The sequence below is a fragment of the Danio aesculapii genome, chromosome 21, assembly GCF_903798145.1.
Source record: "Danio aesculapii chromosome 21, fDanAes4.1, whole genome shotgun sequence".
Lineage (NCBI taxonomy): Eukaryota > Metazoa > Chordata > Actinopteri > Cypriniformes > Danionidae > Danio > Danio aesculapii.
Genome location: NC_079455.1, coordinates 38,603,321 through 38,747,499, shown reverse-complemented (window position 1 = coordinate 38,747,499; position 144,179 = coordinate 38,603,321). Strand labels below are relative to the sequence as shown.

The following is a 144,179-nucleotide window of genomic DNA, read 5'->3' as shown; positions in this document are numbered from 1 at the left end:
CTTCCCATCCAACCTGATGAGAGGTACTGCAAAGAGGAATGGGCAAAAATTCCCAAAGACAGGTGTGCCAAGCTTGTGGCATCATATTCAAAAAGACTTGAGGCTGTAATTGCTGCCAAACGTGCATCAACAAAGTATTGAGCAAAGGCTGTGAATACTTCTGTACATGTGACTTTTCAGCTTTTTTATTTTTAATAAATTTGCAACAATTTCAAAAACTCTTTTTTCACATTGTGATTATGGGGTATTGTGTGTAGAATCTTGAGAAAATAAATGAATTGAATCCATTTGGAATAAAGCTGTAACATAAACAAATGTGGAAAAAGTGAAGCGCTATCAATACTTTGCGGATGCACTGTATATGAATGTTTGCATCTATCTGTCTTACCATCTGTATGCCTGTGTGTCTGTATATATATGTATGTGTGTATATGTGAATGTCTATGTGAGTGTGTACAGTATGTGTGAGTCTATGTGTATGTGTGTGTTTATATGTGTTAGGGTCTGTATAAATCTGGTGTGTGTATGACTGTTTGCATCTATCTGTCTGTGCATCTGTCTGCATGTGTGTGTGTCTGTGGTGTGTGTGTCCGTGTTTGTGTGTGAATGGGTATGCAAGTTAGTATGTGTATGTGGCTCTATCTCTGTGTGGATACATATATGTATCCGTGGAGTGTGTGTGTGTGTATGTGAAATCTGTCTTACCATCTGTATGTCTGCATGTGTTTGTGAATGTATATGTGAGTGTGTGTACATGTGTGTATGTGTGTGTGTGTTTGGGTCTGTATATGTCTGGTGTATGTTTGCATGTGTGTGTCTGTGGTCTGTGTGTCTCTGTGTGTGTGAATGTGCATCTGAGTGTGTATGTGTGTGTGTATGAATGTTTGTATGTATCTGACTGAACACCTCTGTCTGCATGTGTGTGTGTGTATATGTGTGTGTGTATGTGAATGTTTGCATATATCAGTCTGTGCATCTGTATGTCGACTATGTGTGTGTGTGTGTGTGTGTGAGAGAGAGAGAGAGTATACTGTATGTATGTGTGTGTGTGTGAGAGAGTGTATACTGTATGTGTACTGTATGCATGTGTGTGTGTGTGTGTGTGTGTGTGTGTATGGCTTTATAAATGTCTGAATTGTGTGTGCGTGTACGCAAATGTTTGTGTGTCTATCTGTGTGTGTGCACGTGTCTGTATGTCTGCATGTGAGTGCCTGAGATCTGTGTGAGAATGTGTGTGTGCCTGTGTGAGTGTGCATTTGTGTGTGTGTGTCGGGGTCGAGTGTGAACCCTCGTGTTTTCCTCACACTTGTCTGATGTGTGTTGCCCATGGCAACAGCTGAAGAAATCGTAGTAAGCGAGAGCCTGCGGACAGGAACACAACGACACACACACACACACACACACACATATACACACACACAAACCACGAACAAAACATTTGCTCATTTTGTTCAGCATCAATTATTGAACGCACACTCAGCACGTCTACAAGACAGAACTAGAACACACACTTTGTTCATCAACAACGACGTTCTGCGCTGCAAACGAAGGAGACGCTTGTTTCACTCCTCAACCTAAAATCAAGATAATAAGAGACTTGATGAATTATACAGAGGAATATTATATGAATAAATTTATATTGGTCATAATAAAAAGGCAGCACAGTGGCCCAGTGGGTAGCGATGTCACCTCACAGCAAGAAGGTCACTGGTTTGAGCCTCGGCTGGATCAGTTGGCTTTTCTGTGTGGAGTTTGCATGTTCTCCCCGTGTTGGTGTAGGTTTCCTCCGGGTGCACCAGTTTCCCCCACAGTCCAAACACAAGCGCAAGGGAATTTAATAAACTAAATTGTACATAGTGTATGAGTGTGAATGAGAGTGTATGGGTGTTTACCAGTGACGGGTCGCAGCTGGAAGGGCATCCACTGCGCAAAACAAATGCTGGATAAGTTGGCGATTCATTCCGCTGTGGCGTCCCCGATTAATAAAGGGAATAAGCCGAAAAGAAAATGAATGAATGAATGTTTAAAATATAATATAAGGGCGACACGGTGGCTCAGTGGTTAGCACTGTCAGCAAGATTGTTGCTGGTTCGAGCCCTGGCTGGTTAAGTTGGCATTTCTGTGTGGAGTTTGCATGTTTTCCCCGGATTGGTGTGGGTTTCCTTCGGGTGCTCCAGTTTCCCCCATCCGCTGCGTAAAACACATGCTGGATAAGTTGGCGGTTCATTCCGCTGTGGCTAACCCTGATAAATTAAGGGACTAAGCCAAACAAAAATGAATGAATGAATAATATAATATAATATAATATAATATAATATAATATAATATAATATAATATAAAATAATATAATATAATATAATATAATATAATATAATATAATATAATATAATATAATATAATATAAAATAATATAATATAATATAATATAATATAATATAATATATATAATTAATATAATATAATATAATAGTACTTTAAAATGTGTGTATTTAATACATTATTTTGTATTTAAATCAAATTAAAAAATATATTATAAAATCTATAGAAGAAAAACTACACGATATATACTAGTACTCATACTGTACGAATATTGTATCAATTGTACTTATAAATTCATATTGTACCAATGAAAATCTTATATACAGTGCCCAACATAATTGAGTTCACTCCAATTTTGAAAAATATTTTTATATCCATTTCTGTCAATATGGGTCATATATTTCGGTGGATTTGAACAGAACAGATTTATTAAATGGACATATTTGTTAAAATAATATTTTAGTCACCAAAAATCATCAGAATAAAAAGATAACGCATTTAAATTCAAGCGAAATATTTGCAAAAAAAATTACAAACTACAAAATTTTATTCATTCATTCATTTTCCTTCAGCTTAGTCCGTTTATTTAACAGGGGTCGCTACAGAGGAATGAATCGCCAACTATTCCAGCATATGTTTTACGCTGCGAATGCCCTTCCAGCTGCAACCCAGTACTGGGAAACACCCATACACTCTCAGACACACTCATACCCTACGACCAATTAAGTTATTCAATTCAACTATAGTGCGTGTCTCTCGACTGGTTCCCGGAACACCCGCAGGAAACCCACACCAACACTTGGAGAACAAGCAAACTCCACACAGAAATGCCAGCTGACCCAGCCGGGACTCGAACCAGCAACCTTGTTGCCGTGAGGTGACAGTGCTAACCACAGAGCCACCTTATCACCTTACAAAATTTCAACAAAATATTATACTTTTTCTGTTTCTCCTGAATTTTTCTCTTTTTAATTTGTTACATATAACATATGTAATCCCGAACATATACATAATTTTGTTCGATTAGCTCCAGATTGACTAATCTAATGTATATGCACAAACATAATATTGTAAAGCTTCCTATAGATGTTTTTTCTAAGAACGCAAAATTATTATTATGCTTTGCGTGTATGCGCAAGGAGAATGCTAAGAACTTCCGGTCGGCAGCTGATGCGTGTAAACAGTCACGTTTGGACAGCTTTAAAACGATTTTAATCTATTTTACCTGCTATTAACGCCTTTGAACTAATACTGCTGTTGATCAGCGCCACCTCCTGGACTGATCATTTAAACAAATGTGATCTAATAAGATGGAAAACACCGGCATTTTCTCCTCGTTGTCAGACGGCATCTTGTGCCGTTTAAATGAAGCCTCGTCATCGCTAGTCAACATTTTCTCTTTTTTCAAACACATAACAAGCCCAAACAATTGTAATTCACCAAAGTGTTTGACACACACACACACACATAGCCTGTACTGTCTCACTAACACACTGATTTAATAAGTGTCACAAAGTTCAATTCAATTCAATTCAATTCAATTCACCTTTATTTGTATAGCGCTTATACAATGTAGATTGTGTCAAAGCAGCTTCACATAAAAGGTCACAGTAAATAGGAACAGTGTAGTTCAGTTTGTAGTGTTTAAGTTCACAAAGTGAAAATAAGGTGGTGTTTTGAAAAACACATACCGTGGTAAATACCACACAATACACACTAAATAAAACATAATGGCTCCCGATTAGAATCAACATGCAAATCAGCCAGCAGAGTATCAGTAACGGACTTTTATTGGTCATTTTTAAAAATTGCATGACTTGCATACCTGTTAAGTTTCATTCCAGTAGTCTGGTTTGCTCTAACGTTATAATGCAGTGAAGTATTGCGTGTGTGTGTGCATTGAAGAGCCGCTGAGCTAACAGCTGACAGGTCAGGAACACACACACACACACACACACGCACGCACGCACGCACGCACGCACGCACACACACACACACACACACACACACCAGCCTGATCTCACGAAAAACGTAAGTATTTTACGTTTTGTCAGTTTAGTGGCTAATTTGTACGAATTCAGTCGTACAAAATTGTACGATTTTAAAAAGGAGGCGTGGCACCTAACCCCACCCCTAACCCCAACCGTCACTGGGGGATAAGCAAATCGTACTAAATTGTATGAATTAGATCGTGCGAATTCGTATAAATTAGCCACTAAATCAAAAAGTTACGAATTGCTGTGAGATTGTGTCGCACACACACACACTGTATTTCTGACGGAAGACACGTGAACTAGGAGAGCGTTTTTCTCTCGCGATTGAACCCCATTTGACAGATTATAACGCCTTTAACACACACCTTTCAAAGTTGTGTGTCACAAAAAATACTCCGTAACCCACTCAAAATGCTATTGAAACCCATTTTCGGAGCACAAATTACCTATTGTAAACGCTATAAATAGAAGTTCTAAACATTCTACCGGAAGACGCTGGTCGCTATGGCGCACTCCATGGAGCAGCCAAGAAAAAGGTCTATAGAAAATATGAATTTCAATGGGAGATGTGTGAGGGGTGTTCTTAAATATGCTGAGCACTGTGTGTTCCATGGTATAAGAAAGAAAGCCAAGCAGGTTTGGAACTAAATTATGGAGAATAAACGATGACAGCATTTTTAGATTTTCATCAACACATTACTTAATATGATCATAAAGCTGTTTTTCTCATGGGGGCTTTGGCTGCTTTCCACAAGGTGGGTTATTTCAGGCTTCAACATTTTTTTGGGAACATTCTGTGACACACACATAGACATACACATAGCGCAGTAGTGTCTACTGTTCATATCACTTGGCTCTCTGTACCTGAGAATCCCAGCAGACAGGCCTTGACATCTCAACATGGCAACTCATTCACACACAGCCTCTGAGGCTATTGCACTTTCTACTCCAAACAATCTGGCAACCCATCAGTGAGGCTCTGTGAGGCTGTAATTAAGAGACGAGTGAAGACGGATCCCAATCCTCCTGAGCACAGACAGCATCCTTACTCTCTCTCTCTCTCTACACACACACACACACACACACACACACACACACACACACACACAAACCAGTGTAATGCTAAGGGTGTTTACAGTCTGTCCTTTTCACATTCTTAAAGGAACATTCATTCATTCAATTTCTTTTCAGCTTAGTCCCTTTATTAATCTGGGGTCGCCACAGCAGAATGAACCGCCAACTTATCCAGCATATGTTTTACGCATATGCCCTTCCAGCTGCAACCCATCACTGAGAAACATCCACACACACTCATTCACACACATGCACTATAGACAATTTAGCTTACCCAATTCACCTATAGCGCATGTGTTTGGACTGTGGGGGAAACCAGAGCACCTGGAGGAAACCCACGACAACACGGAGAGAACATCCAAACTCTACAGAGAAATGACCCAGCCAAGGCTCGAACAAGCGACCTTTTTGCTGTGAGGCATTCAGAATGAGTTAGTAAATGATTAATAAACTATTTAAATTAATGTTAATAATTCTTATTATTCAGGCATATACTGATAGTTAATTTGTGCGTTAATAAATGCTTTATTATCTCACCTTCATCCAATTTTATGACGTAATCTAAAGTGAGGACTATTTATGCTTTATAAATCCCTTATAAATGACAATACTGAAAAAATTTGAAGAAAAGGAAAAGTTAAAGTCACATATGAATGAAAAAAAAAAAAAACATGAAGGAGTGTAAAATGATGCCATACTTTTCATCTTAGGCTGAAATATTCCTTTAAGGTTTCCTCATCTTTTACACTCTAGTGTTTTATTTCTTCCCCATTTCATTCTCTCTCCATCACTGGGAACCATCAGTGACCTACATACACCCCAGGCATCAATACTGCATGTAGAGGAGTCTCTCTCTCTCTCTCTCTCTCTCACACACACACACACACACACACACACACAAACACACAGTAATATGGCTTTATGGTCCAGCCCAGATTCATTGCTTTTTCAGCTCATGAGACTTAATTAAGTTTGTTTAAGCATCAGCTTTGACTCTTAAATTCCTACAGGAGGAAAAAAGGCCACAAATGAGTCAATAGCTGTCATAAAGTAAAAATAAAGAATGCAGGCAGCTAGCTAGTCAGCAACTCTGCACACGGTCAGTAGTCACGGTCATGGGTAAGTTAGGTTGCTGCCAGAAGTGGTGTTAGTGAGACCAGCAGGGGGCACTCAACCTGTGGTCTGTGTGAGTCCTAATGCCCCAGTATATTGTTGGGGACTCTATACTGCTCAGTGAGCACCGTATTTCGGAGGAGATGTTAAACTGAGGTCCCGACTGTCTGTGGTCATTAAAAATCTCAGGATGTACTTTGAAAAAGAGTAGGGGTTTACCCTGGCATCCGGGCCAAATTTGCCCACTGGCCTAACCATCCCCACATCATAATTGGCATTATCACTCTGTCTCCTCTCCACCAATGTGCTGGTGTGTGGTGTGCGGTCTGGTGCAATATGGCTGCCATCACGTCATCCAGGTGGATGAGGAGATTCCCCCCAATCTGTAAAAGTGCGTTGGGTGTCCAGAAAAGCGCTATATAAATGTAAGGAATTAAATGAATTAAAGAGCTATATAGTGATTACTCCTGGAGAATTTCACTAAACAAACATACATCTCTAATATGCACTTACATAAGGACATGTTTGCCTTCGTCAGTGTGAGTCATTATTAAGACATAAAGATATTAGATATAAATTTGTCTCTAAAAGACCCATTTGCCTTACTTTTTTTAGGGAAAGGCACTTTTAAAGCTAAGTTATAAACCATTAAAGACAGATCCTCTATGATCTTTAGGTTGTTTGTTGATTCCATATTTAACTTGCATCATTTACTATTCATCTTTTTTTTTTTTTTTTAATAATCATGTTTAATATATGACAACATTGCCCGAGGCCACTTGAATGGTTTGTGAGCATAATTAAGTGCACAAACGTCATATTATCTGATAATAGTAGGAAATAAATCCAAAAGGCAATTGACTGTCAAGCTTCATAGAATAAAACAAAAATACAGTGTATACGATGAGTTCAGTGGCTAATCAGCCAAAATCAGCTGCACTGTAAAAAAATCCGTAATTTTTTGTTTTTTGGGTTTGCCGGAAAAAAACGCAAAATAACGGACGTTAAGTTACAGAAATTTACCAGAAATTGAAATTTAAGAAAGTTTCTGTAATGTAACGTCTGTTATTTTACGATAATTTTTTAGTAATTTAACGGCTGCTATTTTACGTTTTTTTTTCGGCAAACCCAAAATTATTAAATTAAATTACGAATATAAATGAAACAGATGAGTTGTAAGAAAATTCACCCCCTTACAGTTGTCATGAAGTGTAATATTAGCACAATGGCTCTGGGCACAATGTCTTGTAGGCCCCCTACCTGGCCGCACCCCTGTGGTTGAATTAAAAAATAAGATTGATATAATATTTTTTTAAATAAAATTAATCTATAATGTATTGCCCACATTTTTTAAATAAATGATATAGTACAAATATTTCTAGTCTACAAAGATTGAACTTATTTTTAAAGCATTTAAAGCACACTTTACGAAAAAAACTCTAAGAAACTCACTCTAAGAAAAAAAATACTAATAAAACTAGGGAAAATTAATGGATTTTAATATACTTGTTCAAGTTCACTGAAGCAATACTAAATATATATATATATTTAAGGGTATTTTTTAATGTATAACTTCTACAAACTTATAATGCATATGATTTGGATATAACACCTCTCCAATCCAGTTCTATGAATCTGAGTCTTCCATAATGGACACACTTATTAATGATTCTTAGTCGTCTTACCCGTGATGAAGAGTAGGCAAATCTAATATGTAGTGGGGAAAAAGAAGAAGAATGAGTTCATCAGATGCTGGATTCGAAGGGGGTTCATGATCGATTGCGTCAAAACATGTTGCCATGCGCTTTACGAGCTACGCCACTCACACTGCTGTCATTTGCGTTCTTTAATTATGTTGTCACTGTCAATCAAATGGTGATGAGCGGGAATCACCCAAATAGCTTATTTCAACAAGGTGCGCTATTTGCACTTAGTTAAAATAGACACTCCAAAATCAGCCCCCCCCCCCCCCCCCCCCCAATAATGCCCATTGGTTAATCCGGCCCTGTTTGTACCAGGCTGTAAACACCTTTTTTCTGCTGTAAAGTTGGTCATTATAACATTGGGGTCTATAGAAATTTGCTCTATTATGGACTAGCGGAATTTTGATGAATTGCAGTTTCAGTTACTTCCATATTAAGAGCATGGATTGTCCTCTTTTCAACAGAGGATGGACCTAAAAACGCCTGTGTGTCAGCATAGTGGCAGATTCAAAACTCTAATGGCGGCTGCTTCTCACTCAGGGCTGTCTATGCTAATGAGGGAAAGATCTTAATGGGCAGGGCTTTTTCCTTCTGATGACACTTACGAAGAGAGAATGTCAATCAAAGTGTTTCTGCAGACTGTTTTTATCAAGTTTGATCATAAATTTATTTGATTAATTTTTACCATTAGAGGCGGGCTATAATCACACACAGTTGCTACACAACTGTGTTTAAACCCTTTATAAGAGTGAACTCCTTTAAACTCCATCAGGAATAGTAGAAAATGGGCCCAAATGATTCTATAGTTGTCATAAAATAAGAGTAAATGGCTATAAAATGAATCAGCATAGATGGAGCAGCTCAGATGATGTGGCAAACTTGATTAAAATGCATAATATACAATATATGGAAATCTTTGAGTTATTCATTGAGCCTTTGAGTCATTCATTATTAAGTTCTGTAGATCATTGGCATTTTTTTTCTCAAGACAAACACTCATTCTGTCTCCAATTGCTCTACATTTAAATCTTTAATATCTCAGCAGTCTCTCCTGGACCACATTAAAGCTCTCATTTCTGATTCTCTCTCTCCTATAGGAGATTGAAGTGTGCAGTAGATCAACAGGGGAGAAAAAAAAAAAACCTCCTCCGTTTTCATCTAGAAACTAATCACACACTCATCTTTGGCGCTCCTCCCTTCCGCTCGTTTGGTGTAATAGAGACGCGATCGCTCTCAATCTTCAATCCAAATCCATACTCGCTGGAGATCTCCCAATTAGTTTCTTTAATGACTATTGAACACCAACATCAAGTAAATTACAGCCAGACATTTGTAGTCTGTGACCGAAGGCAATCTGAGCCTCCGTTCAATCGCAAAGGGGGACTAGAGTTCAGAAACACCCAGAATAACCAGGAGCATTTCAATCTTTACTTCACAACAGTTAAACGATTAAACACAAATGTGAGCAACTTTAAAGGAACAAACACTTTTGAAATATAAATAAGCTCATTTTATGACTCCTCTAGAGTTAAACTGTTGAGTTTTAGCATTTTTTAATCCATTCAGCACTTCTGTCAAGAGCACTTTAAGCTTAGCTTAGCATAGTTTATTGAATCAGATTAGACCATTAGCGTCTTACTCAAAAATTACCAAAGAGTTTTGATAAAATTACCCCCCACCCCCAACCCCCCATCTCAGCAAGGTATTTTCACACCTCTAGTTTGAAAAAAGTCAGGACAGTGGGTGAGTCAAGCTTTGTTTAAGCTTGAGGTATACTTTGGCCTGGCACCGCATCATGCACCTCCGCTGAGTGTGCACGCACCTTGCGAAATGGACGAGGCTTTTATACGTGATGCGTTCGCCTTTGTGATATGCTTTATAACAACACGGGGCGATCAAAAGAACCCATTATAAAGTCAGACGGATAAACAGAGAAGTAGAACGGAACTAGGTCATATCATTAATATTATTGAACAGTTTTAAACTAATTATTTGTATTATTTTTGTAATTTATTTTAATGATTATAAAGATTTTTATAACCATTCAAGATTTTTTAAATCAAACTTTGATGCACCACTTGCTTTTGTTCATATCTCGGACAGTTCTATCTATTATAGTTTATTAAAATATGAATGACACAGTGGCGCAGTAGGTAGTGCTGTCACCTCTATGTGGTTCCCAGTGATGGGTTGCAGCTGGAAGGGCATCCGCTGCATAAAACAAATGCTGGATAAGTTGGCGGTTCATTCCGCTGTGGTGCCCCAGATTAATAAAGGGACTAAGCCGAAAAGAAAATGAATGAATGAATGAATTTATTGTATATGCCCAGACACCCAAAGCGCTTCACAATCATGAGGGGGGTCTCTCCACACCACCACCAGTGTGCAGCATCCACTTGGATGAAGCGACTGCAGCCACAGCACAACGGTGCCAGTGCGCTCACCACACACCAGCTATAGGTGGAGGGGAGAGACAGTGATAGAGCCAATTCAGTGGATGGGGATGATTGGGAGGCCATGATAGGTAAGAGCAGATGGTGGGAATTTGACCAGGACACCAGGGTTACACCCCTACTCTTTACAATAGGATTTTAATGACCACAGAGAGTGAGGACCTCGGTTTAACATCTCATCCTAAAGATGGCGTTCACTGACAGTATACTGTCCCATTCACTTTACTGGGGCATTAGGACAGCACACACAGACTGCAGGTTTAGCGCCCCCTCACTAACACCACTTCCAACAGCAACCTAGTTTTCACATGTGTTCTCCCACCCAGATACTGACTAGGCTCAACCCAGCTTAGCTTCATTGAGAAACCGGTCATGGGCTGCAGGATGATAAGGCTGTGGCTTTTTTTACCGAAGGGTAAAAAAGAGGGCGGAGTCAGCTCCAAATGGACTGATCAACTCCAAGTGGGTGGGACTTGAGCTCCAAATGGGCTGTACAAACCTCCTGGAGTTTTCATTTATTTAATGTCTTCTACATATCACAGAGTCCAACCTATTGTGTTTTATGAATGTCTACACCTACCACAACCCCTAAACTCAATATAGTAAATCCAATACCAATATAAACTCTTTTTTTTTGGTTACAAATGTGTACCTTTTACTGCCACAGTGACAGCTTCTGTCCCCTTTTTTCTGAGAGTGTAGAGACAGAAATGACACAATCACATGAAGAAGATAAATACTGTAACATGATAATATTTAGTGTGTTTAATAAAAGAACAAAGTATAGACCTGGTCTGTAGGAAAGGAACCTTAAAGGACTTCTGTTGTGATTTGACGCCACACAGAAAATTAGCTGAATGGAGTTAAATATGGTAAATCTCAACTGTTTAACTCTAGTTGAGTTGTAAAATGAGCCTATTTTTTTTAAAAATGTAGTGTTTCTTTAACAAAACAGAGCAAATTTGCAGTTGTGTGACTCTAAAGCAGCTTACTGGTGTTATAAAGAGGCTAATTAGCTGCGGTTCAACGTGAGACACTGACAGAAAGACAAGCAATCATGGGTATTTGTTCGCTTTCTGAAGACATTTTACATCTATTACGTGATGTTCAAAAGTAAAGGCGCTTTCTGGAAAGTTAGACAAAAGGTGAATGCATTTGTTGCAGACAGTCAGATAAAACATATACAGCGCGGAAAATAAGTATTGAACATGTCAGCATTTTTCTCAGAAAACATATTTCTAAAGGTGCTGTTGACTTGAAATTTTTCTCAAAGAAAGAAATCTATACATGCAAAGAAAACAAATCTAATTAGTTTACAAATCAAGTTGTGTGAAATAAAAAGTATTAAACGCATGAATAAAGGGAGGTGTAGTTCGGTAGTGAAAGCCCAGACAGCAGCTGAAATCTCTCAGTAGTTCTTCAGCAACCCTCTACCCTTCGTCATGGTAAATGAATATTAGCTGCTTCATTCCAACATCTACATTAGCAGGAGGATGAAGATGAAACCAGGGTGGACATTTCAGCAAGACAATGATCCAAAACATAGCCAAGGAAACTCTCAAATGCCTTCAGAGAAAGAAAATAAAGCTGTAGAATGGCCTAGCCGATCATTTTGACTTGAATCCAATAGCAAATACAAAATAAAGATCAGATTTGATAGATGAGACCAACAGAACCGTCAAGTTTTTTACACTCTGTTGAAGTCTGAAAAACTCACACCTGAGCAATGCATGTGACTTCATTCTCCACATGAGAGGCGTCTTTAAGCTGCCATCACCAAAACAGCCTTTTATATAAAGTATTAAATAGGTTTCAGTAGTTCAGAGCTTTCTCCTTGTCACGGATTGGCCAGGCTCTTCCACCAGCATCACGCAAAGATCACCATCACCTGAGTATTAACCACACACAGCTGCACCCAATCACTTATAGTCACTATAAAAGCACACACCTCACTTCACTCATTGTCCGGTCTCGTTCCTACGAAGCGGACTCTGAGTGAACACCTCCTGGTAATCACTAACATTCGATCTCAGTATATTGTACTTATCTGCTCTCTGTCTCTCCTAGTTTGTCCAGTGTTCCCGGTGTCCTGTCTGCCTTGTGTTTGTCATCAGTCTGTCTTCCCCGCAAGCCCTCTGGTGTGTGCATTCGGTCTCCCTCAGTATCAGTCATCCAGCCTGCCACCAAGGATCATCCGCACAACCGGACTCCACTCACTTCTCCTCCGTTCTCCTTATGTGCTCATGTGTTGCAAATAAACATTGTTAATAACTCACTCACCTTCCTTGTCCGTCTGCTTCCAATAACACTCCTTGTGTCATTCCACTGTTATTACACAACTCATTTTTCAGAATTTTTTGTTTTGTTTTATTTTTATGTTTGTATAGTTTGGGTTTTTACCAAAATCTAGCTCAATTCCATGTCAACAGCTCTTTCAGAAAACAGGACATGTTTAATACTTATTTTCCCCGCTGTATATTTAAACAAAACTGTTGAAAATAACTTTTTAATGATTGAACATCAACAAAACATTAACATTTTATGGAAATTCACTTCCACACAGTGGTCTAAAATGAATGAACCAAGTGAGAGCAAAAAAAAAAAAAAAGGGTTTGGCGAGCAAATAAAATGGAGTAACTGGACAGATGAAAATTTACCATCAGCAGTAAAGCAGCAAGCCAAGCGTTTTTCTTTGTTATTGCCGTAGCCACCGAGTGCCATGTGCTGCTGACACATTTGTGGTGCCAAATCAATAACGAGGAAGTAAATGAGAAAGATTCTGGGTATTTTTGTGACTGAGAAACTCACCAGTGACTCCGGGAGATGTGATGACCTGTGCGGTTTGTTGCAAACATGCAAGCTGAATAAAAACGAAATTATTCCTTTGTCTGAAATATAATTTAGCTAAAATACTATACTAACTTTTTAGTGATTTGTGCTGCCAGCTTTTAAAAAATAAATAAGTGTATAAGATTAAATAAACTCACTAAGGCTGCAATTATTTGATCAAACATTCATAACATTAATAATATCATTATGCAATTATTCATTTTCTTTCAGCTTAGTCACTTGAATATCAGGGGTCACCACAGTGGAATGAACCGCCAACATTTGTTTTACACAGCGGATGCCCTTCCAGCCATAACCAGTACTGGGAAAAACGAGTTCAGTCGTACGAAATTGTATGATTTTAAAAAGGAGGCCTGGCACCTAACCCCACACCTAAACCCAACCGTCATTGGAGGATGAGCAAATCGTACTAAATTGTACGAATTAGATCGTATGAATTCATACGAATTAGCCACTAAATCAAAAAGTTATGAATTGCCGTAAGATTGTGTTGGAAAAACCCATACACATTCACATTCACACACACACAGTACACAATGGCCAATTTACCTTGTTCAATTAATTTGTAGCGCATATCAACGAGCCCAGCGGAGACTCAAACCAGTGACCTTCTTGCTGTTAGGTTACAGTGTTAACCACTTAGCCACTATACCAGCGGAATTTAATTAATTCTATATATATATATTCTATATTCATTTATTGTAAAAGGTAATTTTTTTCTGCTGGAATTTCTAGTCTTCAGTGTCACATAAGTCTGATAACAATTGTTGTTATTATCAGTATTCAGGACTTTTTACAATTTCCCCCCCAATTTTAATTCTATCTGGCCTGGTTTTAATTGATTAATACTACTTTTTATGCATTTATGTATTTATTTATTTTTGAAGTCACTGGTCTAATTAGTGGAAACATGAAACATACTGAATATTGTATTACAGTTACATTTACATTTGGCAATATAACAACTTTTGCAAAAACAAAAAAACAATTAAACTTTTAGGAAATCCATGATTCCCCAAATAAATTTCTGACAAATTTCTGGTAAATTTAAAGCATTGTATTTTGTGTTTAATCCTGTAAAAGTTACTACTACTGCTATTAATAATAATAATCAGTGTTACAAGTAACTCAAGGTACGTAATCATATTACTTTTCTAAGTAACGCATTACTTAAAAAAAATATGTAATAATATTTGTTCATTTTTTTGTTTAATTATTAGCTTTTAAAAATTAAAATGCATTTCTGCAAGGCCATCTGCTGCATAAAACATATGCTGGATAAGTTGGCAGTTCATTTCGCTGTGGCGACCCCTGATGAATGAGTAAATGAAAGTAAATTGCTGAATTAAAATTGAGATGAGAGAATGTGTTCATTATTTTTGTAGTTGAAAATGGTTTGTACTAATAAGACAAAAATCACAAAAGTAGCAAACACATTGCTTTAAACTTTCATTAATCTGTATAAACGCCAGAGCTCTGGGCTTAGGAAGTTTTTAGATGATAGCATTATCCTACATTATTAGTTTTCTATATGTTTTTTTTAAGGTAAATAGATGTGTGTTGTTTGTGTTGTTAATTGCAGAGCTCCTCTATTTAAAAAAGAAAAAAAACCCCTGCAAGTTCTGAAAGAGATTAAGCCTCAGCCAGGTCAGAAAAAGGCTGACCTTACCATAAAAAGTAATTAAGTAACGCAGTTACTTTTTAGGAGAGTAACTCAATATTGTAATGCATTACTTTCTAAAGTAACTTTAAGCAACATTGATGATGATCAATAATAATAATAATAATAATAATAATAATAATAATAATAATAATAATAATAATAATAATAATAATAATAATAATAATAATAATAATAACAAAAATAGTGATAATAATAATAATAATAATAACAATAACAAAAATAATGATAATAATAATAATAATAATAATAATAATAATAATAATAATAATAATAACAAAAATAATGATAATAATAATAATAATAACAAAAATAATGATAATAATAATAATAATAATAATAATAATAATAATAATAATAATAATAATAATTATAATAATAACAATAATAATGATGATAATAATATAATATAATATAATATAATATAATACAATACAATACAATACAATACAATACAATATAATATAATATAATATAATATAATATAATATAATATAATATAATATAATATAATATAATATAATATAATATAGGGCGACGCAGTGGCATGTTCTCCCTGCATTCGCGTGAGTTTCCTCCGGGTGCTCCGGTTTCCCCCACAGTCCAAAGACATGTGGGACAAGTGAATTGGGTAGGCTAAATTGTCCATAGTGTATGAGTGTGAATGAGTGTGTATGGATGTTTCCCAGAGATGGGTTGAGGCTGGAAGGGCATCTGCTGCATAAAACATGTGCTGGATCAGTTGGCGGTTCATTCTGCAGTGGCGACCCTGGTTTAATAAAGGGACTAAGCCGAAAAGAAAATGAATGAATCTAATAATATAATATAATATAATATAATATAATATAATATAATATAATATAATATAATATAATATAATATAATATAATATAATATAATATAATTATTATTGTGAGAAAAATAATTCACTATTTCACTGTACGCTGAAAAAAAAACGGTTCATTGCAATTTAGTTTTTTTGTTTTTATAAAAGCTGAGTTTAAACAAACAAATGAACTTAAACATTACTGAATATAATTTGTTTAAATTCAGCTCATTTAAATTGTTTGCAACTACTTAACTTAAAAAGAAATCCAATTAATTATTTTTTCAGTGTATATACTTCTCAAGGTAGTATCATTCATTTTTGACAAATAGTTGCCAAATTCCATGACATTCAGCATTATACAAGGCCTTACATTTTAATAGATTCCATAATGCTGTCGGTGTTTTTCCACATCATAGATATCATAGAGCCCTACAAAAAAAAAAAATCAATAGAACATTATCTATTTGTGATTCTTTTAAGAGTTAACAAGAGCTGCTTTGACACTATTTGCATTGTATAAAGTGCTAAAATAAATAACGCAAAACAGATTAGGATTCCATTTGGACTGAATGACAGAAAGAAAGTGACAGACACACAGAAATAAAGCTGAAAGAGAATAAGAACTGAGTATGAAAAGGCAAACGGTGGTGGAAAGAAGAACAGTGAAGGATGGGGAGGAAAAATTGGGAGAAATGTGGAGTCGAGAACGGCTAAAAATAGCGCAAGTAAAAAAGAAAGAGAGTCTGGTATGTAGGACGGGATTGACAATTGAAAATGAGAGCGATGATGAAGATTCAGAAATCCAGAAAGACAAATCCAGATCTCATAATTACACATTCCTTTGCATTTTCCATTTTCGTAGCTGATGCAATACATCTATATGGCAGAGAAACTCAGATGTATCTTTTCTTGTAGATGTCTTGGCTTGTATCTGTCAAGCCAACAGCGTGGGCAAAAAAATACACACCCAAGATCATTACGAATATTCATGAGGGCCGTATGACATCAGGACGTGGGTGTCGCATATAGACTGCTCTTTTTTATCCATGAATAACAGATCTCTCTGTGTGTTTGTGTGTGAGTGTGTGTTTTCCAGTGCTGTCAGGGATCTGGACAAGGTGAACGGCCTCATTAAGATCTCGTCAGATGTCTTCAGCTCTCCCGAGGCTCATTCAGACTCTTCTGATCAGCAAGGTCGAGTGTACTGCGATCAGACTGTGTAATGTCTGCTGGTGATTGACAGCTCTGGAGGCCAGTGATCCAACTGGGGAATAAAAACCCCACCCACAGTTTCTAGAGGAATATGATGTCATTTCAGGCATGCGTTAAATTATAAACACATTTAGATTCTGGTGAAAATGCAGACTTTAAAACCTTTAAAACACTAGAAAGTGTGCCTCACACAGGTGAGTGGGCTTGACAAACCCCCTTTCAAGAGTTCACACTTAGCTGATAATCAATAAAGCATATTTGGCATGCTTTCCCGGGAGAGAGCCCTGAGCTCGTAATATCCTCGAGCCTGGGGCTCCCTCCCGTTAGAAGGGCGAGAGCGGAGTTCGAGCTCAGGTAGGTCTCGAGGACTCCCCTGCTTGTCGCCGCGTGAGAAGTGTAAACTAGTGTTGTTTTCGGTGATAATTTGGTTTAGTCGATTGGCTATAGTTTATGTTTTTGGACGGTGGGAGGAAACCGGGAGACCCGGGGGAAACCCACGCGAACATGTAAACTTCGCACAGAAACACCAACCAGCCCGATAGGAGGTTGGACCAGCGGTGTTCTTGCTGTGAGGCAACAGTGCTAGCCACTGGGCCACCATGTTGCCTTATCGGAAAAAGGGGGAGGAAGTAGGGGTGGAAGGGGGGGAAGCTTCAAGACGAAGATAACTGGAGTGAAAAACTCTGGTTATTTATAATGCTTCCGTAATCATCTAATGGGGCAGATTACGGAGGTAATTAGGAGCCAGCCGTGTTGATCATAAGCACGTGATCCTCTCGAAATTCGTTTATAAATAAACCACACTTAGAAACGTCTTGGTTACGTACAGTTGAAGCAAGAATTATTAGCCCCCCTGTATATTTTTTTCTCCAATTTCTGTTAAACGGAAAGAAGTTTTCAACACATTTCTAAACATAATAGTTTTAATAACTCATCTCTAATAACTGATTTATTTTTATCTTTGCCATGATGACAGTAAATAATATTTGACTAGATATTTTTACTAATAATTTTGTCCTTAAAATGCCTTTTAAAAAATTAAAAACTGCTTTCATTCTAGCTGAAATAAAACAAATAAGACTTTCTCCAGAAGAAAAAATATTATAGGAAATACTGTGAAAATTTTCTTGATTTGCTAAACATAATTTGGGAAATATTAGAAAAAAAAATCATAATAATTAAAAAAAAATTGTAATAATTTTTACTTCAACTGTACGTAACCCTCGTTCTCCAAAGGAAGGAATGAAGACATTTATGTTGAGTTGATGGACTATTAGAGGATTAGCTTAGAAAATGCAGTTCTTAATAAACTCTCAGAAATAAAGGTATGAGAGCTGTCACTGGGGTGGTGGACAGGGGTGGACAATTAGCGAGGTAAGCAGCCGCTTAGGGCCTCTGGGAAATAGGGTGTCCGACCAATGCCAAGAAGTGTATATTAATCATATACAGTTGAAGTCAGAATTTTTAGCCCCCCTTTGATTTTATTTCTTTTGTAAATATTTCCCAAATAATGTGTACCAACGCAAGGAAATTTTTACAGTATGTCTGATAATAATTTTTCTTCTGGAGAAAGTCTTATTTGTTTTATTTCGGCTAGAATAAAAGCAGTTTTTAATTTTTTAAAAACCATTTTAAGGTCAAAATTATTAGCTATATTTTTGTTCGATAGTCTACAGAACAAACCATCATTATACAATAACTTGGCCAATAACCCTAACCTGCCTAGTTAACCTAATTAACCTAGTTAAGCCTTTAAATGTCACTTTAAGCTGTAAAGAAGTGTCTTGAAGAATATCTAGTCAAATATTATTTACTGTCATCATGACAAAGAGAAAATAAATCAGTTATTAGAAATGAGTTATGAAAACTATTATGTTTAGAAATGGGTTAAAAAAAATCTGCTCTCCGTTAAACAGAAATTGAGAAAAAATAAAATAAACAGGTGGGCTAATAATTCTGACTTCAACTGTAGCTCTTTCATACATTTTCTATCACATGCTGTAAAATCTGTCTATAACCATTAAGATTTTAACGTTATTACTTCTTATCAAAACTGGGGGCCCTCATGAATAATGGAACGTTCCGTCAATACTGCACATGCGTGAGGTGTGAAGCGCTTCAATCAAAGACACTGCCAGCTAGGGTTGCCAACTTAGCGACTTTTTTAAGACCCCCTAGCACCAAATTTTCCATTAAAAAAAAAAAAAAAAGCGAGTAGCAAATGTTTTTAGGTGTTACTGGAGATTTTTAGAGTCTTATGTGCCTGTGCTGAACCGTTCATAATGTTACTATTGGCAACGAGCGGCCGTCGGTTCTTCCCCTGCCTCAGAGCACTCAAGTGCCACACAGCCATCTCTCACACCCTCAGAATTGAGAGCAGATCATTCCTCTGCATATTGATGGCAAATGTTTTAGCACCGGGAGCGTGAGGTATTTCCCTGGTACAGTCAAACCGATCTGCTTCTCTGTTTTAAATGTAATTATTTAAACAGACTGTGTATTCTTTTCTTGCTGTTGCTCACAATCACAGAGATTTTAGTGACACCTATCTGCCAGCGATCAGAGTAGAGGCAGGAAGAGAGGGCAAGAGTTAGAACTTTGAGAACATTTGGGGATAAATGTAAAAATACGACAAACAACGAAACGCAGCTACCTCCGTGATCCTGCTGTCTGGCTGAAACACCTGTCAGATGAGGAGTGCTGTGAGCTTGTAAAGAGAGGGCCTGTTTACATAACATTTCCCAGTAAAATGGCCGCTGATTCACAAACAGCAATTACTCAATTCATATGAAAAATGGCGACAAGATTAGTTTGATGGATTGTGAATTAAATTTGTTTAAATGCTTTGTAATTATTATTACTATTAAAATCTAATCACAAAAATGGCTAATTAACTGTACATCAGGGTGCTCAAACTCGGTCCTGGAGGGCCAGCCCTAATCAGACACACCTGGGCCAGCTAATCAAGCTCTTACTAGGCTTTCTAGAAACATCTGTGTAGGTGTGTTGAGACAAGTTGGAGCTAAAATCTGCCGGACACTGGACCTCCAAGACTGAGTTTGTACTGTTTGGATACCCCAACAGTACATGCACATAGTTTATAAAATAGTTTTATTATTTGTAAATTTATTGCTTTTCATTTTACATTAGGAAGGTAAAGGTTCCTTTTAAATATTAAAATACATAAAATATATTTAAATAATATATTTTATATTAACATGCAGTTTATTTTTCAAAAATGCTAGGGCCCCATATCTGGAATTGCTTTGGGCCCCCAAATCACTAAGTCCAGCTCCGGTGGTGGATACATATTAGTGCCTAAAACGTATAAAAGTCTGCTTCTTGAAATTTTTTAAGTAATAATATATAAATCTGATGTTCCAATATGAACCCTTTAAGTACAAATACCAGGGGCGTAGATTTAGGGTGGACGGAGGTGACGTGTCCCCACCAATATCCACCGACCTTTGAAATGTCCCCACCAATAATTTAATCCGCTCAATTTTTTTCTGGATTAGCTTGTCTGTTGGTTATCATAACCACACTTTTTGATGTACCAAAAAATATTTCCTACCATTTTGTCAAATTGCTTAGCATACAATTTTAACTTAAAGTTAAATTTCTTTATTTACAAATGTGCATTTAAACTGTAAGTTTTATATTACAGTTTTATAACTACTGAAAGTTTTGAATAAAGAAATATTGAAGAGATATTTATTTTTAAAATTTATTACATTTTTATTTATTTTTAAAAATCTATTAAAACTTGTTTTAAATTAAAAACTGATGCCTATAGGTAAACAAAAAAACTGGCCAGCACATTCAACTTTCCTCAGTCAGAATTTGGCCATTTGAATAATAGAAAAAAATTACATATATGAATAATCCAACTTTTGGTCTTTCAAACCACCCTTGGCTATGGGCCTGACTATTTATTTAACTTAATAAATTGTGTGAAGAGAGGATTAATTAATAAAATATTTTAATAGCAGTTATTTAATTAATAGCATATATATATATATATATATATATATATATATATATATATATATATATATATATATATATATAATAAATATATAAAAATATATATAAATATAAATATATTTTTTTATATATTAAAAAAAAATAATTTTACTAATGCTTTGCTTCTTAGACTTTACACACCTGAAACTTGTCTATAGCACTTGTTCACTGCTGCTCTTATAGTTGTGTAAATTGCTTCCTTGTCCTCATTTGTAAGTCGCTTTGGATAAAAGCGTCTGCTAAATGACTAAATGACTAAATGCAAATGTAAATATATATATATATATATATATATATATATATATATATGCATGCATGAATGTATGTATGTATGTATATAAATATATACATACATACGTACGTACGTACGTACGTACGTACATACATACATACATACATACATACATACATACATACATACATACATACATACATACATACATACATACATACATACATACATACATACATACATACATGTAGTTTCATTCACCTGTCCCCACCAATGTCTACCTTGAAAGTTTTAAAATGAAAACCTATGCCCTTGACAAATACATACTTTTTGAAAGGGTACCATCCCACAAACATTGACTCTACTTAAAATTTTAAGGCAACCTGCTTCAGAGCATTCTTGAGTTTACTCAACTTAAATTGAGTCAAGTGCAGAACTCTGCAGCAAGTTGCCTTACAATTTTGAGTTGAGTGAACTTTTTTTTTTTTACAGTGCAGTGACATCTCTCGTACCTTTATTTATTATAGTGTAGGAAATATTTACGAGAATGATTTTTTGTATGTTGTTATTCATGTTCTTTGGGGCATTTGCTGTATTTATACTTTTAAATTTCATTATGGGATCTTGATATTTTCTCTAACAACATTTGATGTTGAAGAATTTGAAAAAAAGTGAATTTTATTGACATTTTTAATAGTTTGAACTGATATATTGTCTGGATTGGTGTTGTAAATGATGGTACAAAACCTTAGTAATAGTAAAAGTGCCAGAACTTTTTCTGTTATTTTACTGGACATAATTCTGTATGTATATTATTACTTATTCCGTTTATTGTTTCAAACAACTAAAATGTCAATAAAGTCACTCTGTTCAATTGTTAAATAAAGAGTTAAATTTTCAACATCTTAAAGTCAGCAGATACAATTCATATTCAAAAAATAAATGGAAAACACCTGTGAATCACAAAATTCAGAAACCGTAAATGACCCACAACTAAACTTTGATGCCTAAAAACAATAATAAAATAACTAATAATTATTATATTGAGCTCTAAACGGTGTTTAATTTAGTTAAATGTTCATAGTTTTTTACCTAATTTCGACATGGTCCAAAGATGGGCTAAAAAAGAAATAACAGATAATGCAAAAATGGCAGATTGTATGAAAAGTGTACAAAAAAACCCCCCAGATATATACAAATTAAAAATGGATATGGATTATTATGAATTGCCATTAGAGCCTGATGATGAATTTGGATGATTTTAAATGTATGAAAACCACCATAATGTAACAATGAGACCACATGAATTCATACAAATTCAACTTGACAAAATAAAAAAAATGTAAACTATAAAACTAGGCCCCAAAGTTTATAGATATGACGTTATCCTTAATAATATTACATGTAAACATATAGGACTTGTTTCCAGCTGTTTTATCGTCTATGAGGTGATTGCTTTTAGAAATAGCAAAAAAACTCCCTCTCAAGAATAATCTCAACATGTCATCAGTGAGCAGATTATACATTGACCATCAAGGGGGTCAAACTTTTCGGTACTGTTAGTTTGTGTAATACATGCTTTAGTCATTTTTGTATTTATTTAAATTACAGGCTGGGTCAGTTGGCATTCTGTGTGGAGTTTGCATGTTCTCCGTGTTAGCATGGGTTTCCTCTGGGTGCTCCGGTTTCCCCCACAGTCCAAACACATGCACTATAGGTGAACTGAATAAACTAAATACTCCGTAGTGTATGAGTGTGAGTGTGTATGGGTGTTTCCCAGTACTGGGTTGCAGCTGGAAGGGCATCTACTGTGTAAAACATATGTCGGAATAGTTAGGGGTTCATTCCACTGTGGTGACCTCCATAATAGAGACTAAGCCAAAAGAAAATGAATGAATAAATCTCGCTTTTGTTTGACTGTGGTTGAAAAGTGTCTACAGAAGAGCTTCTGTGCTCCTATTGGTCAACACATAAATGAAAACAATTACAAATTAGAGACAATTAAAAAAACAGACGTGACCGCAGAACAATCAATCATGCTAGTCTCCCAGGATGCATCAAAATGATCAATTATACATCCCGATGGACATCATTTGTTTGTTTGCGAATCACCACAACACCCTATTTCAAACAGACTGAGCAAAAAATATCATGTCATCTGAAGCTGTCATTACACATTGGTTTATAATGTCAGTAACTAGCATGAGCGATGGCTCTAGCGGAGTTTACCTTGGAAGTGCGGACGAGCCTGTATGAAGCGATTAAAATGATCAACACTCGCTGACAGACTGTGAAATTGTGAAGCACGGTGTAAATCTTTCCAAAAGCAAACCAGCTTGTAGCTGAATTATTATCTGCTCCTCTGTGTTTCAGCGGTTCTGACAAGAATATCAGGACTCGTAAAGGAAAGGTAAATGTCAGAGCACTGGCGGTCTGACGGAAGCTCTTCATCACTCAAATCACACTCCACTGCTACTGTCCTGCTGCACAATATACAGACAAATCCACACTTCTACCAATGCTGGAGTAACTGCACTTCACTAAACTCCACCATCTCAAGCTGTTCAACAAAGTCAAGTAAGAACAAAGACTCGATTCACAAGACGTGTGTAATTTGATGGGATGCTGACAAAGGAGTGTGGATCCAAATGCAGGTTTATTACAAGAAATTGGTCCAGCAAGTAACAGTCAACACAAGGGTAAACAGGTACACAGTAAAATTAACAGTGTGAAATGCAGTGTTACATGTTGATAACTCCTAAAATGTTGAATTAACAATATACAGCGTTAACGACAGCACGTTGACAAAGTGGTTGCAAAGTGCAATATGACACGATTTTACTTTAACACTTCAAGTGCAAAAGATTGGGCCAAATCATCTTTACTCCGCTCTCAGAGCGATGGTGCCTCGTGAAATGACTACACCATTTTGACCACCTGAGACTGAAAGGGATAGTTCAATGCATTTAGCACTATCATTTAAGTAAATACATGAGGTCAAACACACATAGAAATACCTTCTCTCTAATGTTTCTGTCAGGATTTATGATGTGCAGATGTCCTATGGCAGGGCTATTCAATTAGTTTGTCATGGGGGGCAATTCATTAAAAGCATTCCAAACGAGGGGCTGGAGAGATATGTCTTGCAATGTAAGTGATGACACAACAGCTTATAAGAGCCCATATGCTGTATTTGTGCTCATAAAGACACCCACATTGACTTTTTCTACATTAAAACGTTAATATGTTGTATTTTGAAACTACATAACATCACTGTATTGTACAATGTGGCTTTTTTTACAAGCATATCCAAATGTTGTATTTCGAGGCCCAAAATCAGTGTATTGCACAAATAGGCTTCTTCTGCATTCAGACACACTCATATGTTCTGTTTTAAACTGGATAATAATTAGTGATGCAGCGATTATAGATTTTGGTTGTACGATTATAGTCAGAAGCATAATCATGGTTTCACGGTTATCACTATTATTATGCATTTATTAAAGGGCACCTATGGTAAAAATCTACTTTTCAAGCTGTTTGGACAGACATATGTGCATGTATGGTGTATATACCGTCATATTAGGGTGATATAAGCACACCCAGTGCTTTTTTTTTCAATTTAACAACATAAAAAACGGTGGACCAATTGGAGCGGTTTTCAAATCGACCGCAACTTTACGTTGGAGAGCGCTCCCCCCACCCACCAATATTGATTGACAGGCGCATCATCATATCCTTAGTTTGTTGATTCACGTCCGCCATTTTCAGCGTGAGTCGAAGCGATATCACTAAAGGAACACCCTAGCTCTATTTTTAGATGCAAGGCTCATTGGGCTCAACACAAGATCAATATTCTCCACATTATCGCTCTAATCAGAATTATTGGTTGTATCTTTAGGTTTGCAAACATGTGTACTTCTCATTGAGTCTACCTTATACTTCAGTCGTTTGCATTTCTCGCGATCCCAGAAGCTCCCTGTGATCTTAACTAGCATGCGTTTTAGAATTCTAAACATAGGTTTCTATCAGGGTACACTCAAGTCGACGGCTGGGCGCTGCGGTTCGCTGCAGAAACCTATGTTTAGAATTCAAAAATGCGTGGCGCGACGATTCGGGACACTTCATGTATCTACCGCACCACAGAGAGTGTCTGGTGTGCCGTGTCGCGGCTTCGAGCGCCGCATCCGGTACCTCAGTCAAAGTTAATTCAGTGTGCGTGGTTTTTAGTTTCTGTGTACAAGCTCGGCACTTGAAACTAGCACACAGTTGGCTGTAAAACTGTACAAATACAAATGATTTTGTACTCTCTGCTTGGTCTGTGTCAGAGTCGTACATGTACGACTGAATGGTGATCCTCTCACTCCTTCTCTGAGTCTGCCTGTCAGACTCTGTTGCAAACGCAGAGCGGGTGAGCTCATGGCCCCGCCCCCTTGTTACGTGAAGTTATGTGAAGCAACACACCCCTAAATCAGCGAACTGTGGACACGCCCCCAACGTGACACTTTTTAACACATTATAATAAAAAAATCTGAATTGTGTTTTAAACTGAACCTAAACTGGCACACTCAGAAGAACCATAATATTAATATTAAATCATAAAAAAAAGGTAAACTATGTGCCCTTTAAATTCAAAACACTACTAGTTTAGAAAATCACAAGTAAACTGCTGATATTATTATAAGTGTTGTTTATTGCTGCTCAGTAACCAAATACAGCACAAAATATTAATAAAAACACTAACAACAGTCCATTTCTCTCTTTCTCTCATTTCTCTTTAAAATAAATGAAAAAGTTTTTGATTTAAACGAGTGATAATTTTACAATGAAAATAAATGACAGAACAAGGAATAAATAAATAAAAATAAATAAAAAATCTTATTTGTCTAAAGTTAATTTAAGCTGTATATACGCTAAGAATTTAAATCAACTGTTGTTTTCATCTGCGTTCATACATACATAATCATTTTAATCATTTGTATTAATTCGTCTGATATATCTTTTGTTTACATTGCACTAAAAGCCACGCACATCTCTCACCACTACAGCATGAGATTGTAACAGGCTAAATTATCATATGCGATTGTTTATATGACAAAACATGTCTTTTTGAATCAAGAAGGTCCATCTTGACTCCAAAGGCAGATACTGATAAGATCAGGGCCTGGTATGTGGACTTTGGGGGTTTTACGATGTGGTCACATGTTGATTGGTCAGTTTGAATGTCTCAGCATTTAGGCTTTAGTCACATGGTCAAGAAAGATACAAAATAGCTGGGAAACTCTGCTCTGCCTTTTTTTCTGGCCTCTTATTTCCTGGTCTGCGCTCTCCTGCTCTGCTCCTCTCCTCCTCTGCAGTCTGTCTTCTCTGCCTCTTTGAGGCCTACTTGCTCTGTTTGTCTCTCCCTCCCTCTGTCTCTCCTTCTACCTCTGGTAACTTTATTTTTAATTTAAGCTGGGTACAATTTATATCATTTATCATTTCATACTTTATCATTTTATACAGTTATTCTGTAACTAATTCAGTTGTAACCATAGAGAATTATTGTCATTAAATCATCTCATTTTCAAGTATTTGTGAATTACTTTTGATTTAACATCAACACTTAATTGTTCCATATTGCAATACAATATAATCACATAATATCAACGCTCTCCCACATTTTAAACTATTAATGCTGCCCATATTTCTGTTTTTGGCATAAGATTGCAGAAGAATGGTTTGACTAGAATGTAGTTTTTTACCACCAATACTGATATTTTTTAGTCATTTGTCAGAACTACAGTTCGAACCGTTGTGGTTTAAACCCATTCTTACAAATAATTTCTACTGTGTGCACCTGCAGGGCACGAGAGCGTTGGCGAGCCGTGTGCACAAACTTGCGTGCGTAAAAGACGCAATATGTCAACGGCTTGCTACTATAGTTAATCCAGTGTGTGTGCGTATTGGCATAACTTTGTTTAGTTGCTGCAGATTTTTTACTGTGCAACAGAAATGCGACATTGAGAAGCCTTTAATGAACAAAAGAGGGGTTAATAGTGAAATCGGCAAATCATTGCATTCCTATTAACGATATCAGCTCATTGTACAACAGGCCTTTTCTACAAACATCCAAATGTTTCCGGCTGCTCGCGCCACTCGCTTAATGTCAGGTGACTCACTCTCTGCGCAGCCTTCAACTGCAGCTTGTTCTGTATTGAACAGACGCAGGCCACTTCATAACTATAGTCAACGTTTTTCGACTGAACTAAATTTATTTTTGATGTCTTGGTCACACTTTTTGTGGGCCGAAACAAATTGCCTCAGGGGTCGGGTTCGGCCCGCGGGCCACCAACTGATTAGCCCTGTCCTATGGGTTTGATCATTTTTATTCATTCATTGTCCCCTACTGTAATTTTGTTCAAATATAGCTGTCACTTATTCCTGTCTCTGAATGGTAATAAGCTTGTTTTATACATTTTATATTTCTGTTCCTCTCATGAATTTGCTCAAACTGGCTTGTGCCCTATTTGGCCATGTTTAAATAAAGATACAAGTTTTACCATCTGTATAAAGACTTTTAATCACAGGTTTGATCATGTTAGACATACACCATAGAACAGTGTAAAAATGAATGTTACACTGATAGGAGTACTTTCTTGAAGACACTTGTAGAGTAATAACAACACTAGTGGGTGTTTAATGACCCTACTGTAAGTGTAAAACTTTGATAACTATAGTAAGTGTAACATTCTACACTGTCAGGCCAATATTACACTGCAAATTTAACAGGACAAACAGTGTACTTTTAACACTTGATAGATTGGAACCATATATGATCATCAGTAGTGTTAAAATCAACACTTTAAGTGTTAAATTGACACTACATTTTTTTCTGCGTACTAGGCTTGGATCTAAAAATATCAACGGTATGAGTTTCAACACCGTTATACCGTCATATAAAACAATTACATGGGAGACAAGGACTAAATAGTAAATGTAATTTATTTAATGTCTAAAAATGCGTATGTATGGTGGGGAGGTGAGAGGTGGGGAAAGATGGCGAGTCACGCACCAAGTGACCTGGTCTCAGAAAAGAACACAACTTCTGCAGTTTGGCAGTATTTCTGGTTTCCACCAAACGAGAAGGGAAAGGTGGTAAATATGGACGAGGCAATTTGCAAATTGTGCAACAAAAATTTGACCACAAGAGAAGGAAAAATACCTCGAATCTAAGGTCACATACACAATATTCAGATTCTGAATGGTTTAGACACAAGCCTGGTGACGCTGTCTGGCCCTTACGTCATACTTTTGTTTGGAGTTCGCTGCGTTTGTTTGGAGTTTAGATTCGCAATTTACATTTTATCATAAAATACCTCCTCATTCACTAAATATTTATCTTTCCTACTTGGGGTGAACAATCCCCTAACACACTCATACAAACAAATCTACTTTTAAACGTTCTGTCTCTCGAGCATCCGCTTGGTGTTTGTAGCTTTAGCCTGCTAGCACCGCTGGTCAGCTAAAGCTACCAGCCTCTTTCACTCACTAATTTTCTCACTTTCTGGCTTTGCTCTTCACCTTGTACAATGTCGCTTGCGTGTCTGTCCTTGAGTGCAGGAGAGGCATCGATGGAGGCGCTGGAGCTGGAGCTAGAAGCGGTGGAGTCCCAGATTCGCTCGCTGGAGACGAAGCGAGAGGGCATCAGAGCACTGCTCTTAACCCGTACTCGCTCGTCTGAGGTAAGTGTCCGATACAACGACAATCTCCCAGTTTCTTCAACCCCGCGTGTTTCTCTGTCCAGGCCCAGCGCACCGAGGACGCGGTTCGCCCAGGCGTCGTTCACGCCGACACCCGGCTACCACGGCCCCTGGGTGCAGCCGCGTAAGGTGCTTGCCAGGTCCCGGGGCAGAACGTCTCCTCCTCCGGTGTTCGAGATCCCCACGGAGAACCGCTTCGCCCCTCTCCGCGAGACGGGTCGCGATGTTGCCATCATTGGCGACTCAATCGTCCGCCACGTCCGCTCCACTTCATCCAAAGGTAACAAAGTACGCACTTTCTGCTTCCCTGGTGCCCGAGTTAAGAATATTTCTGCACAGATACCTACTATCCTGAGCGCTGCCGAGAGCCTCGGTGCCGCCGTCCTCCACGTGGGGACAAACGACACCGGGCTCCGGCAGACGGAGATCCTGAAGAAGGACTTCAGGAGCCTGATCGAGACGGTTCGACGCACTTCGCCCGCCACGCAGATCATCGTTTCTGGACCGCTTCCTACCTACCGCCGAGGAAATGAAAGGTTCAGTAGACTTTTTGCTCTGAATGAATGGCTATTAACATGGTGTGAAGAACAGAAATTGCTCTTTGCCAATAACTGGAATCTTTTCTGGGAGCGTCCTAGGCTTTTCCGCGCTGATGGGCTGCACCCCAGTCGAGCTGGAGCTGAACTCCTGTCGGACAACATCACCAGAACACTTCGCTCTATCTGACTAGTAAGTAAAAATTCACAAAATTCACAATTTAGCCACACAGACTCCTATTCGTCCCACATAAATAACAGTAATGCATACCTAGCTAACCCCATAGAGACTGTGTCTGTTCCTCGCATTATTAGATCAAGAAACAAACGTACTGTGTGCTCCAGAAATAATCTATTAAGAATTAAACCAGAAAAAACACTAAAAAGTGAAAATACAAATTTCATGAAGCTTGGTCTCCTAAACATCAGGTCACTAGCACCTAAAGCACTTATCATAAATGAAATAATAACAGATAACAATCTTAATGCACTCTGTCTTACTGAAACCTGGCTGAAACAAAATGATTATATTAGTTTAAATGAGGCAACTCCTCCAGGATTCTTATATAAACATGAGGCTCGTCAAACTGGTCGTGGTGGTGGAGTCGCGTCAATCCTTAGTGATATTCTTAATGTTAATCAGAGAAACGGACTTATGTTTAGCTCCTTTGAAGTACTAGCGCTTAATGTTGTCCTTCCAAACACTATGCAAAAACCTATGTTATCTCTCGCTCTAATCACCATATATAGACCTCCAGGACCCTATGTCAATTTTCTAAAAGAGTTTTCTGATTTTATCTCTGACTTACTAGTTAAAACTGATAAAATACTAATTGTAGGAGACTTTAACATCCACATAGATGACGCTAACGACACATTAGGGCTCGCGTTTACGGACTTGCTGGTCTCACTAGGAATAAAGCAAAATGTTATTGGTCCAACTCATCGCCTAAAGCATACACTAGATCTAATTCTGTCTTATGGAATTGAGGTCACTAATGTAGACATTATACCACAAAGTGATGATATTACAGACCACTACCTCTTACTATATAAGCTGTGTTTACCTGAAATTAGCAGATCCGCTCCGATATATCGCCCTAGTAGAACTATTGTTCCGTCCACTAAAGATGAATTTATAAATAACTTACCTGATCTTTCTCTACTTCGAAATGCACCAGCAAACGCAAATGACCTTGATGTAGTAACCAGCAGTATGGATGCCATCTTTACTAGCACTCTAAATACTGTGGCCCCATCAAACTAAAAAAGGCTAGAGAGAATAAAACTACACCATGGTATAATAGTCATACCCGCGCTCTCAAAACAGCAGCCCGTGCCCTGGAACGTAAATGGAAAAAAGCTAATTTAGAAGTCTTTCGAATTGCATACAAAGACAGTATGTCCAGCTATAGGAGGGCTTTAAAATCTGCCAGGGCTGAGCACCTCCGCAAACTGATAGAAAATAATCAAAACAATCCTAGATTCTTATTTAACACCATCGCTAAATTAACAAATAATCGGTCATCTTTGGAACAAAACGTTCCACCGCAAATTAGTAGTGATGACTTCATGAATTTTTTCAGTGATAAAATAGAAGGCTTTAGACAGAAAATAGGAGATATTAAACTTTCTGCACCGCCTTATACTTCAGATCCAGTAAACACGTCTCTGAATCTAAATAACCTACAGTGCTTTAAAATCATAGAACAGGAAGAGCTAGACAAAATTATAAATAGCTCTAAATCAGCTACGTGTATATTGGACCCAATTCCAACAAAGTTACTGAAAGAATTGCTACCTGTTATAGGAGAACCTCTTCTTAACATTATCAACTCTTCTTTATCTTTAGGCCATGTTCCAAATCCTTACAAGTTAGCTGTTATTAAACCTATTATTAAGAAACCACAACTGGAACCCAGCAACTTAGCTAATTATAGGCCTATTTCAAACCTTCCATTTATATCTAAAATACTAGAAAAAGTTGTTTCTGCTCAATTATGCTCCTTTCTGCAGACCAACAATGTTTTTGAAGTGTTTCAGTCAGGTTTCAGAGCTCATCACAGTACAGAAACTGCATTAGTGAAAATAACCAACGATTTACTCTTAGCTGCTGACCAAGGGTGCATCTCGCTATTAGTTCTACTCGATCTTAGTGCGGCATTTGACACCATTGACCATGGTATCCTTATTAATCGCTTAAAGTCTACAGGTGTCCAGGGACATGCCCTACAATGGTTTAAGTCATACTTATCTGACCGTTACCAGTTTGTAAATATAAATGGACAGCCTTCACAAATCAGCCCAGTAAAATACGGGGTGCCTCAAGGATCAGTTTTAGGCCCTTTACTGTTTACAATATACATGCTACCCCTGGGAGACATTATTAGAAGACATGGGATCAGCTTTCACTGCTATGCAGATGATACTCAATTATATATTTCAACTAAACCTGACGAGACGTCTAATCTGTCCAAGCTAACTGAGTGTATTAAAGATGTTAAAGACTGGATGACCAACAATTATCTTCTCTTAAACTCAGACAAAACAGAATTATTACTTATTGGGCCTAAATACTGTACACAGCAGATCTCACAACTCGACCTACAATTAGAGGGATACAAAGTTAGCGTTAGCTCTACTATAAAAGATCTGGGTGTCATATTAGACAGTAATTTAACTTTTAAAAATCATATATCCCATGTCACAAAAACTGCTTTCTTTCATCTGAGAAATATAGCTAAGTTACGAAGTATGCTATCCATCTCAGATGCAGAAAAGCTAGTCCATGCTTTTATGACTTCTAGGCTGGACTACTGTAATGCACTGTTTGCTGGCTGCCCAGCATCCTCTATTAACAAACTTCAATTAGTACAAAATGCAGCTGCCAGAGTTCTAACCAGGTCTAGAAAATTTGATCACATCACCCCAATTTTATCCTCCTTACACTGGCTGCCTGTTAAGTTTCGTATTGAATTTAAAATATTGCTTCTTACATATAAAGCTTTAAATAATCTAGCTCCTGTTTATCTAACCAATCTTCTGTCTCGCTACAATCCAACTCGCTCTTTAAGATCTCAAAACTCAGGGCTTCTGGTAGTACCTAGAATAGCAAAGTCGAGTAAAGGAGGTCGAGCCTTCTCATTTATAGCTCCTAAACTCTGGAATAGCCTTCCTGATAACGTCCGAGGCTCAGACACACTCTCCCAATTCAAAACTAGATTAAAGAACTATCTGTTCAGTAAAGCATACACTTAGTGCACCACTTAGGGGGCTTCCACACAGGTTATGCATCTTGCTGATATACACTGTGAACATCAGCTACGCTAATTATTTTCTTTATTCTCCATTTCCACCTGGGGATACTCTTCCCGAGGCCCCCAGACTATCCAGAGTCACTGATTCGATCCAAGACCAACGACGAGATGATCCCAAGGTTTCCATATCCTGGACCTGGCCGAATCCTGAACAACTACTGCGATGGTCATGGAGGAGTGGAGAACATGAGACTGTTTCCTATGACGCTCCAGAGACAGACGAGTCTTCGCTGAGGCCAGCTTCCAGCCTCCGCCACTGAGACTGCAGCTCTGCACAAGACGTTTGGCCAGCGGAGAAATTAAAATGGTCGTGCCCAACTGAGTCTGGTTTCTCTCAAGGTTTTTTTTCTTCACTTCCGCCTTTAGTGAAGTTTTTTTTCCCTCTCCGCTGTCGCCACTGGCTTGCATGGTTCGGGATCTGTAGAGCTGCGCATCGATGGATTTGCTCTTCAGTGTTTGGACTCTCAGTAGTGATTATTAAACCACACTGAACTGAGCTAAACTGAACTGAACTTGAACACTACAAACTGAACTACACTGTTCCTATTTACTGTGACCTTTTATGTGAAGCTGCTTTGACACAATCTACATTGTATAAGCGCTATACAAATAAAGGTGAATTGAATTGAATTGAATAATTTTTTTATTATGCACGGTAATACCATTTACGAAGGTAAAATAGGAAGGAGGTTTGACGGTATCAAAATTTGGATACCACCCAAGACTAACAAGTACTTACAGATCATCCAAAAGGCATATTCATAAACAGGCGATTGGTCAGTCCTGGTAGCAAGTAATGTAAACAATAAAACAAAGCAAAAGGTCAAACACAGTAAGGCAAAGGAAACATGTTGTAATGCCACAAATACAGTAAACAAGACTCAGCACTGAAGTGTGTGTGTGCTGTTTATAAAGTCCATCTAATCAGTTCATGAGCAGCTCCCAGCTGTGTGTGTGTAATCAATCGAATGAGGAACAGGTGAGTGTGTGCAGCGCATGACTGTATCTGTAGTCCATATAATGGCGGATTTGTAGTTCTACCAGAAGGTTAGGGAGGCGGAAAAACTTTATAACATTTATTGAGAATGCATAAAACATTGCAATTTCAGTTACTATCATTTATGTATAGTCCTTTGGCCTAAGCCCCGTCGATAATGCAGGTCTCGTGAAGAGCTGGCAAATACTGCCTGAAGATGAAGGTAGGGCGGAGCAAAACCCCAGCGATAACGGGGTCCAACCTGGTGGTGGTGGGGACGAAGAGAACAGAACTTCGGTTACGTCACCTATGATCAGCGAAGGAAATTGTTTAGATGGCTTATTAATATAACTCACTTGATCATTATTGGCTGAATTGATAATTGAAGAATGACGTAGAAGTTAGAGTCTTCCTGGTAGAACCTTCACTGAAGCTAACATTTCGATGGCGATCTGCGTGTTTACAAGCAATCTACAAGAATTAGATCACTGGTGATCATGACAACGTGTCACTCATATAGGAATGAGCTGGTCTGAAATTCTGATAGTATGATAATCTTGTCAAAAATTTCACGGTTAATTATAATTAATTTAATATTACTATAATAAGAGCAATATTTAATTTAAACATTAATTAAAAATAATTTAATGTAATTTATTCATTCATTCGCTAAATTTCCTTCAGCTTAATCCCTTAATTATGAGGGGACGCCACAGTGGAATGAACCGCCAACTTATACAGGGTATTTTTTATGCAGTGGATGCAACCTAGTACTGGGAAACACCCATACACTCTCACATTCACACACACACTCATAATGAAGTACACAGAGGAAACCAACGCCAAGATGGGGAGAACATGCAAACTTCACAATTTAATTTAATTTAATTTAATTTAATTTAATTTAATTTAATTTAATTTAATTTAATTTAATTTAATTTAATTTAATTTAATTTAATTTAATTTAATTTAATTTATACATTTTCTTTTTGGCTTAGTGCCTTTAATAATCAGGGGTTGCCATGGCGGAATGAACCAACTTATCCAGCATATGTTTTTTACACAGAGGATGCCCTTCCAGCTGCAACCCATCACCGGGAAACACCCATAGACTCTCATTCATACACATACACTACAGACAATTTAGCTTAAATTTACCCAATTACCTTTTAGCGCATGTCTTTGGACTGTGGGGGATACCGACGCACCCGGAGGAAACCCACACGAACACGGGGTGAACATGCAAACCCCACACAGAAATGCTAACTGACCCTGCCAAGGCTCGAACCAGCAACCTTCTTGCTGTGAGGGGACAGCACTACCCACTACGCTACCGCGCTGCCCTTGTTTAATTTAATTTAATAAAAATTTTACATTTAATTAATTAATTAATTTATTTTTATTTAAAGTGAGTAAACGATGATTGAATGTTAGTATTTTGGTGAATTTTACCTTCAAATGATTACATTTGGTCCCTCTCCATCCTGAATCTGTGATTACATCAGTGCTAAAGATCAAACGTTTCTTTTGCCCAAGTGAGAAGCGTTTTCCCCACAGAGATCCATTACGGATTCAGCGGTGTCTGTCAGAGGCTTAATTTACTTCCTCAGATTTAAAAATATCTCTAATTACGGTTTGACAGACATCATGAGATGAGGTGACCTAGTTAGTATTAACATCTGCATTTTAAACGAGCCCCAATGGGGAGGAAAATCTGTTTCAGAAGAGCCGGACAGAACGAGAAAGAGCAGAAACATTGTGTAAGAAGACAAAAAAGGGGTTGGGAATCAGTCTTGACCTTTTCGAGATATTCAGCCCTGCCTATTAAAACTAATCTCAGCACTCATTTCACAAACACTCACACACAGGCACGCGCCAGAGCTTATCACTCACAATAAACAGATCAATATGGAGATCAATATACAAACATTCGCACACAAGTGAACAAACACTGCAACACACACACAAGACACAAGTCTGCATAACAAACAAAAGTTCAGTCCAGACTGGCTGATTAGGGAAGTGCTAACGTTACATTTTTTTAAATCAGCAGTTTTCTGTTTTAGTTCTTCGTGTAACTACTACAGACAGAACAGTGGAGTAAACAGTTTTCAGTATTGCAAGGTAAAGCACCAAATAAATGTACTATTATCATTTATTAAAAAACATAATTAAATGATTAATCATTCAGTACTGCTTATTAGATTTTACTTTATTATGATCATTATAGAGGCGGCACAGTGGCTCAGTAGCTCCCTGTCGCCTCACAGCAAGTAGGTTGCTGGTTCGAGTGTGGCTGAGCCAGTTGGTATTTCTATGTGGATGTTCTTCCCATTATGGCGTGAGTTTCCTCCGGGTGCTCCGGTTTCCCCCACAGTCCAAATACATGCACTGTAGGGGAATTGAATAAACTAAATAGTGTATGAGTGTGTGTGAATGTATAGGTGTTTCCCAGAACTGGGTTGTAACTGGAAGGGCACTCGCTGCTTAAAACATTAATTCATTCATTCATTTTTATCCGTTTTCCAGGGCCGGGTCACGGGGGCAGCAGTTTTAGGAGAGAACCCCAGACTTCCTTTTCTCCAGACACTTCCTCCAGCTCCTCCGGGGGGATCCCGAGGTGTTCCCAGGCCAGCCGAGAGACATAGTCCCTCCAGCATGTCCTGGGTTTTCCCTGAGGCCTCCTCCCGGTTAGACATACCTGGAACACCTCCCTAGGTAGGCGTCCAGGAGGCATCCGAAACAGATGCTCCAGCCACCTCAGCTGACTTCTCTCAATGTGGAGGAGCAGCGGCTCTACTCCGAGCTCCACATCTATAAGGGTGCGCCCTGCCACCATGTGAAGGAAACTCATCTAGGCTGCATCTGAGATCTTGTCCTTTCGGTCATGACCCAAAGCTCATGAACATAGGTGAGGGTAAGAACGTAGATTGACCAGTAAATCGAGAGCTTTGCCTTTCCACTCAGCTCCTTCTTTATCACAACGGACCAGTACATCGACCGCATTACTGCTGCCACTGCACCAATTTGGCTGTCAATCTCACGTTCCATCCTTCCCTCATTTATAAACAAAACTCCAAGATACTTGAACTCCTCCACCTGGAGTAAGGACTTTCCTCCAACCTGGGGAGGGCAAACCAACTTTTTCCGTTGGAGCTCCATGGCCTCAGACTTGAAGGTGCTGATTCTCATCCCAGCCACGTCGGCAGCAAAGCGCCCCAGTGCATGCTGAAGGTCCATACTCGATGAAGCCAATAGAACAACATCATCTGCGAATAACAGAGACGAAATCCTGTGGTCCCCCAACCGGACCCCCTCCAGCCCAAGGCTGCGCTTTGAAATTCTGTCAGTAAAAATGATGAACAGAATTGGTGACAAAGGGCAGCCCTGCTGGAGGCCAACATGCTCTGGAAACAAGTCTGACTTATTGCCAACAATGCGAACCAAACTCCTACTCTGTTCATACAGGGACAGCCCTTAACAAAGCACCTCTGACCCCATAATTCCAGAGCATCTTCCACAGAATGCCACGAGGGACACGGTCGAATGCCTTCTTCAAGTCAAATACTCCCATGAACACTCGAGCCACCCTGGTGAGGGTATAGAGCTGGTCCAGTGTACACTGTAAAAAATGGCAGTGTTTTCAACGGTAAAAAAACTATAAAAATGCTACAGTACGAATCCGTAACCTGGTTAACGGTATGTTTCCTTAATATATACAGCGTACATTGACTTTCCCAGAATTCCCTGTATGGCACATCACTTTTTAAGCTTTTTGTTGACATTACTATGGATCTTTTTTAGTTGTTTCCCAATCAGTTTTGTACATTAGAGATTTATTTTACATCTAATGTTGATAGACAATGTTTATTTCATGACTTTAATTTTATGCGTGTCACTATGTGAGATTTATTCATAAACTAATTTTGAGAGGATCACGTGCTTATGATTTATCACAGCCGGTCTAATTTTAAGCTAATCAGTATCATCCAATCATATGAGCCATAAGCTACTATAAATAACCACAGTTTTCAGTCCACTTTCTCTTCGTTTGGAAAAAAACCCCCTTCCTCCCCATTCTCCTCCTTCACTATAGATCGGGCGGCACGGAGGCCAAGTGGTTAGCACTGTTAGCCCCACAGCAAGAACACTGCCAGCCCTGGTCCTGCCAGGTCGGTAGGTGTTTCTGTGAGGAGTTCGTATATTCTCCCCGTGTCCACGTGGGTTTTCCCCGGGTTCTCCGGTTTCCTCCCACCATCCAAATATATACATCATGCATAACAATCAAGCATTTGTCTAGCCCCCTTTTTTTCTCACCTGTTCCCTTAGCTACTGCAGACGGGGAGTTCTGAGATCCACCGAGCTCACGCTCCCCTCTCGCTCTGCAAACGGCAGGAAGCCCCGGGCTCGAAGATCCCTTGAGCTCGGGGCTCTCTCCCGGGACAGCATGCCAAACAAGCTTTTGATGAATCATCGGCTAAGTGTGAACTCTTAAAACTGGTGTTTAGTAGTTGTGTGAATGACACTGAGCACCTTCTAGACCAGGGGTGGGCAAACTCGGTCCTGGAGGGCCGGTGTCCTGCACAGTTTAGCTCCAACTCTAATCAAACACACCTGAACAAGCTAATCAGTGTCTTCAAGATCACTAGAAATCCATAAGCAGGTGTGTTTGATTAGAGTTGGAGCTAAACTGTGCAGGACACCGGCCCTCCAGGACCGAGTTTGCCCACCCCTGTTCTAGACACTGATACACTTTTCTGCTTCTGGAAAAGTTAATTGTGTTGAGCATTGGTTCATTATGTAACTTCCTCATCACCACCTGTAGATGGCTGTGTTAACGTGTCTAACTGTGTAACAAAATATGTGTAGATGTTGGTAATTCAAAATATTTTACCCCTATGAATTAATGAAATACGGTAGTGTACCGTAAAAATTAGAAATTACTTTTACGGTTTGTATCATATTTGTAACGGTAAAGTACTGGCAACCACAGCGTGTTTTTTTACCATAAATTTTACGGATTTATTTTTAACAGTGTACCATGGCCCAGACGAAAACCGCATTATTCCTCCTGGATCCTAGTGTCAAGGATCCTAGGTGTGTAAAACATATGCTGGAATAGTTGGCGGTTCATTCTGCTGTGGCAACCTCTGATAAATAAGGGACTAAGCTGAATGAAAATGAATAAATGAATGATTTATGTAAATTGAGATTATGTAGAAAAGTTCATTTGATTTAGCTAACAAATTTAAGGCAGCAAGAATGTTTTACAGTGCATGACAACAGCACATTTATGGTGAATAAACTTGTGAACTACAAATCAAAAGATCAGCACAATTAGACAAGCCTGAGAAAGCCTGGTTGTGTAGAGGACAAGCCTCACACAAGCTCAGAGCAGATTTTCTCTCAATCTCTCTCGTTTTGCCTCCGGATAAACCAGAAAATGAATCTTCCCAGCTCTTTGAGAAGAAGCGAAGTGACACAGTTTGTGGGTGGGAATGTCTGTCTGTTTGTGTGTGTGACCGATTGAGGATGCCATCAACTTACATAATGTCTGGCAGTCCGAGTAAATCACAGCGGGTCTGAGTAAGAATGAGAGAGGGAGGAACGGAAAGCATGTAAACAATATGTGAAATAGAGCATGAACATGTATACAAGTGCACAAACACACCCGTATGAATGTCTACACACACACACGCACTTACTGACAGTCTCTCTCTCTCCCTCCCTCTCTCATATTCTGTCTCTCAATCTACTTCTCGCTCTCTCTCACACACACACACACACACACACACACACACACACACACACACACACGCACACACACACACACACACACACACACACACACACACATACATACACACACACACACACACACACACACACACACACACACACACACACACACACAAACACACAAACACACAAACACACTTGTGACTTATACAGCTATCTTTTTGGGGACTTCCCATACACAGACAGTACAGACTGTATATTCTGCACTGTATATTCTCTCCTTCTACACCTAAACCTAGCTTCACAGGAAACAATTACCTTTTCAAAATACTTCAATTATCTTTTCAAAATCTGTGTGATTTATGAGCTACTTTTCCCATGGGCACCCAAAAAAATGCACCACCAGGGTCAACATTTACTGGTAACATTTAGGCCCAATCCCAATTCTACCCCTTAGCCCTTCCCCTTTTCCCCCTTCCCGATTCTCTTTAGCTTGAAGGCGTAGGGCTAAGAGGAAGGGGTGAATAGCCCTTCGAACGAAGACTTTTCAGGACCACACTCAAAACCAAGGGGTAAGAAAACTTCCCAGAATACACCAGCCACAGAGGCAGCATTGCTGAACCCAGAGATCCCCAAATTAGTATTTTTTGTCATTATTACGAATTATTATGACAAACAAACACATTTTTGCCCCAATAAGAGTGTGTATAGGTGTTTCCCAGTACTAGGTTGCGGCTGGAAGGGCATCCGCTACATTAAAACATATGCTGGAATAGTTGCTGGTTCATTCCGCTGTGGCGAGCCCTGATAAATAAGGGACTAAGCTGAAGGAGAATGAATAAATTAATGTAATTTATGTTGTATGTAACACCTTGGTCCTAGAGGAATGTTGTTTAGTTTCACTGTGTACTAACTGTACTAACTGGACTACTTGACTTGATTTAAGTGTATGAGGGCAATTTCAGATACAGCCTTGGTTACTACAAACCCCTCCCTTTTAAAAGCCTAAAGTGCTCTGATTGGCCACCTGGCCCAGTGTGCCGTGATTGACCAGGAAAAGGTTTCATATTGGTAAGATTTACATTGTAACACAATTTACTGAAGCCACCGACTCTTCTTTCTTCCCCTTAGGGACTATAATGATTTAATGTGACCTTAAAAAAGTAATATCAGGACCTGGACTGATGCATTTCAGAGCTCTTATTTTGTTAGCTACTGTATAATAAATCCCATACTGTATAATAAATCCCATAGTCAGAAAGACTATATTTATAAGTTTGCATATATCGTACCAACCCAGGTTTATTCTGATTACACAGCCCTGTCCTAGGAGTTACGTTTTTTTGCAGTTTTTGTTTATCCACCAGAGGCCACGGTGTAGGCTTTTTTAGATCTTGAATTTCTCTCGCGAGTGACATTCGCGCCTGCTGTTTTCACGTAAATCCACCAGAGGCCGTTGTCGACTGACTGACCCCCAGTCCCTTCCCTAATCCCAACCGATACTGTTTTTTAAAAGCACCGATTGACCAGCGTCCACCCACTTCCCTAAACCCAACCCAGAGTTCTTTCAAAAGCAATGCAGAAAAAGGACAGCCCTCGCCTGATTTTTTACCCTGTTTTCAGATTTTACCACATTTACCACATACCTGCTTTTTGGAACCGTTCTTTGCTGGTAGCGCTGAAAGAAATGGTGTCATACGGCATTGTAGTGTTTGTTTTAAAGACGAAATACAGCCATACGTTCCTCTGGCTACATAGTTCGTGATCTCCAGAAATGTATATACAGTAAGGGCTACATTCTCAGAATCAGCCTGTTGCATCTTATACATGCACAGATACATTACACCAAAAAACAAAAACATAATAAAGCATCAATAATGCTATAGGGCTGTGTGCAAAATGAGGATCATTTTTGTATGGGAAAAATAAAAAGTCTATAATTTGATATTAAGCTCTTTTGTTTATTTTGTAGTGTCACAAAATACATTGCTTACTGTCATATTTTTTCAGAATTTTTTATACAGTTCAAGAGTTCACACTTAGATATTGTTTGACAACTGTTAGCAGGTTTGGCATGCTGTCCCGGGAGGGAACCCTGAGCTCGGAGATAGGTGAGCCCAGGGCTCCCGCCTGGTCCATAGAGCATATGAGGGGAGTACGAGATCAGCTGGTTCTCGAGAGCTCCCCGTGTTAAAGGAAGAAAGGAGGAGAAGGGGTGGATGGGGGGTTTCTTCGGAAAACGAAGATAAGAGAGTAGTTCTAGCTAGGCTACTTATAGTGAGTTAGGGTTAATCTGATTGGCTAACTAGTGAATGTAGATGAGTGGCCAGCTGCAGTCAATCATATCACGTGCTCCTCTCGAAATTAGTTTGAAAACTTCACTAAGTGAAAAATTACACATTTCTGTTGCAGACAGAATACTTTTCTGTCTAAAACTTACTTTTGCTGCTAGCTTAAACTACTTATTTAAATGATTTAAAACAAGAAGTTTTTTTGGGACAACTTAATTATTTTATGTTCAATCCACTTAAATTAAAATAAAATAAAAATAAAACAATATTTGCTTTGTAATGTGATAATTATCATACGCATTTGTTTACATTGCAAAACATGTCTTTTTCACCAAGAAGGTCCATACATATTCCAAACGCAGATGCTGATAAGATCAGGAGCTGGTTAAGATGTGTGTGGGGGGTTTATTATGTAGACACATATTGATTGGTCAGTTTATATGTCTCAGTATTTGGGATTTGGTCACATGGTCAAGAAAGATGGATACATGAAAGATACAAAAAAGGTGGTAAGCTTTGCTCTTTCCCTTTTCTTTCCTGCTCTGAAGTCTATCTTCTTTGTCTTTACTGCTATTAGGCACTCTTAGGGGCCTACTCTCTTCTTCGTCTCTCTCAGATAATTTTAACTACATTTCAAGAGTTCCCACTTAGATATGCTTGGCGTATAAAGCAGGTTTGGCATGCTGTCCCGGGAGAGAACCCTGAGCTCGGAGATATTTGAGCCCAGGGCTCCCTCCCGGTCGATAAGCATATCAGAAGATCCGAGATCAGGTAGGTCTCGAGAGCTCCCCCTTTAGAAAAGGGAGGAAAAGGAGGAGATGGGGTGGAAGGGGGGATTCTTCCAAACGAAGATAGAAACAGTAGGGAGAAAATGATCCATTTATAGTAAACTAGGATCACTCTGATTGGATTATTACTGATTACAGATGAGTGGCCAGACGTGCTCAATCATATCACGTGCTCCTCTCGAAATTAGTTTATGAAACTTCACTTAAGCTGGGTACAATTATTAACATATGTTTTTTTTTATCCTTTCATGTTCTATTTGGTAATTAATTCAGTTGTAACCATAGCAAATTATTGTCATTACATCATTTTAATTTTAAGTATTTTTGAACTACTTTTGATTCAACACTTATTTGCTCCATATTGCAATACAATACAATCACATACTAGCACCACTCGCCCACACTTTAAGCTATTATAACTGCCCTTGTTTCTGTTTTGGGTATAAGGTTGCAAAAGAATGGTTTGACAAGAAATGTACAGATTTTACCATCATATTGATAACTTTTTAGTCAGAATTACAGTTTGAAACGCTGTAGTTAAATCCCATCCTTACAGTATTATTGTATTTAAAAATATTTTATTATTTTTATGGTGGACCTATAATCTTAGCTGTTGTTATGTTGTGTGAAATGTTATGTATTACTAATATTTATTTAAAACTTTGACAGTTTTTAATCAATTATTTGCGCTGAAGTTCTACATAAAGTGAGAAATATGATCACACATGAATGAGCAATTTAAAAACATACTTAAAAATATAAAGAAATTATCCTTTGCATGTGGTCGACATACACTCACCGGCCACTTTATTAGGTACACCTGTCCAACTGCTCGTTAACGCAAATTTCTAATCAGCCAATCACATGGCAGCAACTCAATGCATTTTGGCATGAAGACATGGTCAAGACGAACTGCTGCAGTTCAAACCGAGCATCAGAATCGGGAAGAAAGGTGATTTAAGTGTCAGACGGGCTGGTTTGAGTATTTCAGAAACAGCTGATCTACTGGGATTTTCATGCACAACCATCTCTAGGGGTTACAGAGAATGGTCCGACAAAGAAAAATATCCAGTGAGCGGCAGTTCTGTGGGCGCAAATGCCTTGTTGATGCCAGAGGTAAGAGGAGAATGGCCAGACTGGTTCCAGCTGACAGAAAGGCAACAGTACCTCAAATAACCAATAGCACAACAGAGTATGCAGGAGAGCACTTTTGGGATGTGGTGGAACAGGAGATTCACATCACGGATGCGCAGCCGACAAATCTGCAGCAACTGTAGGTTGGACCAAAAATCTCTGAGGAATATTTCTATGCCATGAAGGATTAAGGCAGTTTTGAAGGCAAAAGGGGGTCCAACCCAGTACTAGTAATGTGTACCTAACAAAGTGGCCGGTGAATGTATATTATTAATTGATTGAATTGACACAAATAGTTCTATATCATCATAAATAGTTACTAAGATATGCGATGGCTTACATCATGCGATGAGATTTTTGTCATAATGCCCAGCCCTAATTAATGGCATTATATAAAGCATCTGACACACAAACACACACACACTAACAGAAAAAGCATGCATTTGTGCACGGGAGCAAATTCGGCCTCCTTTACTTCGCCCCATTAAAGAATCCTATATGCAGTTTCTCAGCTTGATCAATGCTCCGAACACACTGTGCAAAAACACACACGCATAAAGATATTTTACGAGCGCTAATGTTCATAAAACTGCCGGCTGAGATGAAACCAATTAGGTTGTGTTCCCTTGAGAAACATTGGCAGCGAGGAGATCGCCACAAACACGCAGAGACTCTCGTATAAATATAAAAGCAGCGAGACAAGCTCTGTTCCCCGTGTCGAGTTTTTCTGCCAGGACAGAATACAAACTGCAGGAGGATCTGAGCTTTTCTGTACACGGATCTCATATTGACATTTCTGCAGGGAGAAATCGCTTTTAGTACATCTTGCACAGCCACAGAGAGAGATCATTACAGGTTTTGCACATCACAGTGAGTCTTCGGGGGTCAAAATGGGGAAAGTGTTCTGGCTAACACTCATTTAAATGATAAAAGTGCCACAGATTTGGTGTTGTAATGCATCTAATGTTTAATAAAAGTGTGCAAGGGTGTTTTAATGAGGAAGGTCTTCTCGCAGCTCTTCTGTGTCATGAGGTGGCATTAATACATCGATATGAATTGCAGATGAATTTCGGCTGGCCTTTACAAGAGGAAATCAGATCTCTGTGCACCTCCAAATATATAAAGGGATTAAACCTTCACACTAAAGCATTGATAATTCATGTGAAAGGTTTATGAAGTACACTACGGTTCTATTGCAGTATTAGATCAGTGATTTTGCAAACATTGGAAACATGATCATTTGAAGTTGTAAGCAAATATTACAGGAATTTTAGATTTTCTACTTCAAAAGTTAATGTATAATTCAAATAAATTATTCATTTATATTATATGTACATGTAATTTACTTTTGGCAATGCAGTAGGTAGTGCTGTCGCCTCACAGCAAGAAGGTGGCTGGTTCGAGCCTCGGCTGGGTCAGTTGGTGTTTCTGTGTGGAGTTTGCATTTTTTATTATTTTTATGGTGGACCTATAATCTTAGCTGTTGTTATGTTGTGTGAAATGTTATGTATTACTAATATTTATTTAAAAGTTTGACATTTTTTAATCAATTATTTGCACTGAAGTTCTAAATAAAGTGAGAAATATGATCACACATGAGAGAGTAGATTTAAAAACATACTTAAAACTGTAAAGAAATTATCCTTTACACTCACCGGCCACTTTATTAGGTACAACTGTCCAACTGCTCGTTAACGCAAATTTCTAATCAGCCAATCACATGGCAGCAATTGACTGCATTTTGGCATGTAGACATGGTCAAGACGAACTGCTGCAGTTCAAACCGAGCATCAGAATAGGGAAGAAAGGTGATTTAAGTGTCAGACGGGCTGGTTTGAGTATTTCAGAAACTGCTGATCTACTGGGATTTTCATGCACAACCATATAGGGGTTACAGAGAATGGTCCGACAAAGAAAAATATCCAGTGAGCGGCAGTTCTGGGTTCGCGTGGGTTTCCTCCGGGTGCTCCGGTTTCCCCCACAGTCCAAAGACATGCGGTACAGGTGGATTGGGTAGGCTAAATTGTCCATAGTGTATGAGTGTGAATGAGCGTGTGTGAATGTTTCCCAGAGATGGGTTGCGGCTGGAAGGGCATCCGCTTTAAAAAAATAATCTGGATAAGTTGGTGGTTCATTCCGCTGTGGTGACCCCAGATTACTAAAGCGACTAAGCCGAAAAAAATAAATAAATGAATGAATGAATAATTTACTTTTGATTGACTTTTTTATTTATTGGTGTTTAATAAGACAATAAATCACACTATACAATACAAAATAGGAAAAATTACAGACTGTCGTATTTTTCTTATTTTACCACTATCCCCTCAAAATAAAATAAATAAAATGTATGAATTATAAACAAACATATCATCTGAAAATAATAATAATAATAATAATAATAATAATAATAATAATATTAATAATAATAAATAAATAAATAATTATTTAACAAAATATTAAATGAGCAAGTTTACAATAAAAGAGCAAAAAAAAAAGAAAAATTTGAGAATTTCGCATTAAGGAGTCGAGAGCGATATTTCCTCTTTACAATTTATTAGTGTGTATTAGATCTGATATCAACTGACCAGAGTAAGCCTTTGATATAGTCTAAAACAGGTTTCCAGGTCTTGTCAAAAGATTTGAGTGATCCTGCAAGTAAACATCTTAATTTCTCAAGTTTCATGTAACCAAAGATTTCTCGGATCCACACGTCATGTGATGGAGGAATCACCGGTTTCCATTTGATAAGAATGGCTCGTCTAGCTAAAAGAGTAGAAAAAGAAATAACCTGGCGAGATGCAACAGTCGAGTCAACTCTCTCTGAAATACCAAAAAGGGCTTTCAAGGGGTTAGGGTCTAGATTTATGTTAATAGATTTATTAAGTGTTACTTTAGATTTTCTGCACACATTTTAAGCACATGGTTCAATATAATAATGAAATATTAAATAATCAATTTCAATTATTTTGAGTTATGTACCATGACTATTGTTTCATCAGTGCATTGTAGTTTCCATTAATTGGGGAAATTAAACAATAAAAAAAATCTTTTCAGATGATTAATGGGCACCTATGATAAAAAAATCATCTTTTGTAAGCTGTTTGGACAGAACTGTGTGTAGGCATGGTGTGTCCACAGTCATATTGATGTGATATAAACACAATAAGCCTCTTTTTTTATTTCCTGACGTTAAAATAGGATCCAAATCCCTCCCATTTTGAGGCCACCCGCAACGTGACATAGGAGTGCAGTTTCACCACCTACAGAATTGATTGTCAGCCACGTATTAACATGTCTCTGTAGTAACGTGTATAACTATATCAACAAGACAGGACGTGTGCAAAGCATCTGGGATTAAAAGATCTGTTCAGCTCACTGTGATCATCAATCATCGTCAAATGAGTTCAAGAATGAGTTTTACACTTTAAAAATTTTTTAAATCAGTGGATGTTTGTAATGAATTATAGCAATTTTACCGTTTTTATCACCACAGCCGTGTGTCAGTACAATTATAACGGAAGATGCTTCAATCCCAGTTTGTGGATGTTAAATCGGGTTTATTTTGTACATGAACATAACGGATATCCATACAGCAGTGGATATTAAAGTGTATCCTGTCACATTTGCTGTGGAAAAACAGTGCAAAGTTAAACGCGCGCACTGTATGTGTGTGTTGCCCTATCTGTGAGTGTGTGTGTGCGTGAACTTTGTAACGACATTGTGTGTGACTCATCAAAAGGCTTGAATTAACTCCACAACAAACACATCAAATAATCATTGGTAAAGTTCTTACTGTAGTATTTCTTACAAATGTGACGTGAGATCTGCTTCCTTCCTGTCTGTCACTGTGTGTTTACCTGAGGTGGAGATTGAGGCACACTCTGACAGGCACGTGGGATTGGTGGGCGGGAGAACTAGCATTAAAGGCACAGGCAACGAAAACATCTACATGGTATTCAGAGCTACATTCAAATGTTCTGAAAGGTCTAATAAATAATCTGATGCGCGTTTTGAGCTGAAACTTTACAGCCACATTCTGGAGACACAAAAGAATCTTGAAAAAAAAAAAAATAGGTAAAATAGGTGCCCTTTAAGATTTATACATTTTATATTGCTTTTTAGTTTTAATGTTTCTGTAAACTCTTTAAATATATATTTTAAATATTGTTTATTGTAGTTTTAGTTTTTATAAGTTAAACTAAATCAAAAATATCGGCCTAATATTAAATAAAAAATTATTAAAAATTAAATTAATACTTAAATTAAATTCAAGATATCTACTGTCAACATAAATTTATAAAAGTTTATTTAGGATTACATTTTTTTTGTCAAGTTGCACAAATGGGTTTCAAGAGTTTGCCCTTAGCTGATGATTGAGTATAAAGTGTGTTTTGCATGCTGTCCCGGGAGAGTGTCCTGAGCTCATAAGATCCTCAGGGGCTCCCTGCCATTTGAAGGGCGAGAGGGGAGTTTGAGCTTAGGTAGGTCTCAAGTACTTCCCTGGTTTAGTTATGGCTTATGACAGATTATAGGGATTGCTATGGAGAGATAAACTTCTGATTAAGAGCTCATCTATAGTGCCAGTTTGGTTTAGTCGTTTAACTTATGTTGCATATCTTTGGACGTTGGGAGGAATCTGGGGAAACCGGGGGAAACCCACGCAAGCACAGGGAGAAACTCCGCACAGAAACGTCAACTGGCCTGATAAAGACTTAAACCAGTGACCTTCTTACTGTGAGGCAACAGTGCTAACCACTGGGCTGCCATGCGGCCCTATCTAGAAAAGGGAGGAGGATTAGGGCTGGAAAGGAGGATTCTTCAAGAGGAAGATAACTAAGGTAAGAAACTCTGGTTAATTATAGTGAGTTAGGATTTATCTGATTGGTGAATCGTGTGTTAGCTAATGTGGGACCAGCTGTGGTCAATCATAAGCACGTGATCCTCTCGAAATTAGTTTGTAAATAAACATATATACATAGTTATATATTCTGTACACTATCTGACAATCAAACTGTACTAGATTTTATGTTGATAATCACAGATTGTGTTACAATGACCAGCAATCTAGCCTCTGCAGATCGCTAATAAACACTAGCCATCATTCACTCTATTACACATCTGCCTCTGAAGTGAACTACAACTCCCATTTAGGCCTGCACTCACACATCAGTTCCAGATCACTCTGGAAAGCACACAGACAACTGAAGCAGTTCAGGACTAATCAGATGGACTATAAACACAACACACACACACATCTAGGCTGAGTCTTGTTTCCTGTAGCGAGAAGTCCTAGTTTTATCCTTGTCTTGTCATTTCATGTTTTTGATCCTTGTTTTATGTTCTTGTTGTTTTGCTGCCTGCTTCGACCATTCACCTTTGAATTCAATTATTCTTTAGATTACCTACATGCAACTGTCTGTCCCTGTTTGAAACTTGCCTGCCTGACCATTCACTAAATAAAGCTGCATTTGGATCCTTACCTCTGTTGCCAGACTCTACTCATTTCACACTGGCCTTAATCCACTTTCTAAAAATCTAATAAGGCATTAAAAAATAATTTGATTTTAAGACACACCACAGGAGTTTTTACTGTAACATCAAGTCTTCCACAATTGACAAAACCACTATTTTCCATGTGATATTTAACATAATAATCCAGTTTCTTGACTGATTTGAGAATGACTCCAGCAAATCCAAGGCCATGGGTTCGATTCCCACCATATGCATGAAGTGGCCAAAAATGTAACTTTTATCTAATGAATTTTGTTTTAAAGAAATGCATCTGCCAAATGCATGAATGCAAATGCAATTCCTCATCTTGAATGTATGAATACGTTTTCACTGGGTATCAATGACATGTTAATTGCCTCGTTGCACAGCCAATATCAGTAGATGATCAGTGAGCGAGCAGAAATGTTGCTCAGCAACAGAACCTGAAATAAATATATTAATTAAATGAGTTCATTTGCTGCCAAATGTCTGAAGAGTGACGTAACTCAACCCTCTGGCAAGAAGAGAACAACCCAGCACAGAAAAACAAACAGATAATCAGGACTGGGTAATTGTGCACTTTTGTGAACATTTGTTAACTGTTTTACCAGTTGATAATATTACAAGTAAAGTAAAACTTATTTTCCAAAGAGAGAAATCAGCTAAAATCAGTGATATTTTACCGCCATTGGGATACCATTGTAATACAGTAGTTGGTAATATTCAGTAATTAATTTTCCTTCAGCTTAGTCCCTTATTTATCAGCGGTCGCCACAGTGGAATGAACCACCAACTATTCCAGCATATGTTTTACGCATCGGATGTCCCCCCGGCCAGTACTAGGAAACACCCATACACTCTCGCATTCACTCACACACACACACATACACACACACACACACACACACACACACACACACACGCACACACACACACGCACACACACACAACGGCCAATTTACTTTACCCAATTCACCTATAGCGCATGTCTTTGAGCTGTGGGGGAAACTGAAGCACCCAGAGGAAACCCACGGCAACACAGGGAGAACATGCAAACTCCACATAGAAATGCCAACTGAGCCAACCGAGACTCAAACCAGCGACTTTCTTGCTGTTAGTTGGTAATATTATTAATCAAAATGGTATTTTTTCAGGGTCCCCAGTCAAGATTCAAGGACATATGACAAAAATTATGACAAAAATCGTTTAATTTAGTAGTGTTTAAATGGGGTTTCTGAAATATTGATAAAATGTGTATTATTTGTCATAGTTGTTGTACAAGATTTAATTTCAAGATTATTAATTGAAGACCTTCTCAGTTTTTCAGAGTTTTTGGCAGCAACACAGAACAATTGTTGAAATGACACATAAATATTTATTTTATAACTTCAAGCACTTTCAAGGACCTATATTTATTTTTTAAAGTACTTTCCAGCTCTTGAATCCATATTTCTGAAACGAAAGTACTTTCAAGTAGCATGTGAATCATTAATACTTAATGTATTTAATTTTCATTTTATTTCAGTAATTTTGTTGTGAATATAGTTATTTTTATTTTATGTTTTATATAATTGTAACTTGTTTAGATCTAAAGAAATATAAAAACGATATATTTTTAGGCATTATAAATTGTTAAAATATGCATATACAGTTATATATATATATATATATATATATATATATATATATATATATATATATATATATATATATATATATATATATATACACACAGACACTCACTGGCCACTTTATTAGGCACACCTCACTATTCTCTGTAAACCCTAGATATTGTTGTGCGTGAAAATCCCAGTAGATCATGTCGTGGTTTCCAGCTTTTCTCTTAATGAATCAAACTCAGTCTGGAGGTTATGAATATCAGAAAAATAGACTTTTTTGGAAAATTTTCCAAAAAAGCAGAGACATCCATAAGCAGACCCATTATAATGTACAGATCTAATGTATTCATCACTGTTTTACTCCATATAGTTGAAATTTGGCAATCATGATTAGTGTTCATGTTTTCAAACATCTAAACAGGATCTTTCTAATCCATATAGTATGTGTCTTATCAAACATACATGACAGTTTCAACATATGTTGTATACATTTTATGCTTTTCTGGCTCTATTTACACAGATGGGTCTGCATTGTATCCCCAAGTCCTCTCTCGTGCTTATTTCTATGACCCAAATACCTTAACATATCACCTGTTTCCAAAGACATACAATGGCAGATTCACATAGCCCTCCCCTCACTCAATTAAATGTGTCTTCACATAGGTTTAGAAAAAAAAAAATCCTCTTCAATCAGCAGTTTCTGAAATACTCAAACCAGGCCTTCTGAAACCAACAACCATGCCATGTTCAAAGTCACCTTTCTTCCCCATTCTGATGCTTAATTTAAACTGTATCAGATCGTCTTGACCATGTCTACATGAATAAATGCACTGGGTTGCTGCCATGTGACTGGCTGATAAGAAAAATGAATAAATGATCAGTTGGAACGTTGTACCTAATAAAGAGGCCAGTGAGTGTATGTTCAGTATATACAGTAGGTATATGTGCATAAACAAAAATAAGTTGCACTACATGAATTTATATGTAAATTAATTTTCTCAAACCATAAATAAATCAGCATATGTATCACTTTCTCTTTTTGGTCCCACACACACACACATAACTATTGCACGCCAGCAGCAATTGTATCAACATGCATTGACACTAGTTTCAAAAGTAAGCTGAATCATTAATGCTTATGCTGAAATTATTTTTTAAAAGTCTCCTCATAATTATATTAAGCTCTGCGCTTCCGATATGAATCATGTTAATATTTCATTATATTTTTAAACACCTCAATATATTATCCACAGGGTTGTTAGTCTGAATATCTTATAAGGCCGAAGACATTACTCCTGCTTTCTGCTGTGAAATAAAGCCACATAAATTCACCATAATGGCTTCCACACACCAATTAATAATGCATAGGACTAGAATAATACTGCTGTTGACAATATAAATCTTTCAAACTTAACTGACCACAACTTTCTCCATACACATACATACAGAGTTGCCCTAAAATATATTTGGACTCTTAAAAAAATAATGTCATTGGGAAAAAGATTAAACATCGATTGAAGTGACATCTTGATAAATGCTGCGCCATCCTTTCTCATAAATTAATTACATTTCCAGTTTTTGCTTAGTGACTTGTAATGAACTTGTTTTTTAACTGTAAATTTGATGTTTTTTCATTTAAAAAAGTGACTTCTTGAGAAATATTTTGCTAAATAAAGTTCTACACACAACAGTGTTAAAAAATAAGTAAAAATAAGGTACGAAATCCTATTTGAATTATTTTCTGAATCACTGAATTGATCCATTATTTTATAGTCAACAGAAATATCTGTGCAAATGGATAATATCCTGTCAGGATGTATATTTATATTGCTACCGAATTAAATGAATGCATACGTTTATCAGGAGCTATTACTGTAACGATCACCAACCTAGCAGTTGCAGATCGCTGGAGAATTACAAATCTCCCACTGATATGAACTACAAATCCCATCATGCACTTCACACACACACCAGTTCTAATTCTTTTCATGACTGCACACACACATCCTGACTGATTACATGGACCATATATACTAGTGACGTGACGTTGTGCACCAAGGTTTTGAAGCATGTATCAAAAAAAGATACATCATGCAGTGAAGCAGTGTACCGGAGCTTGATTCATTTTGCCATAATCACGTGATTCAAAGGTTTAAACACCCTCGTAGGTTAGCAGTGGTACTGAAAAATCATACTCAAGTGAAAGAACCATTACTTGCCTAAAAATGTAGCGTAAGTAGAGTTAAAGTATCTGTTGTTTTGTATGAGTTTCGTTTTTCTGTTGAACACAAAAGAAGATATTTTGAAGAATGCTGAAAACCTGTAACCATTAACTGCCATAGTGTTTTTTTGTCCTACTATGGAATTCAATGGTTACAGGTTTTTAGATGTCTTTAAAACAAATCTCCTTTGGCTTTAACAGAAGAAATAATCTCATAAGGGTTTATAACCAAGTTTTATGTTAATTAGTTGTTTGTTTTAGTTTGTATATTGAACTATGATTAAAAATGCTGTACAAGCATTGTTCATTATTAGTTCATGCGAGTAAATACAATAATAAACTGTGTCCCATATTGTAAACTGCTACCAAAATATGGGTAACACTTTACAATAAGGTTGAGTAAATGTTAGGCAGTGGATTACGGTGGCTTAGTGGTTAACACTATTGCCTCACAGCAAGATTGTCACTGGTTCGACTCCCGGCTGGACCAGTTGGCATTTCCATGTTGGTGTGGGTTCTGGGTGCTCCAGTTTCCCCCACAGTTCAAAGACATGTGCTCTAGGTGAATTGAATCAACTAAATTGGCTGTAGTGTATGAGTGTGTGTGTGTGTGTGTGTGTGTGTGTGATTGTGTATGGGTGTTTCCCAGTACTGGGTTGTGGCAGGAAGGTCATCGACTGTGTAAAAACTAATGCTGGAATAGTTGGCAGTTCATTTCGCAACCTCTGAAACGGAGACTAAGCCAAAGGAAAATGAATGATGAATGAATAGTTGATGTTGGTTAATACATTTATTAACGTGAACAAACAATAGGGGAGCGCGGGACACCAAGTAACGCAGGGTAAAATGTAACAGAGTTTTAAGGTATTTGCTCAGGGTTAACCATGCCAAGCTTCAGAGGTTTTCACCACAGTGTCGTCAGACGTCTTCCTGCCAATTATTGGAAAAGTTTGGCGAAATTTGGATGAGAAACACAGGAGGAACCATTTTTGCAGCATTAAAGTATTTTTTATTATAGTGATTTTTTTTTTATTTAAAATAAATCTGTGAAAGTATGTTAGTAAAATCTTATATTGTTGTGATCACCGTCTTCTAGGCTAAAAGATGGAACCATTTTGAAAGATGTAAAAAACACAGTGACTTCTAGCCAGTTTTGAAGAAAACACGACACAGCGGGGTTAGTTGTAACAGGGTGTTACAATAAAACCACACACTGTTCGACACCAATTAAAAAAACAATAAAATTGCTGAATTTTGAGTGTAATGTTAAAAACTTTTTATATAAAATGTTTTTTAATTAAAAAATATATATTTTATTGCTAATACTGCAAATGAGTGCATTGTATAATAATGTATAATAATGAAATAATTCCAAATGTGTTTATCTAATAGATGAATAAATAAACAGACGAAATTTAGCTACTATTTAAAGTAAACAGAATTTAAATTAATTCTGTGAAATCTGCCTTTTTAGGAACGTGTTACAACTAACCCTCTGTCTGTTACAACTTGCCCCTCAGGCGGAGTAAATGTCAACATTTTTACTCCTGGCACTTTTGGCAATACTGCACAGAAACCATAAGTCCGGCGATCATACATCCAGTGCTCATTTGTAGGAGAGGCTTGTGTGTTGTTGGTTAATAAACGTGGTTTGTCTAACCCCATTACTTTGTTCATTATTTGGCCAAAACCAAAAAGTGTTACTTTGTGCCCCGCTCTCCCCTAAACAATACATCTATTACAGTATTTGATCATGTTACTTAACGTTAGTTTATGAAAATACTGTTGTTCATTGTCAGTTCATACAATAACAAAGATTAACAAGCATGAATTTAGATGTTAATAACGCATTATTAAATATTGAACTATTATTAATAAATGCTGTACAAGCTTTGTTCAGTAGTTCATGTTAGCAAATACATTAACTATGAGTCCCGTATTGTAATTTGCTACCGAAATATGTTACATTTCACTGTTAGCATTACAATAAAACCCTCTCACACGTGTAGTCAAACAGACTCGACCAATTAGCTCCGCGCGCTCTTTCTCCTCGCGCGCATCCCCGTTGAATTACCCACGCGCGTCGCATGTCACATCCGGTTTCAGCACCTCGGACAGCTCGCGCTCCCCCAATCTCTTCAGCCTCACACATCGAGAAACGCACAAAGTTTTGGGGCAAAACCAGACCTCCCTGCGTGACGCTCATCTAACGGGGACGGGAGTCGTCGGGAGGCGGAGAGACACACGGGAGAAACAGCGACGAGGCTCCGCGCGCGAGATGCCCAGAGAAGGCTGCGCGAGACCGACTTGTGTTTCTCTGTCATTCCGTTGCTGAGAGGAGAGGGAAACGAGAGAGAGATAGAGATAGAGAAACGAGAGAGAGATACCGGGGACAGAGGAGAGCGAGGAGCGAGCACCGACGAGCGGCTCTGACCGAGGCACCGGACCGGATCTGCATGCCCGAGCGAGCGGCGGCGCGAGATGCAGCGCGTGCACAAGCTCTTGAGTCTCATCGTGCTGGTGCTGATGGGCACGGAACTCACGCAAGTAGGTCTATCGCCATCTTTACCTCCCACACTCACATCTAACACAGATCAGACTGCGGTGAATTAGCCAGATTAACAGGCGAGCGGGATTTATGGGAGTTCGGAGATATGAAGAGTCCACTCGTTCAGAGAAACAACCTGCGCGCGTCCAAGCTGCGAGAAAAGCGCACGATTCGCGGATTTTTTTTACCTTATGAATTAAAGAAAACATCCGTAATCGTATGTATTCAATGTACACTGTGTAAAAATGCTGGATTCCACAAAATTCCATCATGTTATCTCAACACAAAGCGATTAAGTTAACTTAACAAATTTAAGATTGGACTGAACATAAAACAATTAAGTTAACACAAAAACGTCAAAAATTGGGTTGTTATAACTCATTTTAATAAGTTATTATTTGAGCGTGTACTTACTGTTTATATTTGCTCTGTATTCTTTGTTTGGGGTCCTTGAGACCCCAGTGCTGTCTGAAAATGACAACAGTGAAGCTAAGCTTTTATTATACTTTTAAATCAAACCTAATCCAAAAGATGGCTATTATCACAAAGCAAGGATGCACTTTGTAATAATAATACCAATGTGATGTTGAATACAGTCATGTTGCTTCTGTTTGGAGTCAGTTTAACTATGGAAAATACATAATGTGTAAAGAAATATACGTATATATTAGGTTTGGACGATATCCGTTGTATATATAGGTAAACCACGGTTTGGAAAAGTCAAGGTTTTAAAACAACAAAAATATTCTGCTATACTGTTCCTATGGTATGTGTAAGATTTTCTTTATGTTTTTTTTTTATTTTATTTTTTTTAGATTTTTAGGACAACAGAATCTCCAGCAGAAAAGATATCCAAAGATGCTGTTTTAAATTGTAAAGATATCTGTGTTTTGGAAACTAATGAAGACAGCAGAAGTCACTCATTCATTTGAATTATTTAGCCTGACATGTTTACTGCTCCAAAATATTGTAAAAGTTTCTCAAAATAAAATATATTGGCTGCATCTGAAATCGCCTACTACTTAGCAGGTACAGCATTTGAGTTTGAATTTACTACTCGACCGCTTGAGAAGTACGCTCTACACAGTATGAACGTGAGTAGTATGAATGGAGCCTGGACGTACTACGGATGCCATTTTGTCATCATCACATGACCTACCCGTGTCAGTTGCGTCGCTTCTCTCCTATTCATGAATTCTACCGTGGTGCATCATGGGTTATCGTAGCATCCATCGAATGCACACTTCAGAGTCTTCTGAAACTTCATACTGTTTTTAGCGTACAATATAGTATGGAAGTATGCAATTTCGGATGCAGCCATTGTGTTGAAAGTGGAAAAAAGTAAAAAAAAAAGTTTTAATTTTTTACTCAGACATTTAAAATGAACATATTTTAGAGCAATAATCACAATACCGTGGAAACGTAATATTTTTATCCAAGGTTATCATGCCGTTATAAACTTATACCAGCCCATGCCTAGTGTGTATATATATATATATATATATATATATATATATATATATATATATATATATATATATATGAGAATCTTATGCTGTATTTCAGTGCATATATTCATATTTACTGTCTTTTAAATAAAGGTTTCAATAAGGCTTTTCAATGAACAATTCTTTAAATGTGTGTTGTTTTTGTTGCAAAAGAAAATTTTATAGTCTAAATGACCTTTTGCATTAGAAAGAACCTTTTGCGCATTGAACAACTGATGTCAAATGTAGACATGGGCCGGTATATGATTCTGATGATATGATAACCTTGTTTAAAAATATCACGGTTTCACGGTATTGTGATTACTGCTTTCTTTTAAAATGTCTGGGTAAAAAACAATAACTTTTGTCCTCATTGAACACAATATATTTTATTTTAAGAAAAAATTCAAATATTTTGGAACAGTAAACATGTCAGGCTTAATAATAAAAATAAATCATTAACTTCTGTCTTTATTAGTTTCAAAAACACTGATTTCTTTGGATAATTCTTTTTTTTGATAAAAAGTAAGCTACTGTGCTGTTCAGGAATGCGTTTCATTTAAGTAATTCACGGCTGAACTATCATAGTACGATGCATCACTTGAGAAAAGAACGATGTAGTGACGACTGTTTCCCAAAACTGCAGTTTCTCTGTCGCAGATCTATCGTTTGAACCACATTAGTTATAACGTAAAACGCCCATAATGATGCTCTAAACGGGGTGGAGTAACAACTTCTTTAGAGAAAAAGCCAATACTTTTTTGTGCTAATTATATTGTTTTACATGCACACACATTTTTAAAAAAAATAATAATCCAATATTAGTTTTGGTAAAAACATGCACTCATTTTCCATATTAATTGAAATATATGAAAATGGCACAAAAAGAGCCTGTGTTTCCTTTACAAATATTATTGAGAACATGACATATTCTATTCTAAAACATAAAATCACTTACAAAAGCTAACACGTATTCTAATGTCATACATAAATCATATCAATAAATAAATAACGAGGCTATTTATTAAGAAATTAAATTTAATATTTATTAGGAGATGAAAAAATCCTACTTTAATAATAATATTAATAATAACGATGATGATTATTATTATGATTATTATTATTAAGTAGGATATTGTTTATTTATTTTTTGAAAAGTCCACTGCAGAAATGTGCTAACCAGCTGGCCCATGTCACATACAGTACCGATACTTAATAAATAACCTACTATAAATTAAAAGCATTCACGTTTGCTCTGTTTTTTGTTTTCACAAGCTTTGGAGATGTAACATAAATTCCTCTTTTAAATAACAGGTCACCTATAGCTTTCATCATGAGCCACGGCTGTGTACAAAATGACATCAATATTTTCAAAGTGCACTGCGAAGGGAGCGCAATTGTAAACATGAAGATTGCCAAAACTGAACTGTAAAAACACTTTGAAAGTAAATTACACCTAAGAGAGATGACTTTAATGTTATTTTATTTTTACTCATTCCAAGTTTAAATGTTAGAATGTTCTAAACGAATAGGGCATAAGGGGAATAACTGGGAAAAGAGCACAGCCAGGAACTGTTTCTAACTACAGCTCCAGAGGTGTAGTTGCAAGCATACAAATTTGCTTGCAGTTTGTATATGTTCATTGGAACGATGGATTTGGGAAAGGCCAAATCGACAAACTCTGTTTGTAACGACGGAAATTGCAACCTTAGTTAGCTCACGGTGGTGTTCGGAAATGCACCCCAGGTCTATAGTGTCCTGGATGTTGGTGCATAAGTAATTTGCTTTTCATGGGTTGACATGAAGCGCTTTTGATGTGGATGGTCCTTTTCTGGTGGACATACTGTTGCCATAAAAAAACTAAATAAAATATATTGTATAAATATATTGTAGGAATGGTACAGCAGAAAATGTTTGTTGTTATAAAACCTTGACTTTTCCAAACCAAAGTAAACCTTATCATCTCATGTCTAGTCAAATGTTCTTCATAGAACCACCAATGCCAATAAAAAACGTTTAAGTGATGTTTTAAGCCACTAGATCACACAGAACTAGTTGAAATCACAATGTATATGTATGCTATAAGTGTGAGCTAAAGGCCTTTGGAGAACTTGTGCTAAGTAATATTAATGCACTTCAGGTAATTACTGTATATTGTGGAGCTGTAATTGCACAGTGCTACTGTTAGCCATACTAATTACATGAAAGATTGCGGGAATGTGTATATTACAGCGTAATTATGATTACTGCACCAAACAAAGCGAACATAGTAGGGGCGGATATGTCTCCATCTATAATAATGATTTCTATACACTATAGCTAAATAGTGTATAGAATTTTGCATTGATGAAAAGATTAAAATAGTCCATTTGCCTTGGTTTAATTGTTCATCAAATGTAACACTTAAAGGGACAGTTCACCCAAAAAATCTAATCTCTGTAATCATTTACTCACACTTCACTTGTTCAATACCTGTTTGAGTGTCTTTCTTCTGTTGAACACGAAAGAAGATATTTTGAAGAATGCTGGTTGATGGTGCCCATAAAATTCCATACTATGGTAGTCAATGGCTACTATCAACGAGCATTCTTCAAAATATCTTCTTTTGTGTTCAACAGAAAAAAAGCAAGTCAAACAAAACATAATAAAGACACTCAAACTTTTTAATTTTTGGGTGAACTATCCCTTTAAGAAAAGTTTCATTAGTAACAATTTAACACAACTCATATCAACATGATCGTGTCACACTGATGACTGTAACAGTGCTGATTTTAGGTTTAAAACCACATAAGTAAGTAAATGGTGAGGTCATATTAATTTTTGGGTGAACTATCCATTTAAAAATGCCAACTCCTTTGTAGTTGGCCCTTCTTTTCATTTACATCACATTAAATATGGCATCTCTAACAGTGAGCATGGTCTGGTAAAATGAGCACTAATATGCTAAAGTGTTACAAAAAGAAACTAGAGCTTTGCACAAGAGAATTGAAGAGCGTTTGGCCGCTCTTTCCAACAATACCCAGTGCACAGTGTTCTTGGCTTCTACATATGCAAACAGCGCTCTTCACGCTTCAGTTATTACTTTAACCAGCGTCTCGCTGTAGCATGTATTTTCATATTGATCAGAAAGGATGAGCATGTGAACCGTACAGCCTGTGTAAATGTTGCATTAGGCTCGCAGCGGGACAGCATGCTTACTCGGCATGTGCGCGCAAGTAAATCTCAAACGGACTCTGCCAAACCCATCAATTACTGCCGCGTGGCTCTGTTCATCTTCTCATCTTAGAGATTTATGGTCCACTGAATCTGTGACAATTTGGCATTTTCCTTAAATTGTTATATCCAGGTTAGAAAGGAAGACCTCGCACCAAAACACATTGTACACACCCTGGAGTTTAAAGTGTTTCTATTTAAAGATTTGTTTTGAGGTTTTCCTACACAGTAGGTTTACATGCAACTAGCCTAGACTGTATCACAGTCACATTATGCTAACTTGTTACAAATCTACGTAGATCAGTTACGGTAGTGAAACTGGAATTTCAGGAAGTTTAGAATCACTCAGTTAATCCTGAACACTTTGAACTTTGCTGACTTTTACATTCATAAACAGCTACACTACATACAGCATTAGAGCTACTAGTTTAAAAAGCAAAATAAGGGCACTTTAAAAGGATAGTTCACCCAAAAACTAAAATTTACTCCCAATTTACAAAATCACAAATGTTTTTTTAAACACAAAATAAGATATGTTAAAGAATGTTGGAGACTGGTAGCCATTTACATCCTTAGTTGAAAAAAAAAACATTTATGTAATAATATAAAATAGTAATATCCCGGACGAGCCCCCACATGTTATGTTCTCCTTTTGTCTAGAGGAAAGTTTGAAAGGGAAGTAAACAAAAAGAGACCCCAAAAAGTAGGTAAAGTTATAATAATTTAAAACAAAAAGGTACTTTAAACTTTGTTGACTTTTACATTCACAAACAGCTACATTACATATAGGATTAAAAATACTAGTTCAAAAAGCAAAATAAGCGCACTTTAAAAGGATAGTTCACCCAATAGGATGATTTTATCTCAGAATTTACTAAATCACAATTTTTTTTTTTTTAAACAAAGTAAGATATGTTAAAGAATGTGGGAGATTTGCAGCCATTTACATCCTTAGTTAAACAAAAAAAAAAATTATGTAATAATATATAATAATAATATCCCGGATGAGCCCCCACTTGTTATGTTCCCCTTCTGTCTAAGGGAAGGTCTGAAAGGGAAGTAACAAAAAGAGACCTGAAACAGATGGTAAAATAATAATAATAATTTAAAACAAAAAGGCACTTTAAGCTTTGTTGACATTTACATTCACAAACAGCTACATTACATAGAGCTACTAGTTCAAAAAGCAAAATAAGGGCACTTTAAAAGGATAGTTCACCCAAAAACGAACATTTACTCAGAATTTACTAAATCAAAAATGTTTTTTTTTTTTATCACAAAATAAGATATGTTAAAGAATGTTGGAGACTGGTAGCCATTTACATCCTTTGTAGGAATAAAACATTTATGTAATAATATATAATATTAATATCCCGGACGAGCCCCCATTTGTTATTTTCCCCTTTCGTCTAGGGGAAGGTCTGAAAGGGAAGTAACATGAAGAGATCTTAAACAGATGGTAAAGTAAAAATAATTTAAAACAAACATGCACTTTAAACTTTGTTGATTTTTACATGCACAAAATTTTACAAAATTTTTTTTTATGTAATAATATGTAATATTATCCCGGATGAGCCCCCACTTATTACATTCCTCTTCTGTCTAGGGAGAGTAGTGGAAGTAACAAAAAGAGTTCCAAAATGGATGGTAAAGTAATAATAATTTAAAACAAAAAGGTAATTTAACCTTTTGTTGGCTTTTACATTCACAAACTGCGACATTACATATAGCTAGTAGTTCAAAGAGCAAAATAATGGCACGTTAAAGGCATAGTTCACAAAAAAGTTTGCATTTACTCACAATTTAATAAACCACAAGTGGTTACAAACCTTTATGATTTTATTTATTTCAACACAAAATACAATGTTTTAAAGATTATTGGAGAATGGTAGCCATTGACATCCATAATAAGAAAAAATAATATGTAATAATATGTAGTGATATCCCGGATGAGCCCCCACTTTTTACATTCTACTTCTGTCTAGGGGAACAAGGGGAAGGCTGAAAGGAAAGTAACAAAAAGAGATCCAATTTACATAATCTTATTAATCTTAATCTTATTTTAAACACAAAATATGTTAAAGAATGTTGAAGACTATTACTAGCTATTGACATCCATAGTAGGAAAAAAAAAATATGTATGTAATATGTAACAATAATATACCGCACGAGCCCTGGTTTTTTATGTTCCCCTTCTGATCGGAGAGCAAACTTCAACTGTTAAGTGTTTAAAGTATCATGCAAAAGAAAGGTTTATTTACAAAAGACCAACATAAGATAGAAAGAAATGATCATGAGAGAGTATTGCCTAAAATAATGAACAAAAGATCATAGCTAATTTTAGAAAGCCCTTTAACTTACCTGAAAAGAAAAGACAAATAAACAACAGAAAGTTTCCTCACTCACTTTCTAACCATAAACTGAGACTAAAGATAACAAACAAAGGAGGCATCACTCCCTAGACTTCCCTCTAAATAATTAGTAAATAGGAGAAAAAAAAACACCAAACCAACAAAAGGATCACAACACAAACATTCTTCAAAATATCTGAACTGATGGAGTGTGCGTAATCAATGAACGAATTTCAATTATTGGGTGAACTATCCCTTTAAGAAAGATAATTTGATGTTTAAACAGTCTCACAAGAAAAGTAGTGTTCATTCAAAGCAAGTCATTCTGGGATTCAATTTGGCTCTAGTGTCAGTGTTAAATTGAACACATGAAGTATCTCAGGAGCACAGGTGTGAGCAAATGCAAGTCGAGACAAAGTCCTATGTTCATCTCTCACAAATGCGACGATCTAATTTCAGCCTCTGAGGAGATTTCCATGGCTTGATAATTGTGCGGTGCAAACGGAGCTTGCTTTCAGTTTGTTTGTGTGTGTTTGTAAGTGTTTAGGAAGAGTTCGGATGAGTCATAGTGCCCATTTGAGTTTTCTTTCCGTTCGGTTCATGGCCTACACGCTTTATTAATGGACATAAATCCAGCGCTTTCAAAAATAAAGGTTCCAATTAGACTGAAAAAGAGAGTTATGCAGTCCAGTGTCAAAGGAGAATCTGTCGGAGCTCCTCAAAGAGTTTTTTTTATTCTCTAGCTGATGCGTATAGTGCTTTAATATAATCTTGAATGTCAAATATGATTTCAATATGTTTTTTTTTCATCTCAGAGAACACAAGAAATGTACAGAGAAAAGCAGATAAAAACTGCCTTTCAGAGCTTCATTTTTAAAAGTGTTACACATACAAACTGTCATTCAGAGCAACTCCAAGCGCTTTAGTAGTTTATCAATGCCTTGCCAACTACAAAAAATGCTCTAGCAATCATACAGCATATCAACCAATACAGAACACTTTAACAACTCTTCAGAAGAACCTAACACACAGAGTACATGTTAGTGTCACAGCAACTATAAACATTCATAACTATTTAAATTAATAAAGCCAAACAAATCTAAATTCTGGTGATAAACATTTTAAGATGTGCAATTACAGTTCCATACAGTTCTCCAAATGGTTTTACATATTTCAAAAGCCTACAAAAGTAAAAAACTTTAAGGGATAGTTGACCCAAAAATAAAACGCATGTCATCATTTACTCACCGTTCATTTAAATATGCACTCACTGGCCTCTTTATTAGGTACACCTTACTTGTACCAGGTTGTACCCCCTTTTGCCTTCAGAACTGCCTTAATCCTTCGTGGCATAGATTCAACAAGGTGCTGGAAATATTCCTCAGAGATTTTGGTCTATATTGACATAATTGCATCACGCAGAAATCTATGATGTGAATCTCCTGTTCCACCACATCCCAAAGGTGCTCTATTGGATTGAGATCTGGTGACAGTGGAGGCCATTTGAGTACAGTGAACTCATTGTCATGTTCAAGAAATCAGAGATGATTCTCTTTATGACTCGCTTTATGACATGGCGCGTTATCCTGCTGAAAGTAGCCATCTGAAGATGGGTACACTGTGGTCATGAAGAGATGGACATGGTCAGCAACAATAGTCAGGTAGGCTGTGGGGTTGACATAATGCTTAATTGGTACCCAAATGGTCCCAAAGTGTGCCAAGAAAATATCCCCTATACCATTAAACCACCACCACTAGCTTAAGCCATTGATACAATGCAAGATGGATCCATGCTTTCATGTTGTTGATGCCAAATTTAGACCCTACCATCCAAATGTCGCAGCAGAAATCGAGACTCATCAGACCAAGCAACGTTTTTCCAATCTTCTATTGTCCAATTTTGGTGAGACTGTGCCAATTGTAGCCTCAGTTTCTTGTTCTAAGCTGACCGGAGTGACACCTGACGTGGTCTTCTGCTGCTGTAGGCCATCCGCCTCAATGTTGGATGTGTTGTGCCTCGGTTGTAACGAGTGGTTATTTGAGTTACTGTTACCTATCTATCAGCTGGAACCAGTCTGGCCATTCTCCTCTGAAGTCTGACATCAACAAGGCATTTGCACCCACAGAACTGCCGCTCACTGGATATTTTCTCTTTTTCGGACCATTCTCTGTAAACCCTAGAGATGGTTGTGTGTGAAAATCCCAGTAGATCAGCAGTTTCTGAAATACTCAGACCACACCAGAACCATTCCACGTTCAAAGTCATTTAAATCACCTTTCTTCCTCATTATGATGCTCGGTTTGAACTGCAGCAGGTCATCTTGACCATGTCTACATGCCTAAATGCATTGAGTTGCTCCCATGTGATTGGCTGATTAGAATTTGCGTTAACGAGCAATTGGACCGGTGTACCTAATAAAATGACCGGTGAGTGTACAGTAAATAAGCAACAGGACAACACTTACCAATTATATTTTGTCAGTAGCTATGTTTTGGAGCTTACAGAAAGCACACACAGTAAATTCTTTCTCATGCTCTCTTTCCCATTGGAAATACCCATTTAAAATCAAACGTCTGAACAGTTTCTTTAGATATGGTAACTGTAGTAGATGTGGTATAGTTGACTCCAGATAATTGCAGTATTGGAAAACACACACAAAAACTGCTTAAATATTAATAGCCTCTCACTTAAAACCCCGAAACACACACAAAGCAAAGCTTAAAGGGACAGTTCTCCCAAAAATAAAAATATTACCTCATCATTGCCCTCGTCTGGTTTTAAACCGGTTTCTTTTATCTGTTCAACACAAAAGAAGATATTTTGAAGAATGTTTTTTGATGGTACTCAACGACTTCCATGCTAAGAAAAAATATAATGGGTACAATCAACAAGCATACTTTAAAGTAACTTATTATGTTCAAGAAAGAAACTTATAAAGGTTTTGAACAAGTAAAGTGTGTGTAAATGATTTTTGGGTGAACATCCCATTAAACTCCACTTACAGTGCTGAAATTGCCTACAGTACACCTCCTAAACACACACACCACCATAAAACTCCCCCAAAACTGCCACTTACCACACAACCATCTCCTTAATGGAAACAGCACTCACTAAACACCTACTATACATCACTCTCTGAGCACCACCACCAAAAAAAAAAAGCCCATGACACCACCCACATAACAGCTGATGGATCTCATACTACAGATTTCCTAAACACCGCCATCAGCTCACCCACACGCTATCAACTAGTTCTCAACCTGAAACAGTTTGACAGAATGAGGTCTAAAGTGATCTCATTTTAAAAGTCAGTAGCATAATTTAGGTCAGGACGCAAAGCTGGAACATCATATTTCCCCCGCCCGTCAGAGTTATGTGCCAACCATCGATCGGATTCAAATTGATCCAACCAGCAGTTTTTCTGGAGGGCTTAATATATCTGAAATATACTGGATAAAAGCACTGAGTAGGTGATATTACACAAGCTGATCGTGCAAAGCAGCCACTGATTAGAAAATGTGGAGTTTGTTTGAAAAGTATTTTGATGCGTAAGAAAAAAGTGAGCAGCCCTAGGAAGCGTGATACCAAAATACTGTCCTCGTTTCTATTAAACAGTTGCTATTAAATTGTGTTTCGTCCTGATGTCCTACATAAAAATGGTAACACAGGAAATCAACTTAAACAGACTTAAATCAGACAACTAGTGATTATCATGATTTTTATTTCATGCACTCAAAACAATGATGGATTGTATTAATACAATTGTTGGGTCAAATATGGACAAAACCAATTGGTTTAAACTTTTTTTACATTAAACTTTTAACCAAACTGTTCACTCCGAAAAGTGACAAGAGAGTTGGTTGTTGTAACCTAATATTTTGTCAAATATGGACAAACCCAAAAAGTGTAATTGAAATTTAATCAGTGGCGTTCAATAAATACAAATCAAATATTTCTGCTGCCGACTGTTTTCATCATTATTAATCAAACAAAAAAAGACAAGCACAAAATCACTCACTGCTCCTGACTGAAGGACTTTTGTAGCTTTAATAAGACGAAAAAATCAAGTTTAATTCTTACAGTGAAGATGCGTAAAGCACATTTGAGGCCATATACACCTGGCGCAATGAGGCACAAGACGTGTATGTTGCGATTTGTTGCTATTTTCAGACCAGCGCAACCCCTAAGTTTTATGTTTTGCACCACGTTGTTTAAATAGCAGATCCATTTGAGCCACTTTGTGGACTTTTTTCTTTTTTTAATATTTCCCAAATGATATTTAACAGAGCAAGGAAATTTTCACAGTATGTCTGATAATATTTTTTCTTCTGGAGAAAGTCTTACTTGTTTTATTTTGGCTAAAATAAAAACTGTTTTTGATTTTTTAAAAGGCATTTTAAGGACAAAATTATTAGCTATATTTTTTACGATAGTTTACAAAACAAATCATCATTATACAATAACTTGCCTAATTACCCTAACCTGCCCAGTTAACCTAATTAACCTAGTTAAGCCTTTAAATGTCACTTTAAGCTGTATAGAAGTGTCTTGAAAAATATCTAGTAAAATATTATTTACTGTCATCATGACAAAGATAAAATAAATCAGTTATTAGAGATGAGTTAAAAAACTATTATGTTTAGAAATGTGTTGATAAAATCTTCTCTCCGTTAAACAGAAATTGGGCAAAAAAATAAGCAGGGGGGCTAATAATTCAGGGGGCTAATAATTCTGACTTCAACTGTATATATTATATATTCATCAAAAGGATTATCAGTGAGCCATATGGGCAAAAAAGATTTGTGTGCATATATATACACATAAAAAACTTTTGCCCATATGGCTTACTTCTAATCATTTTGATAAATGTTTATTTTGCAAGAACATTGTATAGCCAAAAGTTGTCATACTTATAATTCAAGAAAATTCAAGTAAAAATAACAAAATACATTTGTGTTAATGTGTACTGACAACTATAAACTACTATATATATATATATATTAGACGTCATAGTGGTATATATATATATATATATATATATATATATATATATATATATATATATATATATATATATATATATATATATATATATTATAGGTGGACATTTTTTTTAATCTAGATTAATCTCACTGTAATCTTGGAATTAATCTAGATTAAAATGGTTCATTTGAATTTGCATTTAGAATATGTGTGCTATCCGAATATTGACTAAATGTAAGTTTTTGAGAACGGGTTTCTCAAGCCAGGTGGCGCATTAGACCAAGAGCTCATCTCCTGTTTCCAAAATGCATCACAAACTGCTTGAGAAACTGTTCTACTATGATAATTGGTGATGAAAATAAAGCATGTTCAATAAGTAGCTTGTGTTTACTTGTGTTTATTCAGTTAAACATGAATTTTGAACTGTAGGCCTACATAAGCTCAAAACAGGGCTTTTTGATCACCTTAATCCTATTAAAGTCATTATTTACTTTCACTCTCGTAGATAGGGAAATGTGTTGTACGCACAGCCTGAGATGAAGAAGGCATGAAGGTATGGTTTTTGTATTTTTGTAGGCTAGAAAATAAACATTTTTGTAATATTTTAATACTTTAATTCTTTTTTATTTGTAAAGATATTTGCGTACATCCTGTGTTTATTAAGCAATGTTTAAGCGAGGCGCACAAATAATGCACTTTGCGCTGGACTTTAGACCTGTTTGATCTGGTCTATTGAACAGTCTATTATAGTTCCTCAAAATAGTAACGTGCCTCAACACACACCCTTTTTTAGACCAGAACGCCTAAGGGCGCACATATGAGCACAAATGCATTTGCTATTTAAACAGCGTGCCGCTAAATGTCAAAACGACTCTTGTGCCGAGCTAAATCTAGCAAACAACAATTGCGTCGCACCTTGCGCCGGGTGTATGATGGGGCCCTATGTGATCAAAATTGTTTTATATCACTCAAGGGCCAAGGTGAAGTAGAAAAAACATAGAATTGAGATTGGGCCTCACTCTGAATGGATCATTTGAATCAGTGAGTTGTTGACTGGAAAACAGATGTGGAAACAGATGTCAGTACAATTCACAAAGTATTTGTTCAGTACAATTTGTGAACCAATTTAACAGGTTAATTAACAAAATTCAGCTTGTTTACCAATACACTAGAATTGCATCTCTGAGCAGGTGATGAGTTCTTCCCTTCAAAATAACTTTATACCTGGCCTCCTTTAGGAAACATAGGGGAGTAAAATGTACAATATGTTGTTTTTAGGATGTAGTGAAAGCACAATTTTCATCAAATAAAAAATATTCTGATACCTAAAAATGTACTTAAGAAGTGAAGTAAAAATATTTAGTTACCGTTCATCACTGAATTTAATTGAAAAACATTAACAACACATTGGCAACCCATAATTTTTTTAGAGTGTGAAAAAATACAAAATGTAATGCTGATAGAACTTTTAATGCAAATGACGTGCAACAATTTAGGCACATAGACGTGGTGAAAAGATCAGCTGATAGTCAAACTGAGCATCAGAATGGGGAAGGAAAGGGGATTTTGAATGTTGAAAGTTGATGCCAGAAGGGCTTGCCTGAGTATTTCAGAAACTGCTGATCTACTAGCATTTCCACACATAACAATCTCTAGGGTTTAAAGAGAATGGGACGAAAAAGTGAGAATATCCAGTGAACAGTTCTGGGGACAATGCCAGAGTTCAGAGGAGCTGATGAAAAAACTAAACAGTAGCTTCAGATAACAACTTGTTACAAACAAGATACAAAGGGCATCTCTAAACACAACGTATATCAAATCTTGCAGGAGGTGAGAAACAGAAACCTGAGCGCACAATTCACACAAGCTCACCACAATTGAAGAACAGAAGATTAGTTGCAGATGCCTGGTCTGATGAGTGTCGAGTTCTGCTGCAACGGTCTGACGGTAGAGTCAGGGTTTGCAGTAAACTATAGGGCTGGAGAAGAAATTGAATTGTGATTTATTTGATCAAAATTGTGATTTGCAATTTAAAATGTGATTTACTATCATGTCTTGAAAGAGCTACAGATCTGGTGTGGTGGACGCCAACACGAAGTCTGATTGGCGTTGTACCCCAACGTCGTGGGGACGTTGCATTTTATGTAAATGAAAATGGGGTCGACGTCAATGTCCAACTTCCAACCTAAAATCAACCAAATTAAATGTTCAATGAGGTTACAGCTTGAGGTTGTGTGGACGTTACCTCCAGGGCTTGACATTAACACCCGCCAACCCGCCAAATGCGGGTACATTTTAGCTGTGGCGGGTTAGACAGTCACTGCCACTAGCCGCTCTGGCCGGTTGACAATAAGGATGGGCCAGTATTCATGCAAATGTGATCTTAGAATCGAGAAGCAGCTCGACTGACAAAAATAACTGTGTTTGCGCAAGCAAAAGTAAGCAGCTAAATATCGAATGAGAGGATCATCACTCACGCGCACAGGTGATGTGATGCGCGCGACTGTTAAAAAGCATGCGTGCTCTCGTATATTTGCGCGAAGCAACCGTGCCTAGTGCTTTTAAGAGCTCAAGATTAACAATATATAGTTTTGTAAGCAGCAGTGGTCGCTGCTTTTGTTTTAATTATTTTTTAAGAGTTCACACTTAGCTGATGATTAATTATAAGCTTGTTTGGCATGCTGTCCCGGGAGAGAGCCCTGAGCTCATAAGATCCTCGAGCCCGGGGCTCCCTCCCGTTGCAAGGCGAGAGGGGAGTTTGAGCTCAGGTAGATCTCGAGAACTCCCCCGCTGTAATAACCAATGAACAGCCAGTGATTGCTCTTGGGAGATAACCATTTACTAGGAGCATGTCTATAGTGCCAGTTTGGATTAGTCAATTAACTTATGCTGCATGTTTTTTGGACGGTGGGAGGAAACCGGTAAACCCGGGGGAAACCCACGTGAGCACGGGGAGAAAATGCAAACTCCGCACAGAAATGTCTGCTGGTTTGGTAAAGCCTAGAACCAGAGACATTCTTGCTGTGAGGCAACAGTGCTAAGCACTGGGCCACCGTGTCACCCATCTAGGAAGAAGGAGGAGTAGGGGTAGATGGGGGGATTCTTCAAAACGAAGATAGCGGTGGTACGTCACCCAGGGTATTTGTAGTAGCTTAGGAGTCGTCTGATTGGTGCATTGAGAATTGGATAATGCGGATCCAGCCGCTAGCAATCATAAGCTCGTGATCCTCTCGAAATTTGTTTATAACTAAACTTCACTTTGAACAAATTATTAACAGGCCTAAAATGAACCATGTGCACGTCATCCTTTCATTATCACTCACGGTATGTTTTTCACCTGCTTTCTTTTGCTAGTTATTTTTGTTAACATGGTTTAATTATCTTTTTTTTTTACAATAACATTGCTTTATTATGAGGCTAACTCCCCATTTATATGTAGTTAACTGGTGATCTGGGACATTTAGCCAGGACAGATTACTGTGCATATAACAAAAGCTTTGTTGAAATAAAAAGTGCATGTTATGTGCAGCTATTTGTTGCTTGTTTTGACACATTTAAAATTTGTGGCTAAGAAATAATTTCTTATTTTGGGTGTGGTCAGAGATAAATTTGGTAAATCCTTAATTTTGAGCCCTGAAAAGTCATCTGAAATAAAAACTAATTGCAATGCAACACAACCCATTTGCTCATGCACATTGAGCAAGCTCATACACAACACACACAAAACAGTGAAATGAATGAGGAGGCATGTGGACATAACACAAAATCTAAATCCAGTAATTTTAGCATGTCAAAGTCAAATTTATGCATATGATATATTTTCCCATCAAAAAAATCGTGGCTAGTGAAAATGGCGAGTGGCTAGTAGTGTTGGAAATCTACTAGCCAAAGTGGCTGGTGATCAAAAAAGTTAATGTCAAGCCCTGGTTACCACTATGACGTCTATCAGATGTTGCTTGCCATACCTGACGAATAGTGTTGGGCAGTAGCGTCGCTACAAGTAGTGACGCTACTAGCTTAACTACATTTCTCAGTAGCGTAGCGGTAGCGTCGCTACTTTCTAAATCAAATAGCTTTTCAGTAGCGAAGCTTTTTTATTAGTCAAGTAGCGCAGTAGCGTCCACAAAGCTACATTTACCAATCGGCTCTATGAGGAGTCAACTAAAAAAGTCAACTAAAAGCCAGCTTAATCTAGTAGCAAGCAAAAAACAATTTCTGAGTTGTTCGCTAATATAAGTTGATATCTTTTCAGTTTCACTTACTGCGTTTTAGCAGTAAGAAGCTACAATACAGATTATTGAGCTGAAGCTTGACTACAAAATTAAATCGCAAATCAAATCGAAATCACAATATGTGTAAAAAAATAAAATAAAATAATCGCACTTAGATATTTTTCCCAAATCGCACAGCCCTAGTGGCCCTAGTGGCTAATATATTTAATCACGCTGCTCCAGCTGTCAGTTTTGACAACAAACAGAAATGGTGAGCAGGAGGTGTCTGTTACGTTGTAATAACTCTCCCCAAACCATTTTCCTAATCTTTATGAATGAAATGCCTACTTTACTACATCCAAGCAGCATTTAAAAACACATTTGATAGGAATATTTAGATAGTACAATAGTAACAAAAAACATTTAATGAGTTTTCTCATTTAATAGTATGTTTCTCTTGGAACTCCGTCACAAAATGAAAAAAAAAATGGTCGCAGCTTCCGGTCCATGGGGACTTTAAACATTGTTGCCCTTTTTTCCATTAAAGTTATCAAGTGTCATGACAAATTACCACCACCAACAAAATAATCTTATGTAAAAAGCAAAAACAAGACTATTTAGCAGATTATTTAGCTTGTTTTAAGAAAAAACTGACTTAATTATTTTTTAAAACAAGACAATAGCTAGAAAATGCTAGAAAATGCTTCCTGATTTAAGATTTTTTTAGATATTTGGACTAAAAGAAGCCAAAAAAAACCCCAAAACAAAGTAAATAAATCTTTTTTTGTGGGGTATGAAGCAACTGCATGACATTATCATGTCAACATAAACCGAAATCCTTGGGAAATGTTTACAGCACCTTGTTGAATCTATGCTGTAAAAAACGAAGGCAATTCTAAAGGCAAAGCGGGATCCAAAAGGGGGTTTTGCATTTACCACGTAGCTCATAACTCTGACAGAGCACATTGCATGATGCTTCTGATCCCGGCGGCGCTTATGCTGTCTTTTTAATTTGTGTTAATGTCCTAATCGTATTTCACCATGTAGCCTAAGTCCAAATGTAGAATCCATTCAAACTTCCATTAACACGAGAGCGAGCGAGAGAGAGAGAGAGTGAAAGAAATAGATAATGTATCCCATTCTAATGCCCGGCTCCCCCAGCTGTAGAATGAATGAGATTAGTTCTTGATTACCGCGGTACAGATACGTGTCTTCTGTGGTCTTATCACCTTCATGGAGATAAAGGTCATCTCTACGGTCTCACAGAGGAGAATGGTCTAGCCTGTGCATGAGAAGCATTATCATATTAGTAACAGCTCTGGCTTTAATCGATTGTGTGTCTGGTTTTGAGTATGAAAGGGAGACAAAAGGCTAGCGTGTGTGTGCGTTTAAAAGGAAGCACAAGCTGTTGTTTATATGATGGCATTTCAGCACCTCTTGACACTCATTGTTTCTCTCAAAACAATCCATAAATCATGAACGCAGACTTTTCTTGAAATCTGCAATCGATGGCTGGACAGATCCGTCATCAGCGCACACTCGCTCTTTGTGCTCGTGTTGTCCATCATATAATTCTGTATCATCTGAAGTGTGAAAGGGCATGTGTGTGTGTGTGTTCATTGTTTTGTAAAAAGGCATGCATTAGAAAGAGATTAGGTTCAAATAGCCGCTTCTGTTAGCGCTTTAGCGTATTTTTTTTGGAATTTAGCATATTAACAGTGAAACCATTCTTGTATTGACCTGCTGAACCATCAAATCAACAATATACAGTTGAAGTCAGAATTATTAGCCCCCCTGTTTATTTTTTTCCCCAATTTCTGTTTCACAGAGAGAAGATTTATTCAACACATTTCTAAACATGATAGTTTTAATAACTCATTTCTAATAACTGATTTATTTTATCTTTGCCATGATGACAGTAAATAATATTTGACTAGATATTTTTCAAGACACTTCTATTCAGCTTAAAGTGACATTTAAAGACTTGACTAGGTTAATTCGGTTAACTAGGCAGGTTAGGGTAATTTGGCGAGTTATTGGATAACAGTGGTATGTTCGGTAGACTATTGAAAAAATATAGCTTAAAGGGGCTAATAATATTGACCTTAAAATGGCTTTTAAAAAATTAAAAACTGCTTTTATTCTAGCTGAAATAAAACAAAAAAGACTTTCTCCAGAAGAAAAAATATTATCAGACATACTGTGAAAATTTCCTTGCTCTGTTAAACATCATTTGAAAAATTTTTTTAAAAGGAAAAAAATATTAAAATGGAGCTAATAATTCTGACTTTAACTGTAGATATACTTTAGCAAACATACAGTTGAAGTCAGAATTATTAGCCCTCCTGAATTATTATTGTTTTCATCAATTTCTGTTTAACGGAAAGAAGATTTTTCATTACTTTAAAGGGCACCTATAATGAAATCATCTTTTGTAAGCTGTTTGGACAGAACTGTGTGTAGGTATAGTGTGTCTACAGTCATGTTGGAGTGATATAAACACAAGTCACTTTTTTTTCTGACGTTAAAAATAGGATCCAAATCGCTCCCATTTTGAGGCCCACCACAACGTAGGAGTGTGGTTTCCCTGCCCACCGAATTGATTGACAGCCGCGTATTAACATGTCTCTGTACTAACGCGTATAATCATATTAACAAGAGAGCACAAAGCCAGGATTAAAAGATCTGTTCAGCTTTCTGTGATCATCAATCATTATCAAATGAGTTGAAGGATGAGTTTTACATGTTTAAAACATTTTTAAATCAGTGGATGTTTGTAATGAGTCATAGCGATTTTACCGTCTTCATCAAGACTTACAATTATAACGGAAGATGCTTCAATCCCGGTTTGTGGATGTTAAATCAGATTTATTTTGTACATGAACATAACGGATATCCATACAGCAGTGGATATTAACCTGTATCCTTTACAGTTTACAGTTGAAGTCAGAATTATTAGCCCCCCTCTGATTTTTTTTTTTCATTTTTAAATATTTCCCAAATGATGTTTAACGGAGCAAGGAAATTTTCACAGTATGTCTGATAATATTTTTTCTACCTGAGAAAGTCTTATTTGTTTTATTTCGGCAAGAATAAAAGCAGTTTTTAATTCTTTTTAAAACAATTTTAAGGACAGAATTATTAGTCCCTTTAAGCTATATTTTTTCTCGATAGTCTACAGAACAAACCATCTTTATACAATAACTCGGCTAATTACCCTTACCTGCCTAGTTAACCTAATTAACCTAGTTAAGCTTTTAAATGTCACTTTAAGCTGTATAGAAGTGTCTTGAAAAATATCTAGTAAAATATTATTTACTGTCATCATGACAAAGATAAAATAAATCAGTTATTAGAAATGAGTTATTAAAACTATTATGTTTAGAAATGTGTTGAAAAAAATCTCTCCATTAAACAGAAATTGGGCAAAAAATAAACAGGATGGCTAATAATTCAGGGGGTTAATAATTCTGATTTCAACTGTACATTTTGTATATCTATTTTGGGTCATCTCAGCTCTATGCGCAGGAGTGACAAGGGTCATGAAAAATTCACACCTGGAGAAACAAAAGACAGTCCCGCACTGGCTAATGTTTACCCATCAAGGGCATTGTAAAGCAATGTCCAGCCGCAAAAGCTAGCCCAAACTAAATGTTTGTTGTATTACTTGCTGTACTATGAGCATGTAAACACACTGGGTAAACAATATACGGTGCTCAGCATATATAAGTACATCCCTCAATGTACCTATAATACAAATTAATCTTTTTAATAGGAAGCTATAGAATATACTATTTGTGCATATACATCAGATTAGTCAGTACTGAAGACAAAATCTGTAGCTAATCGAACAAAATAACTTACGATAGCAGTCCAAACCAGTGCACCCAAATTTATATGTTATAGAAAAATATTAAATAAAATTTTTTAAAAAGAGGAAAAATCAAGAGAAGCAAAGAAAATTGAAAAAAATTGTTGAAATTATGTAGTTTATACATTTTTTTTGCAATATTTTGCTTGAATTTAATTGTATTATCTTTCTATTCTAGATGGTTGGTGACCAAAATATTATTTTAATAAATATGCTTGTTTAATAAATCTGTTTTGTTTAAATGCACCAAAATACATTGCCTATATTCCCTGAGAAATGGATATTCATTTTCAAAATGCAGTGTACTCAATTATGCTGAGCTCTGTATTTTAATTTTCTGTTCTAATCTCATTTCTAGGCAAATCACTGAGAAAGCTCCAATCAGAGGTCGCATTTTTATGATGTCATCATGTAGACTTCTTACAAATTATTTCAGTATTTTGAAACTACAAAAATACAAGACACTAAAGTATTTTGATACCAAATATTGAGCCACCTTCATCAACCCTGTCAAATAAAACTTCATTCATTTATTTTCTTTTTGGCTTACTCCATTTATTAATCAGGGATTGCCACAGCGGAATGAACCGCCAAATTATCCAGCACACGTTTTACGCAGTGGATGCCTTTCCAGCCGCAACCCATTATTGGGAAACACCCATACACTCTCATTCACGCACATACACTACGAAAAATTTAGCTTACCCAATTCACCTATAGTGCATGTCTTTGGATTGTGGGGGAAACCGGAGCACCTGGAGGAAACCCACACCAACACAGGGAGAACATGCAAACTCCACATAGAAATGGCAACTGACCCAGGCGAGGCTCGAACCAGCGACCTTCTTGCTGTGAAGCGACAGCACTACTCACTGCCAAATACAAATTACCAAATGTTATTTTATAACTGAAATACGTATTTGGAATACACATATCATAACTACTGCCATCCCTGACCGTACGTAGGCTAGTTTTAGATGTTAACGTGGATGAGACAGAGGGAGTCGGCGATGTAAACATGACTGTTTCAGAAACAGAATCATTCTGACAATGATTCTAAACACAACAACTACCAACTATCCAAGCACAATAACTGACTTAGATCTAAAGTACACTTCTAGCATAGCAACACCCTGGCAACAACCCAAAACACCCTTGAATCTTCCCTGTGAAACTTACACACTTTCTTCAAGGAAATGCACACAAAAAAAATCGACCATCTGTTCTCACATGCGCCTCCTTCCCTTTTACCAAGATATAAAACATCACTTCCCCAAATCACAAAATAAATCCCCGCGTCGTGCAGCAGTAGGACGGATATTCTACAAAACAGCAGGAAGAACAGACTGCTCGGAGAACACAGAGGAGGCGCAGAGGCTGGAGAGAGTAAATGTTCAAGCAGCAGGGCTCCGTTCCAAACACCTCTGCAGCAACACACACACCCTCGAGTCAAGCAGACCATTTGAAGTTTCTGCTGGAGAAAAACTTCTGAGAAGGTGTTCCTCTCCTCCTCTCCACGCTGCAGAACCAACACTCCACTGATAAATCACTCATATCATGTTGGACTGTTTTTTTTCTACACAGAGCCTCAAGCTTGAAGGCTTTACTGTAGACCATTACAGATGACTTACTGCTGCCACGCTCTCCTTCTGTCCGGCAGCTCGGTCTGGTTTCTGCTGGTACTTCCTCAACCAATCATCATCCGGCGCTCCTGGATATTATCGTTTTGCTGGGGGCTGCAGAAATCGCGCAGCCTCCGCATGAATTATTAAAGGTGATAAAAAAGAACAGTGTTAAAGGGAATCCCAATTTGAGGTTGCGGTTTTGCTGCTCTCACGTTGATGAAAGTAAAATTGATCGCTGTTGCCTTAGAGAATGCCGATATATATATATAAAACATTCATATCAGACGTTTACTACAGATCTCCTTTTAGAATTAATAGCAACGTGTACCTGACTGACCATATGAGGCCTTTTAGAAAACGTATCCATTAGTTTGTGCTGAACATTCAGATTATAGAGAAGTGGTGAATAAAAACGTGATGCTCTTGCACATGTTTTTAAGTTCATTCGTTCATTCATTTTCCTTCGGTTTAGTCTCTTATTTATCAGGGGTCACCACAGAGGAATGAACCGCCAACTATTCTGGCATATGTTTCTCACAGCGGATGCCCTTCCAGCCGCAACCATACCTGCCAACATTTAGTTCATCAAATGCGCGCGAAGTGAAGAGTGAGGTATGGGGAGGGGGTATGGGGATGGTTGCGCGTTGGGTTTGGTGCGAGAAGACCAGGTTTCAGGCCGGACTGTACTAAAAAGCTGGAGCGGTTGGGCGGGTGGAATTCCGGGAGACAGAACAATACGGGAGATTACAATACATGGAGAAATATGGGAGACTCCCAGGAAAAACGGGAGTACTGTGTACTCAGTCAACCCAGTACTTGGAAACAGCCATACACTCTGGACTTCACACACACACTCGTACACAATGGGCAATTTTGTTTACCCTGTTCACCTACACCACATGTCTTTGGACTGTGGGGGAAACCGGAGCACCCGGAGGAAACCCACGCCAACATGGGGAGAACATGCAAAATCCACACAGAAATGCCAACTGACCCAGAACCAGTGACCTTCTTGCTGTGAGGCGACGGTGCTAACCACTGAGCCACCATCTAACATTTTTTTAAGTCAACTTGTTGCTTTAAAAGCAGCAGGTTAACTTACTTTTTAAAGTAACTACAGTGCAGTCAGTCACATACAATGTGGAAGCCCTGAAGATCAGTAAATTAATAGCAAATTGTCAATTTGAGGTAAAATATGCCTTTAATATACCACAATACAAGCTTAATTTGTAATTTGATGCCTTAACTACACTACCTGACAAAAGTTTTGTGTCCTACACTGAAAGAAATTATGTTTTGGTGGAGTCAAATCTAATACATTTTCTCTCATAATTTTTAAACTTTAATATTAAGTGTCAAGGAAAACTATAATTTCTATTATATTATATATAATTTTTAAGTATTTAATATTTACAGAATTACTTCATGTAATAACTGAAATGAGTGGAAAAAGTTAAATATCAATATTAATTTACCTGTAATATTTAATTATTTTCTAATTGTCGTAAACCTAGTAACATTAAGTACATTTTAATAATAGATATGCTGCAATGGATATTCAGTTTCCGAGTATGCTTTGCATGGGATTGAATTAAGAGGAGAATATTTTGGAAATAAAAGCATGTTTAAATGTGAGAGAAAGACTTGTTAGAGTTCAATCTTCATTAGTTTGAAGATTAAGAAGAGTTTTGAGTATGGTTTTTAGTTTTAAGGTCACCACCTTGCAGAGGAGGAGCACTCATGCGTTGAGTCTTGGCATTTTTATTATCAGCATTCATGTTTGAGGCTTCACTCAGAGAGCCATATCTGTGCTAACACAAGCTCGCTGTAAAAAGTGATTATAGGTACTTAAAGTGAGTAAACCAATTGCCTTAAAAGCAACAAGTTGACTTCACGAAAATTATGTAAGTAAACCCATTGTAACTTGGAACTATTTAGTTGACTTAATTTTTATAATTATGCTAATTGTACTCACATTTTTTTTAAGTAAACTAATCACTTTTTCCAGTACACCTGGAATTATTATATTAGGGTTTTTTTCAGCTTTTCTCTATATAGCAAAATGACAGTAACTAAAATAATGTGCTCTTCCAGACTCCACTGTGTCTTCTAAATTCAATACAGATTATAATTGGAGATTTTATAGACTTAATAAAGCACCAAATATGTAATATTACAATATTTACAGTAATTATTTGAAAACGGATGCGCTAAAATAGTCAAAAAGGTATTAGTTGACTTAAAAAAAATTATTACAATTAGCATATTTATAAAAATTTTATTAACTTAACAGTTCCAAGTTATAATGGGTTTACTTACAGTACATTATCTTTGTGGAGTCAATTTGTTGCTTTTAAGGCAATTGGTTTACTTACTTTAAGTAACTAATCGCTTTTTACAATGTGAGATCTGTAAGCATTTTTAAAGTAATTTTGTTCTTAGGTTCAATTTACTTAAAATAAAGTAAAATAACACAGTTCATGTGGAAATGTGTGTCTTAATTAAACCAAGTTACACCAAATTTACTGCGGTGTAACTAATAATATTATTTAAATTGATAAAAGCAATGTTTCTTCTGCTAAAACAAGAACTTAACATTACTGCATTCATTTCAATAAATATAGACTCAAAAAATAATCAATTAACTTTTACTTACATCATTTAGGATTGTTAGGTTAAACATTTAGTAAATTTTACATTATATTGAAAAGTTAATTGTACCTGATGTAAAATTTACTGAATGTAACCCCAAACCATGACTTTTCCTTCACCAAACTTGACTGATTTCTATGAGAATCTTGGGTTTATGTGGGTTTCAATAGGTCTTCTGCAGTATTAGTGATGATTGGGATGCAGTTCAACTGATGATTCATCAGAAAAATCTACCTTCTGCCCCTTTCCCAAATGATCAACTAGAAGTCAAGTTATTATTTGTTGCTCTTACAACTGGGATCGACAACAAGACTCTTGTCCGGTAGTGTATGTTGTCATTCATATTCTCTAGCTAATGTGCATAGAGAAATAGCAAACCAACCCAATTAAGTTCCTAGAGTTGCATGAATTAATCAACCTAGACATTTGGCATCAAGTTTGATTGTTTGATTCATTAGCCAAAATTTGCTTTATTGAAAAGTATTATTTTGCACAGTTTTATAATTAAAACATTGTCAGCTTTCATCAAGAAAGCTGCATTCAGAATAAGTATTTAATTAACACGGTCAAATTCAGAGAGAACTAACGAGACCAAATGTTACATCCAAAATGAAAAACAACCTCCCGTGGGCACTAATTTGTAGATAAGTGTCTATTTGCCGGTTACAAGTCCGAGGCCGTGACACGAGGTCAGCCCAACATCGAGAGCCCATTCTGGGTATTTTTATGCAAAACATCCTCCTACCATGTTTCGGTAATGTGCTACGCATTCATCTCTGAAATAAAAACAAGCCCGGTTCCAATGGCACACACATAGAGATCTCAAGGCCAAACAAATTGAAGAGCAGAGTGATTTGTGCTGAGGTGACCTTCTATTTCTATAGCTCTATCATTCATTCAGTACAGCTCTCTTTTATGTCGCTCCTCTCACACAAAATCCAACCGTACTGCAGGAAATCATGTTATCTGTTGAAAAGATGTGCAGGAAACCTTTAAAATGGCTTTATGGAAGAATTTTCATGATTAATCGCTTTTTATTGGTACAGCTTGTTATAAAATTTTAAATAAGACCTTGTCTGACTTCCTACTGTGGGTTATTTACACTCACCGGTGTTAATGCAAATTTCTAATCAGCAAATCACATGGCAGCAACTAAATGCATTTGGGCATGTAGACATGGTCAAGACGATCGGCTGCAGTTCAAACTAAGCATCAGAATGAGGAAGAAAGGAGATTTTGAATGTGAGATGGTTGTTGGTGCCAGACAGGCTGGTCAGAGTATTTCAGAACCTGCTGATCTACTGAGATTTTCACGCACAACTATCTCTAGGGTTTACAGAGAATGGTCCGAAAAAGAGAAAATATCCAGTGAGTGGCAGTTCTGTGGGCACAAATGCCTTGTTGATGCCAGAGGTGAGAGGAGAATGGCCAGACTGGTTCCAGCTGATAGAAAGGCAACAGTAACTCAAATAACCACTTGTTACAACCGAGGTCTTCAGAAGCATCTTTGAACGCACAACATGTCCAACCTTGAGGCAGATGGGCTACAGCAGCAGAAGACCTCACCCGGTGCCACTCCTGTCAACTAAGTACAGGAAACTGAGGCTACAATTGGCACAGTCTCACCAAAAATGGACAGTAGAAGATTGGAGAAACGTTGCCTGGTCTGATAAGTCGATTTCTGCTGCAACATTCGGATGGTAGGGTCAGAATTTAGCATCAACAACATGAAAGCATGGATCCATCCTGCCTTGTATCAACGGTTCAGGCTGGTGGTGGTGGTGTAATGGTGTGGGGGATATTTTCTTAGAACACTTTGGGCCCATTAGTACCAACTGAGCAACATGTCAACACCACAGCCTGCCTGAGTATTGTTGCAAACCATGTCCATCCCTTTATGACCACAGTGTGCCCATCTTCTGATGGGCACTTCCAGCAGGATAACACACCATGTCATAAAGAGTGAATCATCTCAGACTGGCTTCTTGAACATGATATTGAGTTACTGTACTCAAAGAGCCTCCACAGTCACCAGGCTCAATCCAATAGAGCATCTTTGGGATGTGGTGAAACGAAAGATTCACATCATGGATGTGCAGCCAACAAATCTACAGCAACTGCGTGATGCTATCATGTCAATATGGACCAAAATCTCTGAGGAATATTTCCAGCACCTTGTTGAATCTTTGCCATGAAGGATTAAGGCAGTTCTGAAGGCAAAAAGGGGTCCAACCTGGTACTAGCAAGATGTACCTAATAATGTGGCCGGGGAGTGTATAATAGCCTGTAAACGAAGCTTTATGTAAAAGATGAACATGTTTGCTAACAAAGTCTTAAAGGAACATATTATTTTGACAATAGGCTCAATATACCACTCCCTCATAGTCAAACTGATGAGTTTTACCATTTTTACATCCATTCAGACGATCTATGGGTCTGATTGCAGCACCTTTAGCTTAGCATAACTCATTGATTCAGATTAGACCATTAGCATCTCGCTCAAAAATGACCAAAGAGTTTCCATCATTTTCCTACAGTATGTAATCCTTGACTTTTCTGAAGTTACATCGAGCACTAAGACTGATGGAACATGAAAAGATGCTATTTCCTAAGTCGATATGTGTAAGAATTATACTCTCATTCTTGCGTAATAATAAAGGAACTTTGATTAATTCTACCATACTGCAGCAAATCATGTTATGTGATGAAAAGATGTGCAGAAAACCTTCAAATATTGTTTTATGCAAGAATTTTCATGATTAATCACTCTTAATTTGTATGTGAACAATTTTTTTTCTAAATTCAAAATGAGACCTTGCCTGACTTCCTAGGTTATCTATAATAGCCTGTAAACTGAGCTTTATAAAGGATGTACGTGATGGGAAAATCTTAAAGGGACATTATTGACACATTATACAAGTCTACCAGAGTTCAATTTTTACCATTTTTTGAATCCATTCAGCCGATCTTTGCGTCTGGCGGGAGCACTTTTAGCTTAGCTTAGCATAAATCATTGATTCAGATTAGACCATTAGCATCTCGCTCAAAAACGATCAGTGCTTCCATCATTTTCCAATTTAAAGCTTGACTCTTCTGAAGTTACATTGTGTATTAAGACGGACAAAATTGCTATTTTCTAGACCAATGTGGCTACTCTTATTATTGCGTATAATAATTAAGGAACTTTGCTGCCATACAATAGCTGAAGCAGGCGCAGCAGCATATTACGCAGCAGCTGAAAATCATTTTAAACGGTCTCTCACAAATGTCTCCATGGTTGCAAGAATTTCAGGCTCTCTAGCATTATTGCATGTGAGAAACACAGTGCACATTTTTACACTTGCCTTACTTTTCACTTGTATTGTTTATAAAATAACATTTTTGGATATTCTGTTATACGCAAGTAAAGTTATACGCCACCAAGTCTTCCTGTGGTCTGTGGGAAACACCTGCTTCTAAGGACACAACGATGTGTAATTGACAACAGAATGAGTCCTTAACAGAAAGACTGGATCATGGTGTGTGTGTGTGTGTAATAGACAGTGACAGGCCCAGTAAGAATATGTGCCCTAGATTCAGTGTTTTAGATGTTTTGTGTGTGATGTTTTATTAAAGTGAGGTTGGATATGCTGACAGAGACACAACTGGGTGCCTGACACTCCTAGAGTCTCTCTCTCGGTCTCTCTTTCTCACTCAAAGGTCACTCTGTAAAGTGCCATACCTTTGACATATTCCTGCTTTTTCCAAAATAACAGTTTATTTTGGTCTTATAATCTGCTTATTTATTAAAGAATGCGGGATTGTGTATTTTCTTTTAACTTATAGGATAAAATATAAGATATTAGTATGTTAATATCTGCGTGTGAACAAGTGAACCTAATAAAAGTTATTGTGTATAGGTTTGAGTAACAATTGGCCATGCTATATTTAAAGTTAACCCTTTTAAATAACAATGCTATATATTATATCCATGCCATTTCAGAAATGACTATTCTCTTAACTGTTTTAACAGCAGGTTGTTGTTGTGACAACTTGCCGCTAAAGACAGATAAAATAAAGTTTAGCATAAAAAGTTGAGCTATATTTATTTTACTGAGAAAAATAAACGTTTATTTAGCCTAAACTGACACAAAACACTGAGAAATATGCGCTAGAATAAGAAACGACATCCCAGTCCCGGTTTCCCCATTTATTTATGTTATTTTTAGCATCACGATTTATGCACATCTAACTACGACACATTCTGCACCCCTTACTGTGTCACGACTACTCTCTGACATGTCTAGGTCTGTGAATAATAGGTGTTAAACACGTGATGCACGAGTCTGTTCTCTGCCCATTCTGTCATACTGTCAGCCAGGTAGCGCTCTGTGTAATTGCATTACAATACCGTCTATCACGACACGGGGGCGCTCGAGTCATTCTAATGCAAACTGTGTTAACGCACTCACGGCACTGGATGTGTTTATGCAAGGGTCCTTTCTGGGCCCTGTGCCTCTATATACTTCAGTCTTTACTACCAATCCGTCTACGCATGTGCGTGTCATGTATTGACGTTGCAATAAAACATTTCAATCAAGTACGCCGCTTATATTGGCCTTTATTTCCCAGTCGTCAAAATGAGCGAGGCCTCTTGAGAGTTCTTTAATTAATGAAAAACAATGATAGAGTGTCTCATGACGGTGAGTTATAGTTTTATATGCTTTAGATTTATTATTTTATTCCTTTCTCTTTTTAAACTTAGTTTGCAATTCAATGTGAGGCTCCAAAATGCACATTTGGCCAAACCAGAAAAGCATCAAGTCGAACTGACAGAAAACCTGATGCCTGTTGAATTATGAATATAATCTGCACACCGTCGACAGTGAGGGTTATATTGGGGAGCAGTAAGAGGGAGAGAAATATGTTCATTATTCACTCAGTTCTCTTGACCCGGAGTGGAGCGCGACATTGGGATGTTTCGTTTACAATCGTTCCAGGCGCGTGCCTGTGACAATATCGGGCCATTAACTTGATCCGCTGCCATGTGCAAATCCCGGGAGGCGAGTCTCGTGAGCAGAGGTGCGCTTGACATCACGCGCGCGCATCCCTTATATAGGAGCGCGTGGCGCCGCCTCTTTTCTCCTCCACGGAGAGCAGTCGGTGTGTGCAGTTGTAATCCATCCTGAGTAATTCACTTGCGTGGGGAAGGCGGACCAAAAAGGGCGTGAACGCACACAAAAGAGGCACGGATAACGGAAAAGACACCAGACGGGACCAGCGCGCGCGCAGACTGCTCGGCTTTCATTACTTCAAACACACCGGACTCCGTTGAACCTCAAGATGAGCACCCTGAGACCGTTCGAACCGGGACCTTTAGTGGAGATGATGCGGATGATGGAGATGCACGAGGCGCGCACGGGCAGCGATGCTTGCCGTTACGGTTCCCCGATGGCTTTTGTAGAATGAGAGTTTGGGTAAGCGCGCAGAGATGTCGGTGCCTTTGCTGAAGATCGGTGTGGTGCTCAGCACCATGGCCATGATCACCAACTGGATGTCCCAGACTCTGCCATCACTAGTGGGACTGAACACCACCAAACTGACCGCGGCGCAGGGCGGCTATCCGGACCGGAGTATAGGAGTAAGTCTCCTGGGTTATTTGCACTGAAAATTCTGTCAGAAAGTTAAGAAAATAAGCGTTTAATATGCAAAAATCTTTTTTTTTTTTTTTTTTTCATTCGCACACTTGGGTGGAAGGCAACTCTCCATTTTTCGATAAAGGGGGCGTTTGCACAGTGCGCGCTCTAGTAATTAAAACACGCATAGCTTTTATTGATTGTATTTTTTTCTAATGTTAATTTTTTATTTATTTTTTATTCCGAATTCTTCCGTTTGTATCTGACACCTCTTGCGCGTTCTTAAGTGCCGTTCGCAGACGTTCTGATGTCACGGAATTTCGAACATCTCAGTAAACATCTATTTTTTCAGTATGAGCGCTCCAATTCGCCCTACTAAATAAAACTATTTCATTAAACCAAAACTGATGTTGTGTAACAGTTAATGTGGTATCAAGAGCCATGCATGGTTTGTGATTTCACTGTAGGATGAGACGGGGAGAAGCGCAATGGAAAGATCAAAGAGCTAAAAAAATAAAAAAAAGAAAGTTAAACATGATTACGTCACGCTTTACTACCGTTTCTGTTTGCGCACATTCTTCAATAACCACTTAACAGAACACATAAATCCCAAACACTTTAATATTATTTGCTTATTTTACGCAATTTGTTGTCTTTTAATGAACAATTTTAATATCCACACCCAACCAACCCAACACACTGGGGCGAATCCTTAGTGTATAAAATCTAAAAAGTACATATTTGTGCAATATTAATTCTAAAATTGTAGCTTATTACTCCCAAAGGTGTATAAATTAGTACCTTTTAGCTTTTGTAACCAAAGGCAGCATCCCGGACACAAGTTTGTACCTTTTTTCAGAGTGTACAAAGCATTAACAAAAGGCTTTTCATGGGACCAGATTAAAATGGAATATAACAGGAAAAAACTGCAAAGCAGACAGAATGAAAATCAGTTTGCAGTGTTGTAATATTCCATAAGTACAGCATTGGTTTGGAGACTGTGGAGATTTAGGACTCTCCAGCGGATGTTGATCAATCCTCCATCTGTTCTTCACTCTCAGACAGACTGTGATTGGATCTGGAAGTCAAGAATGCCACACAGCTGAAAGAGACCAGATCCTCTCTGTCTAACAGCTGCCGGTCAAACGCAACAATACATCTGTTTACTTAAAAGAAGATGACAGTCATCTACCTGCTAGTGGAAGTCATGCTGCTGCGCTTTGATTGGAGGGTGGGGATGTGGGCGTGGCCTGAAGCAGATGGGGTTTTGTGTAATCTTGTGTCATGTGTTTATAGTGAAGCTCTGAATGCTGTAATGTTTTCTGTTTGTCCTCTGCCAGGTTTTACCCGCTAACCCAGAGGAGTCCTGGCAGGTGTACAGCTCGGCTCAGGACAGCGAGGGCAGGTGTGTGTGTACAGTCGTGGCACCTCAGCAGACCATGTGCTCGAGAGATGCCCGCACCAAACAACTGCGCCAACTACTGGAGAAGGTGAACTGCTGACCTGCAGCGCTTTACTGGTTTGCCCTTGGGCGTCATGTTATCTCTAATGTACTGTACGGTCGCCACAGACGACCAGAGTTTTCCTCCAGAGATTAAAGTGACCCAGAGGCAACTCATTGACAGCATTATCGTTCACATATAAACAGGGAGAGTTAATTAGTTCCTCTGGAGCAGGACGGGTGCTGAAGAAAACAGCTTTCTCTCTGATAGACAATGATGCAACTCTGCGAACACATCAGATCATTAGCAGATCTGGAAAAGCTGAAGCACTGACTAGTTTTCTGAAGGTCACTAGAATTGTATGTACAGAAATAGTAAAAAAAAATATATATATATATATATATATATATATATATATATATATATATATATATATATATATATATATATATATGTGTGTGTGTGTGTGTGTGTGTGTGTGTGTGTGTGTGTGTGTGTGTGTGTGTGTGTGTGTGTGTGTGTGAGCAATATCACACTCGTAGCAGTGCAATATGGCTACATATCAGGACTGGTGGGAGGTGTGCATTGTCTTAGTGTGCCAGCAGTGATGGTATACAGACACATTGCACTGCTACGAGTGTGATACTGCGTTTATACAACAGTAATTGTATCTATATAAAAAAAGAGAATCAAACATGGAGAGTCTCAAAATCCTTTTGTATGAGGTCACTTTAGAGCTAGTATTTGAATGATTCTCTAGGGTAATGTCTAAAATGATGACAAAACACGTGATTTTGCTCACATTGTAAGATTATAAGGCTGAACAACATGAAATGCCATCAGTCTACAGAGATTTCCCAGTATTTCACAGGGAGATCACAATAATTATCACCGAAAAAGCCAAAGCAAAGCAAACATTACCAGATTACTATGGTATAAATACAGCACTACAACATACAAAAGAGAGATCGATTTAGAAAGTCGCTTACCTGTTTAATAATGATTTGATCAGCTGTGGTTTGAAATTACGTTGAGTTTTATTCCTCTAAGGGGTTATTATGTGGTCTCTAACCGTCTCTAACGTCAACCGTCTTTGCTCTGCTCAGTATGACAAGCTGATGGATGCCGAAGCGCTGTATCTCCAAAATTATCAATATAAATATGTAAAATAGGCACTGTCCTCATAAATAAACTGCAAAGTTGCAATCTAAACAACTCCAACCTCGCCTGAAAAAACTTCCAAAGTACATTATGTTGTCCAACAGCTGCAATATTTGTCAAACTGTAGTGAGTTTGTTGATCTGCTGTCACTCTATGTGGGCGGAGTAATACACAAGAGGCTGTACGAGTGCTGTTATTGCAGAATATCACACGGCTATCAGCCAATCATATTCAAGAAACAGACAGAACTATTATGTATATATAGACCATGTTTTCTAGTCTAATTTTAGAAGAGCAAATATCACATTGAAAGAGTCTAAAAGTTATCAAAATTAATTGATAAATTAAATATTTTTAAAACGTTAAAATAAACTATATAATAATAATAATGATGAAAGTATTTAACAAAATTTGAAGGCACAGAATTTGTTTTACAATAAAATACTTATATTTTCAAATTAAAATAGTCAATATTTTGTGGAAAGTCCCATGAATTATTATATACAATTATCTAGTTTACTTATCAGCCTAATGGCATATTAGCTTACAAAAAAATGTAAATTATTATGTAATTTTTACAAAATCTGTAAGCAAACTAATTATTTTGCACAATTAAATAACAATACCAATATTACAATAACAATATAAAACAATATTCTGACAAAATCCATTCCAACAGAGAAATAAAACTAATATTTAGCAAACATGATCACAAAATAATAATTATTATTATGTTTAAATGATTATTTGTGGCACCTAATCAAAACATTTCAGTAAATAACAACAGAAAACACTATTTTATTTTGTTCAGAGTAGATAACATTAAAGAAAATAATATTTTCACATAAAAATAAAGTAATTTTTTAATATATAAAAAAAATTATATATATAATTGTCTAGTATGATTATATATACTCATCAGCCTAATTACATATCAGCTTACAAAATAAATAGAACATAATTTTGACAAAATCTGTAAGCAAACTAATTATTTTGCATAATTATATAACAATAAAAATACTAGTTATTTTGTCTAAAGTGGATAACATTATAGAAAATAATATTTTCACATAAAAAATAAAGGCAATATTTTATGAAAATTATCATGAATTATTATTATATACTATTGTCTAGTAGTATTATATATACTTATCAGCCTAATTACATATTAATTAAACTAATTATAATAACAAAATAATTTTTACAAAATCTGTAAGCAAACGTATTATAATTAAATTACAATGAAAACAATATTATGACTAAATTTATAACAGAAAAAAATGAATATTTAGCAAAAATTATGAAATTGGCGATGTGGTGGCGCAGTAGGTAGTGCTGTCGCCTCACAGCAAGAAGGTCGCTGGTTTGAACCTCGGCAGGGCCAGTTGGCATTTCTGTGTGGAGTTTGCATGTTCTCTCTGCGTTTGCGTGGGTTTACTCCCGGTGCTCCAGTTTCCCCCACAAGTCCAAAGACATGTTGTACAGGTGAATTGGGTAAGCTAAAAAATTGTTCGTAGTGTATGAGTGTGAATGAGAGTGTATGGGTGTTCCCCAGTGATGGGTTGCAGCTGGAAGGGCATCCGCTGCGTAAAACATATGCTGGATAAGTTGGCGGTTCATTCCGCTGTGGCAACCCCAGATTAATAAAGGGACTAAGCCGAAAAGAAAATGAATGAATGATCATAAAATTATTATTATTATTATTAAATTATTATTTGTTGCACCTAATCAATACATTCTAGTAAATAACAACAGAAAACGTTATTTTATTTGGTCTAAAGTGGAAAACATATTATAGAAAATAATATTTTCACATAAAAATAGTAATTTTATTGTGAACATTTTCATGAATTATTAATATTATATATAATTGTCTAGTATTATTATATATACTTTCAAAATAATTATAATAACAATATAATTTTTACAAAATCTTTAAGCAAACGTATTATTTTTCATAATTAAATAACAATAAAAAACAATATTCTGACAAAATTCATTCAAACAGAGAAATAAAATGAATATTTAGCAAAAATGATCACAGAATTATTATTATTATTATGAATAAATGATTATTTGTGGCACCTAATCAAAAGATAACACAGTAATAAAAATATAACATGTGTTTATGTACTAAACTCATTGTATTCCCTGGTACCTTCCATATGTGTTTTTAGGTGCAAAACATGACGCAATCAATTCAAGTGTTGGACCAGCGGACCCAGAGGGACCTGCAGTACGTGGTAAAGATGGAGGATCAACTCCGTGGCCTGGAGACCAAATTCAGACAGGTGGAGGAGAACCACAAACAAAACATCGCCAAGCAATACAAGGTAAACACCCACAACGCACACCTCAGGCCATATGGATGCAACACACGCACAATAACACACCACAGACTACTGCATGTATGCACAACTATAAATGCTTGTGTGTTTTTAGCGAAATATGCAGACCTGTCAGACATTAAAGCATTGTTTTTGACACCTTAAAATCAACTAAATAATTTCAGGATCTGCACATTTCAGTTTCATGCATGAAATGTGATTTTGTTTGCACTTTATAACACAAGCGTGTGTGTGTGTGAGTGTGTGAGACTGTGTGTGTGACTGCGAATGTGTTAGCTAGTTAGCGAGTTAGCTCCCTGTGCTGAGTGTGTTGTTTCTTGCTTGCAGGGCTAACTATAAAGACATGATAGGAGAGCCAGAGGCCAGAAGAAGCAGGTCTAACCCACGATTGGCTGAAGTGGGCGTCAGTCACGCTGTTTATGTCACGATTCTCATATTCTATACGACATTAGCTGTAAGAAACACCCTACCCCCCTTTCCTTACCAACCACCAATCAGATCTCCTCCTGCATGCTACTCTAAAGAATTATTGTTACGTTTTATTAATATGATCTACATTATTAAGTTCCATTGATATATATATATTGCTATTATTATTATTATAAGTAGTAGTAGCACTACTACCATTATTATTCTCATCTTTGCTAGTATTGCTTAAGTTTTTTTTATGATTTGTCACTATGAATCTCATGTTTTTGAAGTAATATGCGTTTTTTTGTTTTTTTTGGAAGTCAAGAATTCAATCTTAACATCACATTGTTGTATGTGAGTTGTAATTTCAGCATGTGTCCCTTTCTGCTGTTGCATTCTAAACGATAAACTAATAAAGTCTTTTCCCAATTGTTTACCGTGTTCAGAGCGCTTCATTTCCGCCGATTAATGTCTGTAGATTTCATATATATACGGATCTCAGTAGTCACTGCATCTTGGCCTCTGGTCTCTCACTGGCTCTACAAGCACACACACACACACACACATCAAACACACAAATATAAATGATTACATATAGGCGTCTTTAATTGATTATTAAAGCACCTCAGCTATACATAATAATCATTTTAATGATTTAATAATCATTTCTTGAGGTGTTTTATGAATTTATACAAATTTTTGCTTGGTATTAAAGGTTTTTCAGATCATCATATTGGCAATATTTGTTGAAAAAGATGCCAAAAGTATGTGGATGCCTAGATTTATAAATATATATATTTTTTAATCACAAACAGTTTAATTGTTGACTACAAATGATATAATCTGCTTACCCTTTTAAAAAAGACTACACAATAGCACAGAGCATGTATTATGAAAAGATATATATTTAAAATATTTAACTGTACATTATATATCAGACCCCCTAGTTTTTCCACAATTTTTTGTGATTATTTTGCATTTAAATTAAGAATTTTGCAGGATTGAGGACTTTTTGTTGATATTGCGTTGCATTTAGCGATCGCGGAATCGTGAAAAACTAGGGTGTCTGATATGTACTTTCATTATGCCATACTATTGTATTTAAATTATCACACGCCGCTAACTCTACTGACAAAACGGCACACTAAAATACACGTCCATATTATTTCTATAGACTTAAATGTCATGTTAAAATACATTTGTATTGATAACAGTGCTATGTTAAAAGTAATATTAACACACTGCAGTTACCTAAACAAAGCAAGGGCTTTAGTATCTCAGTCAACATCCAAATCTTCTGTAAGTGTAATTTAAAGCACAACAAAGGCATTAAAACAAGGATTTCAATGTACTTTAAAGTAAAACCTACTGTACTTACTAGATGTCTTCCCAAATGTTTGGATAGTTAAGAATAAAAATAAACCTTTGGGTTTTGAAATACACTACTGGTGAACATGCAATAAAATCCAGCACAATATTAAAAGGGTAAAAACAAGCATTTGTATTAGCGTTACAGGGAATGTCATTTACTTTTTCTTCGAGGAGGTTCATAAAATGATTATTCAATTCATCTGCTGTGGAAAAACTTTACTGACCTGCACAAAGAAGATCTTTTGCAATCTTTTGAGATTTTGTGATCAGCCAACAGCAGCGTGACCTCAGGAGCAAATCACTAACTTTGCATCCATTGCGACCTCCTTCCCAGAGGAGCAGAAACTGCTTAACAGAAGCAAAAAAGAAAGAAAAGAGGCTAGAATGACGTTGTGACAACTATGAATATGATAGCATTTGGTATGCTAGCACCATCAACAGATGAAATTCTGCCATTTGGTGCTTTAAATCCTTGCGCTCTTTAAAGCAGGAATGATTCTGTTTGTTTATGTTTAAATCATTCATCAAAAAAAAAAAAACGTTCTGAAAGTGAGTATTTATGGCCTGGACTTTTTAACATTTTAGAATGATATCTATTTTTTAAATGCAAGTCATTCTGAAATCAATTTGACGTTTTGGTGTCTGCATACTTGAGGCATATTATTTTCCCTCCATCTTATTTTTGACAAATGTGGATGTGGTCATTTTTTACAAAAATGAATGTGTGAAAACCTCATGTTGAATCTGCTTCTATTTTTTTAAAGTCTTTACAAAAAAACAGTCAATTTATGCTGTGTGCAATACACACAGGCTATTTTCATAATATTATTTCAATTTATCATCAGAATCAGTGTTTTAGCACATGTAGTTTTACTGTTTAATACATTTTGTTAATATATAAGTATATATAATAAACGAGTATTTATATACAAGTACAGACAATAATCTATATACAATTGAAGTCAGAATTATTAGCCCCCCTGTTTATTTTTCCCCCAATTTCTGTTTAAAGGAGAGAAGATTTTTTCAACACATTTATAAACATGATAGTTTTAATAACTCATCTCTAATAACTGATTTATTTTATCTTTGTCATGATGACAGTAAATAATATTTGACTAGATATTTTACAAGACACTTCTATACAGCTTAAAGTGACATTTAAAGGCTTAATTAGTTTAACTAAGTTAACTAGGCAGGTTAGGGTAATTAGGCAAGTTATTGTATAATGATGGTTTGTTCTGTAGACTATCGAAAAAATATAGCTTAAAGGGGCTAATAATGTAGACCTTAAAATGGCTTTTAAAAAAAAAAATCAAAAACAGCTTTTATTGTAGCTGAAATAAAACAAATAAGACTTTCTCCAGAAGAAAAAATATTATCAGACATACTGTGAAAATGTCCTTGCTCTGTAAAACATCATTTGGGAAATATTAAAAAAAGAAAAACAAATTTAAAGGGGCTAATTATTCTGACTTTAACTATATATAATATATTGTAAAATGTAAATGCATTTACTTTTCAGTTTACAAAAGTACTTATTAATGAATATTTATTTAGCATATTTTATAATTCAAGCGTAGATCTAAAATCATGACTCATTCTTATTTAATCAATTAAATAAGTGAATTATTAGCTAAAGACTCAATGTGACCAGATCTTTTGAATCAGTTAATTGTTAGCTGGAGATTCATTCTGACTAGATAATTTGAATCAGTGAGTGGTTAATTATAGAAGCTCACTCTGATGTGATCATATGAGTCATTAACTTGTTAACTGGACATTCGGGCTCCATCCAAAATCACATACTTCACTACTATTTACTAGGTGAAAAGTAGTTTGTGACAAAAGTATCATGTCTGAATTCAAAAATCAGGTGAAACTGACAAGGATGACAACAAGTGGAATCTTGTATATGTATATTGTATATTCTTCATCCTATTTAAAATGCATGGTTTTAGTGGTTGTGAAGTAATTATTTAATCTTACAGTACCCACTTAACCGAATATGTGATGTTGGATGCAGCCAAAGTCTGAACAGTTCTATTGAATGAGTCAGTTACTAAATAGAGACCCTGACTGGACAATCTGACTCTGATCCATAAACTGGAGCCTCATTCTGGGGTGCGTTTCCAACACATTCATTAGCCAACTAAGGTCGCAAGTTCCATCGTTACAAACATAGTTCGTTGATTTTCCGTTTCCCAAATCCATTGTTCCAACGAACATTCGCAAACTGCATCTCAAACTTGTGCACTTGCAGCTACACCTCTGGAGCTGTTGTTAGAAACATAGTTCTTGGCTGTGCTCTATTCCCACTTATGCCCTATTCCAGGGGTCACCAATCTCGGTCCAGGAGGGCTGGTGTCCCTGCAGGTTTTAGCTCCAACTTGCCTCAACACACCTGCCTGGGTGTTTCAAGTATACCTAGAAAGACCTTGATTAGCTTGTTCAGGTGTGTTTGATTAGGGTTTGAGCTAAAATTGCAGGACACCGGCCCTCCAGGAACAAGTTTGGTGACCCCTGCCCTTTTCATTTATATCATTCTAACATTTAAACTTGAAATGATTCAAAATAAAAAAGCATTAAAGTAATTTGCTTTCAAAGTGTTTTTACACTTCAGTTTTAGCGATCTTCCTGTTTACAATTGCGCTTCCTTCGCAGTGCACTTTAAAACACCGATGTCATTTTGAACACAGCCTCATGACGAAAGCTATAGGCTAAACCTGTTATTTAAAAGCTGAATTTACGTTACGTCCCCTAAAGCTTGTGAAAACATGTAATACGTTAATGCTTTTAATTTGTAGAAAGTTATTTATTAAGTATCTGTACTGTTTATGACATGGGCCTGCTGGTTAGAAGCTTTCTGCAGTGGCTTAAATGTGTCAAATTGTAAAAGTAGACTTTTCAAAAAACAAATAAACAATATCCTACTTAATCATCATCATCATCATCATTAATATTATTAATATTATTAAAGTATGATATTTTTCATTTCCTATAAATACTAAATATTAAACATAATGTCTTAATAAATAGCCTCATTATTTATTTATTTAAATGATTTGTATATGACATTAGAATACGTGTTAGCTTTGGGCCTGATATGTGCCGTTTATATACATTTCCATTAATATGGAAAGCGAGTGGATGTTTTTAGCAAAACTAATATTGGATTTTACTTTAAATGCGTGTGCGTGTAAAACAATATAATTTGCACAAAGAAATGATGGGTTCTTCTCTAAAGAAGTTGTTACACCACCCCGTTTAGAGCATCATTATGAGCGTTTTACGTTATAACTAACCTGGTTATTCGATGGATCTGCGACAGAGAAACTACGAGTTTTGTGAAACACTCGTCACTACATCGTTCTTTTCCCAAGTGATGCATCGTACTATGATAGTTCAGCCGCGAGTTACGTCGCTGTTTGGGAAATGCTCCCTGACTAGTTCACTTGAATCAGCGAAAATAAAAGCAGAGAGTTACATTTACAGCCCATTAAGTAAATCTGACAGATAAAAATGATCAGTTAGTACAATCTTATGATTTGAAAAGATTCATTTTAAACAAGGTTAGTCATTCTCATTAGAAACAAGGATGAAAGCAGCTATTGAATTTACTAATGAAGTCTGTCTTCCACATTGCAAAAATGAGGTGGATAAGCACTAAAAGGTTGTAAGAACATTTATTTTAAGGACTATTAATATTTAATATTTATTATTTATATAAAGAAGATGGGATGGCATGGAGGCTCAGTGGCTAACACTGTCACCTCACAGCAAGAAGGTCGATGGTTCAAGTCCCGACTGGGCCAATTTGCATGTTCTCCCCATGTTGGTGTGGGTTTCCTCCGGTTTCCCCCACAGTCCAAAGACATGCGCTATAGGTGAATTGAATAAACAATAAATGTGGCTGGAAGGGCATCCGCTGAGTGAAACGTATGCTGGAATAATTGGCGGTTCATTCCGTTGTGGCGACCCCTGATAGATAATGGACTAAGCAGAAGAAAAATAAACGAATGAATAAGCAAAGATATTGGTGCATACACTCTTACTATACATCAAGTATTCAACACCTAGACTGTTGAAATTAGTGTAGACAGCAAGGGTTCAGAGTCAAACAGCTTTCATAGAGCCTTTCCAACATTACATATTTGCAGGCCATAAAGGCAAAAATGGCAGAGCTGCGTCCGCTAATCCCCGTCCTGGAGGAGTACAAAGCTGATGCTCGACTGGTCCAGCAGTTTAAGGAGGAGGTGCAGAATCTGACTGCGAGTCTCGGCCTCCTCCAGCAGGAGATGGGAGCCTATGACTATGATGACCTGCACTCACGCGTGGTCAGTCTGGAGGAGCGGCTGCGAGCATGCATGCAGAAACTCGGTAAGACATACACAAAGAGTCAACATACAGCCAACAAATAGGTTTTTGTTTACTGATTATGCTCACCTATGCCTTGTTTGGTTTCTCCTTTAATTCTGTGTAATTATACTTCCTGTTTGGTTTAGTTCTTGGTCCATTTTTGTTGAGCTATAGTGTGGTTATTGTTTGAGGCTTTTGGTGCAATTGATTATTATTTTTTTGTTTAATTTATTAGACAGAGTATGCGCAATTGCTTTTCTTTACTGTTGTTGGTAGAATGAGTTGGTGATATTACAAATATGGTTTTCTGTTGTAATATATTATTTCAGCTGTAAAGTTGCACTAAAAATATCTGTTAATTGTTAGTCACCTGTAGCTTATGATTAACAGGGTTTTTTACTACCTTGATCTCTGCTCCATCAACAAATGCAGTTTAATAAAGTGACATTTTAGTACTATATAAGAAATTGTGTGTATGTGTGTGTAGCTCAGAAATGTTTTTGAAAATGTTTTTGAAAATTTCAGAAAATTTTTATATTGGCTTTTTGAATGTTGATATTATTCATGTAATTCATGCCAATTTTATGCCACAAATTTTGTTAACTGGAGTACACAAACATGCATCTTCCTTAATATACTTTTCTCAGATGATACATGATCCTGTATTGAATTTTTCTGGTCATAAAAATTCCAGTTTCAGTGCAAAAATAGTCCAATTAACAACATTTGTGCCATAAAATTAGCATGAACAACAATCTAAAAAGCCCATGTAAAAATTACATAAATTAAATCAGAAGCAATTCCCTTAAATTACTGTACAAAAACTTTAATGAGCTACACAAACACAATTTCTTATATAGTAAAAACATTTCACTTTATTAAACCGTAGAATAACATTTGTTGATGGAGCAGAGATCAAGGTCCCATAATTACATTTTGCATTGTGCATACTCTTGCATCCTCTGTGTCTGATAAATAAAAACAAAAAATAACCAAATGCACCAAAACACTAAAACAATCAACATCAACAAAAAATGAACCAAGACCTAAACCTAGCAGGGAGCATAAGTACACAGAATTTAAGGAGAAACCAAACAAGGCACAGGTGAGCATAATCAGTAAACAAAGACCATTTCAGAAACCAAGGAAACGGGAACTAAAGACGTTTTCACCTCACAATTCTGAGAAAAATATAAGAATTGCAAAAAATGAAGTCAGAATAGTCATATCAATAGTCATATTTTTCATTTTTCTCATCATAAAATTCCAATTTCATGACAAAAATAGTCAAATAAACAACATTTGTGGCATAAATTAGCATGAATAGTATGAATATGAAAAAAATCTAAAAAGCCTGTATAGAAATTATATAAATTAAATCAGAAGCAATTTATTTAAAATACAGTACAGAAATGTTAATGAGCTACACAAACACAATTACAATTAAAATACCACTTTATCTAACTGTAGCATTACATTTGTTGATAAAGCTCAAAGATCAAGGTCCTGTAATTACATTTGAATGTGTAAAAGAAATCGGAGAATCCCTGTGAATCACAAGCCGCAGGCAACTAACAATTAACAGATGTTTTTTAATCAAATTTGCAATATCACCAACTCATTCTACCAACTCATTCTGTCTGATAAATTAAAAAAACAAATGCACCAAAAAACTAAAACATTAACCACACTATAGATCAACAAAAAATGGACCAAGAGCTAAACCAAACATGGAGTATAATTACACAGAATTAAAGGAGAAACCAAACAAGGCACAGGTGAGCATATTCAGTAAACAACGACAACAAAACAAAAACTCAGCTTAAATGCCCTGAAACACACACTGTGACAATTTGACCAACTATCGAACTGCAGAACATTATACCCTTTTGCTTGTACTGAACCTGGAATATAAAGAAACTGGCATTTTAGAAGGTTAATACAAGTATTGAAGCATTCTTTACTCATTGGAACATTACCCAAAAGTGGCTTTGGCAGATTAAACTACTCAAATTGTACTAATGTGTCATAAGGAATCCTACCCAAGTACAAACATTTTCAGAAACTCATAATTAACCATTTTTAACTCTCAATTCAGAGAAAGCAAAATGAGAATTGCAAAAACATAAAGTCAGAATAGTCGTATCAATAGTCTTATTTTTCTCATCGTAAAATTCAAATTTCAGTACAAAAATAATCCAACATTTGTGACATAAAATTGGCATGAATATAATAAACAAAACAAAAAAAGCCTATATAGAAATTACATAAATGAAATCAGAAGCAATTCACTTAAGTTACGGTACAAAAACATTAATGAACAACACACACACTATTTCTTATATAGTACTAAAATGTCACTGTAGCGTTACATCTGTTGATGCAAATTTACATTCTCATCAAATCTGTAATATCACCTACTCATTCTACCAACAACAGTAAAGACAAGGAATTGTGCATAATCTATGTCCAATAAATCAAACAAAAAATAAGAACTACACTATAGATCAACACAAATAGACCAAAAACTAAACCAAACAGGGTGTATAATTAGACAACTAAAAGAGAAACCAAACAAGGCACAGGTGAGCATAATCAGCAAGCAATAAACATCTCAGAAACCAAGAAAACCAAAACTAAACACAGAAACCAAAAGAAAACCTCAGCTTAAATGTCCTGAAACACAAACTGTCGCAATTTGACCAACTATAGAACTGTGTCTCTCTGTTACATCCATTTAAAATAATTAACAATGCCACAATGCTTGCTTATACTGAACCTATGAATTTAAGGAAAACTGGTATTTTTAGAAGGTTAATACAAGCATTAAACCATTCTTTTCTCATTGAGGACATTTCCGAAAAGTGGCTTTGTCAGATTAAACTACTCAAATTGTACAAATGTGTCTCAAAGAATCCTCCCCAAGTACAACCATTTTCATAACTCATAATTACCAATTTTCACCTCACAATTCTGAGAAACAAAATGAGAATTGCAAAACATAAAGTCAGAATAGTCATGTCAATAGTCATATTGACTGGTATAGAATTATTTTCACTCAGAAATTTACTAGCAAATATCAATAATATAAAATCAGAAAAATCATTTTTACTGTATTTATTCTCACTGAATACAAATAGACCAAAAACTAAACCAAACAGGGTGTATAATTAGACAACTAAAGGAGAAACCAAACAAGGCACATGTGAGCATAATCAGTAAGCAATGAACAATGAAGCAATGAACATCTCAGAAACCAAGAAAACCAAAACTAAACACAGAACCATTCCCTCATTTGGGTCTATTTTTGTGTAATCACAAACATCTTAGACATAGCTGGTACAAAAATGAAGCATAACTGAGAACTCAGCTCAGGTCTCTGGAGTTATTAAAGAATAAAATTATGCATTCACCATCACAGCTTCCACTTCCCAGCATCCACACATAGCATCTTTTCTCTGCTGTGCGTCATCTTTCTCTCTTCTTCACGCAGAGTTTCTTGAGGAGAAATCTGGGCCAGTTTCACTGTACAATCAATACAGCTTTAAAACAACTCTGATTTATCTTGCCGTTTCACACACACTTTAGCTTCATCCATGTGAATCGCTTCTGATAAATATAAAAGCCGCACACATCAGTTTCACATATTTTCCCATGCACAATTTCATCCCATGGCGTGACATGAATGAACTTGTTCTTTGTTGTACTTGTCAATTTTCTGAGCGATCCAGACTTGCGCCACCACTTACATTTTCATCAGAAAGGTAAAAATCTACTGGGGCATTTGATTTCAATTCAAACATAATCCTTGAATGTCATTTTGATCACATCAGATTAAATAAAAACATTCAACATTTGAATTTTTCATGTTCCCACATGTTCTCATGCATTAAATTCATGTAGGGTTTTTTCTGCATATTGATCTGCATATCAATCAAGCCATGCACTGTTCTGTTATATTGTGTAAGAAGGTTGTGTGTTTTTCAGCAGATGTGTGTGTGTGGTGCTTGCAGAACAAGAGAATCAGGGCTTTATTATTAAGATAGTAGAATAATAACTTAGGCCTGTATTTCCCTACAGACAACAGATTACAGCTCAGTATGTTAATCTCACGTACATGTGTTTGTGTGTGTGCATGTGTGTGTGTGTTGAATAGGGGAGGTTGAGGAGGAAAACACACACACATTTATTACACTTACTATTAACACAACTGACACAAATGTTTTCAATCCATCCATCCAAATAATATATTTTAACAGTAGAACTAGTGTAAGCATTTTTATAAGAATTTTTTTTTATTTAAAGTTTTTTATTATTAAGAATAACACACTGACATAAAATCTTAACCCACACAGTAAAACACTAAAACTGAACCAAGAACTAAATCCAAAAGGAGTATGAAAACTCAGTGTTAAAGGAGAAACCAAACAAGACACAGGTGAGCATAATCTGCAAGCTGAAAAACAAAGGATCTCCTGAAAAATCATGGAGTCCAACAAACTAAATATAGGAACCAAATGAAACCAAAGTCCATCCACACTGGCATGCACCACACATCAATTCTAAAACCACACATTCAAACACCAAAACTGGACCAAGAACTAAAACAAAAAGGACTATGAAAATTCAGTGTTGAAGGAGAAAACAAACAAGACACAGGTGGGCTAAATCTGCAAACAGAAAAACAAAGGATCTCCTGAAAAATTATAGAATTCAATAAACTTAATATAATAACCAAATAAAACCAAAGTCCATCCATCATCCATCCATCCATCCATCCATCCAAATAATGTATTTTAACAGCAGACCTAGTGTAAGTGATTTATAACAGTTTTTTTTAATTAAAAAAAGAATGACACACTAGCATGCACCACACATCAATTCTAAAGCACACACTAGAACAGCAAAACTTGACCAAGAACAAAAACAAAAAGGATGAAAACTGTGTTAAAAGAGAAACAAAGCACAGGTGAGCATAATTTGTAAACAGAAAAGCAAAGGATGTCCTGAAAAATAATAGAATCAAACAAACTAAATACAGGAACCAAATAAATCCAAAGTCCATCCGTCCGTCCATCCATTCATCCATCCATCCATCCATCCAAATAATGTATTTTAAAAGCATATGTAGTGTATGTGTGTTTATCGGTGTTTCTAAAATTAAACAAAAAATAACACACTAGCATGCACCACACATCAATTCTAAAACTACACACTAAAACAGCAAAAGGAGAATCCAAACAAGACACAGATGAACACAATCTGCAAGCAGAAAAACAAAGGATGTCCTAACAAATCATGGAATCCAACAAATTTAATACAGGAACCAAATGAACCCAAAGTCCATTCAACTATCCACCCATCCATCCATCCATCCATCCATCCATCCATCCATCCATCCATCCATCCAAATAATTCATTTTAACAGCAGGTGTAGTGTATGTGCTTTTATACGTTTCTAAATTTAAACAAAGAATAACACACTAGCATGCACCACACATCAATACTAAACCTACACACTAGAACAGCAAAAAGGAGAAACCACACAGGACACAGGTGAGCATAATCTGCAAGCAGGAAAAAAGGATCTCCTGTCAAATCATGGAATCCAACAAATTTAATACAGGAACCAAATGAAACCAAAGTTCATCCAACCATCCATCCATCTATCCACCCAAATAATGTACTTTAAAAGCAGACCCAGTGAAATAGTTTTTATAAGTGTTTTTAAAATTAAACAAAGAATAACACGCTAGTATGCACCACACATAAATTCTAAAACCATAAACTAGAATAGCCAAGCTGGACCAAGAACTAAAACAAAAAGGACTATGAAAACTCAAAAGTTGTCTCAGTGTTAAAGGAGAAACCAAACAAGACACAGGTGAGCATAATCTGCAAGCAGAAAAAACAAAGGATCTCCTGAAAAATCATGGAATCCAACAAACTTAATACAGGAACCAAATGAAACCAAAGTCCATCCATCCATCAATCCATCCATCCATACAAATAATGTACTTTAAAAGCAGATGTAGTGTATGCGTTTTTATAAGTGTTTCTAAAATTAAACAAAGAATAACACGCTGACATGCACCACACATCAATTCTAAAACCACACACTAGAACAGCAATACTGGATCAAGATCTAAAACAAAAAGGACTATGAAAACTCAAAAGTTGTAAAACAATTTGTCAACAGAAAATCAAAGGATCTTCTAAAAAAAATCATAGAATCAAACAAACTAAATACAGGAACCAAATGAAATCAAAGTACATCCATCCATCCAAATAATGTATTTTAACAGCAGAGCTAGTGTAAGTTAGACCCAGAATTAAAACAAAAAGGAGTATGAAAACTCAGCGTGAAAGGAGAAACCAAACAAGGCACAGGTGAGCAAAATTAGTACTCATTGAAATAAAAAAATCCCTAGAAAAATCATGTAATCCAACAAATAAAATACAAGAACCAAATAATTCTCCATCCATCCATCCATCCATCCATCCATCCATCCATCTGTTTCCCCATCTACTTATCTTTTTTATTCTATAATGACTTTAAGTAAACGTGAGGTGAAATAGAGGTAATAATTGTTTTTATCCTCCCTCTTTAGAGTGAAAATTCATAAGGAAGCTCAGTCAGTGTGACTCAATTAAACTCATCTAACCAGAACCTTCACTCCAAGATACAAGATTACCACAGTAATTATGACTGAATCAGACTCATCATAACATTACAGCATTAAATCTCCAAACTCATTAAATGTCTGACAATTGGCCTCTGATATGAAAGAGAGTGTGTGAGTATATACATGGGTGTGTGTGTCTAATTAAACGTGTGTGTTTTGTGTCCTGCAGCATGCGGTAAACTGACCGGGATTAGTGACGCAATCACTATTAAAACATCCGGGTCCCGCTTCGGATCCTGGATGACGGATCCTCTCGCTCCTGAAGGAGATACTAGGGTAAGTGTCAATGCACAAACATGTCCATATTTTACACTTTAGACTATTTTTTTAATGTCTAAATGAAAACATATACTACCGTTCCAAAATAACATTGGATTTTTTTATAAATCTTATGCTCAACTGATTCACAAAGCTGCATTATTTGATTTAGATTAGTGTGATTATTATTAGAATTATTTATTTTCAGCTTTCTATATTTGAAAAGCTATTTATTCCAGTGTTACTTATTTCCAGCAGTCTTCAGTCTCACTTGATTAATCAGAAATCATTCTAATATGCTCATTTCCTGCTCAAAAAACATTTATTATTATTGAAAACAGTTGTGCTAGCTAATATTTTTGTGAAAACTGTAATACATGTTTTCATGCATTTTCAACATTTGCATGCATCTCTTAGTATTTGGTAATAAGTACAACGCTAATTTCCGTGTGTAGGACGTACATGCAGAATTCATTTCTGAGATTCATTAACATTCTGATAGCGGAGATCAGATTATTTTTATGCCTGCAGTAAAAAACCCATGAGCACATAGCTGATGGCAATTACTTCATAAAGAATCAAACACACAGAAAAACACACCTCAAGGCCGAGCCATCTTACACAAATGCAGATATATTTACACATGAGGAAAACTCAGATACGTCATCATATACAGTTGAAATCAGAATTATTTGCCCTCCTGAATTATTAACCTCCCCTGTATATTTTTCCTCCAATTTCTGTTTAATGGAAAGAAGGTTAATTCCAACACATTTCTAAACATGATAGTTTTAATAACTCATTTCTAATAACTGATTTATTTTGTCTTTGCCATGATGACATAATACTTTACTAGATATTTTTCAAGGTATTTAGCTTAAAGTGACATTTAAAGGATTAATTAGGTTAATCAGGCAAGTCATTGTATAATGATGGTTTGTTTTGCAGACAATCAAAAAATATTACTTGAGGGGGCTAAAAATATTACCCTTAAAATGTTTTTAAAAAAATTAAAAACAGCTTTTATTTTATCGAAAATAAAACAAATAAGACTTTCTTCAGAAGAAAAAATATTATAGGAAATACTGTGAAAAATTCCTTGCTCTGTTAAACATCATTTAGGAAATACTGAAAAAAAAAAAAAAAAAAAAAAAAAAAAAAAATCACAGGAGTATGAATAATTTTGACTTCGCCTGTGCACAAAATAGAAGGTTAGTGGCACAACGTAATTATTCGCCCTTAAAACGTTTCAGAAAACAAAATATTTAGTCCTGTGCTGTAAATGATTCCGCTTATTTAGATATGGGAACAGAAAAAAAATGATTTAGGGCTTAATTTGAGGTAAAATACTATAATATAGGAAGTATTTATGCTGTAAGTAATGTTTATATTTATAAAGCAATTGCGTTTTTTAATTACATTTTAATTACATTAAATTTTTTACAAGTTTTTAATTTCTTTCAGTATCTAAATATAGTATAGAGTACTAAAAAAAAAAAAAAAAAAAAAAAAAATATATATATATATATATATATATATATATATATATATATATATATATATATATATATATATATATATATATATATATATATATATATATATATATATATAAATCTTAGAATCTTAGGCATTTCAGTTCATGTGTGAATAAAATACCACTAAACATAATATATCATACCTCCCATCCAAAAATATCACAACAAGGTTTTTACACAATAATCGCTTTTGATTAAAAAAGGTCTCATCTTTCAGATTCTATCTATTTTATTAGGAAATACAAACACTAAAATGCCATTTTGAGGCTCTAATGGCAGATATTAACACATCCATAATTTAGCTGATTTAGAGTCAGACACTAAAAGCGATTTTATAGGTTGTTTTGTCTTGCTCTGTACCAAAAACATATTAAAATATTGAAGTACAGACTTCAAAAACAACGTACATACTGATGCATCATTTTTACAACCCACTACACACACACTACTAAACAAATAAAAAAAATAAATAACAAGCAGTTGATATCAAGCATTGGTTTGTTGTTGGACAGCTTTAGAGTTAAAGGCAGGCCACTTCCACTCACAGTGGCACGAGGGGGAAATAAGCAAAGCCAAATCATTTTCCACTCATCCAGTCATGAAGTGCTCCAGCGGGGCTCATAATGAAGGGTCTTCTGATATCTGCTGGAGGTTAAAACCCCACACGCTGCTGTACGGATGAGAGAAAGATGCTCCTCAAGACCTCACTGTACAAGCCCATTCAAAGCCTCATCGTTTCTCAGACAGTTGTAAAAGAGGGATGGAGGTTTTGGACAAAGTGCCACACTAGTATTCAGTGTTAATTTGGTTGACGAAAAGATTTCGTCATAATTTTTGTGACGAACAAGTTTCTACCGACGAAAACTAGAAGAAAACTAAATAAAAATGAAGTGATGATGAGGACAACTATAATAAAAATACACTGACATTTTCGTTGACTTATAAAAACGAGACGAGAATTTGCTTGAGGGACGTTTTTTGTAAAATATCTAAGAATTAATCTTGGTGTATGACGAAAAAAGAAAAGTAACTGATCTAAATTAGATGCGGGGTGCGATTACTTCATCATCCATAGGGACATCTGTTTGATTAAACTATGTATAATGAGATGGCAACAGGTAGGAGAAAAAGAAGATTCATGTTTGATGTCGAGACAAAAAGAGTAAAGCGTATGGGGAGGAAAAAGCTGATAAAAACAACAAATCTAAAGCGACAGCAGCATCCTGAAATTCATGGTAAACTCAATCTTTTTTATTTACCCTATTGTGTGCTTCGCTGACCTTTAGAGAATTGTCTCCGTTAGATTGTACATTAAAAATTATTCCATCGGTAGCATGTGATCATGGCATTCATTTTCATGAGGAGTTGCTTCCTCACGTGTTTTATTTTAGCTGCAGCTAGTTTAGCCTACCATGATTTAACTCACGTTACATGAGCTATCTGCATCTGCCGCAATCATCATGACAATGTCAATCTGCGATGTGATTAATTCTTACGTCTGTAAGGATGTAATGATACTGAACTGCTTTAATCTCCGCTTATCAGGGAGTCGCATTCTTACGAAACTGCCTTAAAGAGAAGCGCAATTTTATTTTTGACGTACATTTTGGCTTTATTATTCCTCTATGTGAGGAACACACTATGTGATAACACATTAGCATTTGCCAGTCATATGTCATTACTCTATTTATTTGCTATACAGTTGAGCACCTGCATGTACTGTAGCAACTACAACAGTATAAAGCTTGCTATAGACTGACATTGCAAAATGGACTTAAACTATTTCAAGCCCTTTCAAATATTTAATTGCATGAAACTGTTCAACAGACTGGTTACAAAGATTAGTCGTTTACCACGTTCAAATAAAGGGATTGCTAAAGAATTGCTGCTACATTTTCAGTAGTCTACTGTTCTTGCCTACACATAATTTTACACATTACTTATGATATAAATATACAGTGTATATCTAATTTTTGGTCTTCGATGGAAAAGCTATATTCCATATTTTAATGAGAAGTTTTTATTTAATTTTAAGTTAGAATGTTTTGTATAAATAAATGTCTGCAATATTTTAATTAAATTACACATAAATTAAACCAAATATGTTTTAGTCAACTAAATATAGAGTAGATTTAGTCAACTAAAATTTTATTAAAGTTAGTTTCAGAAGACTCAAATATGAGTAAAATTAAATGATTCAGAAGACTCAAATATGAGTAAAACTAAAATGATTCAGAAGACTCAAATATGAGTAAAACTAAAATGATTCAGAAGACTCAAATATGAGTAAAACTAAAATGATTCACAAGACTCAAATATGAGTCAAACTAAAATGATTCACAAGACTCAAATGAGTAAAACTAAAATGATTCAGAAGACTCCAATATGAGTAAAACTAAAATGATTCAGAAGACTCAAATATGAGTAAAACTAAAATGATTCAGAAGACTCGAATATGAGTAAAACTAAAATGATTCAGAGGACTCGAATATGACAAACTAAAATGATTCAGAAGACTCAAATATGAGTAAAACTAAAATGATTCGGAAGACTCAAATATGAGTAAAACTAAAATGATTCAGAAGACTGAAATATGACTAAAACTAAAATGATTCAGAAGACTCAAATATGAGTAAAACTAAAATGATTCAGAAGACTCAAATATGAGTAAAACTAAAATGATTCAGAAGACTCAAATATGAGTAAAACTAAAATGATTCAGAAGACTCAAATATGAGTAAAACTAAAATGATTCAGAAGACTCAAATATGAGTAAAACTAAAATGATTCAGAAGACTCAAATATGAGTAAAACTAAAATGATTCGGAAGACTCAAATATGAGTAAAACTAAAATGATTCGGAAGACTCAAATATGAGTAAAACTAAAATGATTCAGAAGACTCAAATATGAGTAAAACTAAAATGATTCAGAAGACTCAAATATGAGTAAAACTAAAATGATTCAGAAGACTCAAATATGAGTAAAACTAAAATGATTCAGAAGACTCAAATATGACAAACTAAAATGATTCAGAAGACTCAAATATGACTAAAACTAAAATGATTCAGAAGACTCAAATATGACTAAAACTAAAATGATTCAGAAGACTCAAATATGAGTAAAACTAAAATGATTCAGAAGACTGAAATATGACTAAAACTAAAATGATTCAGAAGACTCAAATATGACTAAAACTAAAATGATTCAGAAGACTCAAATATGAGTAAAACTAAAATGATTCAGAAGACTCAAATATGAGTAAAACTAAAATGATTCAGAAGACTCAAATATGACTAAAACTAAAATGATTCAGAAGACTCAAATATGAGTAAAACTAAAATGATTCAGAAGACTCAAATATGAGTAAAACTAAAATGATTCAGAAGACTCAAATATGAGTAAAACTAAAATGATTCAGAAGACTCAAATATGAGTAAAACTAAAATGATTCAGAAGACTCAAATATGACAAACTAAAATGATTCAGAAGACTCAAATATGACTAAAACTAAAATGATTCAGAAGACTCAAATATGAGTAAAACTAAAATGATTCAGAAGACTCAAATATGAGAAAAACTAAAATGATTCAAAAGACTCAAATATGACTAAAACTAAAATGATTCAGAAGACTCAAATATGAGTAAAACTAAAATGATTCAGAAGACTCAAATAGGAGTAAAACTAAAATGATTCAGAAGACTCAAATAGGAGTAAAACTAAAATGATTCAGAAGACTCAAATATGAGTAAAACTAAAATGATTCAGAAGACTCAAATGAGTAAAACTAAAATGATTCACAAGACTCAAATGAGTAAAACTAAAATGATTCAGAAGACTCAAATATGAGTAAAACTAAAATGATTCAGAAGACTCAAATATGAGTAAAACTAAAATGATTCAGAAGACTCAAATATGAGTAAAACTAAAATGATTCAGAAGACTCAAATATGAGTAAAACTAAAATGATTCAGAAGACTCAAATATGAGTAAAACTAAAATGATTCAGAGGACTCGAATATGACAAACTAAAATGATTCGGAAGACTCAAATATGAGTAAAACTAAAATGATTCGGAAGACTCAAATATGAGTAAAACTAAAATGATTCAGAAGACTCAAATATGAGTAAAACTAAAATGATTCAGAAGACTCAAATATGAGTAAAACTAAAATGATTCAGAAGACTCAAATATGAGTAAAACTAAAATGATTCAGAAGACTCAAATATGAGTAAAACTAAAATGATTCAGAAGACTCAAATATGAGTAAAACTAAAATGATTCAGAAGACTCAAATATGAGTAAAACTAAAATGATTCAGAAGACTCAAATATGAGTAAAACTAAAATGATTCAGAAGACTGAAATATGACTAAAACTAAAATGATTCAGAAGACTCAAATATGAGTAAAACTAAAATGATTCAGAAGACTCAAATATGAGTAAAACTAAAATGATTCAGAAGACTCAAATATGAGTAAAACTAAAATGATTCAGAAGACTCAAATATGAGTAAAACTAAAATGATTCAGAAGACTCAAATATGAGTAAAACTAAAATGATTCAGAAGACTCAAATATGAGTAAAACTAAAATGATTCAGAAGACTCAAATATGACTAAAACTAAAATGATTCAGAAGACTCAAATATGACTAAAACTAAAATGATTCAGAAGACTCAAATATGAGTAAAACTAAAATGATTCAGAAGACTCAAATATGAGTAAAACTAAAATGATTCAGAAGACTCAAATATGAGTAAAACTAAAATGATTCAGAAGACTCAAATATGACTAAAACTAAAATGATTCAGAAGACTGAAATATGACTAAAACTAAAATGATTCAGAAGACTCAAATATGAGTAAAACTAAAATGATTCAGAAGACTCAAATATGAGTAAAACTAAAATGATTCAGAAGACTCAAATATGACTAAAACTAAAATGATTCAGAAGACTGAAATATGACTAAAACTAAAATGATTCAGAAGAGTCAAATATGAGTAAAACTAAAATGATTCAGAAGACTCAAATATGAGTAAAACTAAAATGATTCAGAGGACTCGAATATGACAAACTAAAATGATTCAGAAGACTCAAATATGAGTAAAACTAAAATGATTCGGAAGACTCAAATATGAGTAAAACTAAAATGATTCAGAAGATTCAGAAGACTCAAATATGAGTAAAACTAAAATGATTCGGAAGACTCAAATATGAGTAAAACTAAAATGATTCAGAAGACTCAAATATGACTAAAACTAAAATGATTCAGAAGACTCAAATATGAGTAAAACTAAAATGATTCAGAAGACTCAAATATGAGTAAAACTAAAATGATTCAGAAGACTCAAATATGAGTAAAACTAAAATGATTCAGAAGACTCAAATATGACAAACTAAAATGATTCAGAAGACTCAAATATGACTAAAACTAAAATGATTCAGAAGACTGAAATATGACTAAAACTAAAATGATTCAGAAGACTCAAATATGAGTAAAACTAAAATGATTCAGAAGACTCAAATATGAGTAAAACTAAAATGATTCAGAAGACTCAAATATGACTAAAACTAAAATGATTCAGAAGACTCAAATATGAGTAAAACTAAAATGATTCAGAAGACTCAAATATGACTAAAACTAAAATGATTCAGAAGACTCAAATATGACTAAAACTAAAATGATTCAGAAGACTCAAATATGAGTAAAACTAAAATGATTCAGAAGACTCAAATATGAGTAAAACTAAAATGATTCAGAAGACTCAAATATGAGTAAAACTAAAATGATTCAGAAGACTCAAATATGAGTAAAACTAAAATGATTCAGAAGACTCAAATATGACAAACTAAAATGATTCAGAAGACTCAAATATGACTAAAACTAAAATGATTCAGAAGACTCAAATATGACTAAAACTAAAATGATTCAGAAGACTCAAATATGAATAAAACTAAAATGATTCAGAAGACTCAAATATGACTAAAACTAAAATGATTCAGAAGACTCAAATATGAGTAAAACTAAAATGATTCAGAAGACTCAAATATGACTAAAACTAAAATGATTCAGAAGACTGAAATATGACTAAAACTAAAATGATTCAGAAGACTCAAATATGAGTAAAACTAAAATGATTCAGAAGACTCAAATATGAGTAAAACTAAAATGATTCAGAAGACTCAAATATGAGTAAAACTAAAATGATTCAGAAGACTCGAATATGAGTAAAACTAAAATGATTCAGAAGACTCGAATATGAGTAAAACTAAAATGATTCAGAAGACTCAAATATGACTAAAACTAAAATGATTCAGAAGACTGAAATATGACTAAAACTAAAATGATTCAGAAGACTGAAATATGACTAAAACTAAAATGATTCAGAAGACTCAAATATGAGTAAAACTAAAATGATTCAGAAGACTCAAATATGAGTAAAACTAAAATGATTCAGAAGACTCAAATATGAGTAAAACTAAAATGATTCAGAGGACTCGAATATGACAAACTAAAATGATTCAGAAGACTCAAATATGAGTAAAACTAAAATGATTCGGAAGACTCAAATATGAGTAAAACTAAAATGATTCAGAAGACTCAAATATGAGTAAAACTAAAATGATTCAGAAGACTCAAATATGAGTAAAACTAAAATGATTCGGAAGACTCAAATATGAGTAAAACTAAAATGATTCAGAAGACTCAAATATGACTAAAACTAAAATGATTCAGAAGACTCAAATATGAGTAAAACTAAAATGATTCAGAAGACTCAAATATGAGTAAAACTAAAATGATTCAGAAGACTCAAATATGAGTAAAACTAAAATGATTCAGAAGACTCAAATATGACAAACTAAAATGATTCAGAAGACTCAAATATGACTAAAACTAAAATGATTCAGAAGACTGAAATATGACTAAAACTAAAATGATTCAGAAGACTCAAATATGAGTAAAACTAAAATGATTCAGAAGACTCAAATATGAGTAAAACTAAAATGATTCAGAAGACTCAAATATGACTAAAACTAAAATGATTCAGAAGACTCAAATATGAGTAAAACTAAAATGATTCAGAAGACTCAAATATGAGTAAAACTAAAATGATTCAGAAGACTCAAATATGAGTAAAACTAAAATGATTCAGAAGACTCAAATATGAGTAAAACTAAAATGATTCAGAAGACTCAAATATGAGTAAAACTAAAATGATTCAGAAGACTCAAATATGAGTAAAACTAAAATGATTCAGAAGACTCAAATATGACAAACTAAAATGATTCAGAAGACTCAAATATGACTAAAACTAAAATGATTCAGAAGACTCAAATATGACTAAAACTAAAATGATTCAGAAGACTCAAATATGAGTAAAACTAAAATGATTCAGAAGACTCAAATATGACTAAAACTAAAATGATTCAGAAGACTCAAATATGAGTAAAACTAAAATGATTCAGAAGACTCAAATATGACTAAAACTAAAATGATTCAGAAGACTGAAATATGACTAAAACTAAAATGATTCAGAAGACTCAAATATGAGTAAAACTAAAATGATTCAGAAGACTCAAATATGAGTAAAACTAAAATGATTCAGAAGACTGAAATATGAGTAAAACTAAAATGATTCAGAAGACTGAAATATGACTAAAACTAAAATGATTCAGAAGACTCAAATATGAGTAAAACTAAAATGATTCAGAAGACTCAAATATGAGTAAAACTAAAATGATTCAGAAGACTCAAATATGAGTAAAACTAAAATGATTCAGAGGACTCGAATATGACAAACTAAAATGATTCAGAAGACTCAAATATGAGTAAAACTAAAATGATTCGGAAGACTCAAATATGAGTAAAACTAAAATGATTCAGAAGACTCAAATATGAGTAAAACTAAAATGATTCAGAAGACTCAAATATGAGTAAAACTAAAATGATTCGGAAGACTCAAATATGAGTAAAACTAAAATGATTCAGAAGACTCAAATATGACTAAAACTAAAATGATTCAGAAGACTCAAATATGAGTAAAACTAAAATGATTCAGAAGACTCAAATATGAGTAAAACTAAAATGATTCAGAAGACTCAAATATGAGTAAAACTAAAATGATTCAGAAGACTCAAATATGACAAACTAAAATGATTCAGAAGACTCAAATATGACTAAAACTAAAATGATTCAGAAGACTGAAATATGACTAAAACTAAAATGATTCAGAAGACTCAAATATGAGTAAAACTAAAATGATTCAGAAGACTCAAATATGACTAAAACTAAAATGATTCAGAAGACTCAAATATGACTAAAACTAAAATGATTCAGAAGACTCAAATATGAGTAAAACTAAAATGATTCAGAAGACTCAAATATGAGTAAAACTAAAATGATTCAGAAGACTCAAATATGAGTAAAACTAAAATGATTCAGAAGACTCAAATATGAGTAAAACTAAAATGATTCAGAAGACTCAAATATGAGTAAAACTAAAATGATTCAGAAGACTCAAATATGAGTAAAACTAAAATGATTCAGAAGACTCAAATATGACAAACTAAAATGATTCAGAAGACTCAAATATGACTAAAACTAAAATGATTCAGAAGACTCAAATATGACTAAAACTAAAATGATTCAGAAGACTCAAATATGAGTAAAACTAAAATGATTCAGAAGACTCAAATATGACTAAAACTAAAATGATTCAGAAGACTCAAATATGAGTAAAACTAAAATGATTCAGAAGACTCAAATATGACTAAAACTAAAATGATTCAGAAGACTGAAATATGACTAAAACTAAAATGATTCAGAAGACTCAAATATGAGTAAAACTAAAATGATTCAGAAGACTCAAATATGACTAAAACTAAAATGATTCAGAAGACTCAAATATGAGTAAAACTAAAATGATTCAGAAGACTCAAATATGACTAAAACTAAAATGATTCAGAAGACTCAAATATGAGTAAAACTAAAATGATTCAGAAGACTCAAATATGAGTAAAACTAAAATGATTCAGAAGACTCAAATATGAGTAAAACTAAAATGATTCAGAAGACTCAAATATGAGTAAAACTAAAATGATTCAGAAGACTCAAATATGACTAAAACTAAAATGATTCAGAAGACTCAAATATGAGTAAAACTAAAATGATTCAGAAGACTCAAATATGAGTAAAACTAAAATGATTCAGAAGACTCAAATATGACTAAAACTAAAATGATTCAGAAGACTGAAATATGACTAAAACTAAAATGATTCAGAAGACTCAAATATGAGTAAAACTAAAATGATTCAGAAGACTCAAATATGAGTAAAACTAAAATGATTCAGAAGACTCAAATATGAGTAAAACTAAAATGATTCAGAAGACTCAAATATGGGTTAAACTAAAATGAAATTTTAGTAAAAAGACTAAGACTAAAACTAAATCAAAATTTGCTGTCAAAATTAACACTGCTAGTAATACAGTTGAAGTCAGAATTATTAGCCCCCCAGTATATTTCCCCCCCGATTTCTGTTTTACAGAAAGGTTTTTCAACAAATTTAAAGATACTAGTATTCAGCTTAAAGCGACATTTAAAGGCTTAACTAGGTTAACGAAGTTAATCAGACAATTAATAATATTGACCTTAATATGGTTTTCAAAAATAAAAAACTGCTTTTATTCTAGCCGAAATAAAACAAATAGGACTTCTTCCAGAAGAAAAAATATTATAGGGAATACTGTGGAAAAACTCCTTGCTCTGTTAAACATCCTTTGGGAAATATAAATGGCTAATAATTTTGACTTCAACTGTATTAACCTCTGACCTATTTATCTATTGGATTGCATGCCATTGTGGTTAAAAATCTGGGCCGGTTACCAAACATAATTGGTCATAGATCAGTCTATCACTGCACCCAGTGCCAAAGTCTTAACCCCAGGTTGCAAGAAAATGTTCCTGTAATAAAAGTCCAGCGAGTGTTTTTTTGCATTAAAGTGTCAGATAAGTGACAAATTGGCAATTAGTAGTTGGCATGGCAGAGCTGAGTTCTGCATATGCTTTTTAACTGCTGCGACAGCAAACAATTTGACCAGTTTTCACGTCTATGTTGATTCACGTTAAGGAACTTTCCTTGATTATATTTTTGTTAATATTTCTTTCTATTGAAAGACAAACAAATACAGTGATGAAAGCCAAAATGTTTAAAAATCTCATGGAGTAAGTCTAGTTTTCCATCACATTTCCATCAAAGTATGAGTAAAAAGTAGATCTTACTAAAGTACTCAAGAGTAGTGAGTAGTGAGTATTACGATGTGAAAAGCTGATGCATGTACATGTAATTTTGTATGTTTGTGTGTAAACGTAACATTCTGTAGTGTATCTAGTTATTGCCCAGCAGCCACACAACATCATAAGACGTTAATATTAGGTTAGATTTAGGTGCAGCGTCTATATATATATATATATATATATATATATATATATATATATATATATATATATATATATATATATATATATATATATATATATACGCACGCAAAAATAGCAGAACGGATACTTACTACTAATTACTCATTTTAAAGTATGTGTTGTTATTTTTGCATATATATTTTTTAAACATTAGGATAAACTAAAGATTGTAATATATAACTGTTTACCTAACACTGAGCACAAGTATGATAATAATAACAAATTATAAAAGTAATATTCTTAAATTAATATTAATATTAAACTACGAATACTTGCAAAATATCATACTAAATTTAACAATATACTCGATCACAGAAAAACACACAATCACAAGTATAAATCGCAAATATAAACTGTAAAGGATTTTCTGTAGAATCTACAGTAACTTACAGGCAGCAGTTTGCCAGTAACTTTACTGTAAACCAATTACTGCAAAAATACTGTATTTACATTTACAGCACCATTTATCTCGCTCTATATGTATTTAAGGTATTGTATGTCTGTAAAATATACAGTAATTTTTACAATATAACTTTAAAATACAGTAATATACTATATAAGTGTCATACAGTAAAATACAGTTCATATTACAGTTAAATACTGTGTAATTTACAAAAATTGCTAACAGTGAAATATTCATTCATTCATTTTCCTTAGTGCCCTTAGTCCCTTATTTATCAGGGGTCGCCACAGTGGAATGAACTGCCAACTATTCCAGGATATGTTTTACGCAGCAGATGCCCTTCCAGCCATAGCCCCAGTAATGGGAAACACCTATACACACTCATTCACACTCACACTCTTACACTATGTACAATTTAGCTTACCCAATTCACCTATAGCACGTTTTTGGACTGTGGGGGAAACCGGAGCACCCGGAGGAAACCCACGCCAACACAGGGAGAACATGCAAACTCCACATAGAAACCCCAACTGTCCCAGCCAGGACTCGAACCAGTGATCTTCTAGCTGTGAGACCACAGTGGTAACCACTGAGCCACCGTGCCGCCCCTAACTATGTAATATAACATATTAAACTGCATAAGCTTCAAAAAGCCGTACTAGATCTCTGATTTAGAAACCATACACATTCACCAAATAAAAGACACTATTACAAACCCAATACTCCATTAAAACGATGCCTTTCACTAAGTTCATAAACGCTGGAGAGCAATTATAAATCAAGCTAGTGAAAATATAACCTTCATTCGCTCCCACAGACCCGCGGTTTAGCGCTCGTCCTCCTCCCTCTTATCCTGTTTTTCTCACACTTTGGGTTGGAGGCTCTTGTTCTCAGAGATTGATGAGACTGTAGGCTGTATGTGTGAGACAGACAGTGTGTGTGTGTGTGGGAGTGAACAATAAGCAATATCTCAGAGCGGTTTTTGGCTCTTGAAAGATAAAAAGCTTTGGCAGAGCCGCATGTTTCTGTTAGAGACACCAAGCAGAGACAGAGCAGCTTTTCATGAGCGTAAAGTTAAAGCCTGAACAAACACCCTGTGACCAGTCCCTGTGGTCAGATTGTAACACTCCATATTCCGATGTTTGATATCGCCAGCTATTGAATATGAAGGTAATATGTGTGACCTGATATGGATGAATAACAAAACAGCAATGGTGCTGGTTGCTTCACAAATATTCGGAAACGTGTCCTAGCACTCATATTTCACGCAAAAAAAAAAGGATGATTTACTCACTATTTACTCACCCTCCAAATGTTTCTGAGTGTCTTTCTTCTGTTGAACACTTTTAAATATATTTTGAAGAATGCTGGAAACCTGTAACTATTGACTTCCATTTGGGAAAAACAAATACTATGGAAGTCAATGGTTACAGGTTTCCAGCATTGTTCAGAATACATTTTGTGTTCAACAGAAGAAAGAAAGTCAAGCAGGTTTAGAACAAGTGAAGGGTTATAATAGCCGCGTTTCCACTATCGTGCCTAAAGCAAGCGAGCCAGGGCGAGCCAAGGCCAGTCGCGTTTCCACTATCACTTCCGGGGCGTAATCGGGCCAAAGCGGAGCTTCCTTGGGGCCAGCGTCCGGCGTTTTTCGGCCCGCCGAATACCTTGGGCCAAGGAGGGCCAACTGGGGCTTCGGGGCGGGGTTACGTACAAAGGCGGAGTTTTCCTGTCAGGTAAAGAGGAGACAAGATGCTTTCTTCCCTTACATTTGTTTTGCTATCGCGCTTGATCAACTCACTAAGCAGTTGCAGTTGTCGTTTTATACGTCGTTCTCGTCGCTCGGCTGCTCTTTTGCGCCTTGCAGCCAAAATCTGTGTTCGAAGTAAATGCCGCCGAACTCGAATGTCCTTATCCAGGGATCGCTGTCTGGCCTTACACCAACAGACCACAAACAGTAAAAAAGCAATCGCTTCGGTGTTCTCCATCTTCCAGCTCTCGTAGTGATGCCAGGTTGTGTTTGTGGTTATAATTTGAGTTTTTTGTTCCCGCTGAAGTGGGCGGGTTATGTGACGGTTGTGTGACATTTGATTCGGGGGACGTTCTGGGGGCGGTGTTTGCGTGACGCGCTGCGAGCAACTAGCCCGACAGTGGAAACGCGACATGATTTCGGCCTCATTTCTCAACCTCCCGGGCTATTGGCCCGGCCTGGCCCGATTAAAGCCCTGGCTCACACTGGCCCGATAGTGGAAATGCGGCTAATGACAGAACTTTCTTTCTCTTTTGGTTGAACCATCCCTTTAGGCAGCTCTAAATGTAACTTTGCAAGTATATTATTATAAACAGAGAGGATTGTTTACCTTTTTTTTACAAACACTATTTATCAGCATGTTGTGCAGCTTTGCATTACAGGAATACATAATATATAAAAGTATATATGGTAAAAGTCAAATAAAAAGTAAATATGGCTATTGATATTACAAATTACCATACACAATAATAATATTACTATTTTACTGTATTTTTCATTACATAAATACTTTCTTGGAAAGCCAAGATATTTATTTTAAAAAGAACTTTTGATAAGTAGTTGTGTACACTCACCGGCCACTTTATTAGGTCCAACTGCTTGTTAACTCAAATTTCTAATCAGCCAATCACATGGCAGCAACTCAATGCATTTAGGCATGTAGACATGGTCAAGACGATCTGCTGCCGTTCAAACTGAGCATCAGAATGGGGAAGAAAGGGGATTTAAGTGACTTTGGTTGTTGGTGCCAGACGGGCTGGTCTGAGTATTTCAGAAACTGCTGATCTACAGGGATTATCACGCACAACATCTCTAGGGGTTACAGAGAATGGTCCGAAAAAGAGAAAATATCCAGAGAGTGACAGTTCTGTGGGCGCGGATGCCTTGTTGTTGCCAGAGGTCAGAGGAGAATGGCCAGATTGGTTTGAGCTGATTGAAAGGCAACAGTATCTCAAATAACCACTCGTTACAACCGAGGTATGCAGAAGAGCATCTCTGAACACACAACACATCCAACCTTGAGGCAGATGGGCTACAGCAGCAGAATACCACACCGGGTGCCACTCTTGTCAGCTCAGAACAGGAAACTGAGGCTACAATTCGCACAGGCTCAGCAAAACTGGACAATAGAAGATTGGAAAAACGCTGCGACATTCGGATAGGAGAGTCCGAATTTGGCGTCACCAACACGAAAGCGTACATGCATCCTACCTTGTATCAACGGTTCAGGCTGGTGGTGGTGATGTAATGGTGTAGGGGATATTTTCTTGGCACACTTTGGGCCCATTAGTACCAATTGAGCATCGTGTCAACACCACAGCCTACTTGAGTATTGTTGCTGACCATGTCACTCCTTTAAGACCACAGTGTACCCATCTTCTGATGGCTACTTCCAGCAGGATAAAATGCGCCATGTCATAAAGCGTGACTCATCTAAAATTAACATGACAATGAGTTCACTTTACTTCACATCATGGATGTGAAGGCGACAAATCTACAGCAACTATGTGATGCTTTCATGTCAATATGGACCAAAATCACCTTATTGAATATGCCACGGAGGATTAAGGAAGTTATACTAGTAAGGTGTACTTATTAAAGTGGCTGATGAGTGTATGTAATAAAGGCGTAAAAATTATAATTTACTGTGAATAATAAGTAAATAATTGCATTTCAACCAGCCATAAATCTTTATGTGCATTATGTTACTTAATTATATGTGCATTTTCAAATTAAAAAATTAAAATTTTATAAAATCAAATTATAAAATTAAAAAAGTCAATTAGAAAATACTACTTAATTACAAATTATTTGCTAAGTATTTCAGAAAATAATAATAAAAAATGATAATAATAATAATAATTATTATTATTGTTATTTAATAACATAATTTTTTAAATCAATTAGAGAAACACTACATTATTATTTCATTTATAAAGTATTTCAAATAGTAGTAGGCAGTTATTCCTCTTTCATTCCTTCTCAAATGAGTTTTTATTTGATGCAGAAAACCGCAGGGATATTTCTCTGTTTTGAAATGCTTTTTTTGTTGTTGATGTTGGGGCATGATGCATTTTGAAATGCACATTTTAAACAACTCAAGCAAACCCCAGAGAAGGACTCACTATGAGCCAGACACTAAAAACATTTTAATCGTGAGCATTTTACAACCAAAGATCACAGTCAGATTACACATAAATGCAAAACACTCTTTATGATCTGATATTTATGCTAAATCCTATTATGTTCCTATGCAATGCTATTGTTAATATTTTTAAGTAACAACCAACTGGTAAAGAACAGTTTCAGTTTCAGAATTTGTCCAAAAACATGGTATTTTTAGGTATTATTTTGCTGAGCTCTATCTTAGAAGCTTTAATAATTACTAGTTTTGCATAGTACTCAATTACTGAGAGTATATCACCAAAATCTTCAATGTAAAGCTGATTTGGAATCATTTATAGTATGAGAAATGCTGTTAAAACATAATAAAATATCATCAAATTTCATTTGCTTGAATAAGAGTGTCTTTCAGGATTGCGGTATATGTTTAATCATGCAGAAGAGGTGCATCTGTATGTTGATGTATACAGTAGATGTTGTTTACTGCTTCGTGCCTCCTATAGAGAGCACACAGATGTCCCGCTGTGCTCTGGAATATTCCATAAACCTTTCCATTCGCTCACCGAGAGACTGCTGGGAATTCTCAACGGAGAGTCTGCTTTTATCCGGAATGATCTGGAATTATCCCTATAGGGTTGGTAATGCCTGGCACACACACAGCGCCGTCTTGGCTGTCAGTTTTTTTTTTTGTTTTTTTTTTTCTGCCACTGCCAGGGAAGGATGGACACCTTCGGTCTGAAATTTAATTAAGACCTCGCTCAACACGTCCTGCTGCGCTGGCAGATTCAAGCCAGAACAACGAGCACCGAATGCACACATGGACAAAAATAAAGAACAACTTGACCCACTTCGGGTTGAGCAGTCGGTCTGTCTAACCTGCTTGAATTCTGATTTTCTGAATATCAAGCCAAAACTGTGAGCTTCGTAAAATTTATGGATACTGCTTGGTAGAGATATATAGAGATAGTGGCTATAACTTCAATATAAGCAAACATAAGGACAGACAGTTTAATGATGGCATAATGGAGTTATGTGAACCTTTACCACAAAACCAGCCATAAGTGTACATTTGTTGTCAATTTTTAAACAAAAATTTATTACAGGTGATTAAATTACCTTTCAGCTGATGTATGGTTTGTTTGGATATGAGTTAGAGTTTAAATTATTTTGGTTGAATTGTTTAAGATATGACAATGTTGGAGAGAAGCTGTTTGTCCTGGTTTGAGCTGCATTTCTACCAATGTCATTAACAATATTGTCTGGATTGGTGTGATGGTGAATGTTGAAAATTACAGATAGGTTTTAATCCATTATGCCATCTAAGGTTGCACAGTTTACCGGTACTATGGTAGTATCGCGATACTATGGCTCCATAATACTGGTGGTGCCACTGTAGTTTGTAAACAGTAGTATCGTCACTAATGGTTTATCTACAATAGATAATGTTGCATGTGGAAAAGTCACTAAAATGCTCACATGTTTGTGCAACAATAAACCATTTTATTCGAATAGTCTGCGGAGCTCTTTAAGGTTGCAAAACTGTGTAGAATTCACAACTTTTATGGTAGCCTATTGCACGTTTTCTAATGCTTAAGTTCGAACAACACAGTCTCGCGGCAATTCGTAACATTTTGATTTAGTGGCTAATTCTTATGAATTCATACGATCTAATTCGTACAATTTAGTACGATTTGCTCATCCCCCAATGACGGTTGAGGTTAGGGGTAGGTGCCACGCCTCTTTTTTAAAATCGTACAATTTCGTACGACTGAACTGACAAAACGTAAAATGCTTACGTTTTCTCGTGATATCAGGCTGGTTCGTACGCACATCTGAGTCGGTTAATTTTTGTTCCTGTTATATGATTTATTAGCGACCGTGACAATCTCTTTAAAAGAACGACTCACGAAGTGAAGTTTTGATTTACTTTGGATTATTACCGGGTGCTGAACAAAAAAATAGATGAAAAACCCAAAATAGCAACAGGAAACATTGGAACAAATTTGAGCATAGCCTAATTTTGTTGGAACAATGCACATTTGTAACAAATTTCGCTCGATATAATTTGTATCGTTATTTTATTTTTGTTGGTCAGTTATCTACAGCATAAACAAAATGAATGAATATATTTTAGGTGAAGTGGCGTGCAATTAATACTTTTTGGCCTTAAGGGAATTAAGAATTACACTCAAGTAGGCCTATTTATAACATAAAATATAGTATTTCTGTCAATTTATTTAATAATTTGAGTTATGAATTACAGTTTCGCAATACCACTTGGTATCATCATACCATCTTCAGCTGGTATAGTATCCATGGGTTCTGCTACATTCATTCTTCCATGGCAGGGCGCCACACCAAAATATATCCCGCCATTGCTACATTAAAGCTTCTCATTCAAAACATTTAGTCGTTGTTTTTTTAAATAGCGGGTTATAATCGCACCAAAACGTATTAAAAGGTAAGTGAATTATAACAGCGCAATCTTTTCTGTAACCATAGTGCTGTGCATTATTTGTTTAACCCTTTAAGTTGACGTGCTGACTAACTGACTGACTGACAGGTGCATGATGCGTAAGGCTAGCAAACATGACGTAGCTTTCAGTTAAGATTAACACATAATTATCCATAATTATACTTTACAGATAAAGGTCTATGGTTCTGCATACAATGACTTTACCTTGTTGGAGTTTGTAGCCGTTTGACTTAACTTCAGGATGCATTAATGACGCTCTGTAGGTTTATTGGAGACATTCATAAATATTCCTAGCAAATCTAATAAATGTTGGAGACATACTTGTTACATAAACACACCAAATCAAACTTCAGCAGCGTTTATTTCAGGCTGCACAAGAAAATTTGCGCTTGATGTGATTGTGAATGTTGAAAAGTACAGATTTAATCCATTATGCCATTCCTTCTGGAAAGGTCTTCAGAGGTAATAGTTGTCATTTTCAACATGACAATGATTTGCTAACTGCAGTGTAATCAACACATGCTCATTGTGAATACGTACCCTGATCTACATTTCTGGAAAACCACGAATATGTACCTGGGGCCACACCTGGTTACATTTTGTGTGGGAAATGACACACCTCGGTGAGGTATGACCCCACCGACAGCTTCTATTCCTTATTGAGCTACCTCTAACCGCTTACCTCCATAAGGACGGCTTACAGTGGCTGGTGTTATGATGGATAACTTTAATATAAGCGAACATAAGGACATATTTCTGTATCCCAGTCAGGGTTGTGTAAGATTCAGAATTAAATTGGCTTACTCTAAATTAATATTTTAAATTTAAAGCTCAGTTACCCATAACGCACAAGAAGTTGAGCTAGACTGAAAGAAAAAAAGGGTTTTCTGAATTGAACCTTGGCAAATTTGTCTGTCTGATGACTAACTTTGAACTTACAGATGACCAACTAGTCAACCAATTTAACGCAGAATACAGAATTCATTTCCCCAATCTAACCAACAATCAAGTTTAACCAACAATCAATCAATCAATTTTATTTATATAGCACCTTATTACAACCAGGGGGCTGCCCAAAGTGCTTAACAGCATTAAAACAAAATTACACATTAAAACACATAAGATGATAAGAATACAGTTTAAACAAGAGTGTCAATAAAACAACAACACAGCATTTTGCACTACTGAATATCAAATGCAATTCTAAATAAATAGGTTTTAAGTTTTGCTTTGAAAAGTACCACATTCGTGATGATGCAAAGTTCTATTGACAGAGTATTCCACAGTTTTGGACCTGCCCATCTATCTGACGACGATCTAGTTTACATGTTTAACTGATTTAATCATCCATTCATCCAATGACTGACAGATGACAAACTAGTCTACCAGTTTTACTAAAAGAAAAAAGTCTGTCTAGTCAACAAGTTATGCAAGTAAAAAATAACTAACTGACGACTAGGGCCAGACGGAATCTGCGGACGTTATTTGCTATTTCTGCTGAGAATTGTGTTAAAAATGTTTAAAATGCGGATGTTGCGGATGTTTAAAATGCAAATCCAATTAGATCCACTTTATTTGGTAAACAAAGCAAGTCTCTCTTATGATATCTCTACTAAAAGACAGAAAATATTACTGTACAAACTGCAATGTACAAAAATCAGATGAACATTTTCATATTAGTCAATAATATTACTGTAATTATTATTTAAAAAACTGAATAAATATAGATTTACACATAATTACGCAAGTAAATAAACAGAATTAATGATGGGCTAAAAATCTGCAGAATTCTGTGCAGGCAGATTCTGTGTGGGCCTAGTAATGAGTCCCCATCACCATACTGGGGCATTAGGACCCACACAGAGCACAGGTTGCAGCCTAGCTTTCCCATCTGGTCTCCCATCCAGGTACTGACCAGGCGCAGCCCTGCTTAGCTTCAGTGGGTGACCATGTGAGAGTTGCAGAGAGCTAGCTGCTGACATTAAATATGAAAGGAATGAGGATGATGTGTTGAGATGATTGACATGGGACATAACTAAGCAACATAACGGTCCGTTACTGAGGAAGTAGGTCCCAATACTTGAAAACTCTTCTGTTACACACTCAAAAGTATGTACTATTTCTTCATAAACATTTAGGACATTGTGAATGCGAATATGGACACCATGAATTATAAATGTTTAAACGAATCTACCTCAAAACAGCCGCAACATGTCCTGCTAATGGCCAACAGGAAATGTTTTCCAGTCACTCAGATTACTTCTTATTGACTTCTTATTTACTCAGATCCTGCTATTATTATCCTTTTATATCAATTAATCATGTACTCTCTGACTTCTCTCCAGGTGTGGTACATGGACGGTTATCATAACAACCGCTTTGTGCGGGAGTACAAATCCATGGCGGACTTCATGACGTCAGATAACTTCACGTCCCACCGGCTCCCACACCCCTGGTCTGGAACAGGTCAGGTTGTCTACAACGGCTCCATCTACTTCAACAAGTTCCAGAGCAACATGATCATCAAATTCGACTTCAAAACCTCCACCATGAGTAAATCCCAGCGACTGGACAACGCCGGCTACAGCAACACCTACCACTACGCTTGGGGCGGACACTCCGACATCGACCTCATGGTGGACGAGGGTGGGCTCTGGGCCGTCTACGCAACCAATCAGAACGCGGGAAACATTGTCATCAGCAAGCTCCACCCAATCACCCTGCACATCATCCAGTCCTGGACCACTAATCACCCGAGGCGCAGCGCTGGGGAGTCCTTTATGATTTGCGGGACGCTGTATGTGACCAACGGCTACTCGGGAGGGACAAAGGTCTACTATGCCTACCACACCAACTCCTCAACATACGAGTATATCGATATCGTTCTGCAAAACAAGTACTCGCATATCTCCATGTTGGACTATAACCCGCGGGATCGAGCGCTGTACGCTTGGAATAACGGACATCAGGTCCTGTACAACGTTACGCTTTTCCATGTCATCCGCTCGGAGCAGCTGTAAACGTGGAGGATTTCGTTTGGAGCTTCAAATAAAAATATGGAACAAGACAATCCTTTGGAATGTCCATCAACAGATTGTTACACAATGATGTCCCTTTTTTGGTCTTGTTTTTTTAGTATAAATATTTAAACAATCTTAAAGGGATAGTTAAAAATACAAAAATTGTAATTCTGCCATCATTTACTCACTCTTCAATTGTTCTAAATCAGTTTTTGTTGTTCTGTTGAACACACAAGAAGATATTTTGAATAATGTTCGAAATCTGTTATCATTAATGCTGGTTTATACTTCTGCGTCGAGTGATCGGCATGACCCACGGCGCCTTACTTGCGCGTAGTCGTGCATTTACACTTCTGCGCGCAGTCTGTGTTGCTCTGAAATGATACTTTCCAAACGCTAGCTGGCAGTGAGGTTTTTAGGGTCCTCTGTGTCGTGTTCCTTCGCCGGTGTTTTGTTTTTTCTGAATGCTACCTTCAGTGCTTAATTTGTAAATGAATAATTCCCAGAACAAACCAGGAAATAAAAGTTACCGTGACTGATTCAGTTTTCCCAAAACATAACGTCATTAAATAGTGATATCGCAAAAAAGAGCATCACATTTCTGAACGCTCTTTAATTATTGTGTGCCATATAACGTTATAGGTCAGTCATAGATAATAAAAACATGCAGCTACAAACATAAATCATAAAAACAATCACTATTCAGTTTACTTCACTGTTATAGGCCAAGTGAAAATAAGAATTAAATGACTCACTCGGTCTAATCTTCAAGAAGAGAACCACAGTTACCTCTTCTTTCATGTTCTGTAGCTGACTTGAGATCGCTTTGTTTTTGTATCCTGATCCATTGGTGCAGTTTTATCAAGATCTCGTTTGATCAGGCTCATTATCAGATTTACTTTAAAAAATGAAATGCGGGACTGCCTCTTTGCCATTTTGAAAATACAGATATTATTTAGGCAGGCCACTGTGACATTATTCATTTTCGCTGATCACTACATGCGGAACAACAATCACCAACCAATGAGAGTGTTTGTAAACATAAGATAAATATTGATGGGGGCCAATAGATTAACGTGACTTTTGCTTTAACTTTTGCATGGTGACTATCGTCATGTGTGTGTGCGCACACGGAATCCACACAGCCTTTTCTTGCTCTCTCACACACACACGTAGGTGTTCACCACGCAAAAGTTAATGCCGAATCTATTAAAATAAATACCGGAACGCAAAACACAAATATCTGACATTTTCTGGAACAAGATCCAGCTCAAATTAAGCACTGGCTACCTTAATGTACAAGAAGCTAAAACTCGCAAACACAAAACAAAGGTAAATACAAAACAGCAGTTTCCATCTAAAGCTCCTTTACTGGACTCGACACTTGTAAACGCTCTCTGCCTCGCTTTGTCACAGCTACCAAGCCGACCAATCAAAGAGCCTGTGCTACGTATTGTTAGGACGTGTAGTTACATTTTTTGAGAGGTGTGTGTCAGCCACAGTGCGGGTTATGCGACCGCTTGAAGGCTTTGCCAGGGCATACGCATGCGCTTGATGCAGAAGTATAAAACAGCCTGCTACTGTTACTGTAAACTTTATTGTCCCCTTTTGGGGTGATTTATTCTGCAGTGTAAAAGATTTACAACGCATATATCATTCCACACACTTAAGGCAAACATTACACAACATTAATAGTACTAAAAACAGTGGCTACCTCTTCCCATTAAAATTCAGTCAATCAATCGCACAAGGAACAAATGTAAATTTAAATCTGTTGGTCCTTGCCAGAGGGACCCTATACCGAGATCCTGCGGGAAGAATTTGAAATGAATCCAAAAGAGGATGGGATATATCAGATGTTGTCTGATGAGCTTTCTTTAACACCTGAATTTCATACAAATTGGATTACCTCGTCACTTTTACCCCTAATACTTTTCTGCAGGTATTTAAAACCTTAGACAGTGAGTTCTTCTGTTTTACTTTTAAAGCAAACTAACAATTCAATCAAAAGGTTCAAGCGAATTCTATATAGTCATTATAAAATGCCACCATCAATGTGGCCTATCAATAATAAACTTTGGTAATTTTCACAGACAATAAAGTCTTTGTTGGTCTGTCCACAGACTTTCAGTATTTTCATTCAAATTGAATTTATTATCAATAATAGTACCTAGGTACTTATAACTTTCAACTCATTTAATCTTTATTTCTATAGCGCTTTTACAATGTGGATTGTGTCAAAGCAGCTTAACACAGAAGTTCTAGTAAATTGACACTGTATCAGTCCAGTTTTCAGAGTTAAAGTTCAAGTTAGTTCAGTTCAGTGTGGTTTAACTTTTACTTCTGAAAGTCCAAACACTGAAGAGCAAATCCATCAATGCGCAGCTTCACAAGTCCTAAACCAAACAAGCCAGTGGCAAGGAACAAACTAACAAAAGGAGAAACCAGGTTCAGTTGGGCATGACCATTTCTCCTCTGGCCAAACTTCCTGTGCAGAGCTTCAGTCTAAGTGCCGGAGGCTGGAGAACACTAAACGACTAATTCAATCTGGTTACTTACATTTACATATTTGCTTGACCTACTATGGAAGTCAATGGTTACAGGTTTCCAACATTCTTTAAAATATCTTCTTTTGTGTTTAACAGAACAAAAAAAATAAATAAATAAAACTGATGGCAGAATTTTCATTTTTGGGTGAACTATCCCTTTAAATATTAATAAAAAAACATATTTATGAATTTATCAAACTTTAGTGAACATTTCTGGAAAATCTGCTTATTTTACATATGAATTAAGTTTATTTTTCATACTCCACTGGCAGATATTTATTCTTGTTTTCAGCTGATTGCATTTTTGATCATTTCCGAAACAAGATTTTCTTTATTCAAGTAATTGTATCATCATTTAAAATGTTTGCATATTTGTACTGGAAAACAAGACAGAAATACCAAGCAAGGAGCTTTTGCAGTGAGAAGATGCTATGCTGAATGAAAACTAAACCATTTTAGGAACAACAGACATGTGAATGGAAAAAAAAAAATCACCAGAACAGATGCCAAAAAAATGAAATAAAGCCACGCCTTTCATTCTTTTTTAACCAAAATTACTTTGTTTTTCTAGAAGACTGTCCGATTAGATGTTTTTCAGTAGCATTTAAAGACATTTGTCCATGTTTGGCCTCGCACTCAAATGCAGGGATCACTGGGATTAGTGACGGACTAGTAAACCCAAATGGATTACTAACCCTTTCCTCATTAACTGAGAATGTGCTGGAAAACTGTTTGGTGCTTCACTATAGGCAAACTAACACGGACAGCTACTGGTCTGTGCAATATCATAAGTCCAACTTGTGTGCTTTGCAGAGCTCAATTCTTTAGTATACATGAACAAATGTGATTGGCTGGAGGCGTTGACTGTTGAAAGCTCTGTTGTCGTTCAAAGGACTCTTGTGAGATTTTACTTGAACTTCCCTGCGATTACGTTCTCTAGACGTGGACCACAACCTGATATTTTATAATGACATATATGTATGTAGCACCTGAGAACAGACCAAAGCATGCTATTGAAGTCAACATGAAATTCAACTCATCACACAATCCCGGTCTTTATATGCAAGATTGCTTCATCTTTTAGCATAATGACTGGTAACACTTTACAGTAGGGTCTCATTTTTAATGCATTACCTAATATGAACAAACAATTATTTAATACTGTTAACTAAAGGGGCTTTTACATGGCACATTTTAATATATTTTAAATGTTTAAAAGTGAGTGATTATATCTTTTGGTCAGTCAAGTGTTTACATTTTTGGTCATTAATTACCACTTTTTTTTTAAAACGAAACCATCATCGTCAGGTGGCACAGTGGTTAGCACTGTGGCCTCACAGCAAGAAGGTTGCTGGTTTGAGTCTCAGCTGGGCCAGTTGGCATTTCTGTGTGAAGTTTGCATGTTCTCCCCGTGTTGGTGTTGGTTTCCTCCCGGTGCTCCAGTTCCCCCCCCAGTCTAAAGACATGTGCTATAGGTAATTTGGTGAACTAAATTGGCCTTAGTGTATGAGTGCGTGTGTGAATGTAAGAGTGTATGGGTGTTTCCCAATACTGGGTTGCAGCTGGAAGGGCATCCACTGCGTAAAACATATGCAAGAATATTTGGCAGTTCATTCCGCTGTGGCGACCCCTGATAAATAAGGGACTAAGCTGAAGAAAAATGAATGAATGAACCATCATTATATGTAAATTAAAAAACTAGTTATTTTGTGAAAATGGTGACATCATGCGCGTATATATTACGCATTGAGTATTTATGCATGTGTGAGTACTTGACAACATTGGTGTTGTCCGTATGCGCATATGCATTGTGCTTCTTTACAAAGTGAAGTCGCCACCTACTGGCTTGGCATGCAAAATTCTTTATTTTTGCAAATCCAAGCGGACAGTGTCAAATTTTAAAAACGCAAATCTGTTCACAATTCATGTAAGTGAATGTAAGTGTACCAAAATATTAATAAATGAGGCAAAAACATTCAATAGTTCCAGGTTAATGATGGTAAATAATGTTATCAACACAACCTAAGTAAAGTGTGAATAGTTCAGTTAAATAACCGATTGGCCTCTTAAAACAATTCCTGTTTTGATGACATCACCAAGAACCAAGGTGAAATTAAAGCCCCGGTCAGATCACACAATTTTTATTGTCAGTCACTATGTCAGATTATGCGATTTTGTCTTGATAAAATCTTGACTTGTCATGGATAACAAATGTGTCAGACTACACGTTCCATCACAATCAGTCATCCCGAGAAGTCTACGACGAGCATTATTTCCCAAAGCATTCACAAGTGTTGCTATAACAATATTTCTTATCTCAATTAAATTTTTCTTATTTCAATCTTAAGAAATCTGCAGATATATGACAGAGGTTTGTGATACAACAATTACAGTGAAGCATTAATTAAATCCTTATTTTCCACTGAGCGAAAACCATCCACCCGCACAGTTGAATGGTGGACGGGCACAAACAAAAAAAAATAATCATATATTTTTCTTGGAAAAAATATCTTCTTAAAATGAATTTCGTTTGGAATAATTTTTATTTACATTTTTTATTTTAAGTATTTTTTTGTGAAAGTGAAATATTCACAGTTTCAGAGAAACCTCTATAAACTGTTAACTGTTTTCACTGTTATTGCCAAAATCATCCATTGGTTGTGAGCTCAATTTAATTAGTTTAATCAAGTATTTTGACAAAGAAACACATGCTTTTACAATGTATTAGCAGCACTGAACTGTACTCAGATTACCTCGGAAAAAACTCGGGCAGAAGGCTGACAGAACTCAGAAACTCAGGTTGTGAGAATGGAGATGTCTGCATATTTGTGCCAGTCTGTCAGATAAAATTGTCGAAACCATGACAAATTTGTGTGATCTGAGCGGGGCTTAAGTATTTGCATGAGCAAATTAAATATTAAGTCAATACAAACGTGTGAATATAGGAGGATTTCTGTCGGGTGGTATAATCATGTGGAATACGCAACATATTTGCTGTAAATCGCACGGAATTCACCTTAATCATGTCTGCTATGCAACTTAAATTAACATTATTTTTGATTCTCATACACACACACACACACAAAAACGGAGCGCCGCATCACTTGCTCCAGCTTACTCTGGGTATGTTTTTCATCAAGTGAATTATTCCCAGCACTTGCTTGTTCAAACTATGTATTTAATATAAATTGAATCAACACAATTCTTGAGATTTTTTTTTTGTGGGGACAACTTAACTGTTTAATGTTCAATCCACTTAAATTTGTAAAAACAGTTAAATTAACTTAATTTGTCCTGAGACAACATAAAGGAATTGTGTGCAACCCAGCATTTTTTCCAGTGTGGAGTAAATTAATGAATTGCCTGAAAGATGTGATTAAGACAAATTCTGCTCACGGTTGCAGCAAACATGGAATTTCGCTTCTATTTGTACGTTTGGATTGACTTTTTTTACATGGTCTACTTGCGTGGATTCTTCATTTTGCATTTGCTATAAAGCCAGCATTAGTTCACCTCATATTCAACTCCATATTCAAGAATATCTATCCTTTCCGAAATTTCACAATGCAGTAAATCCTGATGGATGAACTCTAATCTCACTCTGTATTATTTCGCACTGAAGATCCTGTCTGGCCATGTGAAAATGGTTAGCGAACATCATTTCATGTTGACTTTAAGCTTTCTCTGGTGAAAGGATCACCCGTCAGGCTACGAAATACACACTCTGCTGTGCTTGTAAACGGACGTCAGTGACATCTGCATTATGACTGCATCGATACACCGACTCTGTGTAACAGATGTGCCGGTTACACTCAGCAGATGGTTCAGGTACAATCTTACTGCGATTTAGTCTGTGTGCTGGTGAATACTTGTAAAATGACTTCTTTAGTTTTGCATGAGCAGTTTCTACATGCGCAGGTGTGCTCAAAGGAATGTTTACCTGTATGTGACTGATAGGGGATCCGGGATTCGGGAGGGAGGGAGGTTGGGATTGGTTATATTCTCTAGAAACCTGGGAATTAAAAAAATATGCTTGTTTCTACCTGGTTTGTTCAGAGTGGCTTGTTTCTTAATGATTTTTGTAGATTTATAGTTTGATTGTTTTTGTTATATAGTACCGTCTGCTTGGGTAATGCTTTAATGTCTTTGTTTTAGTTTGATGGCGTTAGAAAACATTTCTGTCACAAAAGCTCAAAAAAAGATTGATATCAGAATGTAAAATGTCTCTAAATTACTTTAGAGAACATCTAAAAGTTGAATATGAACATGTAACGCCATTGAGCAGTCTAATATGTAACGTAAACATTTGAACAAGTCTCATACTGTCTTACGAAGCTAATTAGCTAAAGCTAATTCCAGCGTTCATTGTTTTTTGCGCTTAGCTGGATGTGTGTTGTACTCGCAATATGATGATTCTTATCAATAAAAGGGGATTTATATCCTGATGTCATCATTTTGAATTGATCCCGTTTGTGTTTCATCATAGGGTCAAGGTTTAGTCCAAGCTAAAAGAAACTAGCAAAAACTAGCTCAGAAAGATGTTTAATGTGTATGTTTTCTCTCAATATAAGCAACACTGTTTTTATATCCCTACAACACTTCCATTGAGTTCTCTTTTGGCAACAAGCAAGATACAATATCCTGCATTTAAATAATTTCAGCCCAAGGGGGCGGAGCTTGGTTGAGTTGTGTTATCGTCAGCTTTATGTCCAAGACACACTGTTTCATAGATCTAATATACTAGTACATTTTTTTTCTTCCCCAGCTGTTTACACTCACACACAAATCCGACATTATGCAAACATGAGTGTATGCTTTTGACATAACTTTGTGCATCTAACCGTGTTTAAAGGTGCAGTGTGTAAGATTGACACCCAGTGGTTGAACTAGGCATTGCAGTTCAAATATAAAACATTTTTTCATAAACGTTTTTGAAAATGAATGTTAGAATTGTGACTCCAAAAAATATCAGTAACTCAGCATGTTCATTTAATAATGTTAAAGCGGTTTAATATATGTTAATTAGATTATAAACCAAACCATTTCGTTGATGTTCAATGAGTGCACTGTTCTGTGCTTTTGAATGGCTGTATTTAAATGTTTCTGTCGTGTGGTGTCTGGTGCAGACAGTCAAATTGGTAATCGCTTGAATCTTGTCAGTTGGGTTCTGACAGGACTCAGCTAAAGTTTATGTTTTTAATAGTTACATTATTTGCTAATTAAAAAACACCTAATGTGGATTTTTAAAACTCTGAATCCGCATCTCATTTCGGAGGCTTCTGCTGTCCTGTCAGAGGACTCATTTGTATACATTGTAGCAACCTTCAAAACTGAAATGAAATGTGGTGTGTTTTCCACCAAGGTAACCCAGGGTGCTGAAATGTAATTGCGTAAACTGGCAGTGGGCAGGTTATAGAGACCAAAACAAAGACAGCTTTCCGGCACGAAACGAACATTTTCAAAAGGAGAATAATTGACTGTAGCTTTGTTTTTCAGAAGTATATTCACTTAGCATGTTTCTTAAATATCTGTAAACATATTATAGAATTGTATGCTTTATAAGTGTCAAAAATGTACATACAGCACCTTAAATGCATGTTGACTGAAAGCCATCTTTCGGTGCTCTCAGAAAAAAACTGTAAAGAAACTGAAGCACCATGGCCTATTTTTGGAAATGGGGCGGGGCAGATCATTTGCATCTCATAAAAATGTCAAAATACAGTAGAACCCCTTAAATACCACTTCATCAACAATATAAATTGGCCGACAAGCTTCATTAGCTGCTTTAAAGCACAGAGCATGCGAGTGAAGTCAAGTTCATGAACAAATTTCTCATTAAACAGCTAAAAAAGTATAATGATGAGTTATAACATGGCTGATAAAAACTTATGGCTTACCTTCTATTTTGAGAGCAGACATTCTAATTGTGCTATCATGCAGTACAAACAACAGTTAACAGGCCTATAGCTAGCCTTTTATTCTCAAAATTTCTCAAAAAATTTCTCAAAAAACTTTTTGCAGTTATATAGCCTCATTTTCTATTAATTATGAGGTTTAAATACTGCATTTTAGTGACATTTTAGGCACCATTTTTAGCTGGATTATCTCATGGCTACAGGCCTGTTTAATTCTCAGCAGGCACAAAATATTTTCACAAAGTTGCATTTTGGTTGTAATACCAGAGTACAACGTTAAGAAGGTTTAGCAACAGTAATATTAGCTATTCAAAAACCATATAGCATGTAGAAAAATGTAGAATACAATTTAAATATTGTTGTCAGCACCAGTGGTGTAGTGGTTAGTGCGTCGACACATGCACTCTGGTGCTCGCGACGACCCGAGTTCGTTTTCCGCCTTGTGGTCCTGTGCCGATCCTACCTCTCTCTCTGCTCCCCTTGCTTTCCTGTCAACAATATCTACTGTCCTATCCATTAAAGGTGAAACCCCTAAAAAAATTCTCTTAATTAAGTGAGGTTTATTCATAAACTAATTTCGAGAGGATCACGTGCTTATGATTTATCACAGCCGGTCTCATATTAAGCTAATCAGTATCATCCAATCATATGAGCCATAAGCTACTATAAATAACAACAGTTTTCAGTCCACTTTATCTTCGTTTGGAAGAAACCCCCCTTCCTCCCCATTCTCCTCCTTCACTATAGATCGGGCGGCACGGAGGCCCAGTGGTTAGCACTGTTAGCCCCACAGCAAGAACACTGCCAGCCCTGGTCCTGCCAGGTCGGTAGGTGTTTCTGTGAGGAGTTCGTATATTCTCCCCGTGTCCACGTGGGTTTTCCCCAGGTTCTCCGGTTTCCTCCCACCATCCAAATATATACATCATGCATAACAATCAAGCATTTGTCTAGCCCCCTTTTTTTCTCACGTGTTCCCTTAGCTACTGCAGACGGGGAGTTCTGAGATCCACCGAGCTCAGGCTCCCCTCTCGCTCTGCAAATGGGAGGAAGCCCCGGGCTCGAGGATCCCTTGAGCTCGGGGCTCTCTCCCGGGACAGCATGCCAACAAGCTTTTGATGAATCATCGGCTAAGTGTGAACTCTTGAATACATATTTCTCTGCTATGTAGTTAAACATCGTACTTTAAAAGACAAGCTTGCTAAAAAGTATCAGATTCAGGTCAAATGTGATGAATTTCCTAAAACATGCTATCCTCATCACATATCTGCAACATTTCTTGTACAATTATATGACCGAATACAAAACAAGCCTTAAAAGACTCTTTTCACAACAATATTCATAACAAAAAAGTTACTTGAGTTTGTTAGGAGGCCACATGGGTGGTAATAAAGTAATGGTTATCTCAAGTGTAACACTGCTGAGCATTGCTCCTTTTATATTTCCTGTTGAGAGCTCCAATTATATGAAAATTATGTACTTCGCAGACCGTTTCCTACCAAAATGTAAGTGGTCACAGACACAAATCACATTATTGCCCCTAACAGGACAGAAAGCCAAGAATTACACAATGCTACGTACGCTTAGCTAGTTTTATAAGGGTAAAAAGGCAGGAGTGAACATAGTTTTGACATTATTGTTGCATAAAGTTGTATATTATTGATTTTTTCACGGAGTGGTAGAAGCAAACACTATAGATGAAGTCATTATTTTGGAAGAGAATTAGTATTGATTCAGACTTGTTTTTCCAACAACAAAATCAGTTCTATTTGAAAAGAAGATGCTAAAGTTATGTCCACATACACATTTCAGATCATATTAAATCTAAATAATCTTCAATCAAAATGCACTCACTGGTCACTTTATTAGGTACACTTTACTAGTACCAGCTTGGACCCCTTTTAGAACTGCCTTAATCCTTCATGTCATAGATTTAACAAGGTGCTGGAAATATTCCTCAGAGATTTTGGTCCATATTGACAGGATAGCATCACACCGTTCCACCACATCCCAAAGGTGCTTTACTGGATTGAGATCTGGGGACTGTGGAGGCTATTTGAGTACAGTGAACCTATTGGCATGTTCAAGTAACCAGTCTGAGATGATTCACGCTTTATGACATGGTGCGTTATCCTGCGGTCGAACCAGTGAGGCCATTCTCCTCTGACATCAACAAGGCATTTACGCCCACAGAACTTCGCCATTCTGATGCTCGGTTTGAACTGCAGCAGATCGCCTTGACCATGTATATATGCCTAAATGCATTGAGTTTGCTGTCATGTGATTGGTTGATTAGAAATTTGCGTTAACAAGCAGTTGGACAGGTGTACCTAATACAGTGGCCGGAGAGTGTACATTAAGGAAACAAATATATTAAGACATGAAGTACTGTTATATATATATATATGATAATATATATATATATATATATATATATATATATATTATATATATATATATATATATATATATATTATTTATTTATTTTTTTTATAAATTGTTTTTATAAAACAAGACTTAATATTGTTACTCATTATGAGTCGATGCAAATATACAATATATAAATAAAATAGCCAATTATATTCATATCACAATTGACTTACTAATTACTTTCCCTCGATGGGCTCCAAACTTTGAGTTTTTTTTCTTCTTCTGTTGAACAAAAAAGAAGATATTTTAAAGAATGTTAGCCATTGACATCCATAGTAAGAATAAAAACATTAAAGCTCAACAGCTATCAGTTTTTTCTATTTAATTTAAGAAAGAAACTCAGGTTTTGAACATGAGGAGGGTGAAAAAAAAAGACAATTTCCATTTATGGGTGAAAAATCCCTTTAATAATGAAATTGAACTGGGCAGTAATGCAGTGTGCAGATGAATATAAGAAAGCACATGAATATAAGAGACCTGAGGCAATGACCCCTCGTGTCCTGATGAAAATATGATGGGATTTGTGCAAAAAGCATTATACGTTCAGAATGAGAAACCATCATCCCTCTATCTCCATGAAAAGCCAAGCGCTTCTCTCTGAATATCTCTTTCTTTTCCCTTTCTCCATTCAGATAGTTCTCTTATTTCCATCTCATGTGGGTTTTTACAGTCTCTCTTGATCAAGCTTAACAATAAATCTTCAATCTGCTAATTCCTACCCTCCCCGTTCCATAAACCCCATCTCTCTTTCGCACTATGTCTCTATGGCAAGCCATTTTAAAACATGAATGTTTTCAGTTGCATTTTTAACACAGGCTAATTGAAAAGATGTGTCCAGGGAAGAGGTGTGGACTCAAGTCATGTGACTTGGACTCGAGTCAGACTGGAGTCATAAATTTGGTGACTTTAGGCTTGACTTGACAAAATATAAAAGACTTGAACTCGACTTGGACTTTAACATAATAACTTGTGACTTTCACTTGGACTTGCGCCTATTGACTTTTAAAGACATGCTACTTTCCATAAAAAGCCCAAAGATGTTAAAAAGTATGCTAACATGAAACCGCTCTATCTCCGTTCATGTGTCTGTGTGTGACAGAGAGCATGCGCGCACTCGCCACGACATCCAATCAAAGTACCGTAGATTGTTTTGATTCGACAGCGTCTAACGTGACTATGAGGCGCCGGAGTGGACAAAATTCAAGCGAACGCTGAGAGACCGAGCCAATACTCGCATGCCAATACTCGGTCTCTCTCCCGCGCCGTGTACATACGGTCTCTTCTGCGTTCCCTTGACTTTTGTCCACTCTGGCGCCTCATACCTTTCGTTCGTTTGCTCTCCAGAGATCCTCCTGTTAAATTGGTTATCCAAGAATGTTGATATTGTTTATATATTGCTATACTATTTATTAGCAATACACGAAAAACTAAAAGGTTAGGGTAAATTTTATAAAAATTCTAGTGTTTTTTGAGTTTTAGGTATACTGCCCATGTTTTAGGCTAGTATTATTTACAACTTGTTAATGAATGCTTTAACATACTGTAGTATTAAGAATAGTGAACTAATAAAATGAAATACAAAGTGTAGTTTTACTACAGTAAAGTGTGGTGAATTGTAGTATAATATACCCTATATAATATAAAAAAAACAGCACTGGGTAATTTGTTTGTGTTACACTTGTGTTACCATAGCAACTATAGTATTAGCACAACTGATTAATTGAAGTACTTTACTGTAGTAGGCTACTGTTCAAAACACTGCACATGCCAATAGATATGTTCAGGGGCCCTGTGGAACAGCTTCTCCTCAAACTGAAGAGGATGACAGGGAAAATGTCTTCCAAAATCTCATCAACAATGTGGAAGGCAGCAGACACTAGTTCACTTTATTTTAGTTGCCTTAATAAAATGGGATTGATAATGACATTTATTTGAAGAGTGAATAGTACAGTAGGCTATATAATACCTTAGACAGCAACGGCAATTTATTATTTACCTTACGGTACATCAAGAGAAGAAACTGTATTAATAATAATGTGGCTCAAAAAGGAATATGGATAATTGATATTATTAGAGTCTGTTTAGTGTGTGTGTGTGTGTGTGTGTGTGTGTGTGTATAGTAATGCTTTATAGTAGTCATTATTCTTTATTAATTTTAGACATGGCATATACTGTATGCTGTACAATAAAAGTATGTGAAAATAACTGAAAAGTTATTTATGTATGAAAAGTGTTTTTAAACTAAATATTGATGTTTTGATTTTATTTTAAATTTGAATTTATTGATTTTTTTTTGGAATAAATTGCAATATTTTAAGAGCAGTTAATTAAATTAATTAAAACCACATTATTTCATTTACCAGAAACAAAAATATAACATCACACTGAATTCATAATTTTTTTTGTGTGCCACCCCAAGATTTGGTGCAGCCTCTTCTGGCCACCCCTAAGAAAATTTTGTAGATTAAAACTTTTTAGTATTTTAGTTATTGTTAATAAATAGTGCACCAATATAAAACATATCAAAAAGCATGAAAGGAAGAGGGAACACAAGACACAAATTGTGAGTCTGCATGTAATCTCCGAGAGCGCTCAAGAAAATTTGCGACAAAAATGAGGCAAAATGGAGACGAGACGCAGCACTGTTCAGCACTTTTTCAGAAAATTACATTTGTATTTTTATGTATCTGAGCAATGTTTTTTCATAAAAAAGGTTTGTTTACAACCATACATAATCTGAATTCATTTTATTTTTCTGTTAAAAGACTTGAAAAGACTCAAAAGTCAAACCATAGGACTTTGGACTTGATTTGAGACTTGTTGGCTTTGACTTGGGACTTGACTCGAGACTTGAGGGCAATGAATCCAGACTTACTTGTGACTTGCCAAACAATGACTTTAGGCCCGTTTCCACTGAGTGGTACGGTACGGTACAATTCGGTTTAGTACGCTTTTATGGCCGTTTCCACTGTCAAAAAGCATACCGAACCAAACTGTACCGTACCACTTTTTTCGGCACCCTTTCGAAAGGGTACCAAAAGGCGAAGCCACAACGCGCAGCTGAACGCTATTGGTTTACAGAGATACGTCATTCGCTTACGCAACAAGCCAGAATGAAAACAAAAAAAAACCGCCATGGTTTGAAATAACAGCGAGAGATTATAGCGGAATTATAAATACATATAATAATGAGCCATGGTCCGATCTGGGCTCAAACAAACCCTTGTCGTCGTCCGTGATGAACAGCCACAAAGCCAAGAAGAAGAGCAAATTTACCCTGTGCCTCGTAGTTTTTTACGAGCCAGTCTGAGGCACGAGCTGTTTCGCTTTCTTGCTAGCACTCGCGCGCGTCTAACATTATATCTGAAATAACAAACTTCTTGAGCTGATGATAATAACCTGCGCTTGATTATTGACGTGCTTTTGAAACCCAATCCTGTCAGACACTGGCAAACGCGAGAGTGAAGAGTGAAGAGTGAAGAAACAAAGGAGAAGCCGGAAAAAAGGAGCACATTATTTTTCAGCAAACTTGAACAAAATGCCATGTATAACTAACTTATTATCTTCACCTTTTGGACTAATATGAACTGGGAATGATGGAATTACTGTCTAACAGAGGCTACATGTGCTGCTGAAGATTACAGACACAGATAAGAGGTTTTCACTGACTGTAGGCTATATTTTGTGTTGTTTTGAACCTAAATACCGACAAAATGTCTGCTATATGTAGTTCTTCTGTGGTTGGTAACATATCGGAGACTGTAAGGGGCTGTATGTGTTTATTTATGTTCATTTATTTAGTTATTTAATATAATTACAGACGTTACAGTAGTCTGTTTCGCACTGTCATTGATCTGCAGTTATTATCAACTCATGTTCATTGAAAAGTTAGTAATAAACATTTCTACACAAGTATTTATGTGTCTGAAGCATCTGTTTTGTGAGAAGTGCTTTTCATATGATATGTAAGTGACCCCTACAGCTTTATTGTAGACATTTCCTCGAGCGAGAATGACGTCGACTGAAACTTTCTGTTATACACCATGCCCACAAAAATGGTACCCTTGTTAGTGAAAACGCAAGCCTGATAAAGGTGACCCGTACCAAACCGAACCGTACCGTACCGTACCAGTCAGTGGAAACGAGCCATTTGTCCCACCTCTGGTCCAGGGCTACATTTTTGAGAACCGAGAAATATGTGCTCACGGGTACATATGGCTGAATTTTGTGTGTAAGAATTGTAGCTCATTAGGGCCAGACAGAATCTGCAGACATTTTTTTGCGATTTCTCTAGAGAATTTTGTAAAAAAATCTGTGAATTTATGCAGAATAATTTTAGGAGTATCAACTAAAAACTTAATATATGAAATAAAAAAAATGCCTTTTTAGCTTTTATTTAATGTTTGCAATTAGATCCACTTATTTGGTAAATAAAGCAAGTCTCTCATATAATATATCGACTAAAACAGTGGTGCTCAATCACCGGGCTGCAGACCGGTACCGATTCGTGGATCAAATTGGAACCGGGATGCACAGAAATCATTAATTATTTTCATTTTATTTATTATCTGAGTCTGAATGATCTTTTTGAAGAGACTTTTAGTTTGAAAAATAGCCGTATTCTCTCGCTTACATCTCGGTCACCTGAGCACAAAAACTTAACCTACAAGCTGCAAAATGAGTAAGAAACAGACGTCATTGGAAGTTTCTTTGCTGAGGGGAGAAAGATCTAGTGAAGGACCCACGAACTGACAAGGAACAGATCTGCAACCATTTGCAAAAAAATCAGATGAATCTGCATTTCTGTGCAAGAAGATCAACTGCTGGAGATCGCAAATGATGGCAGCCTTTTAGGCGCCATTCGCATATCATATATTTTCTAGAATTTGCGCAAGTTTCGTTTTTATCCAACGTAAGTGTGCAGCTTGCAAGCGCAAGTGGCGTGATGCGCTCGCGCTTCCCAGATGGCACACAGTTGAATAACTCCTGTGAGCGCACCGCGAGTCACGTGACAAGAACTGACTGATCAGCTTCAGCTTGTAAGGAATATACACAGTTTGTTAGACTGATTATCTCAGACAAACACAGAACACCCAAACACTGCAGTGCTTTGTAATTTTCTCCATAAACAAACTTGTATCAGAGTGACAGCAATGTTTTGTCAGCATGTCATCCTCTGAGAAAACAGTTAATGGTCGCCTAGCAACCTCACCAACGCAACACCCCAACTCTGTCCCCCCCCCACTGGTCAACATTAAAATTGTTGAGCGTTGACTGATCCACAGTGTTAAAATGATTGGGGACCACTGTACTAAAAAGACAGAAAATATTACTTTACATTGTAAATAAATGTTTAAATAGTGTCTTTCCACAATATGGATTGTGTCAAAGCAGGCTTAACATAGTTCCAGTAAAATTCAGATTTCAGAGTTGAAGTTCAGTTTAAATAAATCAAATGAACATGTTCATATTATTCAATAATAATACTAAAATAAATAAAAAACTGAATAAAAAAATTTACACAAGTGAATAAATAGACTGAGTGATGGGCTAAACATCTGCAGATTTCTGCACTCGCAGATTCTGTGTGGGCCTACTCATCACTAATGGTGCAAACTTGGCATGTGGAGTGGAGTGGACAGACCGGGGTTTGAGTCTGCCGAAAGAACCAGGTAAAACAACACCCAAAAACGCAGTGTGAGATTGTGGTAAAAGCATGTGGCTTTTCTCTTCTTGTCTGCTTTTGAAAACACTATTGACACTTTGGTGGATTCATGAGAAATGGTGCGTGTGCACGTTTTTGAGACTGTCAAAAATGTACACTGTGCCCTTTAGTGAATTTGATAAACAAAAACTGCAAGAAGATGTAGACCAGGGTATATATTTCTTGGTTCTTACAAAAAAATGTAGCCCATGGCACATATTTCCAATGAGCCTGGGTTTGCATTTGTACTCGTAAAAAACTGATTAGAGAGCTCTATAAATTCTTACTAGTAGCAATTACAAATAGCGAACTCTCAAATTCAATTAGAGAGGAGTGCAGTTGCATTCATACTACCATTAGTGAGCTCTCGAAACAGAATAGTTAATAGTAAAAACAAATATCAGTAAAATAGATAGTTCCCCCAAAAATGAAGATTCTGTCATCATTTGCTAGAAAAATGCTGAAAACAATTTAAAAAATGCTGGTTGCAGGCACCTATTAACTTCCATCTAGTAATGGGTTCCAGCAAAAGAAATTATTCCTAATATTTTCTTTTGTGTTTAACAGTTCAGCAGTAGAGTTTAGATTCTCTGCCCGAGCCCACCACTTGACGATATTTGCTGCCACTATCTTCGGGCCCACGGCGGGCCGTGATCAAGCATATTTGTGTGTGTTTTTTTTTGTTGTTGTTTGTTTGTTTGTTGTAGTCCTTAATTAGCCTAACTGGATGGAAAGCTATACCATGATTAGAAATTTGATACAAATATTTTAGCAGTCGGCCTAAGCAACACATGTGTGGGTCTACAAAAAGTTGCACAAATGCCAAAGCATGTCATGCAAAGCAACGTTCTACAGTAGCTTCTGCAACAGCGTCTCCTCCACTGGCACACATTGAGGTGAAGCAGAGGTGAAACAGCGCGTAAAAATCAGTGGATGTCATTGATGCATTTATTGGGGAAAATTGCTAATTTTTACTGTCATTAATCAATACACTGTCACTTTAATTGTGCGGGAGCAGTGGCAAAAACAGACCCAGTTGAAAAAAATGATTGCGGCACTGCTGCTTCAGCTCTGCTCACGCTCCACACTGACGTGCTGCATCTGCGTCTTGCATCTGTTAACATGGACACCAAAAAAAGCATGCGCTGCTTACGCGTGCGGTGTGAATCAGCCTATAGTCAGCCTTCAATGTCCTCATCTGTAATGATCTATTCCGAATAAACAAACAATGCAGTATAGTCGGATTTAAATCGGGCTCGGGCTCACAATTACAGGTGGTGTCGAACCGGGTTGGGCTCAGACTCTATTCAGCAGTGGATCAATCAAAAGACTTCTGTGGCATGGCAACTGTTGTGACCTTCTGTTTATAGTAGAAGTTGACATGACAACTTTATAGGAATGGCGGAGAAGGCGCACATTGTGGCTTTGTCCAGAATATCCTGAGTTATAATTCAATTCAATTCATTGTCACCTTTATTTGTATAGCGCTTATACAATGTAGATTGTGTCAAAGTAGCTCACATAAAGGTCATAGTAAAATTGGAACAGTGTAGTTCAGTTTCAGTGTTTAAGTTCAGTTCAGTT

At 36.2% G+C, this 144,179-nt stretch overlaps 2 protein-coding genes across 3 annotated transcripts; both read left to right on the top strand.

Moving 5' to 3' along the window:
* Positions 1-29,058: 29,058 nt before the first annotated feature.
* LOC130214156 (uncharacterized) lies at positions 29,059-31,717 on the top strand. The gene is made up of 2 exons (XM_056445700.1): positions 29,059-29,509; positions 29,569-31,717. Exons 1-2 carry the CDS (start codon positions 29,059-29,061, stop codon positions 29,760-29,762), a joined length of 645 nt encoding a protein of 214 aa, XP_056301675.1. The 3' UTR covers positions 29,763-31,717.
* Positions 31,718-55,411: 23,694 nt separating this feature from the next.
* On the top strand, positions 55,412-128,306 carry olfm1b (olfactomedin 1b). Of its 2 annotated transcripts, none has more exons than XM_056446081.1 (6): positions 55,412-55,887; positions 87,238-87,387; positions 90,678-90,833; positions 96,791-97,010; positions 103,845-103,951; positions 125,326-128,306. In XM_056446081.1, the coding sequence occupies exons 1-6, from the start codon at positions 55,822-55,824 to the stop codon at positions 125,998-126,000; spliced, it is 1,374 nt and encodes a 457-aa protein (XP_056302056.1). In that variant the 5' UTR covers positions 55,412-55,821; the 3' UTR covers positions 126,001-128,306. The 2 variants fall into 2 exon arrangements, with proteins under 2 accessions (XP_056302056.1, XP_056302055.1); XM_056446080.1 differs by lacking the exon at positions 55,412-55,887 and adding an exon at positions 85,394-85,902.
* Positions 128,307-144,179: the final 15,873 nt, after the last annotated feature.

Excerpts from the sequence above, each read along its gene's own strand:
- LOC130214156 (XM_056445700.1), top strand. The coding sequence starts at position 29,059 with ATGTCGCTTGCGTGTCTGTCCTTGAGTGCAGGAGAGGCATCGATGGAG. Across the intron at positions 29,510-29,568 it reads CCGCTCCACTTCATCCAAAG|ATACCTACTATCCTGAGCGC; the intron begins GTAACAAAGTAC and ends ATTTCTGCACAG.
- olfm1b (XM_056446080.1), top strand. The coding sequence starts at position 85,753 with ATGTCGGTGCCTTTGCTGAAGATCGGTGTGGTGCTCAGCACCATGGCC. Across the intron at positions 85,903-87,237 it reads ATCCGGACCGGAGTATAGGA|GTTTTACCCGCTAACCCAGA; the intron begins GTAAGTCTCCTG and ends GTCCTCTGCCAG. Across the intron at positions 90,834-96,790 it reads ACATCGCCAAGCAATACAAG|GCCATAAAGGCAAAAATGGC; the intron begins GTAAACACCCAC and ends ACATATTTGCAG.